The 142,282-nt window shown below is 47.1% G+C and overlaps 4 protein-coding genes and 1 long non-coding RNA gene across 10 annotated transcripts in view; 4 read left to right on the forward strand and 1 right to left on the reverse strand.

Annotated features, from left to right (window-relative positions):
* Window positions 1–63,968: 63,968 nt before the first annotated feature.
* On the forward strand, window positions 63,969–98,333 carry LOC102947853 (stimulated by retinoic acid gene 6 protein-like). Of its 2 annotated transcripts, XM_043547445.1 has the most exons (19): window positions 64,002–64,248; window positions 69,344–69,511; window positions 70,582–70,657; window positions 71,270–71,370; window positions 73,312–73,442; window positions 75,479–75,599; window positions 76,817–76,862; window positions 79,235–79,363; window positions 82,305–82,375; window positions 83,030–83,141; window positions 83,846–83,999; window positions 85,861–85,936; window positions 89,018–89,099; window positions 90,732–90,780; window positions 90,877–90,994; window positions 93,712–93,831; window positions 94,780–94,943; window positions 96,340–96,486; window positions 97,942–98,333. In XM_043547445.1, exons 3-19 carry the CDS (start codon window positions 70,622–70,624, stop codon window positions 98,076–98,078), a joined length of 1,794 nt encoding a protein of 597 aa, XP_043403380.1. In that variant the 5' UTR covers window positions 64,002–64,248; window positions 69,344–69,511; window positions 70,582–70,621; the 3' UTR covers window positions 98,079–98,333. The 2 variants fall into 2 exon arrangements, with proteins under 2 accessions (XP_037758103.1, XP_043403380.1); XM_037902175.2 differs by lacking the exon at window positions 69,344–69,511 and having other exon boundaries at window positions 63,969–64,248.
* Window positions 76,468–102,483, reverse strand: LOC122466004. Of its 2 annotated transcripts, XR_006291187.1 has the most exons (4): window positions 102,431–102,483; window positions 99,932–100,013; window positions 80,313–80,469; window positions 76,856–78,092 (listed from the first exon to the last, which is right to left on the reverse strand). It is a non-coding gene; the product is annotated as an uncharacterized LOC122466004 (long non-coding RNA). The 2 variants fall into 2 exon arrangements; XR_006291186.1 differs by lacking the exon at window positions 80,313–80,469 and having other exon boundaries at window positions 76,468–78,092.
* Window positions 102,484–103,314: 831 nt separating this feature from the next.
* LOC119566712 (perilipin-3-like) lies at window positions 103,315–109,774 on the forward strand. 2 transcript variants are annotated; one of them, XM_037903110.2, is made up of 8 exons: window positions 103,315–103,394; window positions 104,925–104,995; window positions 105,629–105,824; window positions 106,535–106,617; window positions 106,723–107,008; window positions 107,710–107,900; window positions 108,078–108,200; window positions 109,120–109,774. In XM_037903110.2, exons 2-8 carry the CDS (start codon window positions 104,942–104,944, stop codon window positions 109,489–109,491), a joined length of 1,305 nt encoding a protein of 434 aa, XP_037759038.1. In that variant the 5' UTR covers window positions 103,315–103,394; window positions 104,925–104,941; the 3' UTR covers window positions 109,492–109,774. The 2 variants fall into 2 exon arrangements, with proteins under 2 accessions (XP_037759038.1, XP_043403426.1); XM_043547491.1 differs by having other exon boundaries at window positions 109,123–109,557.
* On the forward strand, window positions 103,334–119,621 carry LOC119566713 (perilipin-3-like). 3 transcript variants are annotated; one of them, XM_043547494.1, is made up of 8 exons: window positions 103,334–103,394; window positions 115,503–115,573; window positions 116,210–116,405; window positions 117,100–117,182; window positions 117,288–117,573; window positions 118,276–118,466; window positions 118,681–118,794; window positions 118,890–119,621. In XM_043547494.1, exons 2-8 carry the CDS (start codon window positions 115,520–115,522, stop codon window positions 119,259–119,261), a joined length of 1,296 nt encoding a protein of 431 aa, XP_043403429.1. In that variant the 5' UTR covers window positions 103,334–103,394; window positions 115,503–115,519; the 3' UTR covers window positions 119,262–119,621. The 3 variants fall into 3 exon arrangements, with proteins under 3 accessions (XP_043403429.1, XP_037759039.1, XP_043403428.1); XM_037903111.2 differs by lacking the exon at window positions 103,334–103,394 and adding an exon at window positions 113,918–113,961 and having other exon boundaries at window positions 118,893–119,621; XM_043547493.1 differs by lacking the exon at window positions 103,334–103,394 and adding an exon at window positions 113,919–113,961.
* A 5,873-nt stretch (window positions 119,622–125,494) lies between these two features.
* LOC102948081 (perilipin-3-like) overlaps window positions 125,495–142,282 on the forward strand; it is a 16,951-nt gene continuing 163 nt past the window's right edge. The window contains 9 exon segments of the mRNA XM_043547497.1: window positions 125,495–125,511; window positions 127,052–127,122; window positions 138,972–139,167; window positions 139,879–139,961; window positions 140,067–140,096; window positions 140,098–140,353; window positions 141,076–141,266; window positions 141,480–141,593; window positions 141,694–142,282. The exon segment at window positions 141,694–142,282 is cut by the window's right edge and continues 163 nt beyond it. Of these exon segments, the coding sequence (XP_043403432.1) occupies window positions 127,069–127,122; window positions 138,972–139,167; window positions 139,879–139,961; window positions 140,067–140,096; window positions 140,098–140,353; window positions 141,076–141,266; window positions 141,480–141,593; window positions 141,694–142,062 (1,293 nt within the window). The 5' untranslated portion in view covers window positions 125,495–125,511; window positions 127,052–127,068 and the 3' untranslated portion in view covers window positions 142,063–142,282.

Consider the following 142,282-nt stretch of genomic DNA (forward strand, 5'->3'; position numbering starts at 1 on the left):
TTTTTTCACCTGAATACTTTTACAGAACTTTGCTCTCTTATTCATAGTTCTTTCATTTACCCCCACCCCCTTTCTGTCCCTCCCTCAGGGAGCTGAGAGAATACTAAATGTACTAAGGGTGGGATTCACAAAAATACTTAGGCCCCCAAATCCCATTTTTAGGCGCCGCTATGAACCACAAAACTCCCACCCAGCAGCTACCTAATCCTGTAGATACCTAGTCTCTTGGCACCTATTTTTTTGCAATAAAAGTTCCCTATGCATGTGTGTTTCAGCCTCTGAGCATGCACACTGCTGCCTTGCTCTAGGCACCCCAGGGCTCATCTCCCACCTAAGCCCCATAGCAATCCATGAGCTGGAAAAGATACGTTCATCCACCCAAGTCATACGTGGGGCCCAGCCTGGTAGGTCTGCTCACAGGCAACCTAACTCCACAGCACCTCCCTTATAACATGTTATAGAGGTTAGGGTACGCACATGGAATGTGGGATACCCCCCTCCAGCTCATGTCCCCTCTGTATCTCATTAGGAGAAGGGACCTGAGCAGTAATCAGCCTCCTCTCAGGTGAGTGCCCTACCCACTGGTCTAAGGAATAGTTTGATACTCAGTCTCTCCTACTGAAGTTGTTCCACTCTAATTAAATAATTAAATAGTTAAATATTAATTGGGCCAGATAAATAGCTAGAATGACTCAATAGCCTAGTGGGTAGGGCACTCACCTGAGAGGTCACAAATCAGGTAGAGGGAGCTTCCGCATCTCACCTGAGTACCCTAACCAAAGGTTATAAGGGAGGACCTGGGCTGTTCTCTGTGGAGTTAGGCAGCCTCTGACCAGGCCCCATATGCAACTTATGTGGCTGAATTCCTGTGTTCCCCCAGTTCATGAATCACTACCAAAGACAGCTGCCTCCCTGCAGCCTGGACGTAGATGCTTAATTCTAAGAGAAGTGCGGGGCTTAGCACACACCTCTTTCATCAGCATCTCCCATTGGCTAGCTTAGGCGGCTTTCTGCCTAGCATGCTGGATTTGTGGATCACTTTCTAAGGTGTCTCTCTCTGGCCAGTCATCGTATAGGAGATTAGGCACCTAACTCAAGCTTTGTAGATCACAGTGTTGTTCCTGTGATTTTTCTGGATGTCTAAAAGATGTTCCTGTGACTCTCAGTATTGCAACACCTATTTCCCTTCTGTGGATCCAGGCCTACATGACTAACCCCACACCATGCGTGTTAAAAAGCAAATAGCCAAAGTGAACACAGAGCTGACTGAAAAATGTAAAAAGAGTAAATAAAGCCCCTCTCCCCTCCATTTTTTACACTGAAATTTCAAATTTCACCATTTTTTGGTGGGGAGGGGGAATTACCACACAAAGAACTAGAATAACATTTGTCCCAGTTTCAGGTTCTTGCAATCTAGGTTAAGAATTGGTAACAAAGATATTCCTTCCTATGCTGTTAAAGTGTGCATTATGAAAGGAGTGATCTGACTGGCTGGCAAAACTGATTCTGGAAGCATCTAGGCAGTAGATGAGTGGAAGGGTGAAAAGGCATAGATTCAGAGATGTTAAGGCCAGAATGGTCCTTTGTGATCATGTAAACTGACTTTCTGAATAACACAGTGTTGTACTCACGTTGATCCCAGGATATTAGAGAGATGAGGTAGGAGAGGTAATATATTTTATTGAATCAGCTTCTGCTGGTGAGAAGACAAGCTTTCAATCTTACAAAAATCACTTCTTCAGGTCTGCACTGTATCAGCTCAAAAGCTTGTCTCTCTCACCAGCAGAAGTGGGTCCAATAAAAGATATTACCTCACCCATCTTGTCTTTCTCCAGCTGGACACAGTATTCCAACAGTAATCTCACCAATGCCATACACAGATAGGAAATGGAAGCTGTAGGTTGTAGATTCCATTTACTTGCTATCTAGAGAGGCCTACAAGTGTCAGTTGTCCAAGACAACCCCAATTTTTTTCAACGAACAAAAGGTCTAATTTTCAGGTCAGATCCTCTTTTAACAATATAATTAGAACAGGTTTACCCGAGAAAAAAATGATTTTGTGGAAACTACATTTGCCATGAAAATATCATTGACAGAAAATTCCAAACCAGCTGTGTTTGTGAGGCTACTTTAGCATGCCATAGGAAGCACAAAAGGCATGCATGCCCTGAACAAAGAAATGAAACAATGAAGGAGAGAAATAAGCTAGTATCGTTCCATGGCAAGTTACAAGAAGCCACAGCCAAAGAATTAGCCTTCCACTATCCTCTCCTCCAAAATAATAATCATTAAGCCCAAATAAAGTCACTAGGAAGCCACAAACTATGGCAAATGCATATTAGTTATGAAAGAAAGGTGGGATCATCAGGAATGTTTTTTTCTAGCTTATCACTAGATTTCCATTATAATATTTTAAACACACGCTTTTCAAATATAACAATTTATCAGTTTGATTATAGTGAGCATCATCTCAACCAGAGAAGAACATGATGAGTTTCCTCACAGCTTTATCACTGTGATTTATGATCTTCTGATACATGGGAAGCATCTACTGTCCCTTTTTTTAGTGGAGCTGCTTGGAAAGTTGTCTGTGGGAGAGGGTGATTCCCCATTGTTAACAATTTCTTCTCCTTGGGACAGAAGCTGCACACTCTTAACTGTCTCTGCTGCTTTGGACTGGATCAACTCAAGTATAACTGGCTCTTCGGTTTTGGCCTGAATCTGCTTGCTGTTATCTATTTCTTCTGCTTCTGACTGAACATGCTCAGTGATATGGATGACTTCTCTTTCAGGCTGAATCTGCTGGGGTAGGGGCGGTGTATCATGTCTTTGATTATCAAACTGGCCATCACTGGAAACAGGCAACCATCCACCAGCATGACTGTTGCTAGAGGTGGGGTCCCTTATAGGCTGCATCTTCTCTTCCTCTTTTTCCCCATCATGTTTAGTCTCTGCAGTACTGGAGAATGGCTCAAAAGTGTCAGCCATCCTCTCAGCTAGTGAATTAATGATGCAGTTGTCTGAAGAATAGTGATTATTAGCTTCGTCAGAGTGTGTGTGTATCTGAAACAACTTCTGTAAACTGTCTCTCCTGACAAATTCTCCATCAGAGGAACCAAGAGTGGAAACCAAGTCATCAACAGCCTGTTCTAAACTGGAACAAGTTGATCCTGGGATTTCATCATCCCAAGATTCCTCATCGTTACTGGCTATTGATTCACCATCATCATCATCTTGGGAGTCCTCTTCCTCCTCTGAAGACGTAGTAAATGAAGAATAAAACTGGTATCCCTCTTCATGCAGAGGAAAGGGAATATCATAATTGGCTCGCCAGTCATATGCCTTAATGTTGAATGGAGATCGGGCAAAATTGATGAATTCATGAAGGAAGTGATTAGTATAATACAACAAGTGAGGTTGTAAGATATCAGCAAAGGCCTGACTTTCCAGATCATAATGAGTCATGTTGTGCAGGATGATATGCTGTATATCATTGACCAAAGACACATGAGTGCCACACAGTACTCTTAATTCACGCTTGAGCCATGGAACTAATCTGTGAAGGCGGGAGGGGTTGCGGTGGAAAAAATCTGCTGAAATATCCCGGTAGAAACCTCCAGCTTGGACATTCCTCACCCACACCCCAGATCGATACAGAGCTCTCCTGAACTTAATTGTAACCTGCTCCCGTACTTGCCCCAATGATATTCCCCCAGGGTGAGATGGTCTCCTGATTGCAAACTGTCTCATCAGTTCATCAACTGCTCTCTCTCTCACTCGAGAGGGTGGACCTGAAAAGCCATCATGCAGGATCCCATGATCTGGTGGAGATTCAGGCCTTTGAGCAGAGGCTGACCTTACCTCAAACATGGCAGAGGATCTGTTCTCCACAGGTAGAATATATTCCTCAAAATCATTGTCAGCCTTGATAGTGTGGAAGAACGAATGGAAATATTGCTTACAGAGTGGGCACTCAGCTTTCCTTTCCGACCATTCCTGTATACAAACAAAACAGAACCCATGGAAGCAGGGATTTAAGTAAGACACATTTCGGATTCTCTCCAAGCAGATAGGGCATCTTGAGTCTGAAGATCCCTCTGCTGCCACTGGAACATCTTCACTGCTTGTCCCGGCTACGGATGAAAAGCTGCCATCAGATTTAAATGTTTCATTTGAGGATGCCATGATCTACTGAAAGAGAAAAAAAAAAAAGAGGCCAATCAGTAGGATGAATTTATGGTAGATTTGTTTGACTTAACTTTTTTTGGCCAGAATAATGGGATGAATTGCTTTGTTTTGTACTACCACTGCACCTGGCCTCTAAGTATGACATAGTCCAGAGACCATATATCTCCTCAACAGGCCCTGCTGACTTAAAGACATCTAATTTATCAAAATATTCTTTAACGTGTTCTTTCCCTATTCTGTGCTCTCTTCCCTCCCCTTTGTTCTTAATATTAATTGTGTTAAGTAGCTGGTAACCTTTTTAGTGATGACAGAAGCAAAACAGGTATTCAACACCTCAGCCTTCTTGGTGTTGTCCAATATTAACTCTCCTTCCTGTTAACTAGAGGACCTATACTTTCCTTCATCTTTCTCTTGCTCTTAATATGTTTATAGAACCTGTACTTTTTGCTTTCTATGTCTCTTGCTAGGTGTAACTCATTTTGTGCCTTAGCTTTTCTGATTTAATGCCTACATGTTCATGCTACTCTTTTGTATTTATCCTTAACAATTCATCCATATTTCCACTTTTTTTAGAATTCCATATTGGCCTCCATTCTTCCTATCTTTTCTTCACATTGGGATAGTTTGATGTTGCACCTTTAATATTGTCTCTTTCAGAAACCGCCAGCTCTCCTGAACTCCTTTTTCCATTATATTTTCTTACCATGGGACCTTACCGACCAATTCTCTGAGTTTGTTCAAGTCTGCATTGTCCTTATTCTGCCGCCTGAACTCCTTCCTTTCCTTAGAAAAATGAAATCTACCAGTTCATGATCACTTTCGTTCATGATCACCTTCCTGTCTGCAACCAATTCCTCCTGTTTGTCAGAAGTAAGTCTAAAATAGCTGTCCACTTGGTTACTTACCTGTGACTGCAGCGTAAACATACCTTAAGAATTAATTCACACAGTACCACTAGAGAGTAATGCCTGAGATCAGCATTCTTAGGAGGGAACACAAATAGTAAACAACAATTTATATTACATAATGCTCACCAATTAAAGTGAAGGATCAAGCCAACCCATATTATTTGTAAGTTCTCCAAAAACTGATTCTCAAAGAGTAATTCTGTGGAAGCCAAGTTATACTTTTCTTACATGAAAAAGAGAGGCTGAATCTTTGATTAAAGTACAAAACTCAATTCATCCTTAACTGTGGAGTCACTACCAACATCTCCTTAATAAGGAGACTTAAATACGTGTAAAGGTTTTGTAAATGTTTTACCTAGAGGTAATTTGTAAATGTTATTTCCTTGTGTTGTCTCTCTTTTTCACTCCACTCTATGATTTTTTCCTTCATAAAGTATATCTCCTATTTTTCTCTTATGTCATCATCTCTCTATTGATCTCTTATTACAGGCTTAAGGATCCATGTTTCGTGTGTTGCCCAAGACCAACAACATTCTGATTGGATCTTTTCGATGACGTCACAACCACACACCAGCTCACAATGATGGTATGGCTAGAACCTTGTTGCTAAACGTTCAAAACCACAACATAAGGGCTTTTTTTTGGAGGGGGGCAAACTGGCAATTAAGGAGGGAATGGAGAGAGTTTTTTTTTATTTTTACATTATATTATTTCATAGTATGTCAGTAGTAGCATGTAATATGACATGTATGTCATGTCAAGTCACATCACAATATGACATGTCCTGTGATGCACTGCTTCTACCGCCATGTCATGAAATATAAAAATAAAGGTAATATTAAAAATGGGGGAGAAGGTTTGAAAGTAAAATTGTTTTTAAACAAAATGTCTACTTTTCTAATTAATGTATTTGAGCAGGAATTTTTATAAATATTGATCCAATTTCACCCCCACCCCCTGATTTGTTAAATGGCATTTTCTGATCAGCTCTAACAGTGACATCCCACTGGACTGATGGAGAGCCCTGGGGAGGAATGCTCCCTCTAACTCTGATACTGTTGCAGCAGCAGAAAGGGACAGTAAAAACCTCAGATATGGCCAGTGGAGAACCTTCCCCCTCCCCCCATACTTCAACATAGGAAGTGGGTTAGGGGCAGGGTTGTAGCCGATCCTGCTGACAGTAGGTGGCTCAGTTTGGGTAACTCAGCCCAGAATCGCAAGGTTGTGATGTTGGCTCAAAATCAGCTTAGTCCCTTCTCCCTCTGGTCTGTGAGTTTTGCAGTGTGCCTCAGAGAGGCAAAGCAAAAACAGAACAAACCAACCAACAAAAAACTACACCCTTGATCCAGTTTTCAGGGATGACAAAGGATCTTGCCACGAGCACTATGTTGGTTCAAGGCCCAAGGGAGTCAGGGTACAGAGGGACGCTGCAGGTAGCAAGAACAGCCCTTGCCTGGCTTTCTCCTCCTCTCTTGCTTAGAGGGAACAAAGGCAGGCCAACTGACTGGTTTCCTTTTTTCTGAAAATAGCACCTCAGCCCTCCACCCACATACCTCAGTTTTCAAAACCACAACCTCAAAGTGACTAGTTCAGCCAACAATTAACCTTCTGAAATGAAAAGGAGTACTTGTGGCACCTTAGAGACTAACCAATTTATTTGATTGGGCTTCCAGGATTCCTGCCTCACAACAGAGTCTGGGAGCCCCTGTGACCCTGGGGTCCCCAAAAACAGTCCACATAATAGCGTTGCCCCCAACTCTGGATGCCCTGTGGTTCCCTACCTCCAGGGCAATTAGCATAGTGGGGCTGCCATGGACCGGGTAGCCCACCATGCAAGCTGGCAGGAAGTCAGACAGGTTTCCAATAGTTCTGTGTGATTTTTTAAGAGTTCAAACCAAATACATTTCAGCAACACATTTCAGGTTCAACAGATGAGTATTTTCTACCCAAACTCTATGCAGTTGGAAGATTCCTCACCAACATTAGCGGTGGCAAGCATGAGAGGTAATACTGCCTTCCCGCTACTTGGGGAAAGTCCAAGATATCTTCCCTTTCCCATGTGGCCCTCATTTGGAGACACTTGCATGTCTTGTCCCACAATAGGTTGGTGGGAACATATGATCCATGGCATACAAAATTGATCGATTGAATAAAAATGTAATACTCCTGCAACATAATGCTACTCTGGTTGGGGTGGGGAGGTGTTGTGTGTTCTGAATTCTAAGAAACAGAGATAGCAGGCTGTTCCTTGAAACTTTCTTTGCTGGGCCTGTCCTGGAGTAGGTGACTTCTGGGTACTCTTCTGGCTCTGTCAATCTGTTTCTTCACTTAGGCAGGTGGGTATTGTAGTTGTAAGAATGCTTGATAGAGATCTTGTAGGCGTTTGTCTCTGTCTGAGGGGTTGGAGCAAATGCGGTTGTATCTTAGAGCTTGACTGTAGACAATAGACCATGTGGTGTGGTCTGGATGAAAGCTGGAGGCATGTAGGTAAGTATAGCGGTCAGTAAGTGTCTGGTATAGGGTGGTGTTTATGTGACCATCGTTTATTAACACTGTAATGTACAGGAAGTGGATCTCTTGTGTGGACTGGTCCAGCCTGAGGTTGATGGTGGGATGGAAATTGTTGAAATCATGGTGGAATTCCATGGTGGAAAGTAACAGAATGCCACTAGCCATCACCTTCAGCCCACAACTAAAACCTCTCCAGCGCATCATCAAGGATCTACAACCTATCCTGAAGGACGATCCCTTACTCTCACAGATCTTAGGAGACAGGCCAGTTCTCGCTTACAGACAGCCCCCCAACCTGAAGCAAATACTCACCAGCAACCACACACCAAAAACACTAACCCAGGACCCTATCCTTGCAACAAAGCCTGTTGCCACCTCTGTCCACATATCCATTCAAGAGACACCACCATAGGACCGAATCACATCAGCCACACTATCAGGGGCTTGTTCACCTGCGCATCTACCAATGTGATATATGCCATCATGTGCCAACAATGCCCCTCTGCCATGTACATTGGCCAAACTGGACAGTCTCTACATAAAAGAATAAATGGACACAAATCAGACGTCAAGAATTATAACATTCAAAAACCAGTCGGAGAACACTTCAACCTCCCTGGACGCTCAATTACAGTCCTAAAAGTTGCAATTATTCAACAAAAAAACTTCAAAAAGGGACTCCAATGAGAAACTGCAGAACTGGAATTAATTTGCAAACTGGACACCATTAAATTAGGCTTGAATAAAGACTGGGTGTGGATGAGTCGTTACACAAACTAAAAACTTTTTCCCCGTGCTAATTTTCCCCTTACTGTTACTCACACCTTCTTGTCAACTGTTTGAAGTGGGCCATCCTGATTATCACTACAAACATTTTTCCTCCTGCTGATAATAGCCCACCTTAATCGATTAGTCTCGTTAGAGTTGGTATGGCAACCCCCATTTTTTCATGTTCTCTGTATGTGTATATATATATATATATATATATCTTCCTACTGTATTTTCCACTGCATACATCTGATGAAGTGGGTTTTAGCCCATGAAAGCTTATGCTCAAATAAATTTGTTAGTCTCTAAGGTGCCACAAGTACTCCTTGTTCTTTTTGCTGATACAGACTAACACGGCTACCACTCTGAATCCTGTCACAATTTTAATAGTTTTCCATCCATCACAAAACATCTTTTTTCTTAGTCCCAAGATACACATCCTTGGGAACCTTTCCAGTTTGTGGTGACAAACAAAGGGCAGGAGCCCTATCCACTTAGGTGTATGGCAGCCTAGTGGAGATGGAGAATTGCTAAGTTTTTGGTGAAGAAAAGAGACTTGCTTTCTGGCCTCAAGCATCATCTTTTAACTGAAATGAGGCGACAGGGGCTGGAGACAATGAGAGCTATCTGGTCCCAACCCACAGACAAGTTGTGCATATATTTTTTGCCCTTTAAATATAGTCATGCTTTATCATGGATTCCACAGTTATGGTGCCAGAACTCAGAGTACCCTATCCTGGTATTTCTGTCACCTCTCAAGGAATCAAATTCTTGATCAATAAAGCAGCTATTAGAACTACACTAATTACACATTTGGAAATTAGGACAGTGGCTATATTGAAATATGCACCTACCTGTACCAGTTCTGGCTCTCCTGTCTCTGGGAAAGTTAGGTGTTCCTCATCGGAAGACATTGTTTGTTGAGATGCAACCGAAAGGACGGACAGATTACACAGCTTGCCGGTTATCTTTGCTTGTTCTCTACAGAATGAGATGGACATGTGCAACACTGCATGGACTCATTCTCACTGCCCAACTATCCAGTCCTTTTCCATTGGGTTTACTGTAGATAGTTACTCCGGAGCACTTCCACTAGAACAGTCCACAAGAGCATGGAAAAACTTGATATTCAGTTAGTGCCAGTCAACGTTACCAGGCATTTGAGAATTCCAAACTAGCAGAGAAGACCAGCACTGCTCCCACAGCCAAAGCTTTGTGTAACAGCATGTTGGGTGAACCATTGTTAGCCAACTAGTCGCCACCAGAGGCAGATAGGTGCAGGGCAGGTTACCTTGGAGTTGGTGGTATACATGCAGGAAAGTTTTAGGAGGTGGTGCTGCAAGTTAGTGGGGAAGAGCTGTGTGCCACCCATACCAGGGGGCAGCGTCAAAACTCTGCTGATCACCATCAGGACTCCAGTAGTCATACAGTTTGATGCTTTAATACCCAAGGTAGCAGCACAGTTGCTGAAGCATCATGAATTGTCAGACAAGATAAGGGTTTTCCTAGGCTCCGGGGAGGCTATTCCTATGAAGTGCAAAAAAACTAGTACTACTGGGTCTTCCAAGATGTTAAGAATGTAGAATTTATGCATAAATAGTATTTATTTTCCTCTACTATATATTTTGGCCGAATGACATGAAGTAGTGATATCCAGTATCATCTACTCTATCAACTGTTCTGTTTTCTGAAGTAGCAGGATGTTTACAAGCATCCATGTTTAGAAGTAACCAGAAAAAGGCAAAGCTGTGCCACACAGTCTGAGTTATGGCATTCCCTTGCAATAGACTTGTAGTCTATTTATCCCTTTGCATCTGCTCCCTCAGAGGGGGGAAGTCAGGTAGCACCTCGCACCTCCAATAGTCATTAAAAATGCTTCAACTGTTCTGAAGCAATGGTTCAGAAAGCTTTGTAGTGTCACCAAAACTACTCTGAGTAGGCATTTCTCCGGGTTGAGAAATACAATAGGTATTCTTTGCCACCAAGGATTTTAGACCTGGATGGGGAGAGGTGTTCACTAGAAGTGGGTTTTCCCATCCAAATGACAGAAGATGGAATTTCTGTTAAAAAACCCACACTTCGTTTTCCCCCTGAAAAAAAATTAGTTTTGCTAGAATCTATTTACTGTTGGAAAACTCAAGACAATGTCATGTTAGGTAAATTTGATTAATATCAAGATACTCCCATTTTGCTGACCCCAAAATGGGTCATTTGGAGAGTCAGTTCAACATTAAAATAGATTTTCCTATGGTGTTGAAACACCGAGGAGTCCTTGTGGCACCTTAGAGACTAACAAATTTATTTGGGCATAAGCTTTCGTGGGCTAAAACCCACTTCTAAAGGCATCTGATGAAGTGGGTTTTAGCCCATGAAAGCTTATGCCCAAATACATTTGTTAGTCTCTAAGGTGCCACAAGGACTCCTTGTTGTTTTTGCTGATAAAGACTACACAGCTACCACTCTGCCAGCCCGTAACAGAGAATGGGATGTTTGAGCTACGACTTCCATGAAGCAACATGCCACCATAGGAAAATCCAGTTTAATGTTGAATTGACTCAATTAAATGTTTCAATTTGATCAGACAGTGTTTTGCGATTTCTAAAACAATTTTTGTTATTTTGTTCTATAAAAACTGAGATTTCAACTTTGTCCTAAATTGGGGTGAGATAAATGTTGATATATCAGAATGTTTAGTTTTGCCAGAAAGTTCAAAAATTGTTGTGTTGGCCCAAAATGAATTTCTCTATTTTTCAGAGCACACAGTGAACTGAAAAAAATGTAGTTATTCACTGAAAGGTTAAAAAAAAAACATTCATATAACTAAAATGGAGTTTTCAGGTAGAGCTATCTGTGTCCTGGCAACTTTCCCACAAGATAAGTTGGAAGTATATTACTGAATTTATATCTGAACTCAAGGAGGTCCCACCAAGTTGTCTCAAAACCTCCAAGACAAAATTTTCCAACTCCAAGAGTTTCCAACTAGCCTCTCAAAGCAGCTTCCCTAGATTAATACAGAAATCCCAAGTACATGTACCTGAGTAAGGAGATTTGTAAGCACTGAAGTAGCTCCAGTTGGAAAAAAAAAAAGCATACCCACTTGTTTATATCCCCAAACCCACTTCTTGAATTATGAACAAGGGAGAAAATGACTACTTTCCTTGAAACACTAACTTGCGAGTATTTGTACCCAGTTACTAGAATTATATTTTACCTCAAGGGAAAGTGTAGCTATTAAGTATCAATCTTGCCTATATCAGTAGATGAACTGCCCATAAATTGGGAGATGTTTCCAGTTAATCAAAGTTTCTGTTTAAGAATACAAATGTTAGGGCAGATTCTTCACCCTCCCTGCACACACATCCTCGTTCACCCTGTGAAAGTCATCATTTACAATGGGTCACAGCAGTTGCACCGCTGTCAGATTTGTAGTAGTGCCCTCAGTATTTCCAGCTGCGGAAGACAGGATAGCCACCATACTAATGAACACTGAAGGCCAGGCCTTAGAGTCATTTCCCCCCCATGCTAAGTAGTGTTTAAAACTCACAGACTCGGGGGGAGGGGAGGTTGAGTTGGGGCACTGAGGGACACACTAAACATGGTCTTATCAAAACTGCTACTCCTAAATTATGACACCCCCCACCACACCCCCACTCACACACTTTTTTCCAGACCACTTTAAGCACCAGTGCTAAGCAGACACATTATAACACCACTCTTATTTCAAAGCATTTTTACTTCCACTTTACACAGGGACAAAGTACATGAAGTGCAAGGCACTGGAGAACTAGCTGCCTCATTTTTGGCAGAAGGGCCTGTAGAGAAAATAACCTGATCAGCTTAGGCTTCTGTCTAAGCTAAGATACTAAGAGGTTTTTTCCCCTCCCAGACTCCCTTTCTCCACAATCCTTCCAGCACCGCATGCTTAGTCAAAGTCTTAGCTTAGGGTCTCTCAGTGAGGCAACTGTCAAGCAGCCAACTGGATTAAAACAAGTCATTAGTGCTTTGGATAGCAGGAGTCTGAGAAGAGCAATTCAGCATGTGGAAACAGAAGAGATTTCGTCTAGCCCTCCAGCACAGATTCTTATTAGCCCTGTCATAAATATAAAGGGAAGGGTAATCACCTTTAAAATCCCTCCTGGCCAGAGGAAAAATCCTTTCACCTGTAAAGGGTTAAGAAGCTAAAGGTAACCTCCCTGGCACCTGACCAAAATGACGAATGAGGAGACAAGATACTTTCAAAAGCTGGGAGGAGGGAGAAAAACAAAGGGTCTGGGTCTGTCTGTGTGATGCTTTTATCAGAGACAGAACAGGAATGAAGTCTTAGAATTTAGTAAGTAATCTAGCTAGGTATGTGTTAGATTATGATTTCTTTAAATGGCTGAGAAAATAGCTGTGCTGAATGAATATTCCTGTCTGTGTGTCTTTTTGTAACTTAAGGTTTTGCCTAGAGGGATTCTCTATGTTTTGAATCTAATTACCCTGTACGGTATTTACCATCCTGATTTTACAGAGGTGATTCTTTTTACTGTTTCTTCTATTAAAATGTTTCTTTTCAAGAACTGAATGCTTTTTTTCATTGTTCTAAGATCCAAGGGTTTGGGTCTGTGGTCACCTATGCAAATTGGTGAGGATTTTTACCAAACCTTCCCTAGGAAGTGAGGTGCAAGGATTGGGAGGATTTTGGGGGGAAAGATGTTTCCAAACAATGCTTTCCTAATAAAAATAAACCCAGATAAATGTTTGGTGGTGGCAGTGGAAGTCCAAGGGCAAGGGGTAAAATAGTTTGTACCTTAGGGAAGTTTTAACCTAAGCTGGTAAAAGTAAGCTTAGGAGGTTTTCATGCAGGTCCCCACATCTGTACCCTAGAGTTCAGAGTGGGGAAAGAACCCTGACAAGCCCAAATAGACAAGGCTAGAAATTCATCTCCAGAAATGGCAGTGTCAAGACACAACTCCATTATTTAGGTAGCTGAAGTTTCTGTTAATACTTACCCTAAGTTTTTTCCTTAGGCTGTTCAAGAGGAATTTCTCTCATCTTGAGGAAAATTAATTCCTGTCTGCATAGGCACTGACTCTGTGGGTGCTCCGGGGCTGGAGCAGCACACACACAAACTTGATGAGCTAATCGGGGGTGCTGCCAAACAGATGTTCGGCCACTCACCAAACAGCTGTTTGGCTGCTTGGGGAAGGGCTTGAGGGAGAACAGAGGTTGGCGGCCTCGGGGTGGAGCACCCAAAGGGCAAATCAGAAGTCGGCGCGTATGCCTGTCTGTTCCCTAGCTTCTCTCATCCTCCATGCTGCATCTCTGATTTATGAGGGATGTTAGGATATAGATATTCAGGCTTGTCTGTAAAGGCCTGTACTCTAAGAATTTAGATGTATTCTTATCACTTGGCTAGTCATAGAGTTATAAAAGAGAGAATCAAAATCACTGTCTGCCGCTGTAAGGGCCTTCTCCTACTGTGACAGTCTGAGGCCCTGTTCTTAGGCTAAGGCCTTTGGCTAAGCAACAGAGGCAGCCATAAACTGGGGAGTGACAGGTCACATCATCACATTCCAAACTAGTCACATTGAAAGAAGGTGCTATTGGGCTGTTAGGAATACAATGCTATCCTGATTATGCCTAGCAACGCCAGAGAAAGGGAAGTGCCTAGAAAATGTAAAAGGAAACTTAGTTTGATAGCATTCTGTCTGGCAAGAACTCACTTATCAATAGCTGGGATGTGAAATCCTCACTTCTGTATTGTTTTGTCATTATAGTTCCCACTTTGCTATTGTTTGTCTGTATAATCTCTGTCTAGTCCTGTGATTGTTCCTGTCTGCTGTATAATTAATTTTGCTGGGTGTAAACTAATTCAGGTGGTGGGATATAATTGGTTACATAATCATGTTACAATATGTTAGGATTGGTTAGTTAAATTTCAGGAAAATGATTGGTTAAGGTATAGCTAAGCAGAACTCAAGTTTTATTATATAGTCTACAGTCAATCAGGAAGTGAGGGGGTGGGCGTGTGGGTGGGGGAGATGGGAACAGGGAATGGGGGTAAGGAAATTGGAACCATGTTTGCTAAGGGCAGGAATGGGAACAGGGACACAGGTGTAAGGCTATGTGGTGTCAGAGCTGGGAAGGAGGACACTAAGGAAGGAAACTGGAATCATGCTTGCTGGAAGTTCACCCCAATAAACATCGAATTGTTTACACCTTTGGACATTGTTGCTCTCTGTTCATGAGAGAAGGACCAGGGAAGTAAGTGGGTGAAGGAATAAGCTCCCTAACAAGGGATATGTAAGAGCTAGCTTTAACATAGCACTTTTAATCAGTTGATTGCAAAGCACTTTACAAAGGGAGTCAGTATCACTATCTCCGTTTCACAGATGATGGAAAAGAAGTGACTTGTCCAAATCCAACCAGAAGGCCAGTGGCCGAGCTGGAATGGAACCCAGATGTCCCAGACCAGTGCTCTATCTGTTAAGCTGCACTGTCTACTTGCAAGTCATATGGTTTCTGGGCCCCCGTGGCTTGAACATCACTAGTTCAAGTTAGCAACCCATAGTACCAGCAGACACTCTTCCCTCCACCACCATTTCTACATCACATACATGCTTTGACCTGGCAAGGCTATTATGATGATCTGGGCTAGATGCCATATGGGTCGGGCTTTTGTTCGATTAGTGGAGAATGCATAAATACAGGTAAGTGTGACCCTGAGCCAGAACCCCTGTAATGAGCGGGAGTCTTTTCATGGACTCCGATGGTATCCGAATAAGGTGTCCTCCATCTTCAGAGTGGCCTGCCCAAATAGTAACTCCCTACATTAATGGCTGGGGGGCAAGAGCAGTCATAATACCTAATTCCATTGATTATCTTTACTAAACAGCCCGTGTGGCAATAAGAAATGGATGCAATCCAAATTAAATCTCTTTGAGGTTGGCCAGTAATCTTCTACTCATATTTCTGAATAGTTAAGCGAATATTCAGTTCATTATTGTCCACTTCATACCAGTGAGATTCATAAGTACAATCAGATCTCATAAAATGCTATTCTTCTATCATTTGGCCATAGAGGACCTTAGGAAGTTGACCACATCAACATGCAATTGCCACTTTTAACCCAGCATTGCTTTTCACAAGCTTGGGCTGCTTGGCGTGAGTTGCATGTTGACAACTGAAGTGAGAATTTCAGGTTTTAAGCGGTCAAGAGGTGGTTGTGTAAAACAACTTTGTTATGTTTATGAAAAAGATGGAGAAATACCAGATAAGGGAATAACATTGGCATTGCCCTGACAATGTACCTGTTGGAATGTAACTGCTGCAGTTGTAAACAAGAACTGGGGAAAGAGGAACTTCTTGGGTCATGGTGATCTGCCTGGGATTATTTCTAAACATCTTGGGTCATGGCAATTTGCCAAGGACTGTCTTTTTGAAATTGTGGGTGAAGGGCCCAGGCAACTGATGTGACAGAGTACATTATAAAAAGATGTTTGATACATTCGCAATTTGGAGTCATTTGTGGATCCGGAGCCCTGTTTGAATTAAGATGTGATCATGCCAGCTCCCTGCATCTTGTGATTGGATTGAACCTTGTCTGGCCATCGGGATTCCTTCTGACTTGGTGTAGTATGTGTGGGGTATGAATGTGGAGTCAGTGAGGTTTATTTCGTAAGCAATAAAGAGTATTATATACACCAACACCGTGTCCTGTATCTGCCTGCTCCCCTACCCATAGGGAGATTCCTGCTGCGGGTCTAACAGGGCTTCCTAGATGTCATATGAGGAGCTGAGAACCAAGAGACTTCACTTGTTGTTACGTTGTGCCTGTGTGGCACACTAGGAGGCTTTAGCCTCAGGGTTGCCAGGTGTCCGGTTTATGACCAGAACACCCAGTCACAAAGGGACCCTGAGGGCTCCAGTCAGCATCGCTGACAGGCTGTTAAGAGTCTGGTCAGCTCCACGCAGCTCCCAGAAGCCATGGCATGTCCCCTCTGGCTCCTAGGCATAGGGGCAGCCAGGGAGCTCTGCGCGCTGCCCGCGCTGCAAGCACCAGCTATGCAGCTCTCAGTGGCCGGGAGCGGTGGGGGCAGAGCCTGTGGACAGGACACTGCATAAAGCCACCTGGCCGCGCCTCTGCCTAGGAGCCAGAGGGGAACATGCCGCTGCTTCTGGGAGCTGACCGAAGTAAGCGTCACCTGGAGCCTGCACCCCTGACCCCCTCCCTTACCCTAAAGCCTCCCCCAGCCCTGACCCCTCTCCCACCCTCTGAACCTCTCTATCCCAGCCCAGAGCACCCTCCTGCACTCCAAACCCCTCAGCTCCACCCCAGAGCCTTCATCCCCAGCCGGAGCCCTCACACCCCAACCTCCTGCCCCAGCCCAGAGCCCCTTCCCACACTCTGGGCTGAGGGGTTCAGAGCCCCTTCCTGCAACCCAAACCCCTCAGTCCCACCCCAGAGCCTTCACCCCCAGCCAGAGCCCTTAACCTGCACCGTAACCCACTGCCTCAGTCCTCAGTGAAAATGAACGAGTGAAGGTGGGGAGAGTGAGTGCCAGAAGGAAAGGGGATCGAGTGAGTGGAGGAAGCAGGGCCTCAGAGAAGGGACAGGGCAAGGGTGTTCAGTTTTGTGCAAGTGTAAAGTTGGCAACCCTATTTAGCCTCCATGTTCACCCGTTTTAGTGGCACTAAAACAATTATCACCATTTTGCCTAGACTACTTCCGAGCTCGGATACAAGCACGGCGCTACCAGTTTAGGAGTTCTGCAGTTCTCGTGTCCCAGCACTCCATTGGTCTCAGGGAGTGGCGTGCATTTCCTTTTCAGTGAAACGCATAGTGAGATTGGATGCAACTGGAAGCACAAAAGGGTGATGACAAGGGATTGTGACTGACAACTTGACTAAACAGCATTTTGCTTCAAGACAGGAGATAATTAGACGTTCATGGCCACCAGCTTGTTCTGTCACTGCACCTAAAAATATAGATATCAAGAAGATGACTGCCCCACAGCATCTCTGCTAGCAAGTGGCACACCTCCACACAAGGTGTTGGTGCTTTGGAACATTTTAGAGATATGAAGCTGCCTACACAAAACAGGTGTGCCCCCTTTTTTCCCCCCAGGATCACTTTCTCTGGCATTATGCATCCCCTGTTCCATGTTCAGATGTAGAAGAGCAATATTGCTCAACCTTTGCTCTTATCTGTAGTTAGTTAAGCCTTGAGAGCTACATGCTACACAACCATAGGCAAGGTGTTACATCTACCTCAACCTAACTCCTAGTTACAATAGAAAACAGCTATCGAAAGTAGTCTAATTCTCCATCCCTGGAATACAATTATTCGTAGCAATAGGAACATTTTTGCTAGTTGGGTGCTGTTGGTCTGGTCACTTCTGGAACCAGAGCCGATAGTTAAAATCACCTCATTTTACTTTTATACTAACCCCTCCTCTCTGTGCTCTTTTCAGGACAGTATTATTAATTCAGATCTTAAAACTGACTTTTTTTTTTCTCCTCCTCTCCTCTCCAGAGGATGTACAGCTGGAAGTATCCAGTCACATAGCTATTAAGCAAAGTAGCTTTTTCCAGGTTTGCTGACTTTGCCTTCCCATCAAAAACAAATACAGCTCTCAGAAGTATGGAGTAAAGCGAAACAAGAAACAATATAAATTCACACCCCTCCTCCTTACCTAGCAACAATGCTATAAATCATGACTGAGGTATTTGCAGGGCATGTCTCATTTTTTGAGCTCTTAGGTTCAGAAGCCCTACAAGATGCCAGTAGTAGAATACATCGGACAGGGGTAATACAATCATACAGCCAATCTGAAATCATTTTACTTTACTATGCAAATCACTTCTGCCACTGAAGAGAACCCGCCCCCCAGAAGATGCAATAGCTTTAGGATACCAAAATGACTTACCCTAACCATATGAAATTTGCAAAAAGCTAAAACTACCATCTTCAAGTAACAACCAACCCACAATTTCACCAAGACTACCTTAAACCCTAACAGCTACCAAGCACAAAACTACATTAGCCACTTCACACCATACCACCCAAAGCAATATAAACCAAACTGACGATTTAGTTGGGGGGGTCCTGCCCCACCCCACTGGAGCCACAAGCGCCAGCTTGCCCTGCTGCAGGGGGAAGCCCCGACACTCCTCACACCTCCGTGGGGCTGGAGTCACAAGCGCCAGCTTGCCCCGCTGTAAGGGGAAGCCCTGAGCCTCCACCCCCGCAAGTGGGTGAGTGGCCCACAATTGATTTTTTATTTTTTTTTGGTGGTCAATGGCCCGTGGCAGAAAAATGGTCCACACCCTCAGCCCAGAGCCCATACCTCCTCCTACACCCCAACCCCCTGCCTCAGCCCAGAGCCCCCTCCCATATTCTGAACCCCTTGGCTCTGCCCCCCAGCCCAGAGCCCCCTCCTGCACCCCAAACCCCTCATTCCTGGCCCCACCCCAGAGCCCGCAACATGAGCCAGAGCCCTCACCCCTTCTCGCATCGCAACCCACTAACTCAGCCTGGAGCCCCCTCCTGCACTCTGAACTCCTCATTTCTGGCCCCAGCCCTTACCCTCTCCTGCACCCTAGCCCCCTGAGCCAGCCCGCTGAAAATGAGCGAGTGAGTGAGGGTGGGAATGGAGTGTGTGGGGGTGGGGCCTCAGATAAGGGGCGGGGCCAGGGCGGGGCCTCAAGAGGGTACAGGGTTGGGGCCAGGGCAAGGGCGTTCGGTTTTGTGTGAGTAGAAAGTTGGCAACCCTCGCCCTGAGACCTGGCAGGTGCGCCCCGGCTCTCAAACTTCTGAAGATTGTCGTATGTGGCTCGGAGGGTTAGTAAGTTTGGCCACCCCTGGCAGGGCCGTCCTTACCCATACGCAAAGCACACAGCTGCGTCGGGCACCAGGAAATGTGGGGCACCACATTTCCTGGTGCCCTGCGCAGCTGCATGCTGCTCCAGCCCCTGCCCCGCCTCTTCCCCAGGGCCCCCGCCCCTGCGGCATGCCTGTGAGCCACGGGAGTGGAGCAGGCTGGAGAAGGGTCACTCCACTTCCTGCAGGAAGTGGCCAGTTCCCAGCCCCCGTGGAGGCCTGGGGCCAGCTCCCTCCCCCATTCCCCCCAGTGGAGGCCTGGGGCCAGCCCTGCCCATGCAGGCCTGGGGCCCCCCATGGGGGAGCTGTGTTGGGCACCAAAATAGCTAGGGATGTCCCTGACCCCTGGTATAATGCCTACTCCAATAGTTTCCTGGTCCATGATTGGGGCTCCTGGGTGTCGCTACAGTGCACACAAACAATAATCACCTTTGACTCTCCTTCTCTTATATAAATAAGCCAGTGATTTTTCTAAAGCCCAGGCAGCAGGACTATGAGTACTCCAGTGAAGGTAATTTTTAATAGATTGTGCTGGGGTGATAACATAAACAGACTAATTTAAAAATGACTACTCTTGTATCTGAGTGGATAACGCCGTTATGGAAATCTTTGTGAGCAAGAGCTCCCTCGTCATCAGTTAGTCTGTTTTGAATCAAATGCATTATATTATTGACCTGCTACTGTACATTTCCTAGCAGCTGTGTTAGTCTGTATTCGCAAAAAGAAAAGGAGGACTTTTGGCACCTTAGAGACTAACAAATTTATTTGAGCATAAGCTTTCGTGAGTTACAGAAGTGAGCTGTAGCTAACGAAAGCTTATGCTCAAATAAATTTGTTAGTCTCTAAGGTGCCACAAGTACTTCATTTCCTAGTAGTTCATCTTCACATGGTAAGTTCATCTACACACTTTCTGGAGACAACAGCCTTCAGAAACCAGCAGCCTGATCCCACCACCTTCCCCGCCTCCACCTCTGAAGAGGTGCTTCCATACTCAAGGACAATATCCTACATCTCCGACACATGGATGCTTCCAGAGCTAGCATGCCTGGGACAATGGTCTGCAGAGTCAATTGCACTGCCCAGAGTATGCAGTATGCAAGCAATGTGGCAGTCCTGGCCTAAGCAGAGATTTGCAAAGGTGCTGGGCTCTGCAGTGATGCATCCAAGATTTGGTTGTCTTGCTACTTTACCTGGATTGGTTCACCCATTTCTCATGACCATCTTTGGCCACTCCATTATTTTTATGACAGGAGAGCCTGGAAGCCCAATAGTACCAAGTGCTGTACGAACACACAGTGAGAGATGGTCTCTGCCTCAAATATCGTAGACAAGACAGAGTGGGAGGAGAAACAGAGGCACAGAGAGATGAAAGCCCAGATCCTCAAAGATATTTAGGGACCTAACCCCTATTGAATGGGAGTTAAGCACCTAATACCTTTCAGGATCTGGGCCAATGTGACTTGCCCCAGGTCACCCAGCAGAGATACCCACATTTCTTGACTCCCAGATCAGTGCCCTGGGTTCTAGGCTACACTGCTTCCTATTTGATAGCTGATTGTAGTTTCTCTCTTCTTTGGTAGGTTTGAGAGGATTGTTGCCAACATGCATGACAGCCAGACAAAAATGAGCACTGATTGCTTTCACTTAATTTACAGCAGAGACAAATACTAGATTTCTCGCAAAGTTCAATTACTCTAGAAGTGCACGTGCATGGGGCAGACCTGATGGGTAGAAAAAAACCCTTTGATTTAAAAACAGCTGTAGGGGCATTTGCCTATAATGCTGACTTTCAGCTGACAATGGAAGCCAATGGGGAATGTTAATTAGCAATAAATGCCACCACAGAAAATTTTCCTCTGCCTCCAGCTTCTGTATCTAGGGATCAATCACTCTTCTGGACTACACCACTTATGAGTGCACTTCACACTGGCTTCTCGATTCCACCATTACATTAATTGCTTCTTCTATTAGCAGCATATTTGAAGTAACCCCACACACACACTCACACACACACAGGCGGCTGGCAAATCTGCTAGGAAACGATTCACTCCTTGTGCAGTAGTCTGCATTTTTAAAACTGAATTGCGTGTCGTCTGCTTCCTGCAGAGCCCCGTGTATTCTGTGACAGAATGGATCAACTCCGCCGGCATATCCCCTGCTCCCTCATTTCTGTCATGGAGCTGTGTTCATTCCTGTGGTACACAGACATCACAGGGGCAGCATCTAGCCAATTAAATAATGGTCACACATGCAGAGCTGAGATGTGACGTGGGACACCCTGACCTGAATATGCAGGACTAGGCAGGGCAATGTGCCCCTTGCCACCCTCCATGATGCGGGGAAATGGGTAGAGCCGTGGCTGAGGGCATAGGGACATGTAGGGCTAGAATGAGAGAGGTATTGAGCATGAGACAGAGACAGAGATGGTTTCAGCTGCTAGAATATGAGTCACCTAAGCAGGGTTTGTAGGGCTTAGGGGCCTAACTCTAGGAGAGGGTTGAGGATCCTGTGGACAGAGGTGCCTATCTGTGGGCTGGCAGCCAGGCACACCAGGGCAGCTGCTTAGGTGCCTAAGTCCCTTCGCCTCAGCACTTTTCTCCTGCCTTTTCTCAGCTTGCTGGCTTCTGAAGATCCCTTTCTTAGGCACCTAACTCTCCCCATCCATCGTATGGACAACCTGGGCACCTAGCTCAGGACTGAGGATTCCGTGACTAGCAGGCTGCTTATGGGTTAGGTGTGGCACCCCTGAGCGGAGGAACGTCAAGTACCTTTGAACATGTACGCCTCGGAGTCTATGGGGGCATTTCTCTCAAGCACATTATCTCCCAGGGCTACTCCTGGGGTGATACAGTTGTGCACCACCCCAGGATCAAGCCTGTGCCTAAATTCAGTGTCTACTCCTTAATAAACAAGGATCACATCAATAGCCAAAGAGATTTTCAGTGCCTAATCAATTCACTCAATATATAACCCTTTCATTAAGGTTATTCTCAGTATGCTTTAGTTGGTTGTGTTTCCACCCCACAGAGCCAGTTTCCACGCTTCATGCTTTTTTGTGGGGTTTCCCCTTTAATTTGATATTTTGTTGTAAAAATATTTCAAGGGTGTGTAAGCAAGCAAGAGAGGGGAAATACCCTATAAAAGCATCATTTTAAGTAAGTCCTTAAATTTCCTTAATACATGCTTTGCCGGATTAGGGCCGTCAGTGTAATAGGTGCTTGAAGTTATTTTGAATTACCCATGAAAATGTAAACCTGCCCTCTGCTGCACATTGCTTACTACCTACTTGCAGCCAGCTTCTGTACCTATAGATGGGCACATAGGTAATTAACCTTGTGATGCCAGGGTTTTTTCTACTAGCACAATTCTGCAGTTGAGAAACAGATTAGCCCATACAGAAGGGCATGAAAAGATGCCCCTAGCAAGGGGATAAAAACAAAATCCATTTTTAATGTTTGGAAGCTTGTAGCTCAGTTCACATTAAAAGGAAATAATTTTGTTTTCATTCTGTTCTCCTGTAAAGTGCCTGCTTCGGGGAGATATTTTCTAAATGAGAGGTGGGATTTTTTTTTTAAATACCCACAAAGGCATCAGAGACCCTGTTGTTCGAAAGTACCCAAGTCTCCGACTAAAGCGCAGCTTGGTTTCGCTTTTAATGCAGTGATTTAAAATGAACTGCTGCAAAAATTCTCCTGAGTAAAATGCGGAAAGCACTTAATCCTCCTCATCGCTTCAATGCAGAACATGAGGAAGCAGCACTGGACCTTTTCCTAAGATGTAATTTAACTAATCACGAAGCAGACGTAGATAGCCATAATGGAGCTATTCAAAGCCAAATAGTAGACGTGATCAGTGTTTGTCATCATGGGCTAACCTCTTCTGAGGAGCATGTAAAGCTGAGCTGGACACAATCAGCTTGGCAGGGAAAGCAGTATGGCCTAATTCAAAGTACTGAAGATCTTCAGACTAGAGTAACGTGTTTATGTGACAATGATGGATGGCTTCTGTTACAGCTTATGGCCTCATCACACTTAAAATCATCTTTCTTCCTGTTTTCATACCATCTTAGCTCCTCTGGGCAGCTGCCATCAATTTACATGGATGGGCCCGGAGAAAAAACAAACAAACAAACAGCATATTTGTCAAAATCCTTCCAGATGTACAAACAGCTCCTTCAAAGGGAGCATGCCTCACATTTCAGCTGTATCTCACTTCTTTACCAGGATTGTAATATAGTTTTTCCTGATGCCTAGCTGAGAAAATTGATGATAATTTTTGGATTTTAATTATCTGTAGGAAGAATGATCCCATGGGTGGGGCACTAGTCTAGGGTTTAGGACAGCCAGATTCAAAGTCCCTGTGTTGCCATAGACTTCTCATGTGATCTTGGGCAAATCATGTATCTCTGTGCCTCAGTTTCCCCATCCATAAAGTGGGGATAATAGCATCTCATGGGATGGCATAAGGATGACTATATTAAAGACTGTGATGTGATAAGATACTACAGTAATGGGGGGCATATAAGTACCATACATAGAACTTTTGTACCCAGAATTTGATCAAAATAGTGAGGTTCAGTAAACATACCTTTGGGGTATCTCCTGGGGAGGTGCTGAGTTGACTTCAAAGGGAGTGATAGATTCTCAGCACCTCCTTCTATTACACCATTTATTTAGGTGCTTAACTTTAGGTACCCAAGTTTGAAAATGTTACCCTAAGGGCCAGATTTTGAAAAGGTGTGTATGCTCTGTAGGTAAAGATAGCTGCTTTTGAAAATCCCACCAAGCACCCACCTCCTATTAATATCACACAGGGCTTAATCCTGTCCCTACTGAAGTCAATGGTAAGGATCCCATTGACTTCAGTGGGGCAGGATCAGGCACACGGCATTATTATATGCGAGGATGTGAAGTGCATGGGCTAGATCCTCAGCTGGTGGAAAGCAATGTATCTCCAGTGATAGAGGTACTTCAATAAAGCTAGACTGATTTACACCAGCTGAGGATCTAGCCCAAATACTGAATCCAGTCAAAACCAAAGGAGCATTATAAATTGGAGCAAAATCTGCTCCTCTGTGTTGTTCCAGTATGCAGTTTGGTTAACAAGGCCCTATTATTAACGTAGTATCATCGAATATCAGGGTTGGAAGGGGCCTCAGGAGGTCATCTAGTCCAACCCCCTGCTCAAAGCAGGACCAATCCACAATTTTTGCCCCAGATCCCTAAATGGCCTCCTCAAGGATTGAACTCAAAACCCTGGGTTTAGCAAGCCAATGCTCAAATCACTGAGCTATCTTACTAAAATAGATAGGTGGAAACAGAAAAGGAGGACTTGTGGCACCTTAGAGACTAACCAATTTATTTGAGCATGAGCTTTCATGAGCTACAGCTCACGAAAGCTCATGCTCAAATAAATTGGTTAGTCTCTAAGGTGCCACAAGTCCTCCTTTTCTTTTTGCGAATACAGACTAACACGGCTGTTACTCTGAAACCTGTCATTAGGTGGAAACAGAAATCCTATAATTTCCATATTGGGATGGAGGTGTAAAGATCACAGAGAATTTGCCATCAGAAAATCATTGCTAACATAGTATGTAATGTAGGGTTGCCAGTTGTCTAATCAAATAAACCCAAACACCCTTGCCCAGCCCCTGCCCCGAGGCCCCTACCCTGATCCACCCCTTCTCCAAGACCCCATCCCACTCAGTCCATTCCCCACTCCCTCCTTCGCTCACTCTCCCCCACCCTCGCTCACTTTCACTGGGCTGGGGCAAGAGGTTGGAGTGTGGGAGAGGGTGCAGTCTCTGGGTTGGGGCAGAGGGGTTTGGAGTGTGGGAGGGGGCTGTGGGCTGAGCCTGGGGCAGAGGGTTAGGATTCAGGGGGGGTGCAAGATGCAAGCTCTGGGAGGGAGTTTGGGTGCTGGAGGGGGCTTAGGTCTGGGGCAGGAGATTGGGGTGCAGGAGGGGGTGAGGGATGTGGGCTCTGGGAGGGAGTTTAGGTGCAGGAGGGGGCTCAGGGCTGGAGCAAGGGGTTGGGGTGCAGGAGGGGGTGCGGCCTTCGGCTCGGCGGTGCTTACCTCGGGCGGCTCCCGGTCAGCGGCGCAGCAGGGCTAAGGCAGGCTCCCTGCCTGCCCTGGCCCCACGCCAGTCCCAGAAGCTGCTGGACCGCTCCCGCAGCTCCCGTTGACCGCTGCAGACTGGAGTCAGCATTCGGAGTGCGGGAAGCGTATGGACTCATGGAGACCCTGTGCGCCCACCCCCTGGGGCTGCAGGGATGTGCCAGATACTTCCAGGAGCAGCGTGGGGCCAGGTCAGGCAGGGAGCCTGCCTTAGTCCCGCTGTGCCATCAGACTTTTAACAGCCTAAAATTTCCTGGTTTGGCTTCAGTAGCCTCCAGGAGATAGAAATTGATTCCAGGAGACTCCCGGCAAAACCAGAAGGGTTGGCAACCCTAATGTAATGGTATCAAGGGAAATATGGGATCATTCCTGGCTGGGATGATTTAGTTGGGGATTGGTCCTGCTTTGAGCAGGGGGTTGGACTAGATGACCTCCTGAGGTCCCTTCCAACCCTGATATTCTATGATATTTTAATTTCTGTCCGGCCTCCAGTGGAAACGCCTAATATGACCTCCTCTCTCCTAGCTTTTGTAATGCTAACCCATACATTTCATTAGTGAAATTAGATTTGTTTCAACAGGATCAGAAGAGACTCATTTAAGGAGCAATATAAGCCAGCTATTATCCCCACAATTTTCATTGCCATCCGGTTGTTTAACTTCAGAAATATCTGACATCTCTCACATACAGTAATAAACCAGACAGGTCAGATTTCATTTTTCCCCATAGTGGAGTCTCCCTCAGTGCCAAATGGCAACCACAGCTCCAAATTAGATTCTCTTTACAATGCATGGGAGAGTTAGGTGGCTAAGAACGGCATTCACAAAAGCCACCATTCTGAGTCACCTACGCTAGCCAGTAGGAAATGTTGAGGAGAGGGGTGAGGCCAAAGCCCCACCCTTTCAAAGGGGGCATCGACACCTAACTCATGGCTGGAAGGAGCTGCCTACCTCTGCTTGGGATGCACAGTTGAGAACTCTCTCCCGGAGTCAGCCATTTCTGAAGGAAAGAAAAATTTGGAGGAGGACCAACTTACACCCAGTGGCTAATGCAGGATGTGGGAGAACCAGGCTCACATCCCCACTCTGCCTCATATAGAACAGGTACTTGAACCCAGGTCTACCACCCCACAAGTGAGTATCCCAGTGTGACGGGATCCCCCAGGGGTGCAGTCTGGGACTGGGATGCAGCCTGGGACTGTGCCCCCTGAACTCTCCCCAGCTTGGGCCGTCTCTCTCAATGACTTGCTAGCGACCAGCAGCCAACCCCTCCAGGAGCTGTGATCACTCAGTACAACCACGTGTGGAGCCCCAGTCCTAGCTATATTGCATGAATGCTCCCAGAGCGTCTCATGAATCACACAGAGAAAGGCACCAGCCAAATCCCCCCAGTTCCCAGCACTGTACCCCAGGAATATACCATATTGCACTCCTCAAGATGGGCAGTGCACATTTATTAATTGGTTCACCACTTCAGCAATGGAAAGTGGACATAGACCAGCCTTTGCCAACCTGAGCAGATTTGCCCCACACTTCGTACAAACTCACTGGTAAAGATAAACAATTAAACATATTTATTGACTATAAAAGACAGATTTTAAGTGATAGGCAAGAAGTCGGAGTGGTTACCAAAAGAAAAGAAAATATAAGCACACAGTCTAAACTCTCAACCCTATTAGACTGGGCAACACCTAGATTAAGCAGTTTCTCACCCCAGTGGATACTGCAGTCCTTAATATACATGTTTGTTCCTTAAACCTGGGCCAATCTCCTGTTGGAGTCTTTTCTTCTCAGTGTCTTGGTTGCTTGCAGCAAAGGTGAGGGCAGGAGAAGGGCCCAGTGTGAGTCCACTCTGTTTTATACCCTCAGTCCATGTGCTTGGGGAGCACAAGTCCAGGCATGTCTGGGGGGCATTGCTGAGCCACCCAGCAGGGTTGAGCAATTCTCCTGGTGTGGCCTCACGTAGCTCCCTTGCTGGACAATGGCTGGTGAGGATTGTTTGACCCCCCCACCCGGGCGTTGGTTACTTTCCTTGCTGTTGCCTCTGGGGAGCGAATATCTGGCTGATTCCCCAACTTACAGCATGTTTTACTGACCACCATACAACACAATTCTCATAACTTCATATGCATGAATGATACACATCTATGGCTAGAGCAATGACTTTCAGCAGATCACAACCTTTCCCCTGATACCTTACAAGGCATGCTTGATATGTAAGATCACGATTATATGAAAATGAGGACTATGGGGGTTACAGTATGCTCCCCCAGGGGATAGAATGTCACACCCAGCTAATGAGTAGGTCTCTTGCCATCTCCCCCTGTTCAAGATGTTCCACTTTGTATGGAATATTTTATTCATTGGAACAGGGACTTGAACCTGGGTCTTCAAAGACAGTGTGCTAACCGCTTGGCTATATAGTCATACACTTTCTCTGACTCAATTATTTCAGTACAATATTGGGTAGAAGAGGGGCACCACCAGCACCATATTCTGAGTGAGGCCTGATCCAGTAGACAGGCTCTACTGCAGCCTCAGAGAACACCTGCCGGATGGGGCCCTGCCGGCAAGATACGTGGGGGAATGCTTAGTTTGAGGATCCCGTCAGGACCTAGGTGTGAGCTGGTGTCAGGACTTCAGCCGCTTTGTGCGGAAACATAGGTGGTTAATGGACTTTCTGGCAGAAATGTAGGTGCCTAGGGATTTTAGGTGAGCGGCAGCTCAGTACAGGTTTTGAGAATATATATATTTTTACTTTGGCACCTAAAGTGGTAGGTGCCTAAATTGCACTGTGGATCTAGCCCTCTCAACCACATGCTTAACTGTAATCATGTAAGTAGCCTCATTGAAATCAAATGGACTATTCACAGGCTTAAATTTACTCATGTGCTTAAAATGCTCTGTTGGATCAGGGCCTGCCGTTACCTTCCTGAATTTTATAGGAATATGCATCCTTATGAAAGGGAGCTGTTTGCACAATAGTTTCAGAGGAGCGGAGGGCACTTAGCTTAGTGCAGGAGGGGATGAGCTTGTTGTAGGAATAGGACCCTCAGTCTCATTCACTGTGATACTCATTTTGGCCATATCATTGCTACAGGAGCACAACTACGGCGCTGGAACAATGCCGTAGTGCAGACACTTCGTACCACGACAGAAGGGGTTTTTTCCTTTGCTGTAGGCAATCCATCTCCCCAAGCAGTGGTAGCAAGGTCAACAGAAGCATTCTTCCATTGGCCTAGCTGCATCTATGCCAGGAGTTAGGTCACCATGACTACAGTGCTCAGGAGTGTGAATTTTTCACACCTGTGAGCACTGCAACTATGCTGACCTGACTTTTAAGAATAGACCAGGCTTACACTAAGGCCACTTCTTACTGTTCTGGTAGTGTAAATGGGACAAAGTGGATGCAGATTTAATTTATACCCACTTTATACCACAGTAGAGGGACCTTAAAGAAGTCTCAATATCAGTGAGAATCAGGTCCCTTGTATTATTTTTCTCTTCTCTCTGGTGACTGTAAAACCTCACAATTTAGTATCCTACATGAATGCAATTAATGTGCTTTTTGCTCCTTCTTCCAGATTATTAATAAAAGAAAAATGAAGAATGGTCAGGAAAACAAGCAGAATATTTGTTGCCAAACAATTTATAGCCCATATCCCAGGAGACAAGTTTAGGAAAGTTTGGGATTTATTTTTTATTGAAGATATTGTATTTATAATTTCAGCCATTAAAATTGATATTAGCTTCTAGGATTAATGGACTATTAATGTTCCCAATAGAGCGGATCAGAATTCAGAATTTCCATCCTATGAGAAATCCAAGACAAAAAGTCAATTTGGAATTTTTCATGAAAAGAAATATTCTGGAACTACTTTGTTTCAACCTTATTAAAATGTTTTGTTTCAAAAATAATCATTTTGACTTTTACGTTATATATATAAGTGCAATATATACAGTATATACATGCACACAATTATAATATAACACGTCAAAATGATAAAATTGAAACAACGCTTTGACCTTATCAAATGAAACATTTTGATAATTTCCCACGAAAATGGACTACATTGATGCATTCCTGTGACATGTTTAGACGTCATCAAATCAGCATTTTCCAAAGAAGACTTGTTCCACTGGAAAATATTCTGTTAGTTCTAGATTCCACTATAGGCTGGTCTACATTTAAAACGTTACCAGCATAACTATGTCCGTTGGGTTCTGATTTTTTTTCTCCAATAGTTATGCCCATTAAAGCTCTAGTGTAGATGCAGTTATATCAGCATAGAGATGCCTTATATTGATATAGCTTATTTGGGTTTCCAAACTGAAATAAGCTATACTGGTCTAAGCACATTTATACCGTGCTGTGTCCACACTGGTAGGGGGGGCCACTTTAATTATACTGGTATAGTTGAAGTGGCAAAACTTTCTAGGGTAAACAAGTCCTTAGCCTCCCATAACTTAACGGCCACGTCTTCAGCTGGTGCCTATGGGTGGAGTTGTTTTGAAGTCAATAGGAGGCAGTGTTTCCTAATGAATAGAGCACTTACCTGGAACTCAGGAGGCCTGGTTTCTATTCCTTACTCTGCCACTGGCCTGTTTGGTGCCCTTGGGCAAGTCACTTAATCGTTCCATGCCTTGGTTTCCCCATGTGTAAAAACAATATTGAGCCTCTTTGTAAAGTGCTTGGAGATCTACTAATTAAAAGCTAGGTATCATTATTTTGCCAAATGGAACCAGCTGACTATCTGGTGTGTGCTTATAATACGTACGTGCATTGCTCCTGATCTGGTTCTTGCCACGAGAGGGCTCATTTCAGGAAAATAATTTCACATTTTGTGTTAATAATTACAGGTTAATAAGTTTTAGATTACTTTTTTCCCCACTCTTGTAATCCAACGGCTTTGTTGGTTATCACAAGCTATCAGTTCATACACTACTGTTATGGTTTTAAATTCAGATCTGTACTATTATGTATACATTGCTCTTTGTGATTTAATTTCCATAACTAAATTGGTGAAAATGAGAATTCTGAAATAATTACTTTGCCCAAGGCTTCCTTGATCAGGTATTTTCAAAAAAGAACTAACACTGTCACCTCACTTCATTTATTCTCTTCTGGCTGTATAATCATCATTAACTCTTTAGAGATAAGGTGAAATTGGAAGTCTATGCACATCCAAAGATAGTCATATTGTCTCATCAGATATATTTCCAAATTACTAAGATTAGAGAGTGTAATTATTCTCTAAAGAGACCTCCTTGAAGATCCAAATATTACATTTTACTCAGCATAATGTGTAAATTGCTGGGGAATATGTATGGATAGATACACCGATTTAAAACCTACATAAGGCTGATTCTTATTTACAGTACAGACCCTTTCCACTTAAAGTAGGGGTAATTCAAACCCATTTTGAGGCCCCTTTAGAGGTGTAAATGGGCCTTAATTTAATGAGAATCAGGCCCATAGTATTTCAGGAGATGCAGAGGTACAGGGCCCTTTTCTCTTTTTTAAATTAAGAACTTTGAGCCTGATTCTCTTCCCTTAGAGCTCAGGATATGTCTTCACACCTCCTAACAGGTCTGATTCCCAGTGCAGATAGATTTGCAGTGGCTCAGTTCAAGCTATTGTAATGCTGACAGACCCCAGTCGTTGGCGGGCGAGATCAAACCTGAGACCTCTAGAGCTAAAGGCATGAGCCTCTACTGCATGAGCTAAAAGCCATATGACTGTTCGCTAAGGCTGGAGAGCAGGCTCATTAATCTCTCCCTCTCTCTAAGTGGTCTCAGTGGCACTAGATGGGACAGAACACGACACCCAGGAGGTATGGGGGTTACACTATTACACTAAAAATAGCAGTGTGGATGTTGGGGCATGGGCAGTGGCTTGGGCTAACCGCCCAAGTCCAAGCCAGTCAGTTAGCCTGAACCACCACCCAGGCCACAGCCTCCAGTCAGCTATTTTTAGCTTGCTAGTGAGAGCAGAAATAGCACAAGCCTATCCCCCAGGCTGGGAATCACACCTCCCAGCTGCAATGGACACATATCCTTAGCAGCAAAACATTTCTTGACTTCAGTGGAGCTATGCTGATTTACATCTTAGATTCAAAGGCCAGAAGGGACCATTGTGATCATCTAGTCTGTGTAATGCGGGCCATAGAACTTCCCCCAAATAATTCCTAGAGCATACATTTGGGAAAAAAAATCCAAACCAGCTGATCATCTGGGCCAAATTTAGTTCAGTGGAGGCAATATCAAGCCTATTGAATGGTAAGTTTTAATTCCCTAAATGATATTTCATTTTCAAATTTGGCCAAAACAAAAAAAGGGGTCAAATCAAAGCAAACAAAAATTGTTTCAAGTCAACCCAAATTGTTTCAGTCATTTTTTGATGAAAAATGAAAAATTCGGGGGAGGAGGGAGTTTTGTTTGAATGAACCCACTTTTTGTTTGTTTGGGTTCCTGAACCAAAAAATCCACTATTTGCTCTCAGCTCTAGGTAAAGGTTTGGATCCTCAGTTTTGGTGGGTCTAGAATCTGAGACTGTGGCAGCCCTGAGTCTGACACTTCCCCTGTCACCACCAAGAGAGACATACAAAGCAGCCCCTCCCCAGTCCTGGAAGATCAGGCTCCATAGGAAGTCTATCACAATGTCCACAGTGTGAGGTCACCTGATTGGCTCACACCCACTACTTAAGCCAGGAAGAGATCTGAGTGGGATAGCCGAGCAACTGCGCAGACACTGGGTTACCGCCACATTGGACTGGCTCTAACCCACCTCCTGCCACCTGTGTCCAGCCCTGGTTCCTACTCTCTCCTGTCTTGTTGCTGCTTCCTGTCTCACTCCTTCCCTTGTCTGGTTCTTGCCTTGCTCCTGCTACATTCTTGGCCCTTTCCTGGCCTCTGGCTCCCACCCCTATGCTCTGCTCCTGACCATTGGCTACCAATCCTAGCTCCGCTCCCGACTTGTCTTTTGGCTACCTACTCCAACTTGCTTCCCGACCACTTATCCAAGCCACTCCCATTAGGCCAGGCCACCTATGCCCCACTTCCTAACACTCTACAGCTTAAGCTAAAGAACCATGGCTTGTAATAGACTTACATCCTCTGTGGACTGGGCACAGAAGGGGATGCATAGCACAACTGAGTAGTGGGTTACATACTTCCTCTGAACAAAGCAAGTCTGAGGCCCACACCAAAATCCTTGATGATGCCCCACTTATAGAATACCTGCCCTTTTGGCCAACAAATGGGGAGTTCCAGAGCTAAAATGATGAGCACTATAGCTTGAACTAAAGAGCCAGGTTTTGTACCTGTAACTGCAACAGACACATATTGTGATGTTCCCGTGGTGTTATATGGACCAGTGATCGCTCCAGTCCTTGGCTTTGGGAGGCAGCCTTACCCTGCATTGCTGTGAGAACCCCCACTCCTGGGCTGTTCACGCACAGCCTTTAACGTGTAAGCTGCTCCTTGGATTGTGCAACCGAATGTATTGACATTGATGATACTACAGGAGCTGGTATGACAAATGTGCTTCTTAAAAAGCTGGAAGATACAGGAATTGCGATAGCTGACCTGAGAGGTTAGGGCTACGATAATGGTGCCAACATGAGAGGAAAGAACAGAGGAGTGCAGACACTGATCTGAGAGTTAAACCCTCTCATTGAACTTGGTGGTCAGTGATGCAGCATCAGCTTCTAGTGAGGCTGCTGAATTTTGTAATGTAATTCAAAGAATCTATGTATTTTTCTCTGCTTCAACTCATTGATGGCAAATTTTGAAGCAATATCTGGGAACATCCTCTGACACTGAAACCACTGAGTGCCACATGATGGGAAAGACGAGTGGAGGCGATAAAGCCTATCAAACACCAAATTGGGAAGATAGATGATGCCATAGTTGCCGTTATGGAGGATAATGCTATGACAGGAACTGTTCATGGGAGAACAGTGGCAGAGGGAAATGGAATCACCAGAAACATACATCACTTCAAATTTCTGTGTGGCTTAGCGTTGTGGCATGACATACTGTTTGAAATAAATGTTGTAAGCAAGACACTTCAAGGTGTTGACCTTGATATATCTGGAGCAATGGAAGAACTGGACAAAGCAAAGTCATACCTACAGTCTTACGGTCAGATGAGGGATTTCAAAAAATGTTCTGAAGAGTGCACAGAAGTTGGCAGAGGAACTTCACACTGAAGCTATTTTCCCACCCATTCAAGAATACAAGAGTCACCGAAGAAGACGACATTTTGATTACGAGGCACGGGATAATCCCATAAGAGACCCCAAACAACAATTCAAAGTTGAATTCTTTAACCAGGTGCTAGATTGTGCAATACAGTCAGTTGAAGAACGTTTCATGCAGCTCAAGGAACACAGCAGTATATTTGGGATGTTGTAGGATATTCCAAAACTCCTCACTGTACCTGAAGACGACTTACACCAGCAATGCAGGGCACTAGAGACCATGTTGACACATGATGACATGTGCAATATTGATGCGAGTGATTTAGGTGATGAGCTGAAAGCCCTTTCAAGATACATTTCAGCAGGATCAACTCCAAAGGCTGCTCTGGAATATTTGTGCACAAATAAGATGACCACCCTCTTTCCAAATGCTTTTATTGCTTCTAACACTTCCTGTAAAAGTTGCCAGTGGAGAACGCAGCTTCTCCAAGCTGAAGTTAATAAAAAACACATCTACGCTCCACAATGACACAGGAGAGGCTGGTCGGCCTTGCAATCATCTCAACAGAGCATGAGCTGGCCCAGACTGTGGACCTTCAGCAGGAAGCAGTTCAAATCTTTGCAACCAAGAAGGCACGGAAAGCACCACTTTGATTATTCAAACAGATAAAAATGCCAGTGTTTACTATGCAGACAAGAAAAGTTAACTTTCAAACACCTGAACAGCAAATGTAAGTGTTACTTAAAATTTTTGAACAAGGCATTTTAAGTTGTTAGTTCTCCTTTATTGGGGTAGGTAGCAGAGCAGTACCATGAGAGGAGAAGAACAGGAAGAAGGCAGAACTGAGGCCTTTCAAAGTTTTGGCCCAAGTGAGGGAGCATGGGGGCGTCATTTGAGCTCCCCGCCTCAGGTGCCAAAATGTTGTGGGCCGGCCCTGCAAAATACCCTGTCTTTAAAATGTGATTTCCTCTACTGACTCCCTGTAATGGTACCACTAAGCCCTGTGCTCCAAATGGCCTTTGGTATGACAAAAACCAACAGGACTGGAGCTCTCTCATCCTCCCCATATTTTTGCATAACTGTAGCCACTATCTCTTGACTCAGTGTCAGGCCCTGGAGGGAAAACAGGAGGGATCTCAGGCCTGTTTTAATTGCCCTCTTCTCAGCAGGTTCATTACAAAAGTTTAACACTATTTCTGCTTCATCAACCCTTTGGTAACTCAACGAACTGGTGGGAGGAGAGAAGAGAACATGCTTTGGAAAGAGTTTCTCTTATTCTTTCCACTCTTGAACACACGCAGTTAGGATTTGGATAATGGGTTCTAATTATTTTGGTTTCCAATTGCTGCTGTCAATCTGGCTTGGGGGTGTACGTGTCTTTCCCAATTATCCTTTTTCCTCAAGTTATTCGTGTGACGCCAGCTGCGTTACAAAAATGGAGATAGCTAGTGCTTTGGACTGGATATTTGAACTGGATATTTGATACACTGAAAGTGTATCATAAAACAAATATTTTTCGTCAGCCTTGCATGGATGAGGAAATTAAAAGTGTTGTAATCTCATCCTCTGAGTGTGAGAGCTGCTAGGAAGAGGCAATCGCTAAGGATGGAAATACAGGATGGAGGTGATATACAGCCCATTTAGGAGCACACACTGGATCCAGAATGATTAAGAAATTCCAAATTGAGCAAGGAGAATAGGAGGCATTTCACTGGTGATAGAACAAAACTAAACAAGCAAATTTTTCACTATCTTGCAGACCATTTTGCTGATGTTATCAGTTAGCTGATGATTAAATACTTCACACAATGGCAGAAAAAATAGAAAGAAAAAAAGGTAAAGCCTCTTAACTCAAAACTAAATGTATCGTGATAGAGGTGTTCTAGACACCACTTTTATTCCACAATTTGCATTTGCCCTCTCCCCAGTGGAGGAGGCGGTGCATCTAGAACTTTTCCCCTTTGCCATCCATAAGACCACTTGCTGAACTGATTTGGGATTTGATGAAGGACAGAGTTTGATACTTAGGTGCTTTTAATTATACCATTAGGTGCTTAGCTCAATTTTTAGGCACCCAAAAACCTTTACAAATTTCACCCTAAATGTCTTAGTTTGGGAACAGCTTGCTAGGCTTAGATAAGATGATCTGTGTGAAATGTTTAAGGCTAATCATTTGTTCACCCAAAATAATGCAATTCCAGGCTGACCATATCATTTGCAAATGTGAAATGAATTCAGCGTATAGCTTAAAAAAATGTTCAGACTAGATTCACAAGGAGTTGTTTGGTGCCATTCACAAAAACACAAGTGGTGGTGCCCATCTTATGCCCTACGGTTAGAGCACTCACTTGCAATTCAAGACATCCACAGTTCAAATCCCTGCTCCAAATCAGACTGAGTGGGGACTTGAACCCAGGCTTCCCATATCTCTCTTCAAAGCACTAAACAATGGGCTAAGCAGGGGGTGGAAGGGGGACGCACAACCATCACCACCTCTTCCAGTTTTGAGGGTGGCATTTCCAAATATCCTCTATATTAAACAAAAACAATTTAAAATGCCCCAAATAGAAATGAAACCTTTCATTTCAGGTTAAACAGAAATGTTTCATTTGACCCTAAATTATTTTTTGTCTGTTTTATTTTACCAAGGAAACTGAAAAACAATCCCCTCCCCCCCCCCCCCCCGATTTTTTGGTGTTGCCAGCCTACCACAAACAAACCCACAACTGATTATGTGAACATCTGTACTCTTGTAATAAGGTGGTTCCCCGGGCCACCTTATACAAAAGTTCTACAGGACTCAATTATAGTTGTTTGTACTCAAGATCTGAGCAAAACTGAGCAAAGATCAATAGTTTTACGATTTGTGAAAATTGATGAAAATGCAGAAGTGAAAATTTGTGAACACTTTCTAGAATTTATACCAGTGAACAAAACTACTGGGAAAGCCCTCACAGATGTAATTCTACAGCGATTGGAACACTATGAAATACCTTTAGAAAATATGCCCTGCCAAGGGTACGATAACGGCTCAGACCCGCGAGGACGACATGCAGGTATACAGCAAAGAATACTGAATAATCGAGCTTTTTTTTGTTCCTTGCCATGCGCATTCGCTCCATCTGGTTGGAAGTGATGCCGCCAAATCTAAAGATGCCATATCATATTTTACCACAGTGCAAGCAATTTACAACTTTAGTGCTTCCACACACCATAGGGTAGTCTTGAAGAAGCATCTTGAACAAAAACCTCACACTTAAACCTAAGTCAAACTAGATGGGAAAGCAGGATGGAGGCTATTAGACCATTCCGATATTCATCAGGAGAGATTTACGATGCACTATTCGAAATAAGCCAGGACTTGTTGTGTGAGCCTTCATTTTGACATGAAGCAAAACATTGCCTCAGAAAATGATACAGTTTCAATTTTCATGTTGCACAGTTATTTGGCGTAATATTCTAAATCAAATTAATTTGACAGCAAAGTTATGCAGAACATAACCACAGACATATCCAAGGCCAAGATGATTTTGAATAAAACGCTGGAATATTTAAAAAAATACTGTTCAGATGAAGGATTTGAAGAAACTGTCAAAGAAGCAACAACAATAGCAAAGGATCTTGATTTTGAAGTGACATTTGCACCTCAACAATTCATTCGTCCTCGGAAAAAAAAACAAGACAGTTTTGTTATGAGGCTCATGGTGATTCTATTCTCAATCCAAGAGAAAGGTTTAAAGTTGAATGTTTCTATTGTATTTTGGATGTAGCTATAACATCCATTGAAAAAAGATTTTAGCAGTTGCATGGTCATTGTGAAACTTGATTTTTTTTTGTATGATATTGGAAATATTAAAAATCAGTTTTCCAAAGAAGACCTCATGAAGCACTGCCAAGACCTACGTTTAGCGCTCAGTATTGATAACGCTGCTGACATTGATGGAGTAGACTTGTATGGTGAATTAATAGCTTTATCTGAGCTAATAAGTCCTAAAACTTCTCTAAAAGTATTAGAATTTATAGGAAGAAATGATTTTTTTCACTCTAAACACTGCTCTAGCATTACGCATTCTTTTAACATTACCAGTATCAATGGCTTCTGGTGAACGCAGTTTCTCAAAACTGAAATGACTAAAGACTTATTTGAGGCCCACCGTGTCTCAAAATCATTTGTCAGGACTCGCATTAATTTCAATTGAAAGTACCATTGCAAAACATTTAGATTTCACTGAATTATTAAAAGACTGCTCAAGTATAAAAAAAAACAGAAAAATTCAGTTCATATAAATTCTTTTAATTGATGAGAAACTGGGTGCACCGGAAGACACTACATTTTTCATTACAGCATATAGTTGAACCCAAATTGTTTGTAATTGTGATTTTGTTAAAATTAAATGAGCACACTGGTAGGAAATTGTTTTATTTCACTAACTACAAATTCTCTGTTCATTTTTTTTTTTTAATTTTAAACAGTCCAAAAAAAATTGCAAAGCGCAAATGTGTAAAAGCCACACACACAAAAGGAGGGGGTGGGCAAAAAACCTAGAGCCTGTGTCTGACCTGGTCAGACACAGCCTGGTTCCATAGCTATGGGACTTATGTGAGAAGATGCATGGAGGAGAGTTTGGCATTAGTTGATAGATGACAGAAGTTCACCTACATGGGGGGACAGCATAGAAGAATCATTTCAGTATAAGACACCTACTTCCTTAATAAAAATATCCAGTTTCAGGAACTGTAGCTCACACCATGTCAGCTACACAGACATTGTCAGTCACAATAGTTTGCACTTGGCAGGATATATCTGGATTTGGGTTTGAGTAGGTAGTGGAAGGAGCCATCCACCTAAATCTTGCGTAATCAGTTTTAATTTTCAGCTCAATAGTTGATGTTTGAGATAAGGGTTTAGTCTTTTGTCCTTACCGAGTCCCATTGTGCTTACTTTGGCAAAACCACAGGCGAGAACGTAGCATAAAATAGCTTGTGAATTTTAAAATTTCTAGATCTCCAATTTCAGTCAAAGATGGTATAACATACTAAAACATTATCTTCTCGCTCCCATGCAGTTAAATTAGATCTTTGAGTAAGTTTAAATGTTTATGTGTAGTTTTTTTTGAGGTGAGGGAGGCACTGAATTAGAATTAAGTTTAAAATATTTTATGGATTTCACAATCCTGCTTAACTAGCTTGCATTTTCTCCTCTATTCATAAACAATGTAATAAAAGCTACTGCTTTGTCAATAGAACATAAACATTGTCATTATCGTTGCTTTTTACATTTTCCACTAATCTCTGGTTTGTAATTTGTTATACACCTTGGAGCACTTTCGATCCGAGAGCATTTTCCTCTCCTTATCCCTCCCTCCTAACTGAGCTTGGACAGCAGGTGTCAGTTACCGATGAGTTTCATTAGTATCATGCCAGACCACCTAGACTCACATGAAAAGCAATTGTAGCACTCACCCACCAAGTAAAAACTAAGATAATCAGTTAATTCTCTTTCACAGTAGCCCCAAGCCTAACTCTCAAAGGTCTCAAAGTTAAGTACTTGGTTGGAAATTGAGTTCCACCCACATATTAAGTTTCAATTTGTGCAATGAGGGTAGGGGTTGGGGGAGGAGAGCATAAAGCTGGATTTTTTTCCCCCAAATGAAAAATATTTAATACAGATGTGCTGCTGCAATGCCTCGCACTCTCATTCTCCTCTCTCTATATATATATATTCTCCCTGGTACAACAACATCTCCCATAATGAGCCATGGTCCACCCTCTCTTGTTGACGGTAGATAGTTGTAGTAGATCGAGCACTCATCACCACAGCGCCTCCTGCTGGTCATCCAGCAATTAGCTCCTCAGCCTCAGAGCACCCCCTGCTGGCCAGTGTCTCACCTGCTGCAGGCCCCATGTCCCTCCCAGACTCTGGTGCCCCTTTACCTTGGGGTTCTGCCCACTGTAGTACCCCCACTCTCTGGGTCTCCCCTCCCAGGGGAACTCCCACCCTCTATACCCACCTTGCCTCAGTGTCTCCTGCCAGTCATCATCTAGCCCCCTTTCTATGGGGCAAACTGCAATCTGTAATGGCCACTCATCATTGGCAAGGGGATTGGACCAGCTGCCTCTGCCTAACCCTGGGCTATACCTCCCAGCCCCAGTACCTCCTCAGGCCTTAAACAAGGCCTCAGCCTGGGGAGTTGCCAGGCTGGAGCTCCCCAGCACTGTTCTGCATCAGGTACCCTGTGCTCCCAGGCAACTAGCCCTTCCCACTCCAAGGCTGGAGTGAGACTGACCCAGCTCCTCCCTTAGCCCTTATATCCGGGCCGGCTGGGGCCTGATTGGGTGTGGCCACAGCTGTGGCTGCCTCCCCAATCAGTCTTTAACCTTCTTCCCTAGGAGCAGGGTAACTGCCCCCTACAATCGTACATAATGACAGACAGTCATATAACTACTGTGTATCTTGGGAAATTAAGGCCCGCTGCAGAGCTTGGTCCATATAGGAGAATGGGTGCATGAGGCATCTGATCTATACCTCCCATCGGACACCATGGCAGCATTTTAGAATTGAAATATTAGATCTTGATCTTCCAGGTATTTTACTGTTCTATTTTTAGCCATATTAAATCACATAGTTTCTTTATGCCCAGTTCACCAAGCGATCCAGGTCGCTCTGATTCAGAGACTGTCCTCTCATTATCTACCTCCCCCTCAATTTGTGTGTCATTCACAAACTATATCAGTGATGATTTTATGTTTTCTCACAGGTCACTCATAAAAATGTTAGATACCGTAAGGACAAGAACTGATTCCTGTGGAAACACATCTGCTCAATGACAGCTCCCCATATACAATTACATTTTGAGACCTATTAGCCATTTAATCTGTGCCAGGTTAATTTTATATCATTAATGGTTTTTAAATAAAGTGGCATGGGTACCAACTCAAATGCCTTAGAGAAGTCTAAGTATGTTATGTCAACACAATTACCTGGATCAACCAAACTTCTAATATCATTAAAATATATCACTTTAGTTTGATGAGGATCTATTTTCCATAAATCCATGTTGATTTACATTAATTATATTTCCCTCCTTTAATTTTTTATTAATTAAATCCCATATCAGCCAATCCATTACCTTGCCCAGGATCAGTCAGGCTGACAGGTCTATAATTACACAAGTTATCTCATTTACCCTTTTAAAAATAGGCACAACATTAGCTTTTTCCAGGCTTTTGGAACTTCCAGTGCACCAAGACTTTACTGAAAATCAACATTAATGGCCCAGCAAGATCCTCAGCCAACTCTTTTAAAACTCTTAGAGACAAATTATCTAGACCTGCTTATTTAAAAATATCTAACTTTAGTAGCTGCTATTTAACATCCTCCAGAGATGCCCATGGAAAGGAAAGGTGTTACTTTACCTGTCTATGTCTCTGATTCCCCATTCACACAGGGGGCACCAGACTCTCAAAGGTATTTAGACTTCTAGCGTCCATCTGGGCCTCTCTTAATACATGCTAGGCACTGATCTACAAAATGAGACTACATTATCTATTAGGGCCTCTAAGTGCTACTGTAATACAAATAATAAGTTATAGATCTAATGTTTCCTTTTCTTCATATACATGAACTGTGCCTCAACAAATCATGGAATTCTTATGAAATATCATAAAGCATTCACAGATTTCTTTAGTGTCTAATTCATGATCTAGAGATTGCAAATTCTGTTTGCAGAAGACAATTTGCATTGTCTTAATTAATTACATGATTCCAGTAAAGGACCAGAAATAATGCCATGTGACATGTCTCGAGCAGAACATATTTCAGATTGTACATGGGATTGTAGTCTTTACTATTCACCACTAGCCATGGCTGTAGCACTGGGTTTGTAAAACCAACATTCAAACCACTGAGCTTGAAATTCACTTTAAACTGGTTAAGGCTCAAGTTCTCCAAAGTTGTGGGAAGTTGACCTAAAAAGATAAAATAGTCCCATCAGGATCCACTTTCTAATTTGAAGTCAAAATTTGCCAGATAATCATTTCGACTATCCAATCAGCTGAAATCAGAACCCATATGCGAGTGTAACTTGTTATGTACACTAAATACTGCAAACAGGATTGTGCAAAGCCCCTCCATTTCCTGCTTCATGACCACTAGACTTGATTAAAACAAAATCAGTAAAAAGCCAGCTGCTCTTGGAGGGAAACTTTGAAAAGCAAACAAACCAAAAAAGGTTGGGGGCATTGACAAAAATTTCAAGGGAAATTATAAGTTTCCTTTAAAAATGTTTTTGACAAAATATTTTGGACCAGCACTAACAGTACTCGACAGTGATTAAATAGGAATTTTACTAAATTTACTAAATACAATTTTTAAATCCCTTTTACTGCAGGAGGATGGAAAGAAGGGGGCATAAAAAAGTCCATCAGCTTTGCTAGTAGGGCTGGGAGACCAAGGGATGGAGAGAAGGAGGGTCTGAGCAAGGGGAAAATAGCTTTCTGAAAAGGCAAGGACACTTCTGGTTACAGAGGGCCAGCTTTTTATAGGGATTTAGGCATATAAATACCTTTAAAAATCTAGCTCAGAGTGACTTCTGGGCTCAGATATCCTGCCTCTGAATTTCACCAGAGCACACGAGAGCAAGTCAGATATGCTTATATGTACATGCACACACACTCTCTCCTCCAGTAACAGCTTGATACCTTGCTAAAAGAGAACACATAATAAAACAAAGACACGCACCCCCCCACACACACACTCAGACTTCCTTACCTAGACCCACAAGCACTGAACTCAGGAACTACTGTTCTTCCATACCATCTCCTCCCCTCTACTCCTGGAGCAGCTGCATTAACAGACCTTGCCAGGAACTCCTGCAGGAGCTGAAGTTGGTATTAACCCCTTGTTTGACAAGGCAGGGAATCTAACTCTCCCTCAGGGAATTACTCATCCTGAGACAGGAAGATCAGGCCCCTTGTTTACAAATGTGTCTCCAGCCTCTCCAATCGTCCACTTAATTATTTCTATTGCATTAACACTTAGAAATCCCAACTGAGCCCACTGTGCGAGACACCTCTGCACAAAACTAGGAAGTCCCTGCCTCAAAGAGTCTGAATAGACACTAGGATGTATTGTTAGCCCCATTTTATAGCTGGTGAAACTAAGGCAGAGAGAAGGGAAGTGACTTGCCCAAAGTCACGTAAGAAGTCTGTGACCCTGACAGGAAATGAACCACGATTTTCTGGTCTCCAATCTGGCATTTGAACCACACTATCAAGTTCCTTAGCGTGTCTATACATTCATCTTAGCGATGTAATCTAGATAACATTGAACATATCTGTGATCATTATTATTAATGTCAGTCATCTCATGCAGAATGAAAAGGCACATTTCCACATTTAAAAATCCACTGCCCTTTTTAAAGCAAAGAAGCCATTTGCTCATGAAAAGGCAAGTCCCAGGTACTCAAACCATCATTGTGGTACTACGCCTAATTGACTTATAATTGAGGGCAGGACCCCAAGAGGAGTTTAGCAACTTGCATTTCCTTGTTGAGAAACCACAGTGTGAAGCTAACACTCCCCAGGGTGCAGCAGTTACTTTCAGAGCTCCCCACTGTACACAGAGCGCAAATGGAGAACAAGACTCCAAATCTGCTGCATTAGAAATCCCTTTATGTAGTCTATAATTTTAATCTATTTTCTTCACCTGCTATTGTACAAATAAGGATGCACTTCCCTTGGTTGGTATTTTCTTTCCCATAGACACTTTAATAAAAGAATATCATTCTTGCTTTAGCTAATGCATAGCAGCAGCAAGTTTTGGAGAAAATTTGTCCCTAGCCCTTACATACTATCGGAGGCAGGAAGACTGGATTTCTTGTTTAATTTAAATCTACAAGTGGTTTCACAAGCAAAGCTCGCTGAGATGAAACACCTCATTAACAGGCAGGCCCTGTGGGCTGGAATATGTCCCCATAATATCAAGATTGATTTAACCAGCTGTATGAAAAATGACTTTTTTTAAAACCATTGAATTTTGTAAGACATTTGATAACATAGCCCACTGAAGTCAGAAGGGGTCTTTGCATTACCTTCAGTGGTCTTTGGATCTTGCCCTTCATGGCCAGCTTGTGTTCCCAGCATTAGGGCTGGCCCAAAAGCAAAAACAAACACTAGACCTTTTTAAAAAGTGTGGAAAAGTACAAGACAGAGCCCACCCTCATGGTTAAGGGAATTCCTTGGGCTGTAGTTGACCTCGGATCAAGTCCTGTTCTGAATCAGGCAGATCCCACATCCCTGGATAGTGCCCTATCCAACGGGCTATTATAGAATCAATCTCGTGCTATAGCCCAATGAATATTTCATTATATATGTAAGCAGAGCCTGGATGAGCTCTCCCTGACATCTAGTGGTGAGCTGTGGAAAAAGACTTCAGAAGCTGATCTCGTTTGCATGGACACACTCACCCTTCCTAGGTGCTCAGCATGGTGGGACTGCTGGCCCAAATGATCACTTGTGGCTGGTGTTGGATTTCCAGTCTTCTTGTCATTGGGGCAGGATTAGTAAAGGGTTGTTATCCTTGTTGTGTGAACCAAGGGCAGCAGAACTGTACCTGGCATACCCCAATAGAGGGACTCACCCTCAACTGAACAACACTCGCTAGGCAGGGGACATGGGTTCCAAAGCCCAAAGAGTTGAGAGAGAGTCAGTCTGAGACATCATTTGACCTTTTCTCTCTCCATGGTATAATAAAAGAGCTAATTTAGACTCAATTGAGAGTTACATGCTGAAGAGCTGAAATCACTGATACCTTTGGGACAGTGTCTCTCTACTGGAAGAGACTGCCCAGTGTGCACCAGCACCAAGGCTCCCCCACTAACAGCTGAAATCACTGAGAGCTCTGCTAAGTGTGGGGAGGCCCCTGAAGACATCTTGGTGAGCAGGGCAGCTGGCGAAGAGGCGCGACCAGCAGGGTGGCTGGCAGAGAGGCGTGGCAAGCGGCTAGCAGGGCGGTTGTTGGAGAGGGCCAGAGCAGAGCCCCACAGAGGCATGGCAATAGGCCACTGGGGCCACAAGCGAGTTCCCGAGCAGGGCAGCGTGTAAAGTGCCTCCTTACACACACCCCCAGCCTTCCACACAGGGTGGGAGATGAACTCTGCAGATGAACTTCTGAACTCTGGAGCTGCACTGGCCAAGGACAGCAACTGTGAGTGGGATACAGCGAAGGGATGGGCACATTAAAAGGACTTTTAGGTTGCTGGACTTAAGACTCTGAGGGGGAAAGGACACTGCCCAACTTACTTGGGGGTAGGTCTTTTGCTCATGCTTTGTGTTTATGAGCCCTAGTTGTGGTGTTTTCCCAAATTAATGCTGAGTTAATTCCCTCCTTTTATTAAAAGTTTTTGCTACACTCAGACTCTGTGTTTGTGAGAGGGGAAGTATTGCCTCTTAGAGGTGCCCAGGGGGGTGGTGTGTAATTGTCCCAGGTCACTGGATGGGGGCTCGAGCCGGTTTTGTGTTGTATTGTTGAAAAGGAACCCCTAGATATTGAACCTGGCCCTTGTTGCTGCTGGCTCCACCCAGCAGAAAGGTTATATATACAAAGAGTGGAACGGTACCAACAGAGGAGCATTCACAAGAGGCTGATTCTGTATCCAATGGTCCAGGCACTCGTCTAAGATGTGGGAGATCAAAGTTCAAGTTATGACTCAGGTAGAATAAGAACTTCAGCCTGCCTCTCCCAGGTTGATGCCTTGGCTAGGCTGGTCGCTCTCTCATTTTGCCAGAAATTCCATCCTGGGCCTGAGAAATCTTCTGGATGCATCAGCATTTTTTGACCAAAAAAAATGTTTCACTGAAACATTCCCAGCCACCTCTACTCAGGGTGCAGCCTGAGAAACTTCACTCTTCACTAGGGATATACTTCAGGAGTGGGGAAATAATCTTGTCCCCCTTGGTGATGTGCAAACCACTACCGCAAGCTCAGTATTGCAGAGGTGCCTGCAATTGGTGTGCTACCCCCATGCAGGGGAGGAAGTCTGGTCTATCTGCATACGCAGGGATGCACTAGATGCACCTCATTCCTATGCTATGCCTGTGTCTGTGCTAGTGAACCAGGAGCCCATGCTGGGGCACATTTCCTGCCCAGGCTCGCAAAAGTTCGGTCTCTCTGCACAGTGAAACTGCATTAATTGATTCCCGCTCCATGCAAGGCCTTGTTAGTTTGTGGGATAGGTGGAGCAGGACTTGCCCATAAAGGTTAAATGTAAGATGCCAAACTATATGGAAATAATCAGCAGGACAAAATTACAAGAGTTGGCCATATTGACTTACTCTAGTTTTTGCATGAAAAGGAAGTGGGGTAAAGGTTAAATCAAAAGAAGCACACTAAAAGTCAGGCCTTCCTCTCCTTTGATTTACACTGACGTAATGTAGGCACGACTCCAGTGAAGTCAGAAGGCCAGGTTCTGCCTGGTCCGTAGGCAATGGGAGGGGTGGCAGTAAGAAATCTCCAACCCCACTCATGCTTCCCACTTAAGGACCAATCAGAAATCCAGCCCCTGTGCACAAGGGAGTACACAAACTGCTCCCTCCCTACTCCACTGGGGTGTACACCGCCTCAAAGGGGAAGGGAGAAGAGAGACAGGGAGGATGCAAAGTAATTGCTCTGGTCACCCCCATGAGCCAGCCAAGGGGCATATGCTTGAAATTATGAAGGGCTGTAGCAGCATTCATGCTCCCTGAGATGCTGGGGACTTCAAGGAGGAATGGTTCCAGGTGCTCCCAATGGGCAGAGCTGCACTGCCTTTTGCTAGAGAGGCGGCATATTCAGGGCTGAAAGTGAGCCGGTGTGGGTTGGTACGGCATACCGGTAAGAACCCGCACCAGCCCATACCCAGCCCACGTTAAACCTACGGCAGCGCTTTAATGTCCCTGCCCCTTTTGCCTCCCCGGTTGGTGGCCCTGCTGGTAGGGTCTGTACCGGCAGGGCCGATGCGTGGGGGGTGGGGGGGAAGGGGCAGCAAGGTTAAAGCGCTGCCGTGGCAATGGACCCTGCAGCGCTTTAACGTCCCTGCCCCTTTTGCCCCCCGTCAGCCGTTCCCACTAAGTCCCCCCTCGGCCGCCAAGGGTGGGGGGGAAAGGGAGCACTTGCCCCACTGCACCACAGCAGCAGCGTCCGGAGCCCCGGGCCCTTTAAATCGCCCTGGGAGCCCCAGGAGTGCAGGCCGGGCGGCCTGGAAGGGCTGACTGGGGGCTGCTGACCCCTAGCCCCGCCCCTTCCACCCGAGGCCCCGCCCCTTCCAGGGGCTGAAGCTGGCCCCAGCCCCGTACCTGTAAGTGTCCCGAGTTACTTTCATCCCTGGGCATACTCTAGCCCAAAGGGATTACAGTGGTGTAATGCTGAAGTAGTTGAGATCCAAGTATTTGTAGAGTAATCCCTTGGGAATCCCCTAGGCTTGATTCACAATTGCCGTGCACTTTTCAGAGTCTCCCTGTGCAAAGTGGCCATAAAACACCACCAACCAGACTGGATTGGCATTCTGCACAGGTATATGTCAGTATGCCAGAGGCACAGCGGCAGAGAATCAGGCACTCCCTGAGATTTCTCAGTTTACGTCAGGCAGTTAACATGGTATCAATACACCAGTGGGGTTTTTGTGCTGCATTGAATATGCGCTGCCGTTTTGGAACATAGGTCAAAGTAAAGTCTGCTGTGAAGAGTCCACTTCCCTTTCAGTGCTGAGGTTCTCAGAGTTACAGTGCACTTGGAGAAACTGAAGAAGGCAGCTGATTACCGAAGTGACACATCCTTTGGCAACAGCCAGCTACAGTTATTTATTGTAACGATGCCGAACACTTCAAGTCCGGTGTCAAATGAGTTCCACCGGGATGCGTCCCCACCTCCCCCCAGTGAAATTTTGCCATATCCATGAGGCTAGACCCTCAGCAACCAAATAAACAATGTCTTCGTGGAGTCTGGGTCAGCTCATTCCCTCTAGCCAGCATTCCACTTCCCAGTGTGTCAAACCGTCCAATGTTTAAGTGCTTTGCTTTACATTCTGCTGGCTCCCTTTCATTAAAAAGCTTAACTGTTAATTTATTTCGCCATTCTCTTGCTCTAGGAAGAGACGAACGGTTAGAGTGGGGGCCATAATGAGACTCTAGACAACCATAAGGAGCCCTGGAGAGCTGTATATAAACAAGTTTGGTCCAGTCCTATAGAGCTGTGTAATTATCCGTGTGTTAAAAAAATCCCTGTTCTTTTGAGTTGCACAGCGGGAGCACGGGAGCTTAGGGGAGTCTCAGAAATAATCAGGTGCTTCTAAAAATGAGTTCATTAATTAATCACGTCTCTGTGGTCCCCTCTCTCTTCTACTTCAACTCATTAATATTCATTAATAATGACTGTTAACAAAGACATACAAGAAGAGCGGACACTTGCTGTTTGATGACGTGCCTGGAAGAAGACAATAGTCCCACCAAGTGATAAGTTACTTTTATTACAGCACAGGAATTTCTTCCCTTGGTCTTTTGAAGAATAGGAGGAGATATATTATTGTGGCACAAAGGTAGCCATAGGGAGCCAAAATGGAGCTGAATTACCACTGCAGCATACAGCTTCCTACCTCAGAAGGGGAAGCGGACTCAATAAAGCTGTTTTATTCATGGCAGGTCGGGGACTGAACAGTGCCTACCAATCAACACACTGGCTAGTGGAACCCTCCATTCCATCACTGCAGAGTATTTGGGGACCTAATGGTTTTAAGATGAACCATTAGGACATGCAGAGTGCAGTATTTTCCAAGCCCTCCCCACCCCCCACCCCCGCAAAAAAGTCCTGTTGAAAATTCCTGACTAGCTCTATCCAAAACATTTCCTCCCACAGCTGCCGTAGGAGAAAGAGAGAGCCTGAGACAGGAGGACTTGTATAAGAGGCCCAGTATGAGGCCTGAGGCCTGGACTAAAGTGATAGTCAGGCCCTGCTGATATAAACCAAAGTGAGCAAAAGTCAGGGTGTGAGCAGAAATCAGGCCAGTATACAACATGCCCGCTTGCAAGCTCACCGAACCTGGCAAGACCAGGGCTGGTATTGCAAAAACACACATGTTCCTGAGACCTACTAGGCACAGGACATAAATGCAGTCCAGAAGGATGGTACGAGAACACCCTGGTACCAAGTAGGGTAAAAACACTCTCCCCAAAGATAACAAGGACACGTTGGCCTCTCCTAAAGATAAGGTCAGATGAGAGCATGCTGGATAGAGATGTTTTGATTGAACCAACATGTACAAGGTAAAGGGTGGTAGCTAACATGAAAACATAAGAACATAAGAATGGCCATACTGGGTCAGAGCAGTCCATCTAGCCCAGTATCCTGTTGTGATGTTGCTACCCATAATGTTTTATACCAATATGCTTATGAGTATAAACATGACATAACTGGAATATGTTTTATGATAGATATGCCATGTAACATATCTTTGCAAAGGTTATGATCTACTGAATATATTCATCCCATTTGTATGCATGTATCATTTTTATATCTGAAGTTATGAGCGTTGGCTCTATGCTTGTATTTAAAGTGTTTGCTGTAGGAAACACGTAAGACAGATTTGGTCAACATAGTGTGAAGGGGTTATTCAAGTAATTGGGTGTACTTAACGAACAATGGACCTTGGGAGATGCCAATCCACATCTGAGCTTTCCGGGAACGTTCAAACTAACATGTAAACAATGGTGTTGGCCTGCAAAACGGTGAATCATTCATAGACATGTGACTTGCCCAGGTGGCTAGAGACCCCATCTTGTGGCTGTGATGTTGCACAAGAGAGAGAATATAAGAAGGCCCTGGAAACCCCTCCATTTGGTCTTCAGCTGGCTCAAAAGGTAGCCTCTCCACCCCAAAGAGATGCCTGAAAGAAATTGGAACAAAGGACAGTAACTACGGGAGTGTGCGTGATTGCTTGACCCAGACTAGGAAGGAGTTTAGTCTGTCAAAGAAGCTTATTGGAACATCTCTGAGGGTGAGATTTACCTGCATTTAGTTTCCTACTGTATTAGGCTTAGACTTGCGAATTTTATTTTATTTTGCTTTGTAACTTACACCGGACCCTCACTAGAACATGGGATTTGGGATCCATGCGTGATACCGCATTAACACGGGGACTGTGTTATAGTGGAGTCCGCGTTAAAATGAATTCCAATTAAAGTAATTAAATTTGGGATTCATGGCTGCGACTGCGTTATATGCGAATTCGCGCTATATAGATGCGTGTTCTAGCGAGGGTCCGGTGTACTTCGTTCTGTCTGTTATTACTTGGAACCACTTAAATCCTACTTTTTTATATTTAATAAAATCACTTTTTACTTATTAATTAACCCAGAGCAAGTACTTAATTCCTGGGTGAGCAAACAGCTGTGCACATCTCTCTATCAGTGTTATAGAGGGCAAACAATTTATGAGTTTAGCTTGTATAAGCTTTATACAGAGTAAAATGAATTTATTTGGGATTTGGATCCCATTGGGAACTGGGTATCTGGGTGCTAGAGACAGGAGCACTTCTAAAGCTGTTTTCAGTTAAGCCTGCAGCTTTTGGGGGAAGTGGTTCAGACCTGGGTCTGTGTTTCTATCAGACTAGCATGTCTGGCTCAACAAGGCAGGGTACTGAAGTCCCAAGCTGCCAGGGAAAATGGACTCAGAGGTAGTCCCAGCGCATCAGGTGGCAGTCCCCAGGGGGTCTCTGTGACCCAACCCGTCACAGAGGCATAGTCGAACAGGATCTGTGCACAGCTGATTGCTTTGAAATACTGGTAGTGATTTTAAGTGGGAATAAACTTTTTGTGTTTTGTAAGTCCCAGTACAAGCGTGGGCAAATAAGGAGTAGATTTCTGTAAGACCTCATTCTGAAGGATATAGGAGTGTGGGATATTCTTGTGATTTCACAATTTTAAGAAAAATGTTTATGAAAAGGGACCAGGAGGTGTGGGGGCTAGTTAAGGAACCCACCCTCCTGGCTAAATTGGTAGAGGAACAAAGCCTGTGTCCATGAAAAGGGTTGGGGTTCAGTGAGGAAAGTAGGATCAGGCCCAGACAAGCAGGCAGGCAACAGATAAAGAGATTGGAAAACAGGTTGGGAGCCCTGAGGGGCATAGTGGCAGGAGTAAGTACAGGCACGGGGAATTCAGATCCCTGGGACAATACTTGGAATCATTAAATCTGAGTTGATGAAGGTGTCATTGTGGGAGATAAGCAAGTGATTTAAGGAAAGAGAGTGAGAAGTTAATTCTGCAGAGGCTGGGGGGAATTAAGCAGTTGAAGTTAAAAAGGAAAAGTGTTATAGAAAGAGAATTCTTGGTTTCTTCACAGCCATTCTGAAGGGAAAATGTCTGTAAATAAGCCAGGCAAAGAGACAATCTGATTTAAATAGTTTGACTATGAACAATTTAGTCAAATTTGCTAAAGGAACATAAAGGGTTTCTATTGGAACTTAACTGCCCCCAAATGTATACAAATGTAATCTACATACAGGTGTGTATAAATATATTGTGTAAATATGTGGAGTGTCTAGAACTTAAACCAACACTCTTGGCTTGTAAAACTCTGTTTTGTAGGTTTAAGATAAATTGTTTTTTGTTTTGTTCTGTTTTGTTTTTAAATAATACCACTAACAAATTCACCCTTTAACTCCTCTGTGTGGCCAGTGCTAAAGGCAGACAGCCAATCCTGACGTTTAACAATTGATTATAGAAGAATCAATAAGGGCACCATCCCTACGGTCCCTTTTGTGGCTGATATGACACAGGTCATAGAAAAAGTGCAAGCCACATCTAAATATTTCTCAGTTATTGATTTGGCCAAGTGTTTGTTTGTCATATCCCTACATCCGGACTCACAAGATCGGTTTGCCTTCACAATAAAGGAGCAACAATGGACCTTTTGTCGGTTGCCCCAGGGATATCACAACAGCCCGGCTATTGCCCATTGGCATGTTGTGGATATGCTAGACCAGTTGAGTCCACAAGAAAGGCCTTTTGTGTTTTCATACGTAGATGACATTTTAATATTTGGGAAACTGAGGCACAAACTCAAACACTAAGAAAAAGTTTTGGCACTACTTCAGGAAACAGGGTTCAAAGTAGCCTTAGACAAGGCTCAGTTGGTGCTACCTCAGGTTACATATGTAGATGACATTTTAATATTTGGGGAAACTGAGGCACAAACTCAAACACTAACAGAAAAAGTTTTGGCACTAATTCAGGAAACGGGGTTCAAACAGCCGTAGACAAGGCTCAGTTGGTGCTACCTCAGGTTACATATCTGGGCATAGTTGTTGGACAAGAAGAGAGACAGGTAGCTCAGAGGAAGGTAAGGGCCCTGGTAGAAATGCCAGACCCTACCTTAAAGTAATTAAAATTGGGATTCATGGCTGCGACTGCATTATATGTGAATTTGTGCTATATAGACGCGTGTTCTAGCGAGGGTCCGGTGTACTTCGTTCTGTCTGTTATTACTTGGAACCACTTAAATCCTACTTTTTTATATTTAATAAAATCACTTTTTACTTATTAATTAACCCAGAGCTCCATACAATTTATCAGGTTTTAAGGCAATCTGAAAATTCCCCACGGCCCGTGTATATTTATGCTTACAGTGATTTTTGTGTGAAGGGGATAGTTTTGGATACATGATTGGTATAGGACCGGGTGGAAAGCAACAGATGGAAAGGATATTGCATATTCAGAGGAATGGAAATGGATTTACCAGCGGGTAACAAAGAACCCTAAACAGTTAAAGGCGTGACACGTAAAGGCACACAGTAAAGGAACGGGTATGGAGGCCACTTGGAATAATCGGGTAGATACAATAGCCCGACAGCATGACATAGCAGTTGTAACCAGAAGTCAGAAAAGGAATGTGTGTGTTGACTCATCTGAGCCAAAAGATGGCACTACAGACCACCTTAAGTGAGTTCCAGGAAAAGTAGAATCATAGAATATCAGGTTGGAAGGGACCTCAGGAGGTCATCTAGTCCAACCCCCTGCTTGAAGCAGGGCCAATCCACAATTTTTGAGCCTGATCCCTAAATGGCCCCCTCAAGGATTGAGCTCACAACCCTGGGTTTAGCAGGCCAATGCTCAAACCACTGAGCTACCATCTGGCTCTTAGGGGTGGGGTGGGCACCCACTATGGTGGCCCACGAGACCCTCCTGCCCAGTTCTGGGGGCAGTCAGGGGACAGGGGAGGGGGCTGGATGAGGCAGGGATCCCGTGGGGGGCGTCAATGAACGCGGGGGGTTGGATGGGGCAGAAGTCCCGGGGGGTGGGGGTGGGCAACGACCCCCTCATGGGGTGAGGAGGGAACCAGTTGTTAAGATTTTGGCAGCTCATCACTGCATACACCCCCTCTATCTTATCTATTTATCTATCTATCTGTCTACCAATCTATCTATCCCCATCCACCCCCCTCTATCTAATCTAATCTATCTATCTATCCCCATATACCCCCTCTATCTATCTACCTATCTATCCCCCTCTATATATCAATCTATCTATCCACATACACCGCCTCAACTATCTATCTCTCCCCATACACCCCCTCTATCTATCATCTATGTATCTATCCCCATACACCCACTCTATCTATCCCCACACACCCCCCTCTATCTGTCTATCAATCTATCTATCCATCCCCTTACACCTCCCTCTATCTATCCCCATCCACCCCCTCTATCCGTCTATCAATCTACCTATCTATCCCCATCCACCCTCTCAATTCACATAGATTTCTTAGCGAAGGGAGCCTTTCTGCTAAACAGTACACCTGCATGTCAGCCAAAGCTCTCTTCTTCAGGCTATTGGGCAGGAGATAGAATAGTATTTAAAATGCCAGATTGAACAGCAACAGAGGTGACAACTTGCCAGTGTTGCCTAAAATAACCAGATGTGTGTCCCTCAGCATTTGCAGTACTTTCTTGTACCTACCACATGCCTTGAATACTGCAAATAGCAAAGTTATCTCATTGCAAATTAGTTATTTAAGGTCACTGACCTGCTTTTAGTCCACAAACTGAACTTGATGGAATGAAGTACGCCGATTTAAAATGTCTCCTAGTTCATTCTGTGAGGGAGGCATACTCATGTGGAGACTGGCCAATTTGTGTAGTGTCCTGTTACTTTCTAGAAGCTGGACTCTCCATTACCAAATGATTCTTGAATTTCTGCTTTTAAATTCTCTTCTTTAGAAGTGCTTACATGCCCTTTTGGTCCCTCTCTCTCCTCCCCTTTTAGACACAGTGTTGGAAATATGCCTGCCAAGGCTGGGCTCTGGTACCTCTCACAATGAATAGCGCTTTAAATCAGAACAACCTCGTAATTTGAGATGATGCCTTACAATGGGAAATCAGGCTAACGGTCAATCAGCCAACCTCACATAGCCAGCTGTATTGCATTGGTATCCAAACCAGAAGACAAAGGTACTTAGATACTATGGGAAGAGGCCACATAAGTAACTTAGAAACTTATGTGTAAAGTTACTCATGTAAGGACTTGTCACAGGTCAGGGCAACTGCACTTGTATTTCTCTTCAGTGGTCCCTCAGGGGCACGCACTCTAGGCTCCCAGCTGTCCAGCAGTTACCTTTTTTGGGCAGAGATCTGCATCTCTCTCCCTCCTGGTCTGTGTTTCTTCAGGCTGCACAGTTCCCTGCCTATACTGTGATGTTCCCAGCAAACCAGACTCCTAAACAGGCCAGCGTCTTTTTGCTTTCTCTCCAAAGGCTTATGAACAGTGTAATTGCCAGCATTTATAAGTTACCACATAGCTCTTTCTGAGCAAGGACATTTATTCTTAAAGTGAAAGCATTCCGGAGAAAATATTAAAAACAATAAACATTCATACACACATGCTAAAGGTTTACCAGAGGTCACCCATCAAGTCTTATGGGGCCTCAAATAGGCTAAAGTCCTTCCAACCTCTCCTAGGAAGGATTGGGACCCTCCTTGGAAAGAAGGCCATTAAACTCAGGCAATTTATTTAAAAGTCCTTTCTCTGTTGATTTCTAAAGTATCCACCCTGAACTAGTATATGTAAGCCTCTCTAGGGGCTTGTACTTCCCTGGAGGTGTTACAACCTGAGTTAATTTGCCTAATCAATTCCCCCCCTCTCCTCCCGCTCTCCGGTTCTTAGTTCCTGGAGGAGCTGTGGTCACACTCCCCCATGGAATTATATACAGTCACTGGCCTAACCTAATACAATAAGATCTCTCAAAGATATTGCAGGAATTGCCATATCTGTCCCACTCTACACTTGGAAATTTAGCAAGATAGTTATTTCATTACATTTCCAAGTGTAGACAAGCCCTAAGTGTTGGCAGGATCGGACCCTTAAAGCAAGATGTAAAACAGACAACAAAAGAAGAAGTGTTGGAGAGGAGGGAAGCTCGAAGGGTTTGCAGTACAGATGTGTGGTGATTTTGACTCTGGATGTAGTTGCAAGTGTTTACAGTATTGCCAATCCCAAAAGTTCAGATGAGTTTTTTTTTTTTAAGAATTAAATAATGTTTTGCTCTCTTCTGATTTTTTCACTTCTGATCTTTACAATGCTGCCAACTCTCATCAACTTATAGCAAGCAAGGCAATTCTGTCCCTACTGGAGATCTCCCTAAAGGGCCTCATTGTGCTAGGCCCTGTATAAAAACATTGTGAAGGACAGTTCTTACTCCCAACAGCTTACAATCTACAATCATGAATATGGGACATGGAAACTGGAACTGCACATTTCTCAATAGAGGCTACCAAACTTCCATTAAATGGGAACAACTTTTAATCCCTGCTGAGATGAGTTGTATTCATGTTGGTGACAGCCGGTGATCTGCGCTATTGCTCACTCGCAATGCTGTGATGCATCAGGTCCCCGTTCGTTTTTACAGCTGAGGGAGGTTTGCTTTCTGAAGAAATAAGTTCATTCAGCCAAGTTCTGGCCATTCTGGAGCTTGCACTGGCACAGTCTTCCACTCTCTGGCGATGCAGGGAAAGTGTCCCACAGACAGCGCTCTCAGTCTGCCTCACCCGGTTCTTCAAGAGTCAGCCCATAGTCCAGTGGGATACACCACATCAGCTGGTACTTTGAGACACAAAAAGGAGATATAAGCACTATAATGCAGTCTCTGTGACCTTGTATCTCCACTCCCGTTCAGCCCCTGCTCCAGTCTGTCCTCATCCACTAGCTCTTATGTCTGTCTGTGACCCCCAGCAACCCTATGTGCCCCATGCCGTCTATCTCCCCATATCCCCTGTCTCCTGACCTGACAGGCGCTGTGAACAAGGCAGGCTCTTTCTCATCCCTAGGGAAGCGGGGGCTGGCTGGGAGCTGTTGCTCTGTCCTAGTGCCACAACACCCTCTGGTGGGAAAAAGCCGGAACTGCAGCAACTTTCTGGCAGAAGTTATTTTCTGCAGAAAAAAATATACATGGCATATTAATTATGCGTGCCCACAGTGGCACAGAATTCCCCAAGGAATAGCTTTTTTGGCACTTTATACATCACAGCTGCATCAGGTGGTACAAATCCAATTCTTTCCTTGTTCCTCATGGCTGGTTACTTTTAAGGGGAGCTGTACTGCCATAGCAGGTGGTATCCCTATTTCATATTTACTAAATTATGTTGTTGCTAAAGAAATTCACCCAGAGTCTCCAAGAAGCAGCAACAGAGCTGCCTATGCTAACTGAGCTGAGAGAAACTGGGACTAGAAGGTGAAGTCATGTCTCAAGGAAACAGAGACACTTCCAGTTAGAAGCAGTAGTATTTGAGACCTAAGGCTATATTTTATACCCTTGGATGTCTTTAGTTTATGCTCAGATGAGACTAAGGTTGGTGACAGTTGCAGGAACAGTAAGTCAGTCATACTAGCAGAGTAATACCACCTCAGGATTCAGGGAAAGATTTTCATGTCTGACAGGGTACTATGGGTAGAGAGCCAGGTCAGTCAACTGGCATCATGCCAATAGGCTGTCATAAATATAAAGGGAAGGGTAAACACCTTTAAAATCTCTCCTGGCCAGAGGAAAAACCCTTTCATCTGTAAAGGGTTAAGAAGCTACGATAACCTCGCTGGCACCTGAACAAAATGACCAATGAGGAGACAAGATACTTTCAAAAGCTGGGGCAAGGGAGAAACAAAGCCTCTCTCACTCTGTCTGTGTGATGCTTTTGCCGGGAACAGAACAGGAGTGGAGTCTTAGAACTTAGTAAGTAATCTAGCTAGGTATGTGTTAGATTCTGTTTTCTTTAAATGGCAGAGAAAATAAGCTGTGCTGAATGGAATGTAGATGAAATAAAAGTAAAACGCATTCTAAGGTGATCTTAACACTTTCAGTGCCCTTACAAACTAAGATGCTTCTCACCAGAGGTAGGCTGGTTGCCCTTCAGGCTCTCCCCTTTGATCAGCGCTTCAGTCGCTTGGTGGTGTCTGTAGATGGAGGTGGAAGAGAGAGAGCATGGCAAACATCTCTCCCTTTTATCATGTTCTTTCTTCCCTCTTGGCTGTGCCCCCCCTTCAGAGTCAGGTGAGCATTACCTCTTCATAGTCCCAAACTGACCAAGGGAAGGGGGGTGACTCACTCAAGAGTCCAACAGATCCTTTGTTGCTGCCTAGGCCAGTGTCCTTTGTTTCTGTGAGTCTGGGCTGGGTTTGTTTCATACATGCCCTGATGAGGTGTGAACTGCCCCCTCTGCTCCTGGAGAGTTTTGCCTGCGCTTGTTTTAAGCCATGAGGACACATTTTCAGCCTCATAACTATACACATGAACCAAGGTCAAAGTAGTGGTAACTCCTGCTAGAGACAAGGACGATGCGTGAACCGCTGGCTGGGGGATGCTAGCCTCCAGCCCCACCCTTTCCACCCAAGGCCCCACCACTTCCGCTCACCCCGGAACCCAGAGCCCCTCCAACGCCCCAGGCTGGCTAGTGCCTGCAGCTCCCCCAGACCCGGAGCGCCATGGGGGAAAGCGCGTGGTGCTGCTTCAGCCCCGGGATGGCGGGTGGCGTGGTCCCAGCCCCTGGAGCCCAGTGGCACTGCCAAAGCGGAGCCCTGGGGGCAGAGTGTGGGCGGGGCCATGCCTGGCTGTTTGGGGAGGCTCAGACTCTCCCAGATTCTCCTACCCACCGCCCATGGCTAGAGAGCATAATGGTCAGGAGTGGAGAGTCCAGCTAATCTCTATTCCTCACCCTGCATTCGTCTCTGGAGTCCCTGACTTTCCACTCATGCACATTTGGGGGCGTTATCAGCACTCTGAGCAGTTTCAGGCTTGTGCTGAAAAGTAAGCAAGAGAAAGTTACTCACCTTGTGCAATAACATAGGTTCTTAGGTTCTTCGAGATGTATATCCCTGTGGGTGTTTCACTTTAGGTATCCGTGCACCCTGGCGCTCGTAATTGGAGATTTGTGGTAGCAGTGCCTGGTTGGGTCGCACTTGTGTGGTCCCCATCTCACACAGCTTCGGGAGGTTATCTGGTGCTGTGCGACCAACCCCCCCCCCCCCCCCCCCCCCCGCCCCTTCCTTCTCTATTGCCGAGTATTATTGTGAAACTCCAAAGCAGAGGGGAGGAGGGAGGGTAATGGAATACCCACAGGGACACACATCTCAAAGAACCTATGTTACTGCACAAGGTGCGTAACTTTCTCTTCTTCTTCAAGTGATGTCCCTGTGGGTGCTTCATTTTAGGTGACTTCAGAGCAGTGCCTCCGGTGGAAGGAGGGGGCTTTCGAGTTGAAGTTGTGGTAAATGGCAGTGCAGTGAGCCTGAATGAGGCATCAGATGTTGCATGTTGCTCTAATGCATAATGCTGCATAACTGTATGAGCAGAGGCCCAGGTTGCAGTCCTACAGATTTCCGTAATGGGAACATTGTTAAAGGAATGCTATGGAAGCCGATAAGGCTCTGGTGGAATGTGTCCAAATCCCTGCAGGGTCATGTTGATAGTAACACAGTTTGATGAAATATCAAATCCATTTGGATAGCCTCTGTTTGGATATGACGTTCCGTTTGGATCATGCTGTGATTGAGACGAACGGTTTTGGGGACTTGTGAAATGGTTTGTTTTGTCTATGTAAAAGGCTATTGCCCTGTGTACATCCAGAATATGTAGTGTGGACTGCTGTCTATCCTCATGGAGTTTGGGATAGAATGTCGGTAGGTGGATGGGTTGATTGAGGTGAAATACTGAGGGTTCGGACTCTTTATCTTTGAAAAAGATTGTGTGTGGTGGGTCTCCCAACTCTGCCACTCATCCGGTGGATGTGTAATGGCCACAAGGAGCCCTACTTTCATGGAAAGGAGTAGTAGCAAACATGTCACCATGGGCTCAAATGGAGGACCGTTGAGGACCAAAGGACTCTAGGCTGAGGTTCCATGGTGGAGTAGGATTCTGCACTTCCAGGTAGACGTTGGTAAGGCCTTTGAGGAAACGTTTGGTAAGTGGGTGGGCAAAGATTGATAATTCATCTACTTTGTGGTGAAACGTTGTGATAGCGGGGAGGTGTTCTCTTATTGAGCTCATGGAAAGGCCCCACTTTTTAAGTTCTAACAAGTAGTCTAATATTAGGGGTAAGGAGGCTGAGACTGATACAATCTGTTTTTGTTGGCACCAAGTATCTAATCGCCTCCATTTATGTAGGTTTGTGTGGCGTGGTCTATGGCTATTTAACAAAATGTTTTGTACCTCTTTTGAGCATGTCATTTCAGATCCCCTGAGTCATGGAGTAAGCATGCTTTGAGATGGCATTTTGGGGGATTTGGGTGAAGGATCTGACCTGCATCCTGGGACAGGAGATGAGGCAGGAGTGGATGCGTACGTGGTGGACATCCACTTCCACAGCACTGCAGTGTTCCACTCCTTAGTTTTATAAACAAGAGCTAATAATTTTTTCTGAGTCAAATACTGGATGTTCTCTTTGGCATCAGGCACTGGTCATTCCAGTGATGTAATTGCAGGTGCCTCCCATTCTTTGCTTTTTCCCCATCTCTGCACATAAAACATTAGAAAACTTTTCAAAGTTTAAAAATAGCTAATTTGGGTGGGAAAATTATATCTTAGGAACCCCTCCATCAAATGTCCTCAAATTTGCCCCATATAGTCTACACTAGACCCTGAACTGGTGTGCTACTTTTCAAGCCAACAGGAGAATGTATGTGGATTTTAGAGTGGATGGAAAATTAGTTTGAAAAGAAACCCTGTCAACCTTAGTTATAGAGCAGCTACAGCTATTATTTTAATACTGGTATTAAGGAGAGAAATAGTCCGAGAGGAACAACAGCTGTTTGCCTTTCTCTTTTCTACGTAACTGAGATGTCCGCATGTGTCATGGGTTCAGGCCACAAGCCTGACTCCAAAACACATTAAGAATTTCGGTCAGAAAAGGAACTAGTAGCCATTGGAAATGTTTGTAGAAATCAGCGGAGAACCGACTCAGTCCAGGGAGTCTGCCAAAGGGAGCAGATGAACTCTCTCTATAGAAATAGACTCAGAAACAGTCTACGGGCTTAATCCTGCCAGGTGCTGGGCTCCTTCTGCTCCCACTGACTACACTGTGATATTCAGCATCTTGAAGGATGGAGCCCCAAGTGATTTTGGTCCTCGGAGACGAATTAGGGCCCCAACCCCATAAGTGACTTTGCATGGGCAGACCCCTCCAGTGTCAGAACTGAGGTTTTAGTTACTGATATTGGCCAGGCACTCTTTGAGTCATGCTTCGTTTTAGAATCCTTGTGAGTAGTGAAGGGGTTCACAAATTTTCCCTGTTCTGCAGAAATTCCCATAGTGTTTAGGCTTTTAAACCAAGCTGCTCTTTTCTACCTTCTACATTTGGTTCTTCAGTTAGTGAGCCCTATTTTTTTTGAAGGGCCAGTAATGCATCTGCTTCCCTTCCCTTCCCTTCTCAGATGTGTGCTTTTTCCAGGCAGACTAGTATTTACATTACCCTCAGGAACACACTATTTTTTGGGTAAATCTTCAGAGCCCCAATTCTTTTGCAACGTGTCCCTAGAAAGGAGCCTTCATTCAGTATTAATCATGGTGAAAATTTATAATTAATTCTATTTGGGATTGGAGATCCAATGCCCTCTCAGCCCTAGTCCTGTTAAGGGCCAGATTATGATACCCTTACTCACAATGAGGAGCCCATTACTCTCTCAGAGCTCCCATTGACTTAAATGGAATGATTCATGGTGCATGGTCCTATTCGGAGGACGTGTGAGGTAATGTGGCATTCATTGCTGACCCAATCTGTTTGTAGGACATGCGTGAGATCTTGCATGATGCCAGAGTCCTCCTGCGGATATTTAGTCAATGAGGGTCAGACCTATGCTGGCATCATATAGTTAAGAGAGGGCTAGATGGTGCCTTCAGGCACAGCCCGGAACAGTGCGTGTTGCTGTTTTCCTCTCTGCTATACGGCGCACCGAGGCACTACTTAAGAGCGTTCAGGCTGGTCTTTACTAGGGCACGGTGGTGAATGAAAGTAACTGTGATGTTTTCTATACTCCCTGCTAGAGCAATACAGCATCCTGGCTCACCTGCCATTTGACAAATGAATAAACCGAAGTTTGGACACCTCCAAGAACAGCCACCAGAGCTGATGAAGCTGCCTGGAGAATAAACAATGTGGCTCACTGTATTGTGGTTGCTTTTAAGGCACTTAATCACGTGTGCCATTTCTCTCTAAAAAGGTCTGGTTTGTTCTGGGCTTCTCTGACTTTTGGGTGGCCTGTGATATCGCCCTCTGAGATATCGCCCTCATTATCACTCCTTGCTTCTGCTGCACAGGCTCCAGCATATCAATCGGCCAGGGACATTGCCACATCTGTCAGCTCTTTCTGAGCCCAGCAGATTTGTGAGCACAGACTTTGTTACCTTTCTGCCTCCTTCCAGGGTTGTGCCCAGCTCAGCCACTATTTCTCCTGGATCATTTCAGAGTCATCATAAGCAAAATAGTGAGGCCAGGACGGAAGTCCTCCCCCTGAGAGGCTGGTAAGCCACTCTGCCATTTTCACAGTGCTGGTGGAGACCCATGGTGACAGAAACAGTCTCTAATGATCCACTGGGCACAGTAAAAACTCCCTAAATGATCATCAGCTGCATAAAGCTCCCACCTGCTACCTCCACTCAGGACCAGAGCCAAGTGGCTGGCTGGGTGTCCATCAAAGGGAGCTAACCCCCGCTCCCTTTGATGGGGGGTGAAAATTGCTCTCCGGGTTGCTTGCCTTTGTTGTAGCAGTGTTGATTCTTGTAGTGGTTTAGGTAAATGGTACATTCATGGATAGTTATAAGCGAAGGGCAATATAGACACAATGAGCATGTGATGATCATTGCACTAGTTATGACTGATTCATGCATTCACACCTGTGTGTAGTTTTCCCCACCGTACCTGAGACACCTGTAAATGTAATTCACATTGACTCAGTGCAAGTCTTTGTTTCACTCTGGTGACTGGTCCACATACACACTCTATGACTCTGCTTAGCTCATGTGGTCAAGGTCCATGGCTTTAACTCAAGAGGTCCCAGGTTTGATCCCTATTTGTGTCTGTTATACAGCACTGTAATACAAACATCTGTATTAACTGCCAGGATGTTAGTTTACTCCACAGATGGTGTTCCCCTGCATTCATGTTCTCTTTGCTTTCAGCAGGGTTTGTATGTTCTTTTTACAATCTCATTATAGAATTACGGCTCCAGCATGGGATATAGACTGGGAAGGAAGAACCACAGCATGGTTACAAAGTTCATTCTTCTGGGTCTTTCCGATCAGCCCGAACGGCAGCAGCTCTTCTTTGTGGTGTTTTCCCTAATCTACACAGCAACTCTGTTTGGAAACCTCACCATAATTACATTGTCCTCCATGGATTCTCGCCTGCACATCCCCAGGTTCTTTTTCCTCAGCAATCTGTCCTTTTTGAACATCTCCTACACATCTGCTATGGTCCCCAAAATGCTGAGTAACATGCTAGCAAACAACAAGAGCATTCCTATGAGCTGTGTGCAGCACAGGGACATATGACTGTGTTCCTGGGGGCTGCTGAGTAATTCCTGCTCACAGTGATGGCTTTCGGTCATGACGTAGCCATATGCAATCTGCTGCAATATTGCACTATCGTGAACAGGAGAACGTGCATCAACGTAGCAGTGGTGTCCTGGGCAATCAGCTGCCTGCCCTTCCTCTCACCACGCTGTGGCCAGCCCAGTGTGGCCCCAACATCATCAACCATTTCTTCTGTGGAACCCCGTCACTGGGTGAGCTGTCATGTAAGGACACCTCCAGGCACAAAACCCTGATGCTTGTGAGGGGTGTTTTCACATTGATGGTCCCTCTCTTCCTATTTCTGGTGTCCTATGTTCACATAGAATCATAGAATCATAGAATATCAGAGTTGGAAGGGACCTCAGGAGATCATCTTGTCCAACCCCCTGCTCAAAGCAGGACCAATCCTCAATTTTTGCCCCAGATCCCTAAATGGCCCCCTCAAGGATTGAACTCACAACCCTGGGTTTAGCAGGCCAATGCTCAAACCATTGAGCTATCCCTCCCCCCACATCCCTACCCCCATCCTGGTGGCCATGCTGAAAAACACCTCCACTGCGAGTGGCAGTGGAGGGTAAATATATGCCACTTAGTATGTTACATTGCCTAGTGTTATGTGATCGTTCAATGTGGGCTTGCAAAACGGTGATGAAAAATTACCAGGCCAGGCACAGAATCCACTCATCCATCTTTCTTCAGAGGATGAGGAGACCAAAAATGCTCGTGGTATTTATTGACCATTAAAAAGACCTGGGTAAGTGACAGTGTCAGATTTTTCAAAGAAGATGCAATCACAGAATCAAAGAAATGTCAGGCTGGAAGGGACCTTGACGAATAATCAAGTCCAGCCCCCTGCAGAGTGGCAGGATCCAATAAGCCTAGCCCACCCAGGACATGTTTGCCCAGTGTGTTTTTCAAAACCTCCAATCATGGGGTTTCCACAACCTCCCTTGGAAACCTATTCCAGAGCTTGTGAAGCCATATCCAAACTCATACACCTACAAGGTGCTCAAGAGCTGGATACTGGGTTTCCTGGCTCAGAAGGATTTCAAATCTCACTTGTAATGGTCCTGAATTCACGTAACATGCACATAGAATCATAGAATATCAGGGTTGGGAGGGACCTCAGGAGGTCATCTAGTCCAACTCCCTGCTCAAAGCAGGACCAATCCCCAACTAAATCCCACATGCATTTTTATAAGGATGGGCGCAGACAATATAGTTAAAACTGGATTCATTTCCCAGTGAGAAGCCTGGCAAAAACTAACCAATCAGTCTCTGCTTCCGGGACAGCTGGGAGAAAGCAACAAACTTACTGGCCAGTAAATCAGGACGAGGTCACTTCCCTTCCTTTAGAGTTACCCTGGAGTCAGTGTCTGACAGGATGTTTGCTTTCCTGCTGAGCGGAGCTGGGGAGGAGTAGTGAGGCAAGGTGCCTACTGTGCCCAATGCAGGCTGAGAGGATTGCAGCACAGCAGCCAGGAAGCGTGTCCACCAAGTCTCTGACACCTACTGCTGCTGAGTCATTGCTCACGTCTGCACCCAGCAGCACAGTCCATTCGCTCCTCGTGGAGCTCTCTGCTGCACAGCCAAGATGCCCTCTGCAGAGGCATGGTAAGTGTGAGCAGTAAAGCTGGGAGGATGGGCTTGGCTTTGGTGGGTTAAAGTGCAGGGTCCACAAGGGCAGATTTTATACGGTACTTTCAACACATCATGCAAACGAGAGGTGTGTGGTCTGCAGAATCTAGTTTCTTTTTCTATCTGGGTCACTGGCTCCTGCGATCCCGAGGCCTGCATTAATGAGGAACTAAAAGAAAATAAACCACAACTAGAGCAAGGAGCAAAAGGAGAGACACAGCAGCGGGCCCAGTTCTGAGTTCACACTGCTTTTACCCAGTATAACTGCATTGGCTTCCATGAGGCACTCCTGATGCCTCCTGTGTGAGAAGAGAATCAGTGCCAGTGTCGGACAATGGAGGTAAAACACTCACTGGGACTGGCTGCACTGCTTCCTGCTGTATCTGGGTTCTGCAGCAAAATGCACTCTCAGCCAAATCCCTCCCACATGGACACAGGCAGAGGCCTGTTAATCATTTCTGCCAGCGCTCCACTGGAGAGCCCTGGTCTAATAGATACCATCACAATCTGTAGAGATCCATTCTTTCTTCTGGGTATTTTTTCAGTAAACGTGCTACAGTTATTGGTAGTTTGTATTTGCCTCAATTTTGCAATAAGTGTTAAATTTGTATAGAATCAGTACATCCGATAATAAACTGGCAAACAGTGATGCATGAAAATTATCCCATAGTGCTATAAAAACAGTGAAAAATGACTACACAGCAAAGTCATTGCTACTGTTCTAGAACAGAGAGTACATGAAATTCTTGAACACCCATAACATTTTCATAAAACATGCTCATATCTAGCTGAACCATAAGTCATGGACTTCTTGCAGGAACCACAGAGTATAATTTTCTGGCCTGTGGGAGCCCAGAATAGCCGTTTCTGTCCTTAGAATCTATAAGTTAAAGGAGCATCCAGTACAAACTATACATTACTGTCTCAATTACAGTCCTAATCAACAGAACTAAGCCCGTACAGGAATATTACAAGCTCTTTGCATGATGGAAGAAATCAAAGGACATTCTCTTCATTTGCCAACCTATACTCTTTTTCCAACATAGTCTCAGTGCACTGTCTCCCTAAGAGTAGAATGAGGTACTAGGTCCCCCGGTTAACCTGTCCCACAGGGGAGAATGCTTAGGGATTTAGAAGGTCAGTATTACTCTTTCTACCTGTAACTCTAAAGCCATTCAGATGAAGATGCAAACTAGAAGGAAGGGTTGATGTAAAGGCCAGTCATGATCAAACACAAAGTGCCAGGTCCCACTGAGCAGAGTTGATAAGATTAGGATTCCCCAAGCAGGACCTTTGCCTTTCTCTTGATTGCACTGTGCAGATGTTTAACTAGAGGGGGAAGTTTTCCATCTGTTGTTTATCGATGAGATATGATGCTCTACAATGGACTCCTGTGTATGGTATAAGCACAGTATTTTCTGAAGACAATGCTAGATTTGTAACCCACCTGTCCAACACAGAACCAGAAATCCCCCCTCACCAGGATTCAAACTCACCACATTTCTGGAGGCAAAGCCGTCCCCACTTCTCACTTGGAAAGTCAGTGTAACAGAACTAAAGATCCCAGCCCTCCATGAGCACAGCTTAGCAGTTCAGTTTGTTTCCACAGCTCAGAGACCAGCTTACCAGTGAGAGAGTTGTGAACGTGAGGAGCATTCTGGGTACTGCCATGCAAATGAACGCACTGCCTCAAGATTTCTATAGGAAAGGGGCCTTAGTGGTCTAAACTCCAGGGACAGATCCCAGCAAGGTTGACTTATCCCTTAATCCTCCTAAGGCAAATAAAATGCATGCCATACAGTGAGCTCTTGGGATGTTTCAGATGACAACTTAATAATGATTTAGTTGGGGTTGGTCATGCTTTGAGCAGGGGGTTGGACTAGATGACCTCCTGAGGTCCCTTCCAACCCTGAGATTCTATGATTCCTACCTAGGGAGGTGGTGGAATCACCATCCTTAGAGGTTTTTAAGGCCTGGCTTGACAAAGCCCTGGCTGGGATGATTTAGTTGGGGTTGGTCCTGCTTTGAGCAGGGGGTTGAACAAGATGACCTCCTGAGGTCACTTCCAACCCTGAGATTCTATGATTCTATGAAGGTCCTGTGCTGTGTGGACACTAAAGCTCTCATCATGACACCTTTTGCAAGTGCAGAGGCTTTTCCCAGGGTCCATGCCCAAAATGTTATCGTCTTGAAGCCTGATTCTGAGCTCAATCCGGTTTACAGTCTTGTATCTTCGTGACTTCTGATTCTTGTCTGGAGTGAGCGAGATCAGAATCAGAGCCCACTCCGTCCCCACACAGTGCAGCCTGCTTCACATCAATTAGCTGCTGCTCTCAACCTCTCAGAGATGGCTGCATTTCACTGGTGGTGAATACTGTGTATGTAGCTTGTGAGGGACTTTGGGACCTATCAGCATGGAAGGTGCTATGCAGATGTAAAATAGTGGTACAAATTCTGTTTCCAGTTATACTGGAGTGAAACCCATTGTCTTCAAAGGAAGCTACACCCATGCAATTGAAAGGAAATCTGGCCCATTGGGCCAGCTCCTCAGCTGAATAAATCAGCTAAGCTCCCTTGATGTCAGTGTGAATCCTCCATATTACAGCAGCTTTCTGTGCCAGGCCTCACTGCAATGACACAGAAAACAACAGTCACTCTGCTGTATGGTGATGAAAACAGTTTTGTCCTGAGATGCATTGGAGCCAACCTCTGCCCCACATTTGCAGGGACTGTGAATTGCAAATATTTTCTGGTGTCGATTAGGAGATGGTATGATGGGATAACATGATTTTGGTAATTGATCTTTAAATATTCATGGTAAATAGGCCTAATGGCCTGTGATGGGATGTTAGATGGGGTGGGATCTGAGTTACCCAGGAAAGAATTTTCTGAGGTATCTGGCTGGTGAATCTTGCCCATATGCTCAGGGTTTAGCTGATTGCCATATTTGGGGTCGGGAAGGAAATTTCCTCCAGGGCAGATTGGAAGAGGCCCTGGAGGTTTTTTGCCTTCCTCTGTAGCATGGGGCACGGGTCACTTGCTGGAGGATTTTCTGCTCCTTGAAGTCTTTAAACCACGATTTGAGGACTTCAATAGCTCAGACATAGGTGAGGTTTTTCGCAGGAGTGGGTAGGTGAGATTCTGTGGCCTGTGTTGTGCAGGAGATCAGACTAGATGATCATAATGGTCCCTTCTGACCTTAGTATCTATGAATCTATGAATCTATTTTTGGCATTGCGTCTGCTCAATCACTGTCTAGCGCACATTTGAACTCCAGTGGTTGTGTGCAACTGCATGTGTTGGGTCGTGTGCAGTGCTCACTTCTCCAGGCCCACTCCTTTGGCACCGAAGAGATAAGTGGGAGCTATGCACTAGAAAGAGAGCTGGCAGTCTAGAAAATGCAGGATGGGGTCAGACTGTAGCTGCAGATTCCCCAGGGGCTGATGCAGGTCTGATGCTAATATGAGTATAGCTAATGTAACAGCAATTTTTTTAAAAGGCTCCACAGGCGATCTTGGCAATTACAGGCCGGTAAGCCTAACTTCGGTACCGGGCAAATTGGTTGAAATTATAGCGAGGAACAGAATTATCAGACACATAGACGAGCACTATTTGTTGGGGAAGAATCAAGACGGCTTTTGTAAGGGAAATCATGCCTCACCAATCTACTAGAATTCTTTGAGGGGGGTCAACAAGCATGTGGACAAGGGTGATCCAGGGGATATAGTGTACTTAGATTTTCAGAAAGCCTTTGACAAGGTCCCTCACCAAAGGGTCTTAAGCAAAGTAAGCTGTCATGGGATAAGAGGGAAGGTGCTCTCATGGATCAGTAACTGGTTAAAAGATAGGAAATAAAGGGTAGGAATAAATGGTCAGTTTTCACAGTGGAGAGAAGTAAATAGCAGGCTCCACAGGTATCTGTACTGGGACCAGTGCTGTTCAACATAGTCATAAATGATCTGGAAAAGGGTGTAAACAGTGAGGTAGCAAAGTTTGCAGACGATACAAAATTACTCAAGATAATAAAGTCCAAAGCAGTCTGAGAAGAGTTACAAAGAGATTTCACAAAACTGGGTGACTGGGCAACAAAATGGCAGATGAAATTCAGTGCTGATCAATGAAAAGTTATGCATATTGACAAACACAATCCCAAGTAACTATACATATAGAATGATGGGATCTAAATTAGCTGTGACCATTCAAGAAAGATCTTGAAGTCAGTATGGATAGTTCTCTGAAAACATCCGCTCAATGTACAGTGGCAGTCACAAAAGCAATCATAATATTAGGAACTATTAGGAAAGGGATAGATAATAAGACAGTAAATATCATAATGCCACTATATAAATCCATGGTACGTGCACACCTTGAATACTGTGTGCAGCACTGGTCCTGCCATCACCAAAAAGATATATTAGACTTGGAAAAAGTACAGAGAAGAGCAATAAAAATGATTAGGAGGCACGGAACAGCTTCCATATGAGGAGAGATTAAAAAGACTGGAACTTTTCAGCTTGGAAAAGAGAAGACTAAAGGGGGATATGATCTATAAAATCTATAAAATCGTGACTGGTGTGGAGCAAGTGAATAGGGAAGTGTTATTTACCCCTTCACATGCCACAAGAACTGGGGGTCACCCAATGAAATTAATAGACAGCAGGGTTAAAACAAACAAAAGGAAATACTTTTTCACACAGTACACAGTCAACCTGTGGAACTCGTTGCCAGGGGATGTTGTGAAGGCCAAAAGTATAATGGGGTTCAAAAAAGAATTAGATAAGTTCATGGAGGATAGGTCCATCAGTAGTTTTTAGGCAAGATGATTAGGGACGTAACCCCATGCTCTGGGTGTCCCTAAGCCTCTGACTGCCAGAAACTGGGACTGGATGATAGGGGATGGATCACTTGATAATTGCCCTGTTCTGTTCATTCCCTCTGAAGCACCTGGCACTGGCCACTGCCGGAAGACAGAATAGTGGGCTAGATGGACCATTGGGGAAACCCAGTATGGCCGTTCTTATGCGCATCTTCCTAGGCCCAGCTCCTCTCACCATTGTCCTGCTCCTCCCAGCCAATGATCTCCACCCTATAACGGAGGGCAACACCATGGAGGCAGCCCAGCCCCACTTCTACACAGGCAGAAGAAGAACCATGTCTGGAGGACGCCTTCTCTGTGTGGATCCCCACAGCCTGACGGGGCTTGCGACTGGATCTCAGGGGAGCTGCACAATTAAAAGGGGTAGGAACATGCAAAGAAATCAAACTGGTGCAACTCTGCTGCCAGGAAGGCAAAGGCACAATGCTACCTACATTACTGGGGTCAGACAAGACTCCCAAAGAGGTGTGAGGAATGAGGAATGCCTGGGCAGGAAAAATCATTGTTAAAAATAGTGTGGATTCAGAAGAATGTTAAAAATCAATGGTTAAAATGATAATTAAAGACAAAGAAGCACAGAGTGTAGAACCGTGCATAGCTGGTGGCCATCTAGTCTAGTCTATTTCAAATCTGGAGAAGGGATCTAGGTAAACTGGCCTCAAAATTTCAAACTTGAGTGCCTAGCAGTAGGCATCTAAATCCATATTTAACCACTTAAGGGAAGGTGGTATTCTGAATTAGGCGCCTGCCACTCCCCAGCTCCTATAGAAGTCAATGGGAGCTGCAGGTGCTCGGCATCTTTGAATATCAGGCCACTTTTATTTGTACGCCTCACTGTGGATTTAGGAACCTACCCTTAGCTTCCAAAGTTTGAAAATTTGGGCATTAGATTTTCAGACATAACAGGCCAATATCTACTGTCATATCAAAGATACTTAAAATGGCAATAGACACACAGCTAGTGGACCACATGTAGATGGGAGGACATACTAGATTTTTCATACAAAATGAAGAGGGGGAATCCATACTTTAAGTGCAAAACGGAACCCAACCTTACCTGTGGACTCATGGTTTGCTAGCCCCATGCTGATGATCGTGACAGGAGAAGACTTACCCATGGTTAAACACACGGACTTAGCAAACCCTATACCAAATGGAAAACGTATTGATTTTGCCAGTACTGAATATGGAAACTCTCAAGCAAACGGGGGAGTGTGGGGTGCCTCTTTGCATGTCAGAATCCAGAATTATCTTCCAGCTGGCTATCTCATAGCCATGTTAGTATCGGAACCATTTGGATTTTCTTGCATGTGTGCACTGAGTTATTTTCTACACACTCACAATCAAAGGTCTGCTATTCAGAGAGCATACTCCAGGAGAGAGGTTTGTGTGTGCTAAACGAATGTGTTTATTATCTGCTTACGTGTCTCCAGGGGCTGGCAGACAAATGCCACTTGTGAGAGTTCAACAGACATGGAGCTGGTTCTGCATTACTCCCTTATTCCATCGGTAAGTAAACCAAGTCACCAGCAGAGAAGTGGGCCCAGTTGTGAGATGAGTCTGAGTCTGAGGGTCAGGTTTTTGTGGTGGTGTTCCCAGAATGAGATGCGCAGGCTGAGCAAGAGTGTGACTGTCTGTCAATAACTTACACACTAAGAGGGCTTAATCACAGCCATTTACACTCACCTTTGGATTTGGTTCCCTGTATTGTGGCCCTCTTCCTTACACAGAGGGCTGGATGGGATTCTCTTAAGGAGCATGTTAGCATCCTGCTGTAGTTGGGTAGAAGAATCACCCCACGAGGGAGAGGCTGAGGAGAGAAGTCAAAGTCAGATTGTCATCAATCCAAGTGGGGGAAAAAATCACTGGTGCAGGAAAGGCATGCTCCAAAGTGGTAAAAGGAAACCAAGGAAACCTGGAGGCCTAGCAATGTGTGATAGTATCAGCATAACACCCGAGAGCGTCTGGCCTCAGTAACGGGCTCTGTTCTGCATTGCCAGTGTCATGGAGTCTATGATTTAGTGCATCTTCCCCACCTCTATGGTCCTAGTAGGCTGTGTTCTTTCCTAGAGTCAGGGGCTCGTACACTCCCATCTCACAGTTATTCTCCTTTCCTTGTAGTTTGCCATCATTTTGGTGCTGTCCTTCCTTGAAAGAAGAGTGAGCAGGAGTCAGATAGATGGAAAATTGCACCTCCTCAATGGCCGCTTTGGAATTGTGATGTGAGTCTGAGCATAACCCATTACGGCTGGTCCCAGCCATTTCCAAAGACATGGCTGCCCTATGCTCCCCTTAACTCTTATAGCAGGCTGCTGTGCTCTGGAGAGGTGGGAGGAGAATAAGATGATGATGAGCTTTTAATTTAGGAAGCTCAGTTTGGAGAGGAAATGCCTCTGCAGCCCATTACCACGTCCAGCTCTTGCTGCTGGGTTTCACCAGAAACAAGAAGTCTGCTTCAGTCAGTAATTCAGATGCTCTGAATATATACATCTGCCACAGAAATATCAACAACATTATGGGCTTGATCCCCCTTTCACTGACACCCGATTTACCCCAGGGCCACTCCATTCATCTCAGTGCAGTCACTCCTGATTTACCCAGAGGATCCGAGGGGAGACTCAGGCCCATTGTCTCTGAAGCAGGCCCAATGCCCCTTGCCTGTGGAGAGAGTGGAATCCACTCCCACATGCCTGGCTGTCTCCGCTGGTCACTGGGTCATTTCTGGAAAGGCTGAAATCACTTCTAGTGCTGCAGAAAGCTCACCCTACTGGAGTTCAGGGCCCCTGTGGAAGATGAGGGAGGGACTTCTGGTGTGCTCTCCTGTCTCTGAGCAGCCATGCAGTGCTAGACACAGCCTCCCCATGGGTCCTCACAAACCTCTCTGCAGGAAGGGATTTGCTAACCCACAGCTGCACTGGGTGTTTTGATAAGCACATGTTCCCCACAAGCTGCTTCCATCCTTTTGGTGTCTTATTAGCTAACTGGTCTCCATAGTCCCCTTAATTCAGACCGTGTGGAAAGGGATCCAATCTACAGAAATCTACTCCATGAAGGGGCTGATGGCTGTATCTGGAATATACAGCAGCACCCAGTTAAGGAGAAAACTTGGGGAGCCAGCCAGCAGTGCATATGGCTGTGAACACTCTGTGAAGGGGAAGGTGTGAAGCTCTGAACTATGACACACATGGGAACCTCCTTACTAGAGGGCCCGGCCATTTGCTACTATGAAGTGAGCTTCCGCTAGGCCCAGCCAACGCCCGTGTTTTCCCATTTGGCTCAAGGATGCCAAAGGACCAACTGAAATGTTTGAATTATCCCACAGAAAGGTGCAGCTGTCTGCCAAGAGCTGGTTACTGCTGCCCAGAGCAGCAGGACACCATGAGCCTGATGTCAATACAAAGAAAAAATGAACCAAAGGCAACCTGTTAAGTCCTTTGGGGTTCAAAGTAGGCACAGGTGTCCAGAGCATGGCAGAGAAGAGCGGCAGGGCCCTGTGATGTAGTGTAACGAGTGCTTTTCCTCTCACTGCCCCATATGCACAGCCATAGGCGCCGAGTCCGTGGGTGCTCCAGGGCTGGAGCACCCATGGAAAAAAAATAGTGTGTGCTCAGCACCCACTGTCAGCCAAGGTTTGGCTAGGGGTCAGGATTCCCAGGTAGTCTTTGCAGTGCACAGCCCATGCTGGCCACGAGGGCCTACCCATCTCCAGCAGTAAGGGACACTGATGCTAATCACGGCACATTTGACAGAGTCCTGCTGTCTCCAGGTCAATGGTGATGGCAGGGTCAGCCCAATAGGTTGTCAGTGGAAATTTGGCTCTGAAAATCAGAGCCAAAAGGAAGAGGACATCATAGATGAGGGAAATGGCTGGAGCTTTATTGAAGAGGTTGATGGAGGAGCCACAGAATTTCCAAAGGCTAGCACAGACCTTGACAGAGCTGTAATAAAGCCACTTCATGAAGGGAAACAGAGTCATAGATTCATAGACCAGAAGGGACTATTAGAATCAGCTATTCTGATCTCCTGTATGACCCAGGCCATGGAACGTCACCCAGTGATTCCTGTGTCAGGTTCATCACACCATTTAGAAAGACAAGCAAAGGGAAAGAGGATTAGAAGAATCAAGGGTGGATTCAGCAGCAGGAATTGCTCTTTGTTCACAGACCCTTGGATTTCGTTGGGACATTCAGCAACCGATGGTCATTTGGTTTTGCATTTGGAGCTACAGCCAATAAAGTTATGTTCCTGTTTTCGGAAGGTTACCGGCCACTACAGGTGCCCCAATGGGCCCAAGGTATGGTACAGATCACACAAACCACACTAGAGATGGGGGTATTTGTCCATCTTTTCCTTCTCTAGCTCTTCAGTCTGACACTTGGAGTAACCTTAAAACTGGGGAAGGGGTTACCTTTGCATGGCAGCCAGGGCACTTGTGTGAGGTCTGGTGGCTTCCCCATGCAATAATGCTGCTGGGCACGTGGCCTTGGACAAGCCTGGGATTGAGGTAAGGGCATAGGTCCAGGAAGCATTAGGGTGCTTTAGATCTGAGCATCAAGAAGAGCTGGTAGCTTGGGGTGGCTGTGGCCTTTTCCCTCCACCCCCATCCCTACCCCATCACCGTGGCAAGGACAGGCTGCCTTTGGGACACGTCACTTGGCCAAAGAAGGTAATTCTTGTCCCCAACTCCAGTGGTCTCTGCCGTTTGCAAACTGAGTAATTCAAGTTAAGATAGTGGAGTTACTCTGGATTTAAACTGGTGTAACTAAGATCAGAGTCTGATCCGCTGTCTCAGGACTGGAGGACACATGCACAGCTGTAGCTACACCAGTGTAAATCCCAGTGTAGGGGCACTGCACCATTGTAAATGTAGGTTGGCGTCAGCATGGAATAGCAAGCCTTACACTGCAAGCCCCATATTGCACCGGCATATTGCATCTGCACTGGGGTTTGCAAAGGTGTTATTACTCTGGTACATGTGTCCCAGCATAGATAGGCAACACTTCTAGCAACTATTATAGCCAGGGAAACAAAAGACCAATTTCAGTGGTGACTTATATGGTAGGTTAGTTACTTAAGAGGTACAAATGGGTCAGCATTAATGGACTTATATCAAAGCAATGAACCTACATCAGATTGGCCCTCAGAAGAGGCAGAAGGGGAAGCGTAATTGGAAAGCAGCTAAAAGGGGACTGTAAGTTAGGGCCTGGATAAAAGGTGTGTTAGCTAACACATTTTAACACACACATTCCAAAGCTATAGTGCAGACAGGGCGTACCTTAACAGATGTTGACAAGTCAAGGGGAATCTTAGGGAGCAGCCGAGATTACTCCACATCCAGCTAACGTGTTCAAATACAATTAGCCCTGTCTACTAGAGGGCTTGGAAAGGTGTTACCATGCACATTTAATAAATACACTTTTTACTCTAGTGTGGACAGGTCTTTGGAGGCCTGCTCTTAGCTGCTTTTTCTGCTGTGTTGCCCCACCCTCCCCCTTGTCTTATAAATTATACTCATTTGCACGCTCATGGCCTGATTCTCCGCTGCTAGGCACCCTGTGTCGTCATTGAAGCTGGTGCCAAGCGAGTTCAAAGTGGGTGTGAAGTACTACAATTCACAGTCCTGTAACCAGCTTGCACTCACTGGGGATGCTGACACGAGGCACAGGGCCATGGAGCCTCAGGCCCGCACTGTCTGTCGAGTTAGTGCAATGTGCACTACTCTGTGACATACTCCTCCCTTATTAGCTATTCTCCTGCCCTTTTACACGTCATGTGTAACTGCTTCCACTGGTCACCAGTAGATGTACCCCTGGGATCGCCAAAGGTGCTGTACTTGCTAACGTCAGGTAGGGGGTTAGCAGAGTAGGTTTTGAATTAGTTTGTTCTTTTAAGGAAACTAGAAGATATTGAAGGTGTTTGGGTTGAAGGGGAGTGATGGGAAGGGCAGGGATGGGATTAGCAATGTCATGGGCATGGGGATTTCTCATTCTCTCATGATTTCCTGAATTTTTGTCACCTTCCTGCTCTGTCGGAAGGTCACTTAGCTTCAAGGAGTCCTTGACAGTGAGAAGGTGCCCTGTGCATGTGTAGAGCTGCAGCTCGTTCAGCCACAAGAGGAGACCAGGGCCTTGATTCTGGTCACAGGGGCCTCATTAGAACACAGATGTAACTCCACAGACCCCACTGGAATGCATCCACTTTCCCTGCTGTGTCACTAACCAGTGAGAGGGGAGACTGCGGCTGAGCAGATATTGACCAACGGTAGTTTATGGCTAGGCAAGGATTTCAGAACTGACAATAACAGCCTGGCATCATTTGCTTTCCCTCCAGCCATTGTGCTTCTCATAGGCAGCACTGAAGTGGGCCTCTCATATTTCCCTTTCTTCGCCTGCCTCTCGACGGAATTCCGGATCACAGGGTCTGTACTGGGATTCTTCTACACTTTCACTTGGTAAGCCATGTTACCCTGAGATCCAGCCCCTGGCTGGCTGGGCTTAATCCTGCAAAGCCCTGAACACTGACTTCAGTGGGACTCCTTGTGCTTAAGTGCTTTGCTGGACCAGGGCCACAGTGCTAAGAAGCACTTGCAGAACGAAGCCCTGTTTGGGCCACTCATAGCTTTTCTCCACCCACCGCACTGTTTAGAGTATGTGTTCTGCATATTTTTATACCGGAGAGCAGTGTGCCAGGGACCCTGGAAAGCAGCCTGGGGTAGGGGGAGAGGGTACTGGAGAGTGGCATGGGGTATCATGGCAGTACTGGAGAGCAGCATAGGAGGAGCTGGGGCAGGGGGCACTGCAGAACAGCATGAGTTGAACTGAATAGGCCTTAGAGACTGAACTCTCCCCTCCCATCCCTGGGGTGGCCCTTTCAAAGCTGGACTGAGACATATTGGCAGGCCAGAGTGGGGAAGCCATTTGGTGGATAAACAAAGGATTTCAGTCACGAGGGTCTTTGCTCTGGCACTTTTCAGGAGTATTACATTTAAACACACCCCCATCCAATGCTTTGGGTAAAGGGACACTCACTTTTGTGTTGTCATTGCTGGGCAGGGAGGGTTGGAGTCAGCTTGGTCTATGGGTACGTCTACACTGCAGCTGAAGGTGTAATTTCCAACTCATGTGTAGACACTCTCTTGCTTTGATAGCGTGAGCATGCTAGAGATAGCAGCAGCAGCATGGTGGACTAATCACCGAACTACAATCCCGTCCAAGATCCATGGTACCTATTTGGGCAGCTAGCCTGTGCCGGCACCTGCACCAGCGTGGCTACGCTGTTATTTTTCGGGTGCTAGCTCAAAACTAGCATCTGTGCGTCTACCCAAGCTGGAAATTACACCGCCCACTGCAGGGCTAGCCTACCTGATGTAGGCAGCATCTGCCATTTCCAGCCGCTTTAGTGTGTAAAGTTCACTTGAAGAATAGAAATTATTTCATAAATACATTAAAAAACCTTGAAGGTAATTTTATGCCAGTATCTCGAAATGCCTTGGGCCCTGATCCTGCAATCTGAATGCACAGCCCCAAAGGGGTGCAGAGGTGCTCTGTATGTGTCTGATTACAAGATCAGGGCTGGGGACCCTGTGACAGAGGCCAGGCCGTGCACCATGAGATTGTGTGTGTTGTAACGACTGCCGTTGGAGTCCAGTAACACCAGTGTGTTTTCCAGGTTCATAATCACAATCACAAACATTGTGCAGTGCCCACATGGACAAGTAAGTTTCTATTTCTGTCTGATGGTGACTTTATTTTATATGTTACAAATTTTTATGATGCCACCTGGGGCACTTTAGCAACAGAGATTTTACTAGAAAGCCAAATAATTCAACCAAAACTTCAATCCACTGCTAAGGAAAATAAATTTGTTCAACATCCTTCCCAGAAGATGCCTAGCCTGGGGTTTGGAGGGGCCACCGAGAGGAGTAAATGCCACAGATAGGGTCCCCAACTGAGAAAGCCCTTATGCTGAGAGCTTCCAGACAGAGGAAGAGGAAGAACCCTAGAGCCATGCACAAAAATGAGCATGTAATTGCCCACCTAAGTTGCACACCTAGTCCTGTGACTGCATGTGCAAATCAGATATTTACACAGGCTCTTGGACTGTCAGAGGTCAGATTATCTCCCCAAACCCAAAAATACATAGTGTGCATGCCAGGACTTTGATTCTCCAAAGAAATCAGGGCTCCCACCCTTGGGCCTGATCCACATGGAACCTCATTGACTTCAGTGGGGCTCTGCACCAATGTAAAGGGTTTGCTAGCATGGATCCAATTGCAGGATTGGGGTCACGGTGGGCGCATTGTATGTGCCTGGAACTAGGGGTCTCAAGTTGAGAACCTGGCTAAGAGTGTTTAAACTCAGGCCTGAGCACACTTCCCATCTGCTGTGATTGGGTAAGGTGGTGAGACAGCCTCACAGATCTGGAAAATGGCTGTGAGCACTAGTATTTTGAACTGAGCGCAGAGCCTGACAGAAAGCATCACAACTTTGTAGAGATATGCATTTGCTTTCCCCAAATTCTGCCCACTCTGTAGGTTAAGAAATAAGTAGTTGTGCAGCATCAAACTGTTGGTGTCTGTGATGGAGCCTCACTCCCTTGAGTGCCTCGCACAGGGGACAGGCTGCCCTGTCTTCTGGGGCTGAGAGTACAGTGCATCTGCAAGACACAGTAACATCGGCACTAACAGCTGACAGCCCAGTTCCAGGACGACAAAAAAGGGCCAGTGCCCTGTCATGGGCTGGCTAGTCCAGTGCCCTGTCCCTAGGATGTGTCACTAGGATGTGGGGAGGCCCTCAGTGGTGAGGTGAGGCCTCGCTGGTTGGGTTAGCTACCTGGGAGCTGGGGAACCACAAAGTCCAGCTGTGTCCAGTAGACGCAGTAGAGAATCCCCATCACAACAGCGTCCTCAGTCTCATCTCTGTCCAGAGACACGGTACTGGGCTGACTGCAAGGAGACCGAAATTTACAAATAAATATATTTACACTAAAACAAACAGGAAGGGCTACAATAACAGTTCCAATTCCCTTCTTCTCCCCCAACAAGACAACATGCTGTGCTGCCAGCTAACCCTGGACCTTGTATGTCAAAGTTTCATAGCTTTTAAGGCTAGAAGGGGCAATTATGATCAGCTCGTCTGACCTCCTGTATGGCCCAGGTCAGAGCCTTTTACTTGGGAACTCCTGCATCAAACTCAGAACATACGGTTGAACTCGAGCAGACGTTGTAGAAAGAGACTGGCAGTCTTGATTTAAAGACATCAAGTGATGGAGATTCCACTATGTCCCTTGGGAATCTGTGCCGATGGCTAGTTACCTGCCTTGTCAGAAATTGTGCCCCATTTTTTAGACAAGTGACCCTTGCTCTGCATTCTCCCTCTTCCCTCATCCTGTCGCAGCAAACCCTACGGGTGCAGAGGGAGCAGCCGCGACTTTAGGTGCTGATCCGGCAAGGCACATAAGCACATGTATAAGCCCATTCAGATCAATGGGAATTGATATGGGCTTAAGTGCGCTGCTTGATCTGGGTCTTACAGCCAGTTTTTTTACAGGTATTTAGATGCCAGAAAAGGCAGAGAGTGGCATTTTCAAAAGCACTGAGCACCCAAATCTGGCCTTTAGTGCTCTTGTCTCCACCCAGCAGTAAGCACCATCACGGGATGCAGAGGGAACAATCAGAGCTCTGACCGGGGAAAAGCCTGCACATTGTTGCCGTCGCTGGGCTGTGCTGAGCACTTGTATCCCAGGGTGATGAGTGCGGTACAAATACGGGAGAGAGTGAGAGAAGCAGGGAGGCAGACAGGCCTGCTGACATCTCGCTCTGGTTTGGTGATAGTGGGTTTGTGTAACAAAGATGGTGATGAGCCACAGCTTGTGGAATGCAACTCTGCACTCCCACAGACCACAAGGCGGAGGAGATAGAAGTCACCCCACAGGGGGACATGTTCCTCTTTAAGGGGGCACCCTGATGTCCGGCTGCACATTGCTCGAGAGTGTCTGTGCCTGTCCTTCCCTCTCCCCTCCGTACTCTTTGGACTTATCCCACCATCAGGAGTTCTGACATTTGTACATTTGGCTTTCCCTACCCAGGTGATGGGAGACTATGAGAAGATCATATTTTATTGGCCTTCCTTGTTCTGTCTGATTTTCCTACTGGGCCGCTTTGCCCTGATGTTTGTGAAAGCACTGAGGGTTCGATTAAAGATGGATGTGTCAAGTGTGAGTATTCCTGGGTAACTGCTTCTAGTTTATTAATCTCTCTCTCCCCCTCTCCCGGGAAAACTCCTTCCCTGATCCCTGGGATTAAGTAGAATTTAACCAGTGCATAGACTTTGTGCTGGTGCACCTCTGCACCAGGGTGAATTTCACCTTTAGCCAGTAACAAGAATTGATTTCACACCAGAGATCTTGGCACATTTCTACAAATCACCATTCACCTGATTTAAAACATGGAAGAGCACCTCCCCCTGCAAGACCCCATGGACTCCAGCATGGACTTCAGTGCTGGCTAGCCACCCAAGTAATTACCCAGGGTGCTGGGCAGGTTGGTATACTGCATTCCATGATTGCAGTGTAGATATACACAGAGTTACATGGGGTGAGCACCCCAGGAGCATGGCCATTTGTCTCTTTGTGCTATTCCTGCCTTTGTCTTTCATTTCCTCATCACTATTTCCTATGTCTCTTGCTCCTCCCTCATTTTATCTCTCGCTCCCAGTGCCCTGTGACGTGTGAGTGTGAATCAGTGTCTGGGCAGCAGCACTGGGCAGCTATTTCTTCCTTGTATGTTCCTGCTGACAGGAATGTTGGGTCTTCCCACATCCCTTCCCTTTCATTCTCTCCTCCCCTCCCTTGGCAAGGCCCTAAGACAGCAGGGAAAGGCATCGGGTGCCTGTCTTGTTTCCTGTCACCCTTCATCATGTCCACCAACTTCCAGCTGTGACTCTCAAAAATGACACTCCACACAGGCAGGGCTGCCATTTGCCAAGGGGAACATAACCCTGGGCTTTGACAGGAGGACAATGACTGGCTCCATCTTAAAAGCAAGAGGCTTGTGCTGCGTTTTCTTTCCCTTCCCTCTTCTAGTACCTTCCATTGTCTCTGAGACTGGAAACCCATTAGCCCCACTAAAGGGCAGGCAGGAGGAACAGAGCTGTGTCAGAGAGACCTTCCCAAGGGACTCCTGCTGCAGTGTGGCCCTTCCTCGCCATAGCAGGGTGTCTGCTTACTGAGCTCCCCATCATGGCCAGGGGTTGCTTTGCAGGTGCTCTGTGTCAGGATCCCAACAAGGGCAGTCAGGGCCAAGGGACAGAGCAGGAACAAACCTGCTGGGAGTAGCAGAGAAGTTCATAGTCAGGTTCCAAGCCAGGGTCGATACCAAGAGTCAGAGTCAGGAGGCAAAGTCGAGAACAAGTCATGGTCAAAACCAGAAATGCAGGAACAGTTATGGCAACTACACAAGAGCCACACAGTTGCTTGGATGCTGCCTGGAATGGCCCTTGGGTTTACATAGGGCAGGGAGCCAGTCAGGAGCCATGAGGCTGCTGTCTATCAAACCCTTGAGGAGGAACGTCCCATGGTCTGTGTCCACAGCAAGTCATGGGCAATGGAGCGAAAGCTGGTTATAGCTGCTGCTGGGTGGCAGCCTGGAGATGCCAACTGCCTGGCAGCTCTGCAGGCCTGGGCTCTAGAACGGTCTTTATGTTCTACCTCCCTTGGTCCCCTCAGAACTCCACACAGTCTCCCTTGTGGCTAACACCTTCACCCAGTCCTGGATTAATAACAGGAAAGGTTCAAATAATCCTCAAGGTCCTTAATAACAAAAATGATTCAGAGTCCCCAAAATAAAGTCCATAACACAAAAGTTTATAGTCAGCCCTTGTTCTTCTGCCGCTCACAGAGCTCTTCTGCTATCCCAGTCTGATTCATCCAAACAACCAGTCCTAGCCTCAGCTTTGTTGTCCTGTCAGCCACACCATGCATCTTCCTGCTGCTCTTTGTAAGGAATCCCCTGATCCAACCTAGGTATACCTCTTCAGTAATCAGATTGTCTGACCCCAGGCCCTCCCACCAGGTATTAAGGGTTGAGCCCCTGTTAGCCACAACCTTCTCCCTATGGCTGCCAGTGTAAGCGTGGTGGGTTGCACTCACCTCTTGAATACCCCATTGCCAGCTGAGTCTGGTGCTGCCATTCTCTTCAGTTCCCAGCAACCCGGCAGGTGTCAGGTCTTCTGTGTCTCAGCCCTCCAGCCTCACACAGTCCAAAACCCCTTCCGGGGGGTAACAAACTCAAAATAGAAGCAGTTTCTTGCCCATCAGGGCCAATTGCAAACAAACTAGTTTCTGACCCATCTGGAATTGAATTGGCAGGGTTCTTCTGAACTCCTGCCATAGCTGGTGGGCAGCAGTGAGCTCTGCCTGGCCTGGCTCAGGTCCTTTTGCTGCAGCCTAGAGAGCATCCCTCCTCACTCCTCTGGCTCCAGCAAGGAACTGACTTGCTGACAGTAGGCAGCTCCTTGGTTGGCTGTTGTTGGTACCAGCTGTCCTTCTGGCTGCTGCAAAGCCAGATCTCCCTGGTTCCCCAAATGGCTGTTCTTTTCCTCTCAGAGAACTGTTTCCTGGGGTGGGGTGAAGCAGAGCAGTGGGGCCACCAGTAGGAGGCTGCAAAGACCTGATGTACCCCCATCACAGTAAGGTATCTTCATAACTAAGATCATCAGAACATAAGAATGGCCATACTGGGTCAGACCAATTGTCCATCTAGCCCAGTATCCTATCTTCCAACAGTGGCTAAAGCCAGGTGCTTCAGAGGGAATAAACAGAACAGGTAATCATTAGGTGATCCATCCCCTGTTGCCCATTCCCAGCTTCTGGCAGCAGAGGTTTAGGGACACCCAGAGCACGGGGTTACATCCCTTCCCATCCTGGCTAATAGCCATTGATGGACCTATTCTCCATGAATTTATCTAGTTGTTTTTTGAACCCTGTTATAGTTTTAGGCTTTGCAACATCCCCTGGCAATGAGTTCCATGTGTTAGACTGGCCTAATACAGCACCCACAAGGCAGCACTGGATCTATATGTTTGAATCTGCTGTCTCTTCCCTAGTGGAATGAAGAACACTCTTTGATATGCTGACAATCTCTGTTCCTTTAAAACAGCAGGAAAATCATTTCCTGGAGGATCATCAGGCTCAGCATGTCAAGCGTCTGGTCAGGAAGCCCCCAGAGTGGTGAGCATGGCATCTTCATTTCAGATCCAGAACACCAAGCCGCAGAGAGTTCAGATTTGGTTCTGATGAGCTTCTAAATCTGCTGCTACTTATTGACTGACATGCACGCTGGGGGCCTGCCTGCTCACCTGGGGTGAGCCAGGGACCAGGCATGTTCTCTAGCCACTGGGAGGATCCCTGATCATCCATGACAGGCTTGCCCCGTCTCCCCTCTGAACTACATCCGTAAGCAGTGCATTAGAGCACTCTGTCTCCCATCTCCTTCACCTCAGACTCAAAGCCACCTACCCCATGGTCCGATGCCCCCATCTGCCAAGCCAGCATGCAGCAGGTTGGAGGGGGCTGCCCTTGCAGCAGACGCTGTGGGAATGTGGAGGATCCTGATGTGAGCCCCCAGTGGCTTTGTGCTGGAGAGCAGGTAGGCTCCTGAGAATGCGTGTGCAGGAGAAAGACTGGCTCCTGTTTGGGCCAGGTGAGGCCTCTCCAGACATGCCCAGTGGGAGGGAAGATTGGGTTAGGAAGGTGCGGTGGGTTGTTTTCATGGAGAGGGAGGGAACTATGCTAGAGTAGGTTTTGGGCCTTGAAATGCCTCTAGTGTCCCTGTGTCATCACCGAACATTTCAGGTCTGTTTGTCCATCTTCATCCATTAACAGGCAGGTTCGGAAATCTTGGTTCCAGTGCAAGGTGTACGAATGGGACCCATGCTTTCAGTTCCCAGGCAGAATGATTGGCACATCTGCACTAGCCTTAATCTGCCTGTACATTGTAAGTAAATTGCACACTTGTTTCCTGAGAAGAATTGCCCCAAATGGAGCACAATGTCACACAGCCCTTTTGTGCTTAGTAAGGATTTCAATCCAGGCTGTTGAAAAACAGCTCTTCCATAAATCTCTGCCATTAAACTAAAACAAGGACTGTCTATGCATTTAACAGAGCCACTGGCTCCATTAAGACCGGAATCCATAGTTTACTGGCTCCCTGACCAGGGTACCTTCCAGCTAGGCCAATGGGTGTTTGGTGGGAGTTTATCTTGTTCATGATAGGTTGCTGGAGATGCAGGCAGGAGAGAAAAGGCTGACAAGTATGTGTGTATCACATGAAATACATGATACTCATGTGTGACTGTATTTATATTATGTTGTTCCCCGTGAATACTTACGAGTTTGCTTAATTCTAGGCATCCTGGTCTTCCTCAGTGTCTGGTTCAAAATCAGTGGAGATTAATTCCAACAACATTCTTTGAGGGACAAAATTGGTCTACATCCACTTGCTGTCATTTAAAGGTTAAGATGAACCCCCACATATGAAAGGCAATATGTGTTTAAAATCAAATGTAACAGGTCAGATTCCCATAGAGTCACACCAGGGATTAATGTGTTCCCATGTGATTAGATGGCATGTAGTGTTATTCTCTAGAAGTGGCCAATGACAAGATTGCTAAGCTGCTGTTTTTATCTATTTCTCCTCAGTTTATTGTTATTGAGTTTTACATTTACAAGCAATTCTCCCAAGAGCTGAAGATATTGGATCAGAGATTTGAAGAGCTTGTTGATTCTAGCAATGGCTCAGAAGTACTTGTACCAGCTGTCCTGCAGCTGAAAGAGTTTATTAATGTCACTGAAGGTACAGAGGTGTCACTTTTTAAAGGTGGAGTGAGTGTGATACATTTTAAAAAAGCAGACTGAACTCATAGTTCTTAAGGCTGAGCCAAAGCCCATCCTACTCAATGGGACTCCTTCCAGGATTTTGACACATCAGTTCCAAATGGGAATGAAAGCAAAAAACCATTTCCCATAAAATGAAATTAAAACAAAAATCATTTTGGGTCCATTGAGATGGAAAATGTCATTTCAAAACTGACATTTTAAATTTAAAGAAAATTTAAAAAAATCAAACATTCAAAATGAAAAGTCATTTCAAAATGAAGAATTGAAACAGTCGACTCTGAAAGTGTTGAAATGGAGTATTTCAACACTATCAAAATGCTTTTTTCCTAGTTTCCCCCTCAAATCAAAATGTCGTGAAAATCGGCTCATTCCCACAAAAGTTTTGGTTCAAAAAAACATCATTTTCTAATAGAAAAACTTTCAACTGGAAAATTTTTGACCAGCTCTAGGTACATACTTAGTCACAGAACCATAGAATCATAGAAGATTAGGATTGGAAGAGACTTCAGGAGGTCGCCTAGTCCAACCCCCTGCTCAAAGCAGGACCAACACCAACTAAATCATCCCAGCCAGGGCTTGGTCAAGCCGGGCCTTAAAAACCTCTAAGGATGGAGATTCCACCACCTCCTTAGGTAATGCATTCCAGTGCTTCACCACCCTCCTAGTGAAACAGTTTTTCCTAATATCCAACTGAGACCTCCCCCACTGCAACTTGAGACCATTGCTCCTTGTTCGGTCATCTGCCACCACTGAGAACAGCCGAGCTCCATCTTCTTTAGAACCCCCCTTCAGGTAGTTGAAGGCTGCTATCAAATCACCCCTCACTCCTCTCTTCTGCAGACTAAACAAGCCCAGTTCCCTCAGCCTTTCCTCGTAAGTCACGTGCCCTAGCCCCCTGATCATTTTCCTTGCCCTTCGCTGGACTCTCTCCAATTTGTCCACATTCTTCTGTAGTGGGGGGCTCAAAACTGGCCGCAATACTCCAGATGTGGCCTCACCAGTGCCAAATAGAGGGGAATAATCACTTCCCTCAATCTGCTGGCAATGCTTCTTCTAACTTAGCCCAATATGCCATTAGCCTTCTTGGCAACAAGGGCACACTGCTGACTCATATCCAGCTTCTCATCCACTGAGCCCAAGTGGAAAGCGGCTAAGAGTCTGAAAGCTGCCTATGATTATTTGTAAAATGAATTGGAGATCACAGTCTAGTTTCTAGTGGACAATTTTCCATGTTGCAAAAAGCTTCATCACAGCTAACGTGAATTGCAATCGTTACCTTTATCAGTTTGCTGCCTCAGCAGAGAAACAGAGGACTGAATGGACATGGAGACTGAGCTGCATGTTAGGAGAGTAATGTAGGAAAACCTGCACTTCCAAGTTTTGACAAGTGAGAATCCAGGATCTTTGTTCTGCCCAATATAAATTTGGGTTTGAACACATAATTCTGATCCAGGGCTTTGGTTTGGGCTCAACTCTATAATTCAATGATTAACAAATAATCAAAGCATTTCTGAGTGACTGGGTAGTATAGGCAAAAAGTGTTCCAAGTAGAAATGTGTCCAAGCAGTGACACTGGAGGTTTTCAAAAGGAGGCGGGATAGCCACCTGTCTTGGATGGTTTAGACACAACAAATCCTGCATCTTGGCAGGGGGTAGGATTGATGGCCCTTGTGGTCCCTTCTAACTGTATGGGTCTATGATTCTATGTGTACAAATAGCTCTCAACTTTGTGCTGAGTTTAAAATACTTTTGTAATCACGTCATGTGAGCTGCGGAGAAAACATTCTGAACAGATGGTTGCTTTTCTTTTTCTCCAGGTGTTTGGATTTTCACCACCTTTGCTGCCTCCCTGACTTGTGTAAGCTACGTATTTCACATCTTGGCCTGCTACAGGTATGGACATGCAGTAGATTATCAGCAGATAGTGCTCAATTCTCAGGGGTGCTGAGAGTCCTCAAGTACCATGGAGTTTATTGGGAGTTGAGGACACTAGTCAACTCAGCACAGACACTTGACAGCTCCCAGGATTGTCCCCTCCTCGCGGGTTCTCAACCTTCTTCTTTCTGAGTCCCCCCTCCAGGCTATAAAAACTCCATGCCCCACCTGTGCCACAACAACTGTTTTTCTGCATAGCCAGTAGATTAAAAGCCAGGGCTGGCATTAGGGTGTAGCAAGGAGGGCAATTGCCCGGGGTCCCACACCACGGGGCCCACGAAGCTAAGTTGCTCAAGCTTTGACTTCAGCCCGGGGCAGCAGGGCTCAGGTTTCAGCTTTCTGGGGCACCTGGCATTGGCCACTTCAGAAGACAGGATACTGGGCTAGATGGACCTTTCGTCTGACCCAGTATGGCCTTTCTTATGTTCTTTATGTTCTGCCCTGGGCCCCAGCGAGTCTAACACCGGCCCTGCTGTCTGGTTTATTTTGGCGGATCCCCTGAAACCTGCTCATAGCCCCCAGGGGGCTCCAGGCCTCTGTTTGAGAACCATTGCCCTAGAACTCTATTCTCCATTCCATCAGCACTCAGTGGGAAGTGTCTCTATTATCTACCCTGAGCTCCACGCAGTTCTAGGCCCTGATGGGTGGCGAAGACACATCAGTCCACACAATTCTCCCATTTTATATAATTTATTAACTAAGCTAAATAACTCAAAATAAAACACAAACTAATCAAATTAGAACAAAGTGGGTTAATATCATATCATCAGCTTAATCTAATTATCAGGCTAATTAATCCAAACTGCACAACAGTTCCTTGCAAACTTTATCGAATCATGTGGGAAGGGCAGCAGACCTTGTCTAGCTATACGCCTTGGAAAAACAGGGCATTATTTATTTCAGTGCTAATTGATAGTTACTGATATTCCAGACAAACAGCTGATACGGGCAGGAAGAAATCTCTCCCAGGTTGAAATAAATATTAGACGACAGCTCTGATGCTACGTAAGACAGACTGCACAAAATATAGGTGTTAGGTAATAGCCAATCTCTCCCTGCACAGTATAGGGTTGTACCAGACTTTCCAATACAATTCAGGATAAAACAGCTTGTTAAATTTAACTAGCAAACAAGAAGTTATGTGAAACTAAGTTTCTCAGGATTTAAACACACACCACTCAACCCATGAGTGTGCCATGAGTCTCTTGAACCATGAGCAATTAGGCCATGAGCCTATTGAACCTTATTGCAGGCTGTTTGAGAAACCATACTCAGCTACATTCTGTGTGTTCTATCCACATGCACACTGTCAGCTGCTAGAGTTAAAAGGACAAGGGTGGGAATGCCAAGGTGGAGGTGTCCCTCTACTAATAAAAATTGAAAAAAAACAAACAAACCACAAAACAAAATCCTTATCAGGTTGATACTTATGCATGATCTTTGCTGTGACTTTTGTGGTTTCATTCAGTTTCAGGAAATTAGTATGTGGTTGGAAAGATTAGCTGGAGGTTTTCTTGGCTAACTCAACAGACTTGCTGACTGGCTAGAGCTGGGGTTTGATTGCACCATGACCGCCTTCTGACAACAAAAATTACTACACAACCACAGGAGCGGGGACCAAAGCGTGAACCCACCCGAGCCCTGCTGCCCAGGGCTGAAGCCCTTGAGCTTTGTTTTTGGCCCCAAATGGTGGGGCTTGGGCTTTGGCTTTGGCCTTGGCCTTGGGCAGTTGTGCTCAGGCTTCGGTTTCGGCCTACACCCCAGCAAGTCTAACACCAGCCCTGACGACCCCATTAAAACAGGTTCACAACCCATTTGGGGTCCCGGCCCACAGTTTGAGAACTGCTGGGCTAGAGGTTGCTTGCCTGTAGATGCCAAATTTTGGATGGTGTGTGTTGCTGGACTCTGGCACCTCAGTGGCTGTCTGAGAAAGGGAAGGAAGCACAAGCCTTTTGACAAGCCTGGTGGCCTCATCACACCAGAGGCTATTAGCCAGAAGCAATGGCTTCTTCTTTTCCTTCCATTTTTTGACGATGGTGGCCTGACTGATTCCTCCCCCTTGGAACTCCTACTCTACTCTGGAGTTTCTTGGCAAAGCAGAATGGGGCATTCCCCCTCTGAAATCATAAACATCACCCAGTGGGGCTGGATTAGGTCATCTTTATGCAAATAAAGAGACTTTCCTTGCCAGTAAGCATTGGCTTAGAAAATCAGTCAGCAGACCTCAAAATATTTTGAGACATTTTAGGAGATAAGATCAACTCTTCCTGGGTATGGGTCAGTCCACAGAGATTATCTCAACCATCCCATACGAGGTCCAACACAAGAACCCAAAATAAATTGGAAAAAGTACAAAGCTGTTGCAACTGAAAGAATAGAAAAAAATCAATCACTCATCTTCATTCAGCCGTACACATAAAACAAAGTTATTTATTCTAAGATTAAGCAAGAGACCTTAGTCTACAGACAGGTACTTCTCTTTTTGTATTTTGGTACTCAGCAGCTATCAGCAGTTTAACTTTAAACAGGAGTTTTGACACACACAGTCTTAGTGAAAGGTTACACTTTACCTCTGTCAAAGTAAAATGTCTTTTACTCTTGAAATCATAATTTTGGATTCAATTTTCATATAAGGCCCCTGTTGTAATTACAGTGCTCTTAGCCTGTATGTAGACCAGATTCTATTTTACAGATGTACTACTGAGTCTGAGATAGGTAAAACTCCTATTGAAGCAAAAGATAAGCCTTCAGTGTTGTATATTGTATTGTGTTGTAATAAATCAAAACTTGTGCTTTGGGTGGCATGCCCAATAAAACACACTGTTTGCCATTCTTTCACCATTGCGCCCCTTGGCTCTGTGTTTATTGCATTAATCCATGATGCCTTTAGCTCTAGATTGCTGAGCCCTTTGACATTCAGTCAAATCATCTGATATAGCTCCTCTGTGATCAAACAGTCAAACAAAGTTATTGAGTGAATAAAATCTCCAATTTATTTGTGTGAAACTTTTTTAAACTAATTTTGACACCTTTATTCAGAAAACACATGAAGCGGCTGTGGGCAGGGGAGAAACATTTCCTTCCACCAAGGTCTCGTGAGCCTGCTTCTTCTCAAAGCGTGGTAAGTTCTCACTGCTTTTCCCCAAAAGTTCCCAGCCAGTAGCTCTGATCCACTAACACTTGGAATTCAGTGGGAGAACTTGTGAATGTAGTTTACACGTGCTCTCCAGTATTTTGCAAGAGGAGGCCATAGTTTAATGGGTCAGTGCAATATTCATGGGCCTGATTCTGGAACATGCTAATCTCATTGTATGATGGCTTCACACTGTAAAACTAATGTAAAAGGCTTCTATGACAGATTTGTGCCGTTGATCCAGCGAGTAATGTAGACAAGCCCTCGGGGTGGCTGAGCGACATAAGTTATACCAACATAACCTGTAGTGTAGACAAGCCCTGAGAGGCAGTAACTGGGTCAATGGAAGAATGCTGTCTACACTGGGGGTTAGGTCAGCATAACTATTCTCTCGAGGTGTGGATTTTTCACACTCCGGAAAGACACGGCTATGCTGATGTAAATCTTCAGTGCAGACCGGCCCCTTAGTCTAACACTGATATCTCTCATAACAAGCTGTCACAGGAACTTGACCCTGATCACCACTAAGTGCCCTACATTTGTTTATTACCGCCATTGTGTAAGGACCAGGAGATAATCACTGCTGGCTTTGCAGTGATCGCCTCGTGTTGCATTCACGCCTCCAGAGCTGACATGCGGTAAGGGCACTGTCGGCTTGTCAGGGAGGGATGGAGCAGGGGAGGAGAGCCACTCACTGACTGCACCCCTCAACTTTGCACTCCACAGATGAAAGCTGCCCCTGAGCAGTAGCAGTTTATTATCTGCTACAGACAATGTCAGTGGTTTGGTTTGTCGTTCAGAATGATGAAGCTGTCTCCCAAAGAACAACAGAAATGGCATCTTTTCAAATCAACTTTGTACTAAACATAACAAATGACAATCCTTACTCAGTGGAGATTGCCATCCAGGAGAGTGAGGGTACTAGAACACGGGTGACTAACACCCCATCGCTTAGTCTGACAGTTAAGTAAGCAAATGCTCCATTAACTAGGACACAAATAAAAGGGCTATTTGTGTGCTTACAGTTAAGCATATTGAATGTTTGCAGGACTGGAGCCTTCCTCTGCATAGAAGTGAATGGGAAAACAATTCTTGTCCCTATTTTCTTCAGACACGTTCTAACAGTTATAAAGGCAGTTTTGTGGGTAGAATTCTGGGTACATGTTCCGTTCCCTTGTGTAAGCTGTGCAGGAGTCCAAGCCAAGCTCCTCTGATCTCCTTCCACTTTCAGCACATACTTCCGTTCACTTCTGCACCTTTCCTGTATGCTTCAATGTAGCCCTGGGGTCTGTGATGAAGGGGTGTGGGAGGGACACTGGAACGGATTCCTGGTTGCCCTGCACATTGTCCAGTGACTTACCCAGTGCAGAGTGGGGGTAAACTGTCACCAGTCAGAATGGGATCAATTCACACCCACTTGGCACTCACTCCGCACTGGTGTGAATGCTGAACAAGGTGCCGGGCAGTGGAGAATCAGGCCCTGTGATTGAAATGTGGCATAAAGGAGCCAGCAGGATGAAGACCAGAATCAGGGCCTAAGGATGTATTTTGTTTCTCTGATCAAACATGCAGCAATTCCAATGTCATAAACGTCTGTCCTTTTTCTTTTTTTAAACTCAGGCCGCAATAGCAAGATACTCTGGTTGGCAGATTGCATACATATTATGGGGTACGTGCCAAGCCTTCAGCATAAGCATACATTCAACCAATATTAGAGCGGTTGCCCTTTTCCTCTATAGTAAGAAATGTGTTTTCTCTTTTCCAGGCTATCTGATCATTCATGTGGTGCAGTGTCTGTTTGGTGTAATGATCATGTACAGTTTTGTTTTGCCAATCCAGCATGGCCAAGGGCTGGAAGTGGCCAAAGGTTTGGGAATTGGGATGTAAGTGCCTTGTTTTCACACATCTCTGGTGTTATCTCACTGTCTTCGCGCTGATTTAGATTTATAGGTCTATAAAATAACAAGAGGTACCTATCTGAAAACGGTAGGTTCCAGTGACAGATGTTTAAGCTGTGTCTACACTACGGATCTTACAGTGGCACAGCCGTACTGCTGCAGCTGTGACGCTATAAGGTCTCCAGCGTAGCCGCTCTTTGCCGGCAGGAGAGAGCTCTTCTGGCAGCATAATTAAACCACCCCCAACAAGTGGCGTTAGCTATGCTGGCAGGATTGCCTCTCCTGCTGATGTAGCGCTGTGCACACCAGCACTTTTGCCGTTGAAACTTATGTTGGTCGGGGGGAGTTTTTTTCACGCTGCTATTGAATAACCCTGCCACGTAACATAAATTCTGCACGTTCCTTAAACATAGCCCCAGCAGCCCTCCTCTGAAGATGTGCCATGCATCCTTTCCAAAGGTCAGCAGATCTTTAAACTTGCTTTCCCTGTGGGGAATTTTTGAGAGGTTTGCAATCTAAGCACATTGTCTGTTTTCCCATCTTAAGGAAAATGCTGACTACGGGGGGACTGACTGACAATGGATAATCAAAGTGTGAAAGCACATAAGAATACAAGCTAAGCCAAAATGCAATCCATTGTCCACAATGTTCCACCTTCATCTTTAATGTGGACAAGGAGGTCCCAGCAAGCATTGCTCCATTTTGATCTAATGTCCTGACTGCTCAATCTAAAGAAAGCATCTCATGCTGGGACCTGCAATCTCCGTGGCCCACATCTCTGCATTAAAGATCAGCCAGCCACACTCTTCTGTTCAGTGTGTCTCCCAGCCTCCTGGGAAGTAGCCGGCACTGTCCTCAGTTTGGCAAAGATTGGGTATCGCTGTTTCAAGGCTTCATAAGATATAACAGCTGACTCCACTTCCTGAAGGCAGAGCCACCAGCCCACCTATATGGGTCTAGGGTCTGCCTTTTTGTAATCTGTCTGGGCCAAGTACACTCTTTTCCCCACAAACTCAGGAATCAGGGTGTTATGTCAGAAAAATCTGAGGGTGGAGGGGGGCAAAATTGTGTCAGCACAGGAAAAATTAAATATGATTATATTATATCCTGCAAAGTTGGGGGAAGCAGGGGGTGGGAGCGGAAGACATAATGGAGCTTATAGACCTATGAAAAATCTGGGAGGGACAAACCAAGATCTGGGGGTGGCGGCAACAGCCCTTCTTGCCCCCCAGCAAATGAAGCCTCTGTCAGGAACTCCCTACAGGACTCTATTAGTCTCCTGAAGCCACTCGCTTCCTGGAATCCCAGGAATCTGTGCAGAGGACGGTCCTCTTTTGGCTTATTATCTTCAGCCCAGTTGGTGACTGCAGACAATAAGACCAGTAGCCACAGAATTCGAATGAGCAGTCATTAAAAAAAATCATAACAAGGCTTATTCTGTGAGCATTGTAAAGCAGGACGACCATTTTATATCTTAGTAAGAATTAAAAAGGACTACTAGACAGTATGTGCACTGATACTAGGTCGGATGGATATTACCCCGGCCACACCTCCTCTGTGCTCATTTTGTGCTCTCAGAAGGACAGCTAGATTCTGATACCCCTTATTCCCATTGGGCCAGATTTTCTGGTTTGCTAAGGCCGCTTCGGGGCTCGTGGCCTTAAAGCTACCAGAGATAAGCAGGTGAGCTCTCCAGTGGGGTTAAAGGTGGTGGGCAGCAGTTCTGATACCGATTGTGCCAGCTGCACACCCCCACCCTCAGCATAACATGAAGGAGATGGTGTCTTAGTGGAGTTCTTGGGGTAGGAGGGAGGTATGGCCGAGTGGAGCTTTGCTACACATGATTCTCCACTGGCCTGTGGTCCCTGAGGAACCGTATGGCAGCTGCATAAGTTACTGCTGGTCCTGTGCCACTTTTCTTGTGCCAGAACCAAGTGGCTGAGGATCAGGGAGCGGCAACTGTCTCCCTGCAGCCTCCCCCTTTCAACTGGAGAATCTGAATTTGAATCACACCTTACACCCTGAGCAGCCCTCCTGCAGCCAGTGGAGCTATTTGCAGTGAGATACTACCCCGTGAGTAAGGGTATCACAGTCTGGGCCATGCAGAGGGTCAGGAAGAAATTCCTCACAGGATAGAGCAGTGGTTCTCACCCTTTTCTCGTTCACAGACCCCTGAGAGCAGAATGGAGGCCCAGACCTCTTTGGAAATCGATTCTCTTTACATAGAGTTGAATTCTGGTCAGTCCGTTTTCAATCTAAGTCCTTCGCGGACCTCTTAGACATAGTCTGCGGACCCCGGGGGAGAGGGGCTGCAGGTCACAGGTTGAGAACCTCTGAGATACTGCACAGGTAAGTGCATGATGGCAGTGCAGCATCTTCCTCTACACCTGTGCAAAGTGGGCATAAAACCCTACAAAGCAGAATGGTGGCATTTCATGCCTGCTTTGCTCTTCCTTTGCACAGGGCAGTGGGGAATCAGTCCCAGAGGCTGGCAGTCACATGCAGGTCTCCCATCCCATTGCCCAGGGGCTCTAACAGGCTATATTCCCAGCCCCTTTCACTACAACATCCATATTAAAAGGGTCGCAAAAAGAAAAGGAGTACTAGTGGCACCTTAGAGACTAACCAATTTATTTGAGCATAAGCTTTCGTGAGCTACAGGTCACTTCATCGGATGTTTCTCTTTTCCTTTTCCATTACAGTCTTACAGTTGGGATTGCCACGGGGCTCATGATATTACAAATCAAGATCGCTGCGAGATTTTTCCTTCAGCCAAAGATCTTGCCAGATGATAAGCGGAAGCCATTAGCTCTCAATAACAGGTTAGTGGTAGGAAAGAAACAGCCCTTATGGTCTTGCATCCTCCAGACAAGGATCTCCTACTGCATGGGGCTTTTCATACAAAGATCTATGTCTGCCTGGACAAACATGAACTAATGTAGGTACAAGTAGACAGAGAGGGTCGAGCCACAGAATTTGGTTCAGGGTCTGAATTACAAACACCATGCACCTGGGAGTGTGTGGATATCTGGGCCAAATCCAAAAGTAGTAAGGTGGGGTAAGGTATGCAGTGGTGAGTGGGGACTGAAAGTGAAGCTACAGGGTCTAGCAAAAGGGAAGAGAGGGAGTGGGCCCTAAAAGTCTCCCCTCATCAAAAAATTGCAGTCATAGAATCATAGAATATCATGGTTGGAAGGGAGCTCAGGAGGTCATCTAGTCCAACCCCCTGCTCAAAGCAGGACCAATCCCCAACTAAATCTCTATACTTCTGTGAGTGCAAGGACTCCACGAGCTCAGCCCCAAGAATCTTAGGTTGCCAACTTTCTGACTGCAGAAAAACAAACGCTCTTGCCCCGTCCCTTCTCCGAGGCCTAACCCCCTTCTCACTCCATCCCCCCTTTGTCGCTCACTCTTTCCCACCCTCGCTCATTTTCATTGGGCTGGAGCAGGGGGTTGCGGCGCAGGAGGGGGTGAGGGCTCCGGCTGGGGGTGCAGGCTCTGGGGTGGGACTGGGGATGAGGGGTTTGGGGTGCAGGAGGGGGCTCTGGGCTGGGACAGGGGGTAGGGGTGCAGGGTAGGGCTCTGGCTGGGGGTGCGGGATCTGGTGTGGGGCCGGGGATGAGGGGTTTAGGGGTGGATCAAGATCTAAAACTTTTGTGTCTTTGGTCAATCTCTGTTAGTTCCTTGTGAGCTGTTCTGGCACACTGAAGCCCAAACCAAACCCATGATTGGGCACTAAGTGTGAAAGTGGATTTTCCCCTCTTTTGCAGGAAAGCTTTCCACAACTTCAATTACTTCTTATTCTTCTACAATGTGCTCCTGGGCCTGGGGGCTTGTTTGTTCAGACTGCTTTGCAGTATCCTGTTGGGAACTTGGCTGATTGCACGGATAGACAGGACTATAATGCAGAAAGGGTATGAAGCTGCTGACATGGGTAAGTGTACGAAACGTCAGAGCATTGCATGGATAGCTTGTATGGGGATTTGCCATTTGGTGGCTCTCTCATAAAGAATACTGGAACTTTTCAAGCAAACATCTGATGTATCTATAGGGAACCTCTTCATGCCCAACACACCTGCAAAGGAGCAAGGCAGAATATAGTACTAGCCATACTCAGGCTGTACATGGCCAGGGCCTTGGCCTCCCTCCATGTATCCAAGAGCTAATAGTGTAACTAATCCTGCTTGTCTGAATCCAAGCTCTTCCATTCTAAAAGCACACGCGTCTAGCACCTGATTGCTGTAACTGGGAGATGCTGCACTCTTTAACCTCTTCCATTGGTCAGACAGTAGAAGGGGACAAAGCCCCCTCATCTAGGGTGGTTTACATTAGCAGCCACTATAGTGAGCACATGATGCTCCTTCTTGGAGCACTGTACAGCATGCTCTGGCTCCATCATAGATATTATGGTGATGGGTGCTATAGAAAACAGTGCATGAAGAATAGCTCAGTTACTCTACTCAGATGCAGCCACTCCACTTCTCTCAGGATTTTGTCCTTGGCTTTTTTTAATATTAAAAACTACACAAAGATGTAAACCCTGAAGCATATATTCTGCCCCTCTGCAATGATGAGTTTGAGCCAATTATTGCCAAGTATTGGTTTGAAGCTGGATGTGTATTATATGACTATTTTTCCCCGACTGACATTTTCAAAAAAGGGAAGCTTCCGAAGAATAAAGCTCCAAGAGGGGAGTTTTCTTTTAAAATGTAGAATCAGTAATTTATTTGTGGATTGGACTTGTGAGTTTAGGGTACAGCTGGTCAATATATTTATTGCTCCTTGCTTATTAATTTTCGGAGACCAGATCACAATTGATTAACTATTCCAAAGGCCTGGTGTGTTCACAAACACATTTGAGCTGAGGGTTGTTTACAAACTCTTTGTAGTTAGTATTCAGACTGTCCTTGATATTCAGAATGGCCACTTAAGTCACATGGTATGGTTTCTGTTTCCTGATTGGATGGCCTAACTTTTATAAACTACTACTGGTCTGTTAAACAAATATTGTTTCTTTCTTGATTTCTTTTTGGAATGAAAGAATCCTAACTCTTCCGGTGCCCCCACCCCTCAAGATGAGTTGTGGAGCAAGCACCACCCAACCTGTCAAAGGCTACCTATATCCACACCTTGCCCAGGGAGGACTTGGGTTGAAAATCTTTTGGCTGTATATGAATGAAGAGCCTGAGCCTGCATTCTTTGTTCTCACAAATGCCTACTGACTTGAATGGGAGTCATAGGTTCACAAAGAATGCTGTACTGGGCCCGCCGCATATAGAGAAGGGAGTTAAGCTGCACGTTTCTGTAGATGTATCCCTTTTTTAATGCAGGATTCAACACATGGGTTGGTATGATATTTATGGACCACTACCACACTAACCCCACCCTCCTCAGCTTTTGTCACATTCTTCTGGCCGGAACCACTGAGAAAAAACTGCAGAAATCCACCAAATATTATATCTTCAATAATATATCAAGTAAGCACTTTGACTGAAGTATTAACATATATGCCACTTAACTGAGTACTATGAGCTATTTAACTCTAAAATTTTATTACTCTTTGGGAATCCTTTATCTCTAACCTCCCTCTGCTTCCCATGCTGATGATCAGATGCGAGGTACGAGAACTGATAGACCCTGTCATATTATCTCAGCACGCCTAAGTGCAGAAACTATTCTTATTCATATGCAGTAAAGAGACATTTCTGCTCAACGTTACATGGGTGCAACGGAGTTGAAGTCAATCAGGCTTCAAATGTGCATCTGAAAGATAAGCCCTAAGGCCCACAAAAATGGCCTGTAATCTTATGACCATAACCCTTTATTGAATCTTGCTATGCTCTTTGTTTTTACAAAGGGTCATATTTGGGAGCCGGTGTCTTCGAGTTAATGCATGCAGTGAAGGTGAAGCTGTTGGCCCTCAGGTGGAGGAAGGATATTAATCATGCTGTTTATCAAGTGGTGCTGACAATGTTCTGAGCTAAATTCTCTTCTCACTTACACCAGTGCTATTCCACACAAGTCAGTGGAGTTACCCCAGTGTAAACGAGAGGAGAATTTGGCCTCATGTCTTTTGGGTCAGATAGATAGATTACAGTCTATAAGTATCTACATGGGGAACCATAGGCGCCGACTCCGAGGGTGTGGGGAAAAATTAGTGAGTGCTCTGCACCCACTGGCAGCCAAGCTCCCCTCCCCGCCCCCCCCCACCTCACCTCACCTAACCTCCACCTCCTCCCCTAAGCATGCCGCGTCCCAGCTTCTCCGCCTACCTCCCAGCACTTGCCCATGCAAAACAGCTGTTCCGCGGCACAACAAGCTCTGGGAGGGATGGGGGAGGAGCAGGAATGCTATGCGCTCAGGGGAGGAGGCAGGGCTGGGGCAGGGATTTGGGGAAGGGGTTGGAATGGGGGTGGGGCAGGGACGGGGCAGGGGTGGAGTCAGGATGGGGCCAGGGACAGAGGGGGGTTGAGCACCCACCAGCGCCAGCAAAAGTCAGCGCCTATGTGGGGACCAAATATTTAATTATGGGCTCTTCAGTCTAGCAGAGAAAGATCTAACAATCCAATGTCTGGAAGTTGAAGCTAGACAATTGTGGCTGGAAATAAGGTGTACATTCTTAATGGTGAGAGCAGTTAATCATTGGAACAATTTATCAAGGGTCATCACTGACAATTTTTAAATCAACATGGGATGTTTTTCTAAGAGACCTGCTGTGGGAATTATTGTGGGGCAGGTATCTGGCTTGTGCTATACAGGAGGTCACACTAGATGATCACAATGGTCCCGTCTGGCCTTGGAATTTATGAATCTTCAGTGGGTGTCTATTGATATAACTCCACTGATACCAGCTGAGGAGCTGGTCATTAGTTTCTGAATTACAAGAGAAAAAGAAGTGGAGTGTGCTGAGTTCTGTATTTATTTCATTTTAGAACCCAGAGTGTCAACCAGAGCCAGGACACGGTGGTTGCTGCTCTACACCCTTCTCAACAACCCCAGGCTCACTGAACTCAGGAAGCCTAACGCGCAGTGTGGTGCCAGTGATGCACCACAGAACCCCTGTGTCTAGCTTACTCTGCAGGTGGAAACTGGAAGACTCTCGAACAGCTGGTGACTTGCCTCTTAGGACTTTCAGAAGATGGAGTTCTATTTCAGAGCTATACACTATGAGCAGTTAGGGCTCTCAGCCTTGGTATGACAGGAGAGCGGTGGGAATGGATGTCCAGGAGCACTTGCTGTCATTGGTTGTTGTGCATTACATTTGTTTCCAATAGACAGCTGTGAATTGTGTTAAATCACTATAAACCCCAGTAATATTTTCATTGTTTTAAACCAAATAGAGATACATTGGTTTTGGCCAATATTTCCTTGACTGTGTGGGGTCAAGGACCATTCTTCTCTCATTTTGCCAAGTGTGCAAGTTCAAGGGGACAGAAGCGAATTTCCACATTGAATACAAGGCTCCGGTGTGAGTTTGGTTTTGTACAGCCTTGCCTCTCACAGCAAGCACAACTTTTATTTGTCCTAATTCCCAACTGTGCCAGAGCCTGTGCAGGGACTAATGAATGTGCAATGAACTTTGAAACACCAGCACTGAGTTTGAAAAAGTTACAGTTCAGTTACAAGTAGCTGACAACTGATGCCTCATTTCCTAATAGCTTTTAGTTACCGATGAGAGACAAGATGGGTGAGGTAATGTCTTTTATTGGACCAACTTCTGTTAGTGAGAGAGACAAGCTTGCAAGCTTACACAGAGCTCTTCTTCTTTATGTACTTCTAAGACTGATCTGCTCAGAGGAGTGAATCAGCCTCTCTCATTCTACCAAACCACTGAGCTGTGATCAGCACAGGGATGCTTATGTTTTCCTGTCACGCTTCCTCATCCTGAGATGGTCAAGATAGGAAATTATCTATCACCTTCCTCTAGTCAAGCTTTTGCAGGTGGTGGGAAGAAGGTCCCCTTCTTCCGACAAGCCTATCACACTCTTTCTCCAAGCCATTCTACTTCTATCTACAAATGCCCATCTTAATTCTTCACTGACTTCTGGTCCACTTCATGCCCCTTTATGGTATTCAATGTTCTGTTTCTACCCACACATATCTGAGCAGTCCCCAGCTCCTCAATACCACTGAGGAGCTTCAACAAGTCCTTAATGACATACAAACCTGTATCCAAGGATGATGGTTAATTCCATGCCTAAAAGTTAAAGTCTTTTCCACAGCTACCTTTATAGTCCTAACTTAAGATGTTGCTTTTCAGATCATCATCATGACATAACAGTTCTTAATAACTATTGATATTTATTCATATCACAGTAGTACATAAGGGCCCCAATCAAACATTGTCACCATTGTGGTAAATGTTGTACATACACATAGTGAGAGGGAGCCACAGTCCTTGAAGAGCCTACAATCTAAACAGGCCAGCTGTCTCCCATGCACCTCCTCAGGGCTTATGGTCACACTATAGACAACTTGCCCCAGCGTCCCCTCCTGGACTATTCAAATAAACTTCACTTTAGGCTTTTTCTTGGTCAGAAATACCTCTCCTTGGGGTCTGGGTTTATTAATATAAAAGAGTACAAATAAAACTCAACATCTCTCCAAAACAAAGTCCACACACAACCCAGTTTTTCTCCTGCTCCTCCCAGACCTTTCTGCCTAGGGCCTTTGCTCTCTCTCCCAGGCCTCACTGCCCACAGAGCTTGTCTCACTGTGTACCACAGCTTCCTGAGCTCCCACTCCCCTCTTCACTGCACCTTCCTGCTCCTTTTATGCTCTCAGGTGGGGTTCCTGAGTCCCAGTGTTAAATCCTGGCCCCACTGAAGTCACAGCAAGTCATAAGGACATCCTTCAGCTCCACAAGAACAGCAAATACTATAGACAGTATTGGTTCTGAATCAGGAAAGGAAGATGACATACTTGTAGCTGGAGCTCTGCCAACGTATTGTCTCTGCAGACGCCCACCTCCACAGTCATTTGCCTGAGATCACAAGCCAGGAAGCTAGGAGAGGAGAGAAAGCTGTTAAGGATGCTCACTGACCTCACCACGTAGAAGAACCTGTCCCCAACTATCTCCTATTTCCCCTCTCCCTCATGGACATTAGGACCATGGGCGTGTTTTGGGGAGGGCAAACTGCAAGCCTTGGGCCGGTGTGGAATTTTCTCCCCCCCCCCTTCCCCCATTGGTCTGACTGGAGCTGCTCCCCCAAATACAGAAGTCAAACTACACCTGTGCTTAGGACTGCCTCTTTTCTCAGCATGGATTGTGGGACCTTCACAGGTTGTCCTGCTGCCCTGGGCTACAAGATGCAGCATGTTACACTGCCATTGCTAGGCACCAGATCATGTGTGTGAGTAAAAGTCAGATCCTGTCAGAAAATAACAGATCCTCTCAATTTTTGTGCCCGAGCCCCCAAGCTGTACCACCTAAAGCACTTCTCCAACCATTGGTATGGTGCCAACAAATCTGGAGTCCAGCCAGTCTCCATGGATCCAAGAGGATCCTTCATTTTCTGGCAGGATCTGACTTTTATCCACATCCTGCTTAACCTATGTCAAAGGCACCTAGAGTCCTAGCCTGGTGCTTTTCTATGTAGGGTATGAAGCTAAATAAATAAGGACCCTGACTAAGCCTGTGGACTACTGGGTCATGGGCAGGCTCCTTCTACATCTCCACACCCTCCATCACCCCTTGGCAGGCTCTGGTCTGGCGCCTCCATGCCAGGCAGCAGTGAGGGCCGGTTCAGCTCCAGCAGTGTGACTGGGAGGTGGCAGACATTGGCGGGGCAGGAAAACCCACTGGTGTCCTGATGGATAGCAGCCAGGAGCGTGCCTGCACCTGAGGGAGGCTGCTTGTCTTGGGTCCCCTGGAGCTAAGCCCAGAGATGCCGAGCCCTTCTGTCAGCCATAGCACTGGGTGCCGTGGGCCAGGATGGATGAGGGAAATGGCCATGCAAGAGCTGCTCCCTCCGCCATGCTGGCCTGAGATGCCCAACTGTCACTCCCAACTGCCACGGAACCTTCTCACACCAGCATTCCAAAATGGGGGTCTCTGTGTGCCCTCTCCACGCAAGCTGGGTGCATTCAGTCAGTGGGCAACAACACTGCTAGGCACTGCATATTGTCTCTTCACTCTAACCATATCTGGCCATGCTATAAAACAGGGTAACTTGCTGGCTGCTACACCTTAACAACCCCCCTCTGTGCGTTCAATGGCTGTCAACTTCACCATGGTTTCTGAGACAGAAACAAAAGCGTCTTACATCGTGGGCTGTTCTAGGTGTCCAACTAACCTATGGAAACTGTTAGGACAACCATTGTCTTGTTTTCCAGGACTAGTTGGTGTAACTAAAGTCCAACAGCCTTTGCCACAGTGATTCTAGAACTGAATGAACGTGAAGGTGATGCCACCCCAGGGGAGGGTAGTAGGGTGGAAAAGCATTGTAAATTAAGAAGGAAAACTGCTGGCTCTCTCCGGTCCTGAATGCTTGCAACTCCAGAGTTTGGCTTCTCTTCTGTCCCTGCCCATCCCTCCCCTACAACCTCTGAAGGAATCATAGAATATCAGGGTTAGAAGGGACCTCAGGAGATCATCTGGTCCAACCCCCTACTCAAAGCAGGACCAATCCCCAATTTTTTCCCCAGATCTGTAAACGGCCCCCTCAAGGATTGAACTCACAACACTGGGTTTAGCAGGCCAGTGCTCAAACCACTGAGCTATCCCTCCCCCCATATCTGACAGAGTTAATATTGGGCTGGAAATCTTGAGAGCCCAGCATGATCCACTGGCTAACAAGCCATCCACTAGGTGATGTGGCAACAAATCATCACACTAGTACAAACTAGGGGGAAAAGTAATGAACTTTTGGCACCTAGCTTCTCCTGAATTTCCCCACTTCTGGGACTCATCCTACTCAGGAGACCACAAATGTGAGAGATTGTTAGTTTGGAATGACTGAATGTCTAATTCCATTCAGGATATTTCACTGATATTCATTCTATGTTTCTCCTTCCCACCAGAACGTAGCAAGCCAGGTGGCCAGACCATCCCTAGTCAGTGCTGCCCAGGGGCAGAACCAGGGGCTAGCCTCCTTGAAGGGGGACTCTACCCACACCAGTGCTTCTATATCACGATACCAACTTTTCCCAACCTAGCGCTAAAAAATTTCCCAAGTCTTCCCAAATCTGGTAAAAAAAAAAAATCCCAGCAGTGCTTCAACTTGGGAAATTGGGAATTTTCATTCAAAACATTTTACTCAAAAATTCCAAGATTGTGGAAAATTTCCCAGGATATAGAAGCACTGTCCCACATTCATAGCCAACAGGAATGCTTCCCACACAGGCTATGTCTGCAGCAGGCCCTTCCTTCCCTCAGGGAGGAACCTATGGATAGTTATTAAAGAAGAAGAGTAACCCTACCTCTTCTCTACAGAGACAAAAGGAAGGCGGGAAGGAGGTGGTATGGATCAACTCTCTTCCCTGTTGTCCCCCAAAATAAGCAGCACTCCTGCTTCAAAAAACTCCTCCTCCAGTTGGTGCATTTCCAACAGGTGTGGCAGGGCGGGGCTGGCTGAGCCCAGAGCACTTCCTTAACCCCTTGTTGCCCAGTGTGGGGCAACCTAACTCTCTTTGAGGTTCTGGGCCTAAGTCACTTAAGCATTGCAATGCTGAGTGGAGCAATAGCTAAATACCTTTAAAAATCTGTGTCATGTTCTCTTCCCTGGACAAGTCAACCAACAGGAAAGCTATAAATGAACTGAGGAAGCAACTTGTACCAGCTGGGCCAGAGAAACTGCCCCAGCCTCTTCTGGAGTGGGCAAGAAAGGAAAATAATACAACAGCTATCAGCACTCTCCTCTCTTAGATTGTTTTACTGACAAAAAACCTTCTACACTGAAAATGTTACCAGGGAAATGGAGGGTAAAGGCGCTCTTCAGAGAGAATAACCGGAGCACTCTGAGACTATGAAGCATTCTTATTATTTGTATGACCATAGCATTTCGAAGCCAAAATCAGAACTGGAATCCCATTGTGCTAGGTACTGTCTTAACACAGAGTAAAAGGTTTGCCCCAAACAACTCATAAACTGAAACTAGGTTTGCCAGCCCTCCAGGATCGTCCTGGAGTCTCCAGGAACTAAAGATTGTCATGTGATGAGACCTCCAGGAACACATCCAAAGAAAATTGGCATCTCTGAAACCCTGTAACTTTTCAGAGGCTCACAGCCCTCACTGGGCAGAGTAGAGAATGCAGCTGTGTGATTGGCCTCCTGAGCTGTCCGTCAAGTGTGTCCAGCCCCAAGATGACATCATCACAGGAATATAATGGCTGAGACCTGGGGGAGGTCTGAGTATTGGTGAAGGATTAGTAGTGTGGAAGTTTGGTAAGATGTGTGGTTAAGCTCTGTACTATGTCTCTGGTTCTTTGGGTGTTGAGATGGGGGCTCTTTCTTACACAGACTGTGACCCAATGTCTTGCCTGATGGCCAGTAGTAGCTAGGATTGAATGATCAGAAGCTCTTAGATACTTTCAGTTCTTGGTAGCTGTACTTGTGTAAAGCATTTCTAGCTGAGTCTTCTGAGCAAACAGTCCAGGCAAAGAAACTATCTGCCTTCCAGATTGGGAGGCCTGGAATAATGGCATGTTCTAGGAGATGGAGCCCTCCCTAGAGGAGAACAGACTATTTATTTAACAAAGAGAACTAAATTAGAGCTTGGACTATAGGAAAAACTCTCCACTCACCTCTCTACCTGAGCTGAGCTAAGCTAAGCTATGCTGTTCCCACTCAGGGATGGGGATTGGGACTTCTGGCTGTGGTCTGAGTTCTGGCTTGTGCTAATGATCTGCAGCTGGAAACACTTGACTGAGGTGGCTGATTCAGCTGAGACTGGAGTGCTGGGTAACCAATATGTATCTGAAACAGATAATGCAGGAAACACTAAAAGAAAACAGGCCTGGTGCCTTCCCATAAGGGAAATGCTTCCTGGCCCTAGCTTTCTAGTTAGTGGTCTCACTCTGGCCTCCATGGGTGATGGTGTCAATTTACCTGAACTGGAATCTGTTTCTTTACCAGACAAGTCTTTAACTGACAATAGAAAATATTTGTATTTTTACCAGCTAAATTGGCTTTAAAATAACCAGCCTGCCATAGTGGGCATCTCCTATGTAGACTCATAGATATTAAGGTCAGAAGGGACCATTATGATCATCTCCTGTGTAACTCAGAATCTGGGGAGACTTAAACACTACTCACTCTAGAGGTCCCTGAAGGCTCACCAATGGTACCTTCTCAATTCAGTGTTTTGTGTGTGTAGTCAATGTCTACTACCTTCAGCAGGATAACTTCTGTCAGTGATTGTACTGTGGGACAAATGGAATTAGCCCTGGTATTATCTTGGAAAAGACTAAATTAGGAGGGTGCCTCTGATGAGCTGTGCAGGTGTCCTGGTGCTCCCCTTGGGAGGCATTGTTGGGTCTAGAAGTCTGAGGAGAATCTTTAGGTGTGTGTAACACTGACAGACACTGGTGATCGGCAGGATCAAATCTGGCTCCTCTGGAGCTAAATGCATGAGCTAAAAGCCATAAGGCTCTTAGCTAAGACTGTAGAGCCGATGTGTTAATCTCTGTCTCTAACTGGTCCTGGTGCCATGAGATGGGACAGAAGAACATACCCTGAAGGCGTGTGGATTACAAGTGCATCCCTGGGCTTGAGGAACTGGCTGCCTCTGAGCCTGCCTTAGATCAAAGGTTTAAGGCCCTGGCCTGTTCTCTGTAGAGAGAGACTTACTAGAGGGGGACAACCTGGTCTGGCTCTTAGAGAAAATGGACCGGGAGCAGCTCTCCTCATGTTCCTACACAATATTGATTTTATTTCCTGCTGTAGCCACTCAATATTCCTTTTCGGATCTTGCAGGGACATCTCCCTCCACCATGTCTGTTAAGGAACACAAACCACAGGTGGAAATCCAGGCAGAGGAGCAACAGGTGGGTCCTTCCTGGGGAGGCAGGTGTGCTTGGCAGCTGGAAGGGCTGTTCTAGCTTGAATGTCTCCATTGCTGGAGACAGGGACTTGTAACCACAACACTAGCGAATGCTTCTAGCTCTGAGTGCTGTAGTCACTGCCCACAAGTGCCTCCTGAAGCCAGGAGGAGCACTGGGGACCCTTTGAAAGCTGTCTGCACTATAACACTGGCAAATCCCGTTGACTGTAATGCCCAAGGGCCCCAAAAAAGAGGGGGGAATCGTACCGTGTCCTGGACGGAGACATGGTTCCTGATCAGGAGAGACTGTACTTGGAAAGACAAAAGGTCTCTCCATTCCTGCTCTCGCTGATGGAACGAGATCGTGACACAGATGTGTTCTGTTGGTGGGCGTGCCAGGATGCAAACAGCGTTCCTCAGACCTTGCTGAATGTAGGCAGCTGTTCCAATGGGACCAGGCTTCTGGGTGTGTAATGTCACAGGCAGGCCACTAAACCCGTGCTGACAGGGACAGGAGACTGCTTAGCTCTGAGGACAGTCTACCACAGAATTGGCAGTTGCAGAAGGAAAGAGACAGGAGGGGCACCTTGACAAGCCAGGAGCTCTTCCCCACCTGACTCCACATTCCCTCCCTCAGACTGCAGGGGACAGGGTGGCTGGCCTGCCCTTGGTCAGCTCTGCCTGTGAGATGGCCTCTGCCAGCTATGCTGCCACCAAAGAGACTCACCCAGCCATCAAAGCGGTCTGTGAGGTGGCAGAGACAGGGGTGAGGGCCATCACCTCTGCTGCCATCACCGGGGCACGGCCCATCCTGGACCAGCTGGAGCCACAGCGTGAGTAAGGGAAGGGAGGCTGGGACACTCCTGTGTGTGTGGCGGGGGAGGTGGGTCTGGGGGCAGGCTCAGCCTACAGTAGCTCTAGGCCCACTACTGAACTCTGCCTCCAACTGGCCACAAACAGAATCCACAGACTCCCTTCTCCTGCTCCCCTGAACTCGGCTAGCTCCTAGACGTGATCTGGCCAAGGCATTGGCCTTGTGTGGAGCGGCTCTGACGGCTGCAGCAGGTGCTCTTGGGGACTCTTGCTCAGGTACCAGTGCTGAGCTGGGCCAGCCTAGAGGCAGGCAGTGCCAGGCACAATCCCTGATGCGCGTGGCTGGCCCAGTACCACACAGCCACATGCACTGTGTATGGCACCTAATGCCATGGAGCAATACCTGCGAGAGGGTACAGGAAGAAGCTCCAATGCTAAAAGGATCTGAGCCCATTGCAGGCACTGGAGACGCCTGAAACCCTCTAGGAGAAGCTGGGGGTGGATGAACAGATGACTGGCAGCCGGATCTCCTGAGTGCTAAACCTGGTGCTGACCCAGACTGGCTCCATAGCCTTGGGCAACTTGCCCAACCCCTCTTCCTAAGCAAGTGTCCCCAGGTTACTGATGGGAAAGCCAAGGAACACCAGTCCTCCAGTGTACACGGATTAGCAGCCCCACAAGATCTGTGCACATGAAGGAATTAAGGGAACGAGTTCTGTGGTTGTTACAGTTGCAGCAGCCAATGAATATGCCTGTCGGGGTCTGGACAGACTGGAGGAGCAGCTGCCCATCCTGCAGCAGCCGATTGAGAAGGTAACCACATGAGTGTCACGGCTGGTCCTGGAGCAGGATGAGGCTGTGGGCCCTTCACTTCTGCTAGGTTTTCAGTGACCTCTCTTCTGACCCCTTTTCCTCTAGGTGGCTTTGGATGCCCAAGACCTCGTGCGTGCCACAATGGTGGGTGCCAAGGATGCAGTCTGCAGCACGGTCACTGAGGCCAAGGATGCAGTGACCAGCCTGGTGGGCGTGGCCCAAGGGGCTGTCCAGGAGAGCGTGGAGGTGACCAAATCCGCTGTGACCAGCAGCATGAGCACAGTGATGGGCTCCAGCATGGGGCAGATGGCTGCGAGTGGCATAGACACAGCATTGGGGAAATCTGAGCAGCTGGTGGACTACTACCTCCCCATGACCGAGGAGGAGCTTGGTAAGAACCCCTCTGTTGAATACAAACCAATGTGACCCTAGTGTCTTGGGGTGCGGCTTGGACTCAGTGTCCACAGCTGATCTGCCAAAAGAGCCACCTCTCCTTCGGGCTTCCTTGCAACTTAGCTTGGCTACTAGCCCTCCCCTTGTTCCTTCATGCTGGGCCCTCAGCTAGCCATGTCGTCTGGCTCTGACGCTGCTCCCTGTGCTGCTACCCGCTGCGTTACTGGTCGGTGCTGCAGGGCATCCAAACATGCCCTGGGAAAGAGTCCATCGGTCACAAGCTTTGGGAGGGCTGAGCGCATCCCTGCCTTGTATCCTGGCCCTGCCAACTGGTGGTGCAAGTAGATTTTAATTCTTACTAGTACAGCGACTCATGGGAGGGACCCAAAAGTGGGGGGGTGGGCACATGACTCCCCCCAAACGACCCCACCCTGCCTTGTGCAGGGGGGCTCTACAGACCCCAGACAGGAGATGCAACTATGTGGAAGGGTTGGTGGGGGGCCAGCTGGGGGCAGTACAGCCACACCGGAGGAGGTGCCAGTGTTCTGCTCCTTTCGCTGCTGCAGTTCCTGAGAGCTCTGCAGTTTTCAGTGGACACCGAATGTCATTCCAGTATGTCATACCAGCAACAAATGTCTCAATGGTGCAGCGTACCTGACCTTGCACCACTGCTGCCAACTGACCCCTTCCCCCTTCCAGCTGAGCTTGCCACAACTCCCGTTGAGGGGACTGGAGAGGCTCCCGCAGAGCAGCGGAGTTACTACGTGCGTCTGGGTTCCCTTTCGAGCACGCTGCGCCAGCGAGCCTACCAGCACGCCCTGGGCAAGATGAGACAAGCCAGGCAGCGCACCCTGGAGGCCCTCTCCCAGCTCCAGCAAATCATTGACCTGGTAGGAACACGACCCCTCTCTCCTGCCCTGTAGCTGCTGTGGGTCATGGTCTCTGCAGCCTCCTGTGCTCAGTGCTGCAGTAGTGCTGCCTGCCTGCTGCCCGCACCTAGCTGCGGGAGAGCTTCCCTGGCCAGCCGCCTCCTGCTCTTCCCAGCTAACTGCCCTCTCCTCCTGCAGATCAGCCATGCCAAGCAGGCCGTAGATCAGAAGCTTCACAATGGCCAGGACCGTCTGTACCAGATGTGGCTCCAGTGCTGCAGGGGGAAGTTGGAAGGGCAGGAGGAACCAGACTCTGCAAAGGTATTCTCCTCCTTCTCGCCCTCACACCCTTGCTCCAGCCAACTCTCCACATCTGTCGGGGTGTGTCATAAATATAAAAGAAAGGGTAACCACCTTTCTGTATAGAGTGCTACAAAATCCCTCCTGACCAGAGGTAAAATCCTTTCACCTGTAAAGGGCTAAGAAGCTAAGGTAACCCCGCTGGCACCTGACCCGAAATGGCCAAGGAGGGGACAAGATTCCTTCAAAGCTGGAGTGGGGGGCAGGGGAAAAAAGGGTTTGGTCTGTCTGTGTGATGCTTTTGCTGGGAACAGATCAGGAATGCAGCCTTACAACTCCTGTTAGGTTAGTAAGTAAGCTAGCTAGAAAATGTGTTAGATTTTCTTTTGTTTAATGCCTTGTAAAATATGCTATGCTGGAGGGAATGTGTATTTATTTTTTGTATTTTAATGTTTTGATGAGAGGGATTCTCCATGTTTTGAATCTGATTACTCTGTTAGGTATTTACCATCCTGATTTTACAGATGTGATTCTTTTACCTTTTCTTTAATTTAAAATTCTTCTTTTAAGAACCTGATTGGTTTTTTCTATTGTTCTCAAGATCCAAGGGTTTGGGTCTGTGTACTCACCTGTACCAATTGGTGAGGATTATTCCCAAGTCTTCCCCAGGAAAGGGGGAGTAGGGCTTGGGGGGGATATTTTGGGGGAAGACTTCTCCAAGTGGTCTCTTTCCCTGTTCTTTGTTTAAAACGCTTGGTGGTGGCAGCGTACGGTTGAAGGACAAGGCAAAGCCTGTAACTTGGGGAAGCTTTTAACCTAAGCTGGTTTAGGGGGTCTTTCATGCAGGTCCCCACATCTGTACCCTAGAGTTCAGAGTGGGGAAGGAACCTTGACAGGGTGACTTTTGCAGATACTCCCGTCACTCGCTTTCTCCTTCCAGCAGGTTGAAGCTCAGGCTCTAGCCATGTCCCAGAGCCTCACCCAGCAACTGAAAACTACCTGCCTTACTCTCCTGGGCAGCATCCAGGGCCTTCCCAGCACTATCCAGGACAAGGGCCAGCAGGTCTCGAGCAGTATAGAAGAGCTCCAGGCCTCCTTCTCCAGTGCCAGCTGTTTCCAGGATCTGTCCAGCAGTGCCCTTGCCTGGAGTCGGGAGATGGTAACCAAGGCCCAGGAGTCCCTGGAGGAGCTGCTGGAATACATGACGCAGAACATTCCCCTAGACTGGATCGTGGGACCCTTCACTCCCGCTGGAGACTCCACACTGTGTCCTGATGAGATGGTGGAGGAAGGAAAGAAGGTGGAGGCCTGAAGGTTCCCCCTCCTGCTGGAAGGAATCCAGCTAAATTGCCTGCATAGCTAGTGTGGGGTCTCCTCACTAAGGCTGCAGTTCTGCTTTGTCAGATGGTGGACTGAGGTCAACTCTTCTGCAGAATTGCAGAATGTGAATGTCCTTTCCCATGCACACTTCCCCAGAACCATGTATTACCAGTTACAGGATGGCATCACTAGTCATGCAGGACTGCATCCCTTGCAGGGCTAGTCTGCTTCTGTCAGGACATACATACAGCTGTCTTCCTCTGTGTATATAGGAAGTGCTCCTGAGCTTGATCTTTTTCCTAGCTCTCTGTAATGTGTAAAACTAGGGTTTAATGTCACAATAAACTGCAACTGCATTCAAATTCCTGTCTGCTTAATGTGATTCCTTCCCTGGCTCATGCTCTGTAGAAACATATACTGTACAGGTGACCCCATGCCCATCTTCTTCATACACACAAACTCCCTCCACCCACTTTTTCTCTGGAAGGACTCCAGAATGGCTGAGCTTGTCTGGTGGGTGAAGGCATCTCTCCAGGTGCCTCCATTTGACACACTTCCATTGAGACTTTTCTCAGGTAGAAGGAGGCAACAGCCCATTGCGAACACTTGTCTGGCTTCCAGTGTGTAGCAAGGCAACATTACAGACTCTGAGACCAACAAACAGAGGGAAAGACCCAGGTTGTTGAGATAGGGCACTATGGCCTTGAGAGGAAATGGGGTGTATGGAGAACTGAGAACCTACTACTGGTAATGAGCGAAGTTAAAAGGGTCACATACAGTGGTGGGAGACTGCTGGGCCTTGTCTCTAGTCCAGTACAAGAAGCTGAACAGGTTGGAAGTGTCTCGGAAAAGATGGTGAATTGACAACCCCAGGCAACTGGGATTTAACAAAACGCACACGGGGAGACTAGCTGCAAGAGAGCAGCAGATAGTCTTGCAGAAGCATGGACATCAGCCAGCCTGTGTCCTTCCTTCCTGCCATTAGCCAAGCACCTGCCTAACCTTTCCTACTGCCTAGTGTAAACCTAGCCAGGCCAATAACACTACAGGCACGTGGCTCAGGGTTGTGGGAGATCCATAATAGGACCAGTGCTGGGCTTGTAATGCATTTTCCTGATAGCTTGTGTCTAGCCTTGAAGTCACAAGTGAGTAGTGTCATCTAGGCAGCTCCATCACTGTTGCTTATCCTAACTCGGGCTTGAGCTATTAAAAAGCTTCAGGCAAGGAAATGTCTCTCGGGTTCAGTACTGCAACAGGACCATGACCAGGAATGGGTGTGTAGCTCTCAAGGATGGAGACTAGTAATCAAAGTGGTGATGTAAGCAGCTCCCAGGAATGGTTACTCCTGATCTCATTGGACAGGGCCTGTCTTGTACTCCAATGGACTGGGGATACAAAGGTTTTCATAGACTCCAAGAATATGGGGGTTGGAAGGGACATTAGGAGGTCATCTAATCCAACCCCCTGCTCAAAGCAGGACCAATCCCCAACTAAATCATCCCAGCCAGGGTTTTGTCAAACCTGACCTTAAAAACACCAAAGGAAGGAGATTCCACCACCTTACTAGGTAACGCATTCCAGTGCTTCACCACCTTCCTAGTGAAAGATTTTCCTAATATCCAACCTAAACCTCCCCCACTGCAACTTGAGATCGTTGATCCTTGTTCTGTCATCTGTACCACTGAGAACAGTCTAGATCCATCCTCTTTGGAACTCCCTCTCAGGAAGTTGAAAGCAGCTATCAAATTCCCCCCCCCCCCCCCCCAGTCTTCTCTTCTGCAGACTAAACAATTCCAGTTCCCTCAGCCTCTGCTCCATAAGTCCTGTGTTCCAGTCCCCTAAACATTTTTGCTGTCCTCTGCTGGACGCTTTCCAATTTTTTCACATTCTTTTTGTAGTGTAGGGCCCAAAACTGTACATAGTACTCCAGATGAGGCCTCACCAATGTTGAATAGAGGGGAACAATCATCTCTGTCGATTTGCTGGCAATGCACCTATTTACACAGCCCAAAATGTCACTGGCCATCTTGGCAACAAGGGCACCCTGTTGACTCATAGCCAGCTTCTTGTCCACTGTAACCTCGAGGTCCTTTACTGCAGAAAAGTCAGAAACTCCTTAATTGACAGTGAGAGATCACTGTCACTAATTTGCCTGTGTAACTGGAAGTGTGTTACATACCCTGCTGTGTTCTGGATTAACAGAGGCCCTCCAACACACTAGCTAGGTGGAGCCCTGCTGGGGTGAGTAAAGGTCCTAGCCTGCTCCTTTTAGGGATATGGAAGAGTCAGTGCAGACTTCAGGAGTGCTGGTCAGCTAACGTGACTTCTGTGTTCAAGCCCAGTGAAGCTCTTTCCTCTTTAGTCCAAGTCTAATAAAATGTATGATGTCAATGAGTGGATTTCACAACAGATATTAGCTTCAAACTTGGAAAGAGGCTGGATTTTCTTTACACCATGAAGAGCATTGCAGCCTACATTTCCCCAGCACAGCCCCTACAGCTAATCTTTCCATAGGGAAGGAGCAGTTCTAACACATCCCCAAGCCAGGGTCAGACCTAAGAAACCCAATCGAAAATGTTGCTGGGCCAGTCTCAAGTTATATAAAGCAAACGCAGTGACTGATTAACCCACCGGGTGCAGTATTCATGGCACAAGGAGCAGTGAGTTATTTCAGCAAACCCCAAACCAACGGGCTTGAGTGTTTAATCCAAAGGCCTGTTGGAGGATCCAAGGTGTGAGCAAAGAGATCACACCAGCTACACCCCAATGGTCTGACTATTAGAAGGAGGAATGGGAAAAGAAAAGAGATGCTTCCTGCCCCCGGGCTGGCTTTCTCTCCTGGGTGGCACCCTCTGGATAATTAGTGATTGTAGCTGTAGATCCCAGGTAGGAAAACTTGTAGTGTGCTCTGAACATCGTTGGGCTTGCTTCTCCTGCTGGCTGCCTGTGTGGGAGGGCTATGGATGGGAAGGTGGTTGCTAAGCCCTGAGCATGCAATGGTCTCTCTGTGCTAGGGATACTTGCACCTGTGCAGAGCCCTCTGGAACTCAGCTACTCTTCCCAACTGCCTGTTGAAGTTACTGGGGTCAGAGTAAATGCAGGGGCTGGTTTGTGCAGGGCTCATTGTAGAATCAGGGCCTAAAACTGCCCCGCTCTGGCCCTGGCAGCCACTGAAGCTGAAGATCATGTGTCTGGATGGAGGCCCACTCACATCCCTCTGTGGGACAGACACATGGGTATGAACATCTAGGCTTGCTTTAAAGGAGTGAGGTGAGCACCTGCCTCAGCCCCAGGCCACTGTCACTCTGCTCAGCTGCTCCAGGCATTTGCACTCCCTGCTTTGATTTTACTCCCTGTGTGAAGGGTGATGCGGAGGTTATGGGAAGAAGTTATGCCTGGTGTGATCTGCTGTCACTCCGGCTGGGAAGGACCCTGGCACTGAAGTAACTAGGCCAGGAATGATAATGGGGAGAGGGCAGAGCCGAGCATAGTGGCTATGACTGACACCCCTCCCCCCAGATTTTTCCCTGAGCTTGTCTCCCCACTTAGTCCTTCCCTGTGGCTGTGTCATCCCCGTCATTTCCCAAATGCTCCCCTGATTCCCCCTGAGCCTGGGGGTTCCACGTATTGAACTGACACTTATATTGGAACTGCTAACTGCACTCAGTCTTTAACCCCTTATTGCCCAGTGTGGGGCAACCTAACTCTCTTTGAGGTTCTGGGCCTAACTCACTTAGGTCTTGCAATGCTGAGAGGAGCAATAGCTAAATACCTTTAAAAATCTGTGCCACGTTCTCTTCCCTGGACAAGTCAACTAGCAGGAAAGCTATAAATGAACTGAGGAAGCAACTTGTACCAGCTGGGCCGGAGAAAGTGCCCCAGCCTCTTCTGGAGTGGGCAAGAAAGCAAAATAATACAACAGCTATCAGGACTCTCCTCTCTTAGATTGTTTTACAGACAAAAAACCTTCTACACTGAAAATGTTCCCAGGGAAAAGGAGCGTAAAGGCGCTTTTCAGAGAGAACAACTGGAGCACGTTGAGAATATGAAGCATTTTTATTATTTGTATGACCGTAGCATTTCAAAGCCAAAATCAGAACTGGAATCCCATCATGCTAGGCACTGTCTTAACACAGAGTAAAAGGCCTGCCCCAAACAGCTCATAATCTGAAACTAGGTTTGCCAGCCCTCCAGGATCGTCCTGGAGTCTCCAGGAACTAAAGATTGTCATGTGATGAGACCTCCAGGAACACATCCAACCAAGATTGGCAACTCTGAAACCCTGTAACTTTTCAGAGGCTCACAGCCCTCACTGAGCAAAGTAGAGAATGCAGCTGTGTGATTGGTCTCCTGAGCTGTCTGTCAAGTGTATCCAGCCCCATGATGACATCATCACAGGAATATAATGGCTGAGGGGGGGTAGATTCTAGTACTGGCAAAGGATTAGTAGTGTGGAAGTTTGGTAAGATGTGTGTTTAACCTCTATGCTATGGCTCTGGTTCCTGGATTCTGCGTGTGTTTCGATGGGGGCTCTTTTCTTACACAGAGTGTGACTCAATGTCTTGCCTGATGGCCAGTAGTGGCTAGGATTGAATGACCAGAAACTCTTAGCTACTTTCAGTGCTTGGTAGCTGTACTTGTGTAAAGCATTTCTAGCTGAGTCTTCTGAGCAAACAGTCAAGGCAAAGAAACTATCTGCCTTCCAGACTGGGAGGCCTTGATTTAATGGTATGTTCTAGGAGGTGGAGGCTTCCCTAGAGAAGAATAGAATATTTAACAAGGAGAATTAAATTAGGGTTTGGACTACAGGAAAACTCTCCACTCACCTCTCTACCTGAGCTAAGCTATGCTTTCCCCACTCAGGAATGGGGATTGGGACTTCTGGCTGTGGTCTGAGTTCTGGCTTCTCCTAATGATCTGCAGCTGGAAACACTTGACTGAGGTGGCTGATTCAGCTGAGACTGGAGTGCTGGGTAACCAATATGTATCTGAAACAGATAATGCAGGAAACACTAAAAGAAAACAGGCCTGGTGCCTTCCCATAAGGGAAATGCTTCCTGGCCCTAGCTTTCTAGTTAGTGGTCTCACTCTGGCCTCCAGGGGTGATGGTGTCAATTTACCTGAACTGGAATCTGTTTCTTTACCAGACCAGTCTTTAACTGACAATAGAAAATATTTGTATTTTTACCAGCTAAATTGGCTTTAAAATAACTAGCCTGCCATAGTGGGCATCTCCTATGTAGACTCATAGATATTAAGGTCAGAAGGGACCATTATGATCATCTCCTATGTAATTCAGTATCCAGGGAGACTCCTACACTACTCACTCTAGAGGTCCCTGAAGGCTCCCAGTGGTACCTTCTCAATTCAGTGTTTTGTGTGTGTAGTCAATGGCTACTATCTTCAGCAGGGTAACTTCTGTCAGTGATTGTACTCTGGCACAAATGGAATTAGCCCTGGTATTATCTGGGAAAAGACTAAACTAGGAGGGTGCCTCTGAGCTTTGCAGGTGTCCTGGTGCTCCCCTTGGGAGGGATTGTTGGGTCGAGAAGTCTGAGGAGAAGTTTTGGGAGTGTGTAACACCGATAGACCCTGGTGATCGGCAGGATCAAATCTGGGACCTCTGGAGCTAAATGCCTCAGCCACTCCTGCATGAGCTAAAAGCCATAAGGCTCTTAGCTAAGATTGTAAAGCCGATGCGTTAATCTCTGTCTCTCTAACTGGTTCTGGTGCCATGAGATGGGACAGAAGAACATACCCTGAAGGTGTGTGGATTACAAGTGCATCCCTGGGCTTGAGGAACTGGCTGTCTCTGAGCCTGCCTTAGATCAAAGGTTTAAGGCCCTGGCCTGTTCTCTGTACAGAGAGACTTACTAGAGGGGGACAACCTGGTTGGGCTCTTCGAGAAAATAGACCGGGAGCAGCTCTCCTGGTGTTCCTACACAACATTGATTTCGCTGTGTCCTGCTGTAGCCACTCAATATTCCTTTTTGGGTCTTGCAGGGACATCTCACTCCACCATGTCTGCTCAGGAAAATGAACCACAGGTGGAGATCCAGGCAGAGGAGCCACAGGTGGGTCCCTCCTGGGGAGGCAGGTGTGCTTGGCAGCTGGAAGGGCTGTTCTAGCTTGAATGTCTCCACTGCTGGAGACCGGGACTCGTAACCACAATACTAGCTAATGCTCCTAGTTCTAGTTCTCAGAGTGCCGTAGTCACTCCCCACAAGTGCCTCCTGAAGCCAGGAGGAGCCCCAGCACTGGTGACCCTGTGAATGCTATCTGCAAAGGAACACTGACAAATCCCGTTGATTGTAATGCCCAGTGGGGGCACTGTACTGGGTGCTGGACTGAGACATGGTTCCTGATTGGGAGAGACTGCACTCGAAAAGACAAAAGGTCTCTCCATTCCTGCTCTCGCTGATGGAACGAGATCGTGACACAGTTCTGTTTTGTTGGTGGGCATGCCAGGTTGGAAACGGCATTCCTGAGACCTTACTGAATATAGGCAGCTGTTCCAATGGGACCAGGCTTCTGGGTGTGTAACTAATGTCACAGGCAGGCCACTGAACCCCTGCTGACAAGGACAGGAGATTGCCTAGCTCTGAGGACCATCTCCTACAGAATCAGTAGTTGAAGAGGGAAAGAGACAGGAGGGGCACCTTGAGAACCCAGGAGCTCTTCCTCAGCTGACTCCTCTTTCCCTCCCACAGACTGCAGGGGACAGGGTGGCTGGCCTGCCCTTGGTCAGCTCTGCCTGTGAGATGGCCTCTGCCAGCTACACTGCCACCAAAGAGACCCATCCAGCCATCAAAGCGGTCTGTGAGGTGGCAGAGACTGGGGTGAGGGCCATCACCTCTGCTGCCATCACCGGGGCACGGCCCATCCTGGACCAGCTGGAGCCACAGCGTGAGTAAGGGAAGGGAGGCAGGAACATTCCTGTGTGTGTGGCGGGGGAGGTGGGTCTGGGGGCAGGCTCAGCCTACAGTGGCTCTGTGCCCACTACTGAGTTCGGCCTCCAACTGGCAGCTAACAGAATCCAGACTCCCTTCTCCTGCTCCCCTGAACTCGGCTACCGGCCAAGGCATTGGCCTTGTGCGGAGTGGCTGTGATGGCTGCAGCAGCTGCTGTTGCGGACGCTTGCTCCGGTACCAGCAGGGAGCTGGGCCAGCCTAGAGGCAGGCAGTGCCCAGGCACAATCCCTGGTGTGCGTGGCTGGCCCAGTACCACACAGCCACATGCACTGTGTATGGCACCTGATGACATGGAGCAATACCTGCTAGAGGGCACAGGAAGCAGCTCCAATGCTAAAAGGATCTGAGCCCATTGCAGGCACTGGAGACTCCTGAAACCCTCTAGGAGAAGCTGGGGGTGGATGAACAGATGACTGGCAGCGGGATCTCCTGAGTGCTAAATGTGGCACTGACCCAGACTGGCTCCATAGCCTTGGGCAACTTGCCCAACCCCTCTTCCTTGGCTTTCCCATCGGTATCCTGGGGACACTTGCTTAGGAACACCAGTCCTCCAATGTACATGCATTAGCAGCCACACGAGATCTGTGCACATGAAGGAATTAAGGGAACGAGTTCTGTGGTTGTTACAGTTGCAGCAGCCAATGAATATGCCTGTCGGGGTCTGGACAGACTGGAGGAGCAGCTGCCCATTCTGCAGCAGCCGATTGAGAAGGTAACCACATGAGTGTCACGGCTGGTCCTGAAGCAGGATGAGGCTGTGGGCCCTTCACTTCCGCTAGGTGTTCAGTGACCTCTCTTCTGACCCCTTTTCCTCTAGGTGGCTTTGGATGCCCAAGACCTCGTGCGTGCCACAATGGCGGGTGCCAAGGATGCCGTCTGCAGCACGGTCACTGAGGCCAAGGATGCAGTGACCAGCCTGGTGGGCGTGGCCCAAGGGGCTGTCCAGGAGAGCGTGGAGGTGACCAAATCCGCTGTGACCAGCAGCATGAGCACAGTGATGGCCTCCAGCATGGGGCAGATGGCTGCGAGTGGCATAGACACAGCACTGGGGAAATCTGAGCAGCTGGTGGACCACTACCTCCCCATGACAGAGGAGGAGCTTGGTAAGATCCCCTCTGCTGAATACAAACCAATGTGACCCTGGTGTCTTGGGGTGCAGCTTGGACTCAGTGTCCACAGCTGATCTGCCAAAAGAGCCACCTCTCCTTCGGGCTCCCTTGCAACATAGCTTGGCTACTAGCCCTCCCCTTGTTCCTTCATTCTGGGCCCTCAGCTAGCCCTGTTGTCTGGCTCTGACGCTGCTCCCTGTGGTGCTACCCGCTGCCTTACTGGTCGGTGCTGCAGGGCATCCAAAGGTGCCCTGGGAAAGATTGCATTGGTCACAAGCTTTGGGAGGGCTGAACGCATCCCTGCCTTGTATCCTGGCCCTGCCAACTGGTGGTGCAAGTAGATTTTAATTCTTACCAGTATGGCGACTGATGGGAGGGACCCAAAAGTGGGGGGGGCACATGACTCCCCCCAAGCAACCCCACCCTGCCTTCTGCAGGGGGGCTCTACAGACCCCAGACAGGAGATGCAACTACGTGGAAGGGTTGGTGGGGGGCCAGCTGGGGGCGGTACAGCCACACAGGAGGAGGTGCCAGCGTTCTACTCCTTTCGCTGCTGCGGTTCCTGCAGTTTTTCAGTGGATACTGAATGTCATTCCAGTACGTCATACCAGCAACAAATGTCTTAATGGTGTGGCGTACCTGACCTTACTGCCTTACTTGCCCCACTGCTGCCAACTGATCCCTTCCCCCTTCCAGCTGAGCTTGCCACAACTCCCGTTGAGGGGCCTGGAGAGGCTCCTGCAGAGCAGCGGAGTTACTACGTGCGTCTGGGTTCCCTTTCGAGCACGCTGCGCCAGCGAGCCTACCAGCACGCCCTGGGCAAAATGAGACAAGCCAAGCAGCGCACCCTGGAGGCCCTCTCCCAGCTCCAGCAAATCATTGACCTGGTAGGAACACGACCCCTCTCGCCTGCCCTGTAGCTGCTGTGGGTCACGGTCTCTGCAGCCTCCCATGCTCAGTGCCATTGGCACTGTTTGTTCCTGGGCCCAGCTGTGTCGCTGCAGTAGTGCTGCCTGCCTGCTGCCCACACCTAGCTGTGGGAGAGCTTCCCTGGCCAGCCGCCTCCTGCTCTTCCCAGCTAACTGCCCTCTCCTCCTGCAGATCAAGCAGGCCGTAGATCAGAAGCTTCACAATGGCCAGGACCGTCTGTACCAGATGTGGCTCCAGTGCTGCAGGGGGAAGTTAGAAGGGCAGGAGGAACCAGACTCCGCAAAGGTATTCTCCTCCTTCTTGCCCTCACAGCCTTGTTTCAGCGAACTCCCCCCATCTGTAGGGGAGACTTGCAGATACTCCACTCTTTCTCCTTCCAGCAGGTTGAAGCTCAGGCTCTAGCCACGTCCCAGAGCCTCACCCAGCAACTGAAAACCACCTGCCTTACTATCCTGGGCAGCATCCAGGGCCTTCCCAGCACTATCCAGGACAAGGCCCAGCAGGTCTCAAGCAGTATACAAGAGCTCCAGGCCTCCTTCTCCAGTGCCGGCTGTTTCCAGGATCTGTCCAGCAGTACCCTTGCCCGGAGTCGGGAGATGGTGACCAAGGCCCAGAAGTCCTTGGATGACCTGCTGGAATACGTGACACAGAACATTCCCCTGGACTGGATCGTGGGACCCTTCACTCCCGCGGGAGACTCCCCACAGTGTCCTGATGAGCTGGTGGAGGAAGGAAAGAAGGTGGAGGCCTGAAGGGTTCCCCCTGCTGCTGGAAGGAATCCAGCTGAATTGCCTGCATATCTAGTGTGGGGTCTCCTCGCTGAGGCCGTAGTTCTGCTTTGGCAGATGGTGGACTGATGTCAGCTCTTCCTTCTGCAGAATTAAAGAACCTGAATGTCCTTTCCCAGGCACACTTCCCCAGAACCATTTGTTACAGGGTGGCATCACTAGTCATGCAGGACTGCATCCCTTGCAGGGCTAGTCTGCTTCTCTCAGGACATACCTACAGCTTCCTCTGTACACAGGAAGTGCTCCTGAGCTTGATATTTTTCCTAGCTGTGTAATGTGTAAAACTAGGGTTTAATGTCACAATAAACTGCAACTGCATTCAAATTGCTGTCTGCTTAATGTGATTCCCTCCCCGACTCGTGCTCTGTACAAACATATACTGTACAGATGACGCCATCCCCCTCTTCTTCTCACTCACACACAAACACCCCTTGCACCCACTTTTTCTCTGGCAGGGCTCCAGAATGGCTGAGTTTGTCTCCTGGGTAAAGGCATCTCTTCAGGTACCTCCATTTGACACTCTTCCATTGAGACTATTCTCAGGAAGAAGGAGGCAACAGCCCATTGAGAACACTCGTCTGGCTTCCAGTGGGTAGTAAGGCAACATTACAGACTCTGAGAACAACTAACAGAGGGAAGAACCCAGTGTGTTAGGGCACTATGGCCTTGAGAGGAAATGGGGGTGTGTGGAGAGCTGAGAACCTACTATTGGTAATGAGCAAAGTTAAAGGGGTCACATACAGTGGTGGGAGCCTGCCAGGCTTTGCCTCTAATCCAGTGCAAGAAGCTCAACAGGTTGGAAGTGTCCAGGAAAAGAGATGGTGAATTCTTAAATCCCAGTTGCCTGGAGTTGTCAAAATGCACCCCTGCACACACACACAGGGAGACTACCTGCAAGAGAGAGCAGCAGATAGTCTTGCTGAAGCATGGACATCAGCCAGCCTGTGTCTTTCCTCCCTGCTGTTATCCAAGCACCTGCCTAACCTTTCCTACTGCCTAGTGTAAACCTAGCCAGGCCAATAACTGTACAGGCACGTGGCTCAGGGTTGTGGGAGATCCATAATAGGACCAGTGCTGGTCTCGTAATGCATTTTCCTGAGAGCTTGTGTCTAGCCTTGAAGTCACAAGTGGGTAGTGGCATCTAGGCAGCTCCATCACTGTTGCTTATCCTAACTCGGGCTTGAGCTATTAAAAAGCTTTTGGCAAGACCATGTCTCCCGGGTTCAGCACTGCATCAGCACCAGGAGCAGGAATGGTTGTGTTGCTCTCAAAGATGGAGACTAGTAACGATAGTGGTGATGGAAGCAGCTCCCATGGCTGGTTACTCCTGATCTCATTGGACAGGGCCTGGCTTGTACTCCAAAGGACTAGGGATAGCAAGCTCTTCCAAGTCAGAAACTGCCGAACTGACAGGCTAATCTGCCTGTGGAACTGGAGGTGTCTTACAAACCCTGCTGTGTTCTGGATTAACAAAGGCCCCTACAACACACTCAGGGGGAAGAGTGAGTAAGAGCACTCGCTAGGTGGAGCCCTGCTGGGGCGAGTAAAGGTCCTAGCCTGCTCCTTTTAGGGACAGGGAAGAGTAAGTGCAGACTTCAGTAGTGCTGTTCAGCAAATGGGACGTCTGTGCTCAAGCCCAAGGAAGCTCTTTAGTCCAAGTCTAATAAAATGTGTGAGGTCAATGAGTGGATTTCACTTCAGCAGATATTAGCTTCAAACATGGATAGAAGTTGGAGTTGGATTTTCTTTACACTATGAAGAACATTGCAGCCTGCATTTCCCGAGCACAGCCCCTGCAGCTAATCCTTCCGTAGAGAAGGAGTGGTTCTAACATATCCCCGGCCAGGGTCAGACGTAAGATACCCTATAGCAATTGTTGCTGGACCAGTCTTAAATTATATAAAACAAATGCAGTAACTGACTAACCCAACGGATGCAGTATTTATGGCACAAGGAGCAGTGAGCTATTTCAGCAAACCCCAACATGATCCACCAACAGGCTCAATTGTTTAATCCAAAGGCCTGTTGGAGGATCCAAGGTGTGAGCATAGAGATCACACCAGCTACACCCCAATGGTCTGAATATTAGAAGGAGGAATGAGAAAAGGAAAGAGATGCTTCCTGCCCCCAGCTGGCTTTCTCTCCTGGGTGGCACCTTCTGGATAATTAGTGATTGTAGATCCCAGGTAGGAAGACTTGTAGTGTGCTCTGAACATGGTTGGGCTTGCTGCTTCTGCTGGCTGCCTGTGTGGGAGGGCTATGGATGGAAAGGTGGTTGCTAAGCCCTGGACATGGAATGGTCTCTCTGTGCTGGTGTTACTTGCACCTGTACTGAGCTCTCTGGAACCTAGCTACTCTTCCCAACTGCCTGTGGAAGTTCCTGGGGGTCTGAGTATCATAGAATATCAGGGTTGGAAGGGACCTCAGGAGGTCATCTAGTCCAACCCCCTGCTCAAAGCAGGACCGATCCCCAATTAAGTCATCCCAGCCAGGGCTTTGTCAAGCCTGACCATAAAAACTTCTAAGGAAGGAGATTCCACCACCTCCCTAGGTAATGCATTCCAGTGTTTCACCACCCTCCTAGTGAAAACATTTTCCTAATATCCAACCTAAATCTCCCCCACTGCAACTTGAGACCATTACTCCTTGTCCTCTCATCCGCTACCCCTGAGGATAGTCTAGATCCATCCTCTTTAGAACCACCTTTCAGGTAGTTGAAAGCAGCTATCAAATCTCCCCTCATTCTTCTCTTCTGTAGACTAAACAATCCCACTTCCCTCAGCCTCTCCTCGTAAGTCATGTGTTCCAGTCCCCTAATTATTTTTGTTGCCCTCCGCTGGACTCTCTCCAATTTTTCTACATCCTTCTTGTAGTGTGGGGCACAAAACTGGACACACTACTCCAGATGAGGCCTCACCAGTGTCGAATAGAGAGGAACGATCACGTCCCTCGATCTGCTGGCAATGCCCCTACATATACATCCCAAAATGCCATTGGCCTTCTTGGCTACAAGGGCACACTATTGACTCATATCCAGCTTATCGTCCACTGTAACCCCTAGGGCCTTTTCTGCAGAACTGCTGCCCAGCCATTCGGTCCCTAGTCTGTAGCGGTGCATTGGATTCTTCTGTCCTAAGTGCAGGACTCTGCACTTGTCCTTGTTGAACCTCATCAGATTTCTTTTGGCCCAAACCTCCAATTTGTCTAGGTCCCTCTGTATCCTATCCCTACCCTCCAGCGTATCTACCACTCCTCCCAGTTTAGTGTCATCTGCAAACTTGCTGAGGGTGCAATCCACACCATCCTCCAGATCATTAATGAAGATATTGAACAAAACCGGCCCCAGGACGGACCCTTGGGGCACTCCGCTTGATACCGGCTGCCAACTAGACATGAAGCCATTGATCACTACCCGTTGAGCCCGACAATCTAACCAGTTTTCTATCCACCTTATAGTGCGTTCATCCAGCCCATACTTCTTTAACTTGCTGGCAAGAATACTGTGGGAGACAGTGTCAAAAGCTTTGCTAAAGTCAAGGAACACCACGTCCACTGCTTTCCCTTCATCCACAGAACCAGTTATCTTGTCATAGAAGGCAATTAGATTAGTCAGGCATGGTGACTTGGTGAATCCATGCTGACTGTTCCTGATCACTTTCCTCTCCTCTAAGTGCTTCAGAATTGATTCCTTGAGGACCTGCTCCATGATTTTTCTGGGGACTGAGGTGAGGCTGACTGGCCTGTAGTTTCCAGGATCCTCCTTCTTCCCTTTTTTAAAGATGGGCACTACATTAGCCTTTTTCCAGTCGTCCGGGACTGCCCCGGATCGCCGTGAGTTTTCAAAGATAATGGCCAATGGCTCTGCAATCACATCCGCCAACTCCTTTAGCACTCTCCGATGCAACGCATCCGGCCCCATGGACTTGTGCACGTCCAGCTTTCCTAAATAGTCCCGAACCACTTCTTTCTCCACAGAGGGCTGGTCACCTCCTCCCCATGCTGTGCTGCCCAGTGCAGTAGTCTGGGAGCTGACCTTGTTCGTGAAGACAGAGGCAAAAAAAGCATTGAGTACATTAGTTTTTTCCATATCCTCTGTCACTAGGTTGCCTCCCTCATTCAGTAAGGGGCCCACACTTTCCTTGACTTTCTTCTTGTTGCCTACATACCTGAAGAAACCCTTCTTGTTACTCTTAACATCTCTTGCTAGCTGCAACTCCAGGTGTGATTTGGCCTTCCTGATTTCACTCCTGCATGCCCGAGCAATATTTTTATACTCCTCCCTGGTCATTTGTCCAATCTTCCACTTCTTGTAAGCTTCTTTTTTGTGTTTAAGATCAGCAAGGATTTCACTGTTAAGCCAAGCTGGTCGCCTGCCATATTTACTATTCTTTCTACACATCAGGATGGTTTGTCCCTGTAACCTCAATAAGGATTCTTTAAAATAAGGCCAGCTCTCCTGGACTCCTTTCCCCCTCATGTTATTCTCCCAGGGGATCTTGCCCATCAGTTCCCTGAGGGAGTCAAAGTCTGCTTTTCTGAAGTCCAGGGTCCGTATTCTGCTGCTTTCCTTTCCTCCTTGTGTCAGGATCCTGAACTCAACCATCTCATGGTCACTGCCTCCCAAGTTCCCATCCACTTTTGCTTCCCCTACTAATTCTTCCCGGTATGTGAGCAGCAGGTCAAGAAGAGCTCTGCCCCTAGTTGGTTCCTCTAGCACTTGCACCAGGAAATTGTCCCCTACATTTTCCAAAAACTTCCTGGATTGCCTGTGAACCGCTGTATTGCTCTCCCAGCAGATATCAGGGTGATTGAAGTCTCCCATGAGAACCAGGGCATGCAGGGAGTAAATGCAGGGACTGGTTTGTGCAGGGCTCATTGTAGAATCAGGGACTAAAACTGCCCCACTCTGGCCCTGGCAGCCACTGAAGCTGAAGGTCGTGTCTCTGGATGGAGGCCCACCCACATCCCTCTGTGGGACAGACACATGGGTATGAACATCTAGGCTTGCTTTAAAGGAGTGAGGTGAGCACCTGCCTCAGCCCCAGGCCTCTGTCACTCTCCTCAGCTGCTCCAGGCATTTGCACTCCCTGCTTTGATTTTACTCCCTGTGTGAAGGGTGATGGGGAGATTATGGGAAGAAGTTATACATGGTGTGATCTGCTGTCACTCCGGCTGGGAAGGGCCTTGATGCTGGAGTAACTAGGCCAGGAATGATAATGGGGAGAGGGCAGAGCCGAGCATAGTGGCTATGACTGACACCCCTCCCCCCAAATTTTTCCCTGAGCTTGTCTCCCCTCTTAGTCCTTCCCTGTGGCTGTGTCATCCCCGTCATTTCCCAAATGCTCCCCTGATTCCCCCTGAGCCTGGGGGTTCCACGTATCGAACTGACACTTATATTGGAACTGCTAACTGCACTCAGTCTTTAACCCCTTATTGCCCAGTGTGGGGCAACCTAACTCTCTTTGAGGTTCTGGGCCTAACTCACTTAGGTCTTGCAATGCTGAGAGGAGCAATAGCTAAATACCTTTAAAAATCTGTGCCACGTTCTCTTCCCTGGACAAGTCAACTAGCAGGAAAGCTATAAATGAACTGAGGAAGTAACTTGTACCAGCTGGGCCGGAGAAAGTGCCCCAGCCTCTTCTGGAGTGGGCAAGGAAGCAAAATAATACAACAGCTATCAGGACTCTCCTCTCTTAGATTGTTTTACAGACAAAAAACCTTCTACACTGAAAATGTTCCCAGGGAAAAGGAGCGTAAAGGCGCTTTTCAGAGAGAACAACTGGAGCACGCTGAGAATATGAAGCATTTTTATTATTTGTATGACCGTAACATTTCAAAGCCAAAATCAGAACTGGAATCCCATCATGCTAGGCACTGTCTTAACACAGAGTAAAAGGCCTGCCCCAAACAGCTCATAATCTGAAACTAGGTTTGCCAGCCCTCCAGGATCGTCCTGGAGTCTCCAGGAACTAAAGATTGTCATGTGATGAGACCTCCAGGAACACATCCAACCAAGATTGGCAACTCTGAAACCCTGTAACTTTTCAGAGGCTCACAGCCCTCACTGAGCAAAGTAGAGAATGCAGCTGTGTGATTGGTCTCCTGAGCTGTCTGTCAAGTGTATCCAGCCCCATGATGACATCATCACAGGAATATAATGGCTGAGGGGGGGTAGATTCTAGTACTGGCAAAGGATTAGTAGTGTGGAAGTTTGGTAAGATGTGTGTTTAACCTCTATGCTATGGCTCTGGTTCCTGGATTCTGTGTGTGTTTAGATGGGGGCTCTTTTCTTACACAGAGTGTGACTCAATGTCTTGCCTGATGGCCAGTAGTGGCTAGGATTGAATGACCAGAAACTCTTAGCTACTTTCAGTGCTTGGTAGCTGTACTTGTGTAAAGCATTTCTAGCTGAGTCTTCTGAGCAAACGGTCCAGGGAAGGAAACTATCTGCCTTCCAGACTGGGAGGCCTTGATTTAATGGTATGTTCTAGGAGGTGGAGGCTTCCCTAGAGAAGAATAGAATATTTAACAAGGAGAATTAAATTAGGGTTTGGACTACAGGAAAACTCTCCACTCACCTCTCTACCTGAGCTAAGCTATGCTTTCCCCACTCAGGAATGGGGATTGGGACTTCTGGCTGTGGTCTGAGTTCTGGCTTGTGCTAATGATCTGCAGCTGGAAACACTTGACTGAGGTGGCTGATTCAGCTGAGACTGGAGTGCTGGGTAACCAATATGTATCTGAAACAGATAATGCAGGAAACACTAAAAGAAAACAGGCCTGGTGCCTTCCATAAGGGAAATGCTTCCTGGCCCTAGCTTTCTAGTTAGTGGTCTCACTCTGGCCTCCAGGGGTGATGGTGTCAATTTACCTGAACTGGAATCTGTTTCTTTACCAGACCAGTCTTTAACTGACAATAGAAAATATTTGTATTTTTACCAGCTAAATTGGCTTTAAAATAACTAGCCTGCCATAGTGGGCATCTCCTATGTAGACTCATAGATATTAAGGTCAGAAGGGACCATTATGATCATCTCCTATGTAATTCAGTATCCAGGGAGACTCCTACACTACTCACTCTAGAGGTCCCTGAAGGCTCCTAGTGGTACCTTCTCAATTCAGTGTTTTGTGTGTGTAGTCAATGGCTACTATCTTCAGCAGGGTAACTTCTGTCAGTGATTGTACTCTGGCACAAATGGAATTAGCCCTGGTATTATCTGGGAAAAGACTAAACTAGGAGGGTGCCTCTGAGCTGTGCAGGTGTCCTGGTGCTCCCCTTGGGAGGGATTGTTGGGTCTAGAAGTCTGAGGAGAAGTTTTGGGAGTGTGTAACACGGATAGACCCTGGTGATGGGCAGGATCAAATCTGGGACCTCTGGAGCTAAATGCCTCAGCCACTCCTGCATGAGCTAAAAGCCGTAAGGCTCTTAGCTAAGATTGTAAAGCCGATGCGTTAATCTCTGTCTCTCTAACTGGTTCTGGTGCCATTCGATGGGACAGAAGAACATACCCAGAAGTTGTGTGGATTACAAGTGCATCCCTGGGCTTGAGGAACTGGCTGTCTCTGAGCCTGCCTTAGATCAAAGGTTTAAGGCCCTGGCCTGTTCTCCGTAGAGAGAGACTTACTACAGGGGGACAACCTGGTCTGGCTCTTAGAGAAAATGGACCGGGAGCAGCTCTCCTGGTGTTCCTAAACAACATTGATTTCATTGTTTCCTACTGTAGCCACTCAATATTCCTTTTTGGGTCTTGCAGGGACATCTCACTCCACCATGTCTGCTCAGGAAAACGAACCACAGGTGGAGATCCAGGCAGAGGAGCCACAGGTGGGTCCCTCCTGGGGAGGCAGGTGTGCTTGGCAGCTGGAAGGGCTGTTCTAGCTCGAATGTCTCCACTGCTGGAGACAGGGACTCGTAACCACAACACTAGCTAATGCTCCAAGTTCTAGTTCTCAGATTGCCGTAGTCACTGCCCACAAGTTCCTCCTGAAGCCAGGAGGAGCACCAGCGCTGGTGACCCTGTGAATGCTGTCTGCATTAGAACACTGACAAATCCCGTTGATTGCAATGCCCAGTGGGGGCACTGTGCTCGACCGAGACATGGTTCCTGATCGGGAGAAACTGCACTTGGAAAGACAAAAGGTCTCTCCATTCCTACTCTCACTGACGGAACGAGATTGTGACACAGTTCTGTTTTGTTGGTGGGCGTACCAGGATGGAAACGGCGTTCCTGAGACCTTGCTGTCTATAGGCAGCTGTTCCAATGGGCCCAGGCTTCTGGGTGTGTAACTAATGTCACAGGCAGGCCACTGAACCCCTGCTGACAGGAACAGGAGACTGCCTAGCTCTGAGGACAGTCTCCTACAGAATCAGTAGCTGCAGAAGGAAAGAGACAGGAGGGGCACCTTGAAAAGCCAGGAGCTCTTCCTCAGCTGACTCCTCTTTCCCTCCCACAGACTGCAGGGGACAGGGTCGCTGGCTTGCCCTTGGTCAGCTCTGCCTGTGAGATGGCCTCTGCCAGCTACGCTGCCACCAAAGAGACCCACCCAGCCATCAAAGCGGTCTGTGAGGTGGCAGAGACTGGGGTGAGGGCCATCACCTCTGCTGCCATCACCGGGGCACAGCCCATCCTGGACCAGCTGGAGCCACAGCGTGAGTAAGGGAAGGGAGGCAGGAAGGCTTCTCTGTGTGTGGCAGGGGAGGTGGGTCTGGGGGCAGGCTCAGTCTACAGTGGCTCTAGGCCCACTACTGAACTCTGCCTCCAACTGGCAGCAAACAGAATCCACAGACTCCCTTCTCCTGCTCCCCTCAACTCAGCCAGCTCCTAAGCATGATCTGGCCAAGGCATTGGCCTTGTGCGGAGTGGCTCTGACGGCTGCAGCAGCTGCTGTTGGGGACTCTTGCTCAGGCACCAGTGGTGAGCTGGGCCAGCCTAGAGGCAGGCAGTGCCCAGCCACAGTCCCTGGTGTGCGTGACTGGCCCAGTACCACACAGCCACATGCACTGTGTATGGCACCTAATGCCATGGAGCACCTATTGCCATGAAACCCTCTAGGAGAAGCTGGGGGTGGATGAACAGATGACTTGCAGCCGGATCTCCTGAGTGGTAAACCTGCACTGACCCAGACTGGCTCCATAGCCTTGGGCAACTTGCCCAACCCCTCTTCCTTGGCTTCCCCATCAGTAACTTGGGGACACGTGCTTAGGAACACCAGTCCTCCAATGTACACGGATTAGCAGTCACACGAGATCTGTGCATGTGAAGGAATTAAGGGAACGAGTTCTGTGGTTGTGTTACAGTTGCAGCAGCCAATGAATATGCCTGTCGGGGTCTGGACAGACTGAAGGAGCAGCTGCCCATCCTGCAGCAGCCGATTGAGAAGGTAACCACACGAGTGTCACGGCTGGTCCTGGAGCAGGATGAGGCTGTGGGCCCTTCACTTCCGCTAGGTGTTCAGTGACCTCTCTTCTGACCCCTCTTCCTCTAGGTGGCTTTGGATGCCACAATGGTGGGTGCCAAGGATGCAGTCTGCAGCACAGTCACTGAGGCCAAGGATGCAGTGACCAGCATGGTGGGCGTGGCCCAAGGGGCTGTCCAGGAGAGCGCGGAGGTGACCAAATCTGTTGTGACCAGCAGCATGAGCACAGTGATGGGCTCCACTATGGGGCAGATGGCTGCGAGTGGCATAGACGCAGCATTGGGGAAATCTGAGCAGCTGGTGGACTACTACCTCCCCATGACAGAGGAGGAGCTCGGTAAGAACCCCTCTGCTGAATACAAACCAATGTGACCCTGGTGTCTTGGGGCTCAGCTTGGACTCAGTGTCCACAGCTGATCTACCAAAAGAGCCACCTCTCCTCTCCTTCGGGCTCCCTTGTAACCAAGCTGGGCTACTAGCCCTTCCTTAGTTCCTTCATGCTGGGCCCTCTGCTAGTCCTGTCTGATGGCTCTGACACTGCTCCCTGTGCAGTTACATACTGCTTTACTGGTCGGTGCTGCAGGGCATCCAAATGAGTCCTGGGAAAGATTGCATCAGTCACAAGCTTTGGGAGGGCTGAAGGCATCCCTGCCTTGTACCACCAGTTGGCAGGGCCAGGATACAAGTAGGTTTTAATTCTTACCAGTACGGCAACTCATGGGAGGGACCCAAAAGTGTGGGGGGAGGGACACGTGACTCCCCCCAAGCAACCCCACCCTGCCTTGTGTGTGGGGGCTCTATAGACCCCAGACAGGAGATGCAACTATGTGAAAGGGCTGGTGGGGGGCCAGCTGGGGGCAGTACAGCCACACCGGAGGAGCTGCCAGTGTTCTGCTTCTTTCGCTACTGCGGTTCCTGAGAGCCCTGCAGATTTCAGTGGCTACCAAACATCATTCCAGTACGTCATACTAGCAACAAATGTCTTAATGGTGTGTCGTACCTGACCTTACTGCCTTACTTGCACCACTGCTGCCAACTGACCCCTTCCCCCTTCCAGCTGAGCTTGCCACAACTCCCGTTGAGGGGCCTGGAGAGGCTCCTGCAGAGCAGCGGAATTACTACGTGCGTCTGGGTTCCCTGTCAAGCACGCTGCGCCAGCGAGCCTACCAGCACGCCCTGGGCAAGATGAGACAAGCCAGGCAGAGCACCCTGGAGGCCCTCTCCCAGCTCCAGCAAATCATGGACCTGGTAGGAACACGACCTCTCTCCCCTGCCCTGTAGCTGCTGTGGGTCACAGTCTGCCATAAATATAAAGGGAAGGGTAAACCCCTTTAAAATCCCTCCTGGCCAGAGGAAAAATGCTCTCACCTATAAAGGGTTAAGAAGCTAAAGGTAACCTTGCTGGCACCTGACCAAAATGACCAATGAGGAGACAAGATACTGTCAAAAGCTGGGAGGAGGGAGAGACACAAAGGGTCTGTGGCTGTCTGTATGCTGCTTTTGCCGGGAACAGAACAGGATTGGAGTCTTAGAACTTCTAGTAAGTAACCTAGCTAGGTATGTGTTAGATTATGATTTCTTTAAATGGCTGAGAAAGGAATTGTGCTGAATAGAATGACTATTTCTGTCTTTTCTGTAACTTAAGGTTTTGCCTAGAGGGATTCTCTATGTTTTGAATCTAATTACCCTGTAAGGTATCTACCATCCTGATTTTCCAGGGGTGATTCCTTTACTTCTATTAAAAGCCTTCTTGTAAGAAAACTGAATGCTTTTTCATTGTTCTAAGATCCAAGGGTTTGGGTCTGAGGTCACCTATGCAAATTGGTGAGGATTTTTACCAAACCTTCCCCAGGAAGTGGGGTGCAAGGGTTGGGAGGATTTTGGGAGGAAAGACGTGTCCAAACTACGTTTCCCAGTAAACCCAGTCAAAGTTTGGTGGTGGCAGTGGAAATTCCAAGGTCAAAGGGTAAAATTAATTTGTACCTTGGGGAAGTTTTAACCTCAGCTGGTAAAAGTAAGCTTAGGAGGTTTTCATGCAGGTCCCCACATCTGTACCCTAGAGCTCAGAGTGGGGGAGGAACCTTGAAACGGTCTCTGCAGCCTCCCATGCTCAGTGCCATTGGCACTGTTTGTTCCTGGGCCCAGCTGTGTCGCTGCAGTAGTGCTCCCTGCCTGCTGCCCACACCTAGCTGTGGGAGAGCTTCCCTGGCCAGCCGCCTCCTGCTCTTCCCAGCTAACTGCCCTCCTCTCCTGCAGATCAAGCAGGCCGTAGATCAGAAGCTTCACAATGGCCAGGACCGCCTGTACCAGATGTGGCTCCAGTTCTGCAGGGGGAAGTTGGAAGGGCAGGAGGAACCAGACTCCGCAAAGGTATTCTCCTCCTTCTTGCCCTCACAGCGTTGTTTCAGTGAACTCCCCCCATCTGTAGGGGAAAGTTGCAGATACTCCAGTCTCTTTGTCCTTCCAGCAGGTTGAAGCTCAGGCTCTAGCCACATCCCAGAGACTCACCCAGCAACTGAAAACCACCTGCCTTGCTCTCCTGGGCAGCATCCAGGGCCTTCCCAGCACTATCCAGGACAAGGCCCAGCAGGTCTCGAGCAGTATAGAAGAGCTCCAGGCCTCCTTCTCTAGTGCTGGCTGTTTCCAGGATCTGTCCAGCAGTGCCCTTGCCCGGAGTCGGGAGATGGTGACCAAGGCCCAGAAGTCCTTGGATGAGCTGCTGGAATACGTGATGCAGAACATTCCCCTGGACTGGATCGTGGGACCCTTCACTCCCGCTGGAGATTCCCCACCATGTCCTGATGAGCTGGTGGAGGAAGGAAAGAAGGTGGAGGTCTGAAGGGTTCCCCCTGCTGCTGGAAGGAATCCAGCTGAATTGCCTGCATAGCTAGTGTGGGGTCTCCTCGCTGAGGCCGCAGTTCTGCTTTGGCAGATGGTGGGCTGATGTCAGCTCTTCCTTCTGCAGAATTAAAGAACCTGAATGTCCTTTCCCAGTCCCGCTTCCCCAGAACCATTTGTTACAGGGTGGCATCACTAGTCATGCAGGACTGCATCCCTTGCAGGGCTAGTCTGCTTCTCTCAGGACATACATACAGCTGTCTTCCTCTGTACATAAGAAGTGCTCCTGAGCTTGATATTTTTCCTAGATATGTAATGTGTAAAACTAGGGTTTAATGTCACAATAAACTTCAACTGCATGCAAATTCCTGTCTGCTTAATGTTATTCCCTCCCTGATTCGTGCCCTGTACAAACATACTGTACAGGTGACCCCATGCCGCTCTTCTTCACACACACACACACTCTCTCTCTCTCTCTCTCTCTCTCTCTTTTTCTCTGGCAGGGTTCCAGAATGGCTGAGCTTGTCTGGTGGGTGAAAGCATCTCTTCAGGTGCCTCCATTTGACACTCTTCCATTGAGACTTTTCTAACGTAGAAGGAGGCAACAGTCCATTCAGAACACTCGTCTGGCTTCCAGTGGGTAGCAAGGCAACATTAGACTCTGAGACCAACTAACAGAGTGAAAGATAGGGCACTATGGCCTTGAGAGGAAATGGGGTGTGTGGAGAGCTGAGAACCTACTACTGGTAATGAGCCAAGTTAAAAGGGTCACATACAGTGGTGGGAGACTGCCGGGCCTTGCTTCTAGTCCAGTGCAAGAAGCTCAACAGGTTGGAAGTGTCTGGAAAAGAGGGTGAATTGACAACTCCAGGCAACTGGGACTTAACAAAACACACACACAGGGAGACTAGCTGCAAGAGAGAGGAGCAGATAGTCTTGCTGAAGCATGGACACTAGCCAGCCTGTGTCCTTCCTCCCATTAGCCAAGCACCCGCCTAACCTTTCCTACTGCTTAGTGTAAACCTAGCCAATAACTGTACAGGCACGTGCCTCTGGGTTGTGGGAGATCGATAATAGGACCAGTGCTGGGCTTGTAATGCATTTTCCTGAGAACTTGTGTCTAGACTTGAAGTCACTCGGGTAGTGTCATCTAGGCAGCTCCATCACTGTTGCTTATCCTAACTCAGGCTTGAGCTATTAAAAAGCTTCAGGTAAGGAAATGTCTCTTGGGTTCAGCATTGCAACAGCACCATGACCAGGAATGGGTGTGTAGCTCTCAAGGATGGAGACTAGTAATCAAAGTGGTGATGTAAGCAGCTCACATGGCTGGTTACTCCCGATCTCATTGGACAGGGGCTGTCTTGTACTCCAGTGGATTGGAGCTACAAAGCTTTTCCTACACTCCTAGGATATGGGGGTTGGAAGGGACCTTAGGAGGTCATCTAGTCCAGCCTCCTGCTCAAAGAATGGCCAATTCCCAACTAAATCATCCCAGCCAGGGCTTTGTCTAGCCTGTCCTTAAAAACTTCAAAGGAAGAAGATTCCACCACCTCCCTAGGTAACGCATTCCTGTGCTTCACCACCCTTCTAGTGAAAAAGTTCTTCCTAATATCCAACCTAAACCTCCTCCACTGCAACTTCAGACCATTACTCCTGGTTCTGTCCTTTGCTACCACTGAGAACAGTCTAGATCTAACCTCTTTGGAAACCTCTTTCAGATAGTTGAAAGCAGCTATCAAATCCCCCCTCATTCTTCTCTTCCGCAGACTAAACAATTCCAGTTCCCTCAGCCTCTCCTCATAAGTCATGTGGTACATTTCCCCCTAATCATTGTTGTTGTCCTCTGCTGGACACATTCCAATCTTTTCACATCCTTTTTGTAGTGTGGGGCCCAAAACTGTGTATAGTAGTCCAGATGAGGCCTCACCAAAGTCAAATGGAGCGGAACAATCATGTCTGTCGATCTGCTGACAATGCCCCTATTTACACAGCCCAAAATGCTATTGGCCATCTTGGCAACAAGGGCACACTGTTGTCTCAATCAAAGTCAGAAACTCCCTAACTGAGAGGCTAATTTGCCTGTGTAACTGGAGGTGTGTTACAAACCCTGCTGTGCTCTGGCTTAACAGAAGCCCCTCCAATGCTAGCTAGGTGGAGCCCTGCTGACATGAGTAAAGGTCCTAGCCTGCTCCTTTTAGGGATATGGAAGAGTAAGTGCAGACTTCAGGAGTGCTGGTCAGCTAATCTGTGTCCTGTGTTCAAGCCCAATGAACCTCTTTCCTCTTTAGTCCAAGTCTAATAAAATGCATGAGGTCAATGAGTGGATTTCACATCAGCAAATATTCGCTTCAAACCTGGATAGAGGTAGGAGCTGGATTTTCTTTACACCGTTGTCAAGGTTCCTCCCCTACTCTGAACTCTAGGGTACAGATGTGGGGACCTGCATGAAAACCTCCTTACTTTTACCAGCTTAGGTTAAAACTTCCTCAAGGTACAAATTAATTTTATCCTTTATCCTTGGAATATCCACTGCCACCACCAAACTCTAACTGGGTTTACTGGGAAACATAGTTTGGACACGTCTTTCCCCCCAAAATCCTCCCAATCCTTGCACCCCACTTCCTGGGAAAGGTTTGGTAAAAATCCTCACCAGTTTGCATAGGTGACCACAGACCCAAACCCTTGGATCTGAGAACAATGAAAAAGCATTCAGTTTTCTTACAAGATGACTTTTAATAGAAGTAAAGGAATCACCCCTGTAAAATCAGGATGGTAGATACCTTACAGGGTAATTAGATTCAAAACATAGAGAATCCCTCTAGGCAAAACCTTAAGTTACAAAAAAGACACACAGACAGAAATAGTCATTCTATTCAGCACAATTCTTTTCTCAGCCATTTAAAGAAATCATAATCTAACACATACCTAGCTAGATTACTTACTAAAAGTTCTAAGACTCCATTCCTGGTCTATCCCCGGCAAAAGCAGCATATAGACAGACACAGACCCTTTGTTTCTCTCCCTCCTCCCAGCTTTTGTCTCCTCATTGGTCATTTTGGTCAGGTGCCAGCAAGGTTACCTTTAGCTTCTTAACCCTTTACAGGTGAGAGGATTTTTCCTCTGGCCAGGAGGGATTTTAAAGGGGTTTACCCTTCCCTTTAGATTTATGACAACCGTGAAGAACATTGCAGCCTACATTTCCCAAGCACAGCCCCTACCGCTAATCTTTCCGTAGAGAAGGTGCGGTTTAGGCACATCCCCAAGCCAGTGTCAGACCTAAGAAACCCCAATGAAAATGTTGCTGGGCCAGTCTCAAGTTATACAAAGAAAATGCCGTAACTGACTAACCCACCGCATGCAGTGTTTATGGCACAAGGAGCAGTGTGTTATTTCAGCAAACCCCAAACCAACGGGCTGGAGTGTTTAATCCAAAGGCCTGTTGGAGAATCCAAGGTGTGAGCAAAGAGATCACACCAGCTACAACCCCAATGGTCTGAATATTAGAAGGAGGAATGGGAAAAGGAAAGAGATGCTTCCTGCCCCTGGCTGGCTTTTTCTCCTGGGTGGCACCCTCTGGATAATTAGTGATTGTAGCTGTAGGTCCCAAGTAGGAAAACTTGTAGTGTGCTCTGAACATGGTTGGGCTTGCTTCTTCTGCTGGCTGCGTATGTGGGAGGGCTATGGATGGGAAGGTGGTTGCTAAGCCCTGAGCATGCAATGGTCTCTCTGTGCTGGTGATACTTGGAGCTGTGCAGAGCTCTCTGGAACTCAGCTACTCTTCCCAACTGCCTGTTGAAGTTACTGGGGTCTGAGTAGATGCAGGGCCTGGTTTGTGCAGGGCTCATTGTAGAATCAGGGCCTAACACTGCCCCACTCTGGCCCTTGCAGCCATTGAAGCTGAAGGTCATGAGTCTCTGGATGGAGGCTCACTCACATCCCTCTGTGGGACAGACACATGGGTATGAACATCTAGGCTTGCTTTAAAGGAGTGAGGTGAGCACCTGCATTAGCCCCAGGCCTCTGTCACTCTCCTCAGCTGCTCCAGGCATTTGCACTCCCTGCTTTGATTTTACTCCCTGTGTGAAGGGTGATGGGGAGGTTATGGGACAAAGTTATGCCTGGTGTGATCTGCTGTCACTCCAGCTGGGAAGGGCCCTGGCACTAGAGTAACTAGGCCAGGGATGATAATGGGGAGGGAACAGAGTCGAGCATAGTGGCTATAACTAACCCCCCCCCCCCTAAAACTTTTCCCTGAGCTTGTCTCCCCACTTAGTCCTTCCCTGTGGCTGTGTCATCCCCGTCATTTCCCAAATGCTCCCCTGATACTCCCTGAGTCTGGGGATTCCACGTATCGAACTGACACTTATATTGGAACTGCTAACTGCACTCAGTCTTTAACCCCTTATTGCCCAGTGTGGGGCAGCCTAACTCTCTTTGCGGTTCTGGGCCTAAGTCACTTAGGCCTTGCAATGCTGAGAGGAGCAATAGCTAAATACCTTTAAAAATCTGTGCCATGTTCTCTTCCCTGGACAAGTCAACCAACAGGAAAGCTATAAATGAACTGAGGAAGTATCTTGTGCCAGCTGGGCCAGAATAACTTCCCCAGCCTCTTCTGGAGTGGGCATGAAAGGAAAATAATACAACAGCTACCAGCACTCTCCTCTCTTAGATGGTTTTACAGACAAAAATCTTCTACACTGAAAATGTTCCCAGGGAAAAGGAGCGTAAAGGCGCTCTTCAGAGAGAACAACTGGAGCACGCTGAGAATATGAAGCATTCTTATTATTTCTATGACCGTAGCATTTCGAAGCCAAAATCAGAACTGGAATCCCATCGTGCTAGGTACTGCCTTAACACAGAGTAAAAGGCCTGCCCCAAACAGCTCACAATCTGAAACTAGGTTTGCCAGCCCTCCAGGATTGTCCTGAAGTCTCCAGGAAATTAAAGATTGTCATGTGATGAGACCTCCAGGAACACATCCAACCAAGATTGGCAACTCTGAAACCCTGTAACTTTTCAGAGGCTCACAGCCCTCACTGAGGAAGTAGAGAATGCAGCTGTGTGATTGGTCTCCTGAGCTGTCTGTCAAGTGTGTCCAGCCCCATGATGACATCATCACAGGAATATAATGGCTGAGAGCTGGGGGAGGTCTGAGTATTGGTGAAGGATTAGTAGTGTAGAAGTTTGGTAAGATGTGTGGTTAACCTTTGTGTTATGTCTCTGGTTCCTAGGTTCTGCATGTGCTTAGATGGGTGCTCTTTTCTTATACACAGTGTGACCCAATGCCTTGCCTGATGGCCAGTCGTGGCAGGGATTGAATGATCAGAAACTCTTAGCTACTTTCAGTTCTTGGTAGCTGTACTTGTGTAAAGCATTTTGAGTTGAGTCTTCTGAGCAAACAGTCCAGGGAAGGAAACTATCTGCCCTCCAAACTGGGAGGCCTGTATTAATGGTATGTTCTAGGAGATGGAGGCTTCCCTAGAGGAAAATAGACTATTTAACAAGGAGAACTAAATTAGAGCCTCGACTATGGGGAAAAACTCTCTACTCACCTCTCTATATGAGCTAAGTTATGCTGTTCCCACTCAGGGATGGGGATTGGGATTTCTGGCTGTGGTCGGAATTCTGGCTTGTCCTAATGATCTATAGGTGGAAACATTTGACTGAGGTGGCTGATCCAGCACTCCAGTCTCAGCTGAGTAACCAATATATACTTGAAACAGATAATGCAGGAAACACTAAAGGAAAGCAGGCCTGGTGCCTTCCTTTAAAGGCCCTAGCTTTCTAGTTAGTGGTCCCACTCTCGCCTCTCAGGGTGAAGGTGTCAATTTACCTGAACTGGAATCTGTTTCTTTACCAGACCAGTCTTTAACTGACAATAGAAAATATTTGTGTTTTTACCAGCTAAATCGGCTTTAAAATAACCAGCCTGCCATAGTGGGCATCTCCTACGTAGACTCATAGATATTAAGGTCAGAAGGGACCATTATGATCATCTCCTATGTAATTCAGTATCCAGGGAGACTCCGACACTACTCACTCTAGAGGTCCCTGAAGGCTCCCCAGTGGTACCTTCTCAATTCAGTGTTCTGTGTGTGTAGTCAATGTCTTCTACCTTCAGCAGGATAACTTCTGTCAGTGATTGTACTCTGGGATAAATGGAATTAGCCCCGGTACTATCTGGGAAAAGACTAAACTAGGAGGGTGCCTCTGATGAGCTGTGCAGGTGTCCTGGTGCTCTCTTTGGGAGGCGTTGTTGGGTCTAGAAGTCTAAGGAGAAGCTCTGGGAGTGTGTAACACCGACAGACCCTGGTGATGGGCAGGATCAAAACTGGGACCTCTGGATCTAAATGCATAAGCCTCTACTGCATGAGCTAAAAGCCATAAGGCTCTTGGCTAAGACTGTAGAGCGGATGCGTTAATCTCTGTCTCTCTAACTGGTCCTGGTGCCACGAGATGGGACAGAAGAACACACCCACAAGGTGTGTGGATTACAAGTGCATCCCTGGGCTTGAGGAACTGGCTGTCTCTAAGCCTGCCTTAGATCAAAGGTTTAAGGCCCTGGTCTGTTCTCTGTACAGAGAGACTTACTACAGGGGGACAACCTGGTCTGGCTCTTAGACAAAACAGACCGGGAGCAGCTCTCCTGGTGTTCCTACACAACATGGATTTCATTGTTTCCTGCTGTAGCCACTCAATATTCCTTTTTGGGTCTTGCAGGGACATCTCACTCCACCATGTCTGCTAAGGAAAATGAACCACAGGTGGAGATCTAGGTAGAGGAGCAACAGGTGGGTCCCTCCTGGGGAGGAAGGTGTGCTTAGCAGCTGGAAGGGCTGTTCTAGCTTGAGGGTCTCCACTGCTTGAGACAGGGACTTGGAGCATTAGCTAGTGTTGTGGTTACAAGTTCTAGTTCTCAGAGTGCCGTAGTCACTCCCCACAAGTGCCTCCTGAATCCGGGAGGAGCACTGGTGACCCTGTGAATGCTGTCTGCACTAGAACACCGGGAAATCCCGTTGATTGCAATGCCCAGTGGGGGCATTGTACCGGGTGCTGGACCGAGACATGGTTCCTGATCTAGAGAGACTGCACTTGGAAAGACAAAAGGTCTCTCCATTCCTGTTCTCGCTGACGGAACGAGATCGTGACACAGTTCTGTTTTGTTGGTGGGCGTGCCAGGATGGAAACAGCATTCCTGAGACCTTGCTGAATATTGGCAGCTGTTCCAATGGGACCAGGCTTCTGGGTCTGTAACTCATGTCACAGGCAGGCCACTAAAACCCAGCTGAAAGGAACAGGAGACTGTCCTCAGAGCTGGACAGTCTCCTACAGAATCAGTAGTTACAGAGGGAAAGACAGGAGGGGCACCTTGAGAAGCCAGGAGCTCTTCCCCAGCTGACTCCTCTCTACTTCCCGCAGACTGCAGTGGACAGGGTGGCTGGTCTGCCCTTGGTCAGCTCTGCCTGTGAGATGGCCTCTGCCAGCTACGCTGCCACCAAAGAGACGCACCCAGCCATCAAAGCAGTCTGTGAGGTAGCAGAGACTGGGGTGAGGGCCATCACCTCTGCTGCCATCACCGGGGCACAGCCCATCCTGGCCCAGCTGGAGCCACAGCGTGAGTAAGGGAAGGGAGGCAGGAACACTCCTGTGTGTGTGGAGGGGGAGGTGGGTCTGGGGGCAGGCTCAGCCTACAGTGGCTCTAGGCCCACTACTGAATTCAGCCTCCAACTGGCAGCAAACAGAATCCACGGACTCCCTTCTCCTGCTCCCCTGAACTCGGCTAGCTCCTAGACGTGATCTGGCCAAGGCATTGGCCTTTTGCGGAGCGGCTCTGATGACTGCAGCAGCTGCTGTTGGGGACTCTTGCTCAGGTACTAGTGCTGAGCTGGGCCAGCCTAGAGGCAGGCAGTGCCCAGCCACAATCCCTGGTGTGCGTGGCTGGCCCAGTTCCACACAGCCACATACACTGTTTATGGCACCTAATGCCATAGAGCAATACCTGCTAGAGGGCACAGAAAGCAGCTCCAATGCTAGAAGGGTCTGAGCCCATTGCAGGCACTGGAGACTCCTGAAACCCTCTAGGAGAAGCTGGGGGATGATGAACAGATGACTGGCAGCGGGATCTCCTGAGTGCTAAACCTGGCTCTGAAACAGACTGGCTCCATAGCCTTGGGCAACTTGCCCAACCCCTCTTCCCAGGTTACTGATGGGAAAGCCAGGGGACACTTGCTTAGGAACACCAGTCCTCCAATGTACACGGATTAGCAGCCCCACGAGATCTGTGCACATGAAGGAATTAAGGGAACGAGTTCTGTGGTGGTTACAGTTGCAGCAGCCAATGAATATGCCTGTCGGGGTCTGGACAGACCGGAGGAGCAGCTGCCCATCCCGCAGCAGCCGATGGAGAAGGTAACCACACGAGTGTCACGGCTGGTCCTGGAGCAGGATGAGGCTGTGGGCCCTTCACTTCCGCTAGGTGTTCCGTGACCTCTCTTCTGACCCCTTTTCCTCTAGGTGGCTTTGGATGCCCAAGACCTTGTGCAGTGCCACAATGGTGGGTGCCAAGGATGCAGTCTGCAGCACGGTCACTGAGGCCAAGGATGCAGTGACCAGCATGGTGGGCGTTGCCCAAGGGGCTGTCAAGGAGAGCGTGGAGGTGACCAAATCCGCTGTGACCAGCAGCATGAGCAGAGTGATGGGCTCCAGCATGGGGCAGATGGCTGCGAGTGGCATAGAGACAGCACTGGGGAAATCTGAGCAGCTGGTGGACCACTACCTCCCCATGACCAAGGAGGAGCTCGGTAAGAACCCCTCTGCTGAATACAAACCAATGTGACCCTGGTGTCTTCGGGCGCGGCTTGGACTCACAGCTGTTCAGTGCTCACAGCTGATCTGCCAAAAGAGCCACCTCTCCTTCAGGCTAGCTTTCAACCTAGCTTGGCTACTAGCGCTCCCTTAGTTCCTTCATGCTGGGCCCTCTGCTCGCCCTGTCTGATGGCTCTGACGCTGCTCCCTGTGCTGCTACCCGCTGCCTTACTGGTCGGTGCTGCAGGGCATCCAAAAGTGCCCTGGGGAAGATTCCATCGGTCACAAGCTTTGGGAGGGCTGAACGCATACCTGCTTTGTATCCTGGCCCTGCCAACCGGTGGTGCAAGTAGATTTTAACTCTTACCAATATGGCGACTCATGGGAGGGATCCAAAAGGGCAGGGGGGGCACGTGACTCCCCCCAAACAACTGCACCCTGCCTTGTGCAGGGGGGCTGTACAGACCCCAGACAGGAGATGGAACTGCGTGGAAGGGCTGGTGGGGGGCCAGTTGGGGGCAGTACAGCCACACTGGAGGAGGTGCCTGCGTTCTGCTCCTTTCGCTGCTGCAGTTCCTGAGAGCTCTGCAGTTTTCAGTGGACACCAAATGTCATTCCAGTACGTCATACCAGCAACAAATGTCTTAATGGTGCAGCGTACCTGACCTTACTGGCTTGCTTGCATCACTGCTGCCAACTGACCCCTTCCCCCTTCCAGCTGAGCTTGCCACAACTCCCCTTGAGGGGCCTGGAGAGGCTCCCGCAGAGCAGCGGAGTTACTACGTGCGTCTGGGTTCCCTGTCGAGCACGCTGCGCCAGCGAGCCTACCAGCACGCCCTGGGCAAGATGAGACAAGCCAGGCAGCGCACCCTGGAGGCCCTCTCCCAGCTCCAGCAAATCATTGACCTGGTAGGAACACAACCCTCTCCCCTGCCCTGTAGCTGCTGTGGGTCACGGTCTCTGCAGCCTCCCATGCTCAGAGCCATTGGCACTGTTTGTTTCTGGGCCCAGCTGTGTTGCTGCAGTAGTGCTGCCTGCCTGCTGCCCACACCTAGCTGTGGGAGAGCTTCCCTGGCCAGCCGCCTCCTGCTCTTCCCAGCTAACTGCCCACTCCTCCTGCAGATCAAGCAGGCCGTAGATCAGAAGCTTCACAATGGCCAGGACTGTCTGTACCAGATGTGGCTCCAGTGCTGCAGGGGGAAGTTGGAAGGGCAGGAGGAACCAGACTCCGCAAAGGTATTCTCCTCCTTCTTGCCCTCACAGCCTTGCTGCAGTGAACTCCCCCCATCTGCAGGGGAAACTTGCAGATACTCCAGTCTCTTTCTCCTTCCAGCAGGTTGAAGCTCAGGCTCTAGCCATGTCCCAGAGCCTCACCCAGCAACTGAAAACCACCTGCCTTACTCTCCTGGGCAGCATCCAGGGCCTTCCCAGCACTATCCAGGACAAGGCCCAGCAGGTCTCAAGCAGTATACAAGAGCTCCAGGCCTCCTTCTCCAGTGCTGGCTGTTTCCAGGATCTGTCCAGCAGTGCCCTTGCCCGGAGTCGGGAGATGGTGACCAAGGTCCAGGAGTCCCTGGATGAGCTGCTGGACTACATGACGCAGAACATTCCCCTGGACTGGATCGTGGGACCCTTCACTCCCGCTGGAGACTCCCCACCGTGTCCTGATGAGCTGGTGAAGGAAGGAAAGAAGGTGGAGGCCTGAAGGGTTCCCCCTGCTGCTGGAAGGAATCCAGCTGAATTGCCTGCCTAGCTAGTGTGTGGTCTCCTTGCTGAGGCCACAGTTCTGCTTTGGCAGATGGTGGACTGAGGTCAGCTCTTCCTTCTGCAGAATTACAGAACGTGAATGTCATTTCCCAGGCACACTTCCCCAGAACCGTGTATTACCAGTTACAGGGTGGCATCACTAGTCATGCAGGACTGCC

The sequence above is a fragment of the Chelonia mydas genome, chromosome 5, assembly GCF_015237465.2.
Source record: "Chelonia mydas isolate rCheMyd1 chromosome 5, rCheMyd1.pri.v2, whole genome shotgun sequence".
NCBI lineage: Eukaryota > Metazoa > Chordata > Testudines > Cheloniidae > Chelonia > Chelonia mydas.

Excerpts from the sequence above, each read along its gene's own strand:
- LOC102947853 (XM_037902175.2), top strand. The coding sequence starts at position 64,229 with ATGCCCTCTGCAGAGGCATG. Across the intron at positions 70,658-71,269 it reads ATTACTCCCTTATTCCATCG|TTTGCCATCATTTTGGTGCT; the intron begins GTAAGTAAACCA and ends CTTTCCTTGTAG. Across the intron at positions 94,944-96,339 it reads GTATGAAGCTGCTGACATGG|GATTCAACACATGGGTTGGT; the intron begins GTAAGTGTACGA and ends TTTTTAATGCAG.
- LOC119566712 (XM_037903110.2), top strand. The coding sequence starts at position 104,942 with ATGTCTGTTAAGGAACACAAACCACAGGTGGAAATCCAGGCAGAGGAG. Across the intron at positions 106,618-106,722 it reads TGCAGCAGCCGATTGAGAAG|GTGGCTTTGGATGCCCAAGA; the intron begins GTAACCACATGA and ends CTTTTCCTCTAG. Across the intron at positions 107,901-108,077 it reads TCCAGCAAATCATTGACCTG|ATCAGCCATGCCAAGCAGGC; the intron begins GTAGGAACACGA and ends CTCCTCCTGCAG.
- LOC119566713 (XM_043547494.1), top strand. The coding sequence starts at position 115,520 with ATGTCTGCTCAGGAAAATGAACCACAGGTGGAGATCCAGGCAGAGGAG. Across the intron at positions 116,406-117,099 it reads GGACCAGCTGGAGCCACAGC|TTGCAGCAGCCAATGAATAT; the intron begins GTGAGTAAGGGA and ends TGGTTGTTACAG. Across the intron at positions 117,574-118,275 it reads CATGACAGAGGAGGAGCTTG|CTGAGCTTGCCACAACTCCC; the intron begins GTAAGATCCCCT and ends TCCCCCTTCCAG.